At 47.8% G+C, this 139,420-nt stretch overlaps 8 protein-coding genes and 1 long non-coding RNA gene across 19 annotated transcripts in view; 3 read left to right on the top strand and 6 right to left on the bottom strand.

Annotated features, from left to right (window-relative positions):
* LOC112399181 (uncharacterized) overlaps window positions 1-1,796 on the bottom strand; it is a 6,822-nt gene extending 5,026 nt beyond the window's left edge. The window contains exon 1 of the long non-coding RNA XR_003003187.1: window positions 1,481-1,796. This is a non-coding gene — a long non-coding RNA (uncharacterized LOC112399181). The remainder of the gene's footprint in view (window positions 1-1,480) is intronic.
* Window positions 1,797-1,922: 126 nt separating this feature from the next.
* On the top strand, window positions 1,923-5,369 carry TUFM (Tu translation elongation factor, mitochondrial). Its single transcript, XM_024744459.1, has 10 exons — window positions 1,923-2,074; window positions 2,180-2,374; window positions 2,859-3,025; window positions 3,236-3,340; window positions 3,432-3,596; window positions 3,744-3,876; window positions 3,960-4,064; window positions 4,163-4,314; window positions 4,404-4,523; window positions 5,006-5,369. The coding sequence occupies exons 1-10, from the start codon at window positions 2,032-2,034 to the stop codon at window positions 5,177-5,179; spliced, it is 1,359 nt and encodes a 452-aa protein (XP_024600227.1). The 5' UTR covers window positions 1,923-2,031; the 3' UTR covers window positions 5,180-5,369.
* A 2,587-nt stretch (window positions 5,370-7,956) lies between these two features.
* Window positions 7,957-19,353, bottom strand: ATXN2L (ataxin 2 like). 10 transcript variants are annotated; one of them, XR_003003195.1, is made up of 23 exons: window positions 18,762-19,054; window positions 17,225-17,261; window positions 16,951-17,007; window positions 16,787-16,858; window positions 16,237-16,387; window positions 15,710-15,834; window positions 14,764-14,855; window positions 14,114-14,314; window positions 13,328-13,503; window positions 13,047-13,157; window positions 12,293-12,487; window positions 12,133-12,204; window positions 11,815-11,885; window positions 11,343-11,638; window positions 11,195-11,264; window positions 10,670-10,816; window positions 10,473-10,545; window positions 10,192-10,379; window positions 9,711-9,840; window positions 9,499-9,620; window positions 9,121-9,333; window positions 8,442-8,994; window positions 7,957-8,329 (listed from the first exon to the last, which is right to left on the bottom strand). XR_003003195.1 is itself a non-coding variant. In XM_024744322.1 (23 exons), exons 1-23 carry the CDS (start codon window positions 19,052-19,054, stop codon window positions 8,447-8,449), a joined length of 3,291 nt encoding a protein of 1,096 aa, XP_024600090.1. In that variant the 5' UTR covers window positions 19,055-19,275; the 3' UTR covers window positions 7,957-8,446. The 10 variants fall into 10 exon arrangements, 8 of the variants coding, with proteins under 8 accessions (XP_024600090.1, XP_024600084.1, XP_024600087.1 ...); XR_003003196.1 differs by having other exon boundaries at window positions 7,957-8,200; XM_024744322.1 differs by having other exon boundaries at window positions 7,957-8,601; window positions 8,751-8,994; window positions 18,762-19,275.
* Window positions 19,354-44,787: 25,434 nt separating this feature from the next.
* On the bottom strand, window positions 44,788-67,723 carry LOC112399370 (eukaryotic translation initiation factor 3 subunit C). Its single transcript, XM_024744533.1, has 21 exons — window positions 67,666-67,723; window positions 67,390-67,529; window positions 65,933-65,998; window positions 65,637-65,826; window positions 65,120-65,245; window positions 64,878-64,932; window positions 64,639-64,748; window positions 64,115-64,242; window positions 55,933-56,092; window positions 55,693-55,796; window positions 55,090-55,231; window positions 54,775-54,900; window positions 54,549-54,642; window positions 53,525-53,715; window positions 53,068-53,292; window positions 47,195-47,558; window positions 45,655-45,814; window positions 45,498-45,563; window positions 45,321-45,408; window positions 45,060-45,222; window positions 44,788-44,961 (listed from the first exon to the last, which is right to left on the bottom strand). The coding sequence occupies exons 2-21, from the start codon at window positions 67,488-67,490 to the stop codon at window positions 44,879-44,881; spliced, it is 2,742 nt and encodes a 913-aa protein (XP_024600301.1). The 5' UTR covers window positions 67,491-67,529; window positions 67,666-67,723; the 3' UTR covers window positions 44,788-44,878.
* Window positions 67,724-78,439: 10,716 nt separating this feature from the next.
* CLN3 (CLN3 lysosomal/endosomal transmembrane protein, battenin) lies at window positions 78,440-90,300 on the bottom strand. Of its 2 annotated transcripts, none has more exons than XM_024744183.1 (16): window positions 89,550-90,300; window positions 89,255-89,371; window positions 89,055-89,133; window positions 86,557-86,653; window positions 85,366-85,437; window positions 84,873-84,952; window positions 84,650-84,735; window positions 83,928-84,000; window positions 83,699-83,842; window positions 82,762-82,874; window positions 81,904-81,950; window positions 81,754-81,822; window positions 81,604-81,659; window positions 81,372-81,465; window positions 78,928-79,068; window positions 78,440-78,821 (listed from the first exon to the last, which is right to left on the bottom strand). In XM_024744183.1, the coding sequence occupies exons 2-16, from the start codon at window positions 89,292-89,294 to the stop codon at window positions 78,702-78,704; spliced, it is 1,311 nt and encodes a 436-aa protein (XP_024599951.1). In that variant the 5' UTR covers window positions 89,295-89,371; window positions 89,550-90,300; the 3' UTR covers window positions 78,440-78,701. The 2 variants fall into 2 exon arrangements, with proteins under 2 accessions (XP_024599951.1, XP_024599952.1); XM_024744184.1 differs by having other exon boundaries at window positions 89,577-90,300.
* A 1,054-nt stretch (window positions 90,301-91,354) lies between these two features.
* APOBR (apolipoprotein B receptor) lies at window positions 91,355-96,496 on the top strand. The gene is made up of 4 exons (XM_024744182.1): window positions 91,355-91,571; window positions 91,912-94,554; window positions 94,646-94,908; window positions 94,999-96,496. Exons 1-4 carry the CDS (start codon window positions 91,515-91,517, stop codon window positions 95,066-95,068), a joined length of 3,033 nt encoding a protein of 1,010 aa, XP_024599950.1. The 5' UTR covers window positions 91,355-91,514; the 3' UTR covers window positions 95,069-96,496.
* On the bottom strand, window positions 95,976-100,749 carry IL27 (interleukin 27). Its single transcript, XM_024744185.1, has 5 exons — window positions 100,615-100,749; window positions 98,375-98,547; window positions 98,192-98,290; window positions 97,152-97,310; window positions 95,976-96,266 (listed from the first exon to the last, which is right to left on the bottom strand). Exons 1-5 carry the CDS (start codon window positions 100,643-100,645, stop codon window positions 96,012-96,014), a joined length of 717 nt encoding a protein of 238 aa, XP_024599953.1. The 5' UTR covers window positions 100,646-100,749; the 3' UTR covers window positions 95,976-96,011.
* A 17,459-nt stretch (window positions 100,750-118,208) lies between these two features.
* NUPR1 (nuclear protein 1, transcriptional regulator) lies at window positions 118,209-119,809 on the bottom strand. Its single transcript, XM_024744500.1, has 3 exons — window positions 119,384-119,809; window positions 118,830-118,979; window positions 118,209-118,497 (listed from the first exon to the last, which is right to left on the bottom strand). Exons 1-2 carry the CDS (start codon window positions 119,493-119,495, stop codon window positions 118,843-118,845), a joined length of 249 nt encoding a protein of 82 aa, XP_024600268.1. The 5' UTR covers window positions 119,496-119,809; the 3' UTR covers window positions 118,209-118,497; window positions 118,830-118,842.
* A 9,377-nt stretch (window positions 119,810-129,186) lies between these two features.
* Window positions 129,187-139,420, top strand: part of SGF29 (SAGA complex associated factor 29) — a 27,167-nt gene continuing 16,933 nt past the window's right edge. The window contains exon 1 of the mRNA XM_024744240.1: window positions 129,187-129,347. The gene's annotated coding sequence lies outside the window, so the exon portion shown is untranslated. The remainder of the gene's footprint in view (window positions 129,348-139,420) is intronic.

Here is a 139,420-nt window from a genome sequence, read left to right as displayed (position 1 = left end):
AAATCCCTTTCTTCTCAAACCAGCCCCTGTAAATTCTGTTATCTGTAAATCAAGACTCCTGATTATTACAGAGGATGCTACACTCAATAGCTCTACAAGAAATTCTCTCCGTTTGGACTCTTTTCCGGGCACTGTGTTTTGCAAATTTCAATCATTCATGTTCACCTCTCCCCAAATTTCCCATATATTCATACCACCCATTTTATCTACCAAGTATAGTTTTTCAAATTGATTCATTTTTTCCACTCAATATTTACAATGCCAGTCTTTCTGTCAAACTAATACACATTAAAATAAATACAGCACCACTAAAATAGTAAGCATCAGTTCAAGTACCAACCCCCAAAATCTCACATCCTGGTGGCAGACAACAGTGTCTTAGGAAATTCCCAGGAGCGACTGAGGTACAGGCTGGGGACAAAGAGAACCCTTTTATACTGTACCAACCCATCGTAAGCAGAGCTGATGGGTTTGGAGGGCCAGGAGGACAGAATTCTTAGCAAGTTTCTCATTGTAAAATGACAGTTAAATTATAGTCCAGTGCAGTGGCTAAGTGCACACTCTTTTGGAGGTTAGCCGTGTTGGGCTCCTTGATCACCCTATGTTCAGTTTTCTCACTGCTAAAATGAGGTAAATAATGGCTCCTATTACACACGATAACACTGGGAGCATTGAATGTGAACCAATATGAAGCATTTCCACAACGTCTGTTCCATAAAAGTCTCTAATTCTGAGTTTCCCAAACTCCTCTGAGTTTAACAAGGGTGTTTGTGTGTGTTAAAAATAAATATAGTTTCCTTGCCTATGCCCAGACACTACTGAATCATAATCTCCAAGGGAGGAATTAAGGAATCTATTTGAAACAGACACCGTCAATTGAGTCTTACGCTCTGATGAGTTTCGGAAACATTAATCAAGGTTAAGCAGCTGCTATTATCATCCCAGGGTGATGAGATGATGGATGTGAAAGTTAAAGGTCATCCTTGCACTCATTCATTCAGTCAACAGACATTTATTGAGTACTCACTGAGTGCCCCGCCCTGTGGTAGAAGCCAGGGACACAGCGGGAACAAGAAAGACTCAGGCTGCCCTTAAAGGCACTAGAAGTTTGTCTCTCACCTGGTCATCTATAAAATTGGGTGGGTGGAAAGACGATCGTGGGAATTACTCTCTGGGCTGCTGAGGGTCCACAAGGGTGGACGGCAAACTTTGTCGCCTCAGGCTGTGAGCCAGGAGCGAGGGTATTTGAGGGTCAAAGACTGTGGGACCTGGAGGCTTCTGGAGCCCTTTTCTGTCTCTTGCCCAGCTCATTTCCTCTCAGAGCCAGATGTCAGCATCTCCTTATGAAGTCGATACTACTATTCCCATTTTACAGATAAGAAAACAAAGGCTTAGCGGAGAGATGGGTCACACTAGAGCCCCACCTCCGAAAGATTCCCAGGACGGTCTTCCTCAGCCAGGCCGCAGGGCCTGGTCCTACCTCCAGCTGCGACACACGGCCGCCAGATCTGTCGCCAAACCCGCGCAGTGGGTCGCACTCCACGGGGTTCGGGGCCAGGACGCTCCGGAGTCATCCACGCCGGGACAACCTCTTCTGCCTCAAGGAGCACGGGACCGTGCCTCCAGACCTGGCCTCGCCTTCCCACGCTAAGTGCCAGCACAGCTCGCCGCCCTGGGAACTACAACGCCCATGAGCCTCCGGGGCGCAGGAGCGCTGTGGGACGCTCCACATCGCCCCCCGGTGCCACCAGAGAGAACTGCGTGGGCCCTGAGCCCGCGAGGCCCGAGGGCGCCTTGGAAACCTTCTCTACCCTCACCCAGCCGAGAGCCATCAGCACCTTCCTGGACGCCTTACGTCCCGCGCCCGGAAGTTGACGGGGCCATAGAGGTTGGGGGCTAGAAACTCCCAGACTTGCCCTCTCGGCCCTCACTTCCGCCGGAAGCGACTTCCATCCACAGTTGCCCTTTGCTTACTGCACGCGCCGCCGCCAGTGCCCGGTACACAGTAGTCCGGGCACCAGTACTACCACAATGGCGGCCTCGACCGTGCTGCGCGCGACGCCCCTCTTCAGCGGTGAGGGGGCGGGGGAGGGGGGCGATTGCGGCCGGGTTCACGTGGGTTCTTTGGGAGCGGCCGGGCTCAGACCAGCGCCCTGACTCCAAGCCTCTGCCCCGGCAGGTCTCGGCGCCGGCCCGACCCCACTGCTGAAGGGCCTTTTGCGGCCGCTGAAGGGCCCGGCATTGCCCCTCTTGTGCCGCGGCCTGGCTGTGGAGGCCAAGAAGATCTATGTGCGCGACAAGCCCCATGTAAACGTGGGTACCATTGGCCACGTAGACCACGGCAAGACCACACTGACCGCGGCCATCACGAAAAGTAAGCAGGGTTGGGGTGGAGGCTTCCGGCAGCGCCCGCTCTGCTGGCGGGACCTGGAGCCAGGGAGGTGGGACCCGCGGAGAGGCTGCTAGAGGTGTTTAGTGTGACCCCAGGCGCCGGAACTCGGGCGGACAGTAGGTTGCAGCATGCAGGAGACAGATTTCCCGTAGACATGAAAAAGTTTGTGATGCATAAATTGGGGGACCCCGAATGGCCTACCTCCAGCCCTGGGGACTGCCGTGTAAGCAGAGGTGTTACCCTAGAGAAGTCGCAGGGATGGCCCTTGAGGCCCTATAACCTTTCTTTCTGACCTGAAGTTACCTCTGCTCCAGGAGTTGAAGGAGGGCGTCTGGGAAGCCTGCTTCTCCCAGACTGTCCTTTGTATAGGTAGGAGGGGCTCAAGGAGGGGCCCAGGGGTGTGGCCTGAGCCCCTCCTCTACCTGTGGAATTTTAGGTGAAATGTGTGTTCCCTTCCTTCCGTTAGTTTTAGCCGAGGGAGGTGGGGCCAAATTTAAGAAATACGAGGAGATTGACAACGCCCCGGAGGAGCGAGCCCGAGGTATCACAATCAATGCCGCCCACGTGGAGTACAGCACCGCTGCGCGCCACTACGCCCACACTGACTGTCCCGGTCATGCAGACTACGTTAAGGTGGGAGCTGCTGGGGACAGGGCCTGGAACTGCCCCCCCTCGGGAAAAATGTTAGGCTTGTGGGGAGGAGGTTAAGATACTTGAGATGTATGGTTTTGAGATCATGGATCTGTGGGCCTGGCCAGTCACAGCAGGTGGTAAGGAGGTGGCTGGGGAGCTGGGGAGGTCACTGACCTACACTGAGTGTTTCCTCTCCTCTCCTCTCCCTAGAATATGATCACAGGCACAGCTCCCCTCGACGGCTGCATCCTGGTGGTGGCAGCCAACGATGGCCCCATGCCCCAGACCCGAGAACACTTATTACTGGCCAAACAGGTACTCAGAGCCTGGGTACGGGTGGAAGGCGGAATGGGGGGCGGCGTTGGGCCCCTCAGGACACCATCTCTACGTCTTTCCCCACCTACAGATTGGAGTAGAGCATGTGGTGGTGTATGTGAACAAGGCGGATGCTGTGCAGGACTCTGAGATGGTGGAGCTGGTGGAGCTGGAGATCAGGGAACTGCTCACTGAGTTGGGCTACAAAGGGGAGGAGACTCCGATCATCGTTGGCTCTGCTCTCTGTGCCCTTGAGGTGAGGGCGGGGTCGGGCAGGAGCTGCTGCTGGCTGGGGATGGGGCTGGATGGGCGTCAGAGCTCTGCTCTGAGTCTGGAGACTGGCTCTTGGCAAGTAAGAGGAGCAGAATGGAAGTTTCAGCGTCCTGTCACCTCCCGCTCATAGCAACGTGACCCTGAGCTAGGCCTGAAGTCTGTGCAGAAGCTGCTGGATGCTGTGGACACTCACATCACAGTGCCCACCCGGGACCTGGAGAAGCCTTTCCTGCTGCCTATAGAGTCAGTGTACTCTATCCCCGGTGAGGACCCTGCTCATTTGCACTCCCTTCCCCTCACAGAAGCTTCACCCGGGGTCCCTGATATCCTGTCCTGTTTCTCCCAGGCCGGGGCACGGTGGTGACAGGCACACTAGAGCGTGGCATTTTGAAGAGGGGAGATGAGTGTGAGTTCCTGGGACATAGCAAGAATATTCGCAGTGTGGTGACAGGTACAGAAGGAAGCCTTGGGACCCAGGGGCTCCAGGATTACCCCTCCCCTCGCAGACCCCTGTGCCTTCCCTCTGCCCCACACCCTCCTCCCTCCTAGGAATCGAGATGTTCCACAAGAGCCTGGAGAGGGCAGAGGCAGGCGACAACCTTGGGGCCCTGGTCCGCGGCTTGAAGCGGGAGGACCTAAGGCGTGGCCTGGTCATGGCCAAGCCAGGTTCCATCCAGCCCCACCAGAAGGTGGAGGCACAGGTGAGGGCTCCCTGTGATGGTGGGCAGGCACTGTGGAGAGGCTTGGTGCTTCGAGCCACACCCAGCTCCACTGTCGTTTTCTCTCACAGGTGTACATCCTCAGTAAGGAGGAGGGTGGCCGCCACAAGCCCTTTGTATCCCACTTCATGCCTGTCATGTTCTCCCTGACTTGGGACATGGCCTGTCGGGTTGTCCTGCCTCCAGGGAAGGTACGATGTATATGACGGCGTGGGGGACTTTTCCCTCCTAAAGAGAAGCTGGCTGATGATGCAGGTGGAACTGGTGACGGAAGGGCCTGGATCAGTGGATTTAGGGGGAATGAGTCCTCATCCGGTATTCCTTAGCTTTGGTGGCATTTACCCACAAAGATTTCCCAGAAAAGTTCCTGTGGTTGAGAGTTCCAGTGTATTTTACATAAGGGCTCAGAGAAGCCCTGTAACTAAGAAACTTGTATAACCCAAAATTCCCTAAACATTTTTTTCTCAAGAAAAATGTTAGAAACACTAATCACCAGTCCTTTCCTGCCTTTGCATATGCTGTTTGCATGTGCCTAACAGCTGGGATGAAGGTATCCCCAGAAGGAATCGTCACCCTGCTTCATTTTCCCATACCTTTAACCTCCTTGGTAGCAAACAAATAGGGAATGGAGGCACCCTGAAGAACATGAGTGGTCCTTGTCTCTGCCCTCCAGGAGCTTGCCATGCCCGGGGAGGACCTGAAGCTCACCCTAATCCTGCGGCAGCCAATGATCTTAGAAAAAGGCCACCGTTTCACCCTGCGAGATGGCAACCGGACCATTGGCACCGGCCTTGTCACTGACACGCCAGCCATGACCGAGGCGGACAAGAACATCAAGTGGAGCTGAGTCTGGACCTCTGCTGGGGCTGTCTTGTGTGGCTGCCCTGGCCAGTGTTCTCTCCTGCCTCTCGTGCCCCCTTCTCAGGGCAGAGGCTGCAGCCCAGCCGAGTTGCGGCTAGACTGACACTTCCCCTGGCCAGAGGGCCACGTGGCCGGCCAGGTGAGGTAGGTCAATAAACTGTTCTGTGAATAGAAAGCTAGTTTGTTTGCCTTGTGTTGTTTGTACACACTGGAGAGGATGAGGAATATAAAACTGGAGCTGGAGCTTCCCTGGTGGCGCAGTGGTTGAGAGTCCGCCTGCCGATGCAGAGGACGCGGGTTCATGCCCCGGTCCAGGAAGATCCCACATGCCGCGGAGCGGCTAGGCCCGTGAGCCGTGGCCGCTGAGCCTGCGCGTCCGGAGCCTGTGCTCCGCAACGGGAGAGGCCGCAGCTATGAGAGGCCCGCGTACCGCAAAAAAAAAAAAAAAAAAAAAATGGAGCTGGACACATAGCTTGGGAGATCCCTGAGCCATTTGAACTGAGATCACCTCTCTAGCCTCAAGAGTTCATCTATGGTACAGGGTGGAAAAGCTCCTGTCTTAAAGTTGTCACCACTGCCATGACAACTTGAGAAAAGGCAGAGAAGCTGAATTAGGATTGAAAGCTATTCTGTGAGCTTTGTCTGATTGCCTAGCAAAACGCTACATATAATAGGCTGTATTTTGGATATATATTTGGGAGATAACGGGAAAGTGGTTGTAGCTCAGGCCCAGTTCAGGTGCCAAACCCACCTGGTTTCCTCTGAGTAGTTAACTAGGCTGTTAATGTCTAGCTGCCTTTATTTAAGCTTGATACTGGGAACTGTATCTTACCTCTGTATCTTACCCAGCACATAAAATATACTTGGTAAATACATAATTTGCTTGATGGGTTATCACCACCATTTACTAATTCCAAACAGGAGTGAGAAATTGTAGCATGTCCTGCTGGGAACAATCAATCATAACTGAAGTTATGGATACTGAAAGTGAATATTTTGTCCAAGTTAAAAAAAAATTATAGCATGAAAGTTTCATTTTCAACATTTACTTATATTTAACATTAACAAGGTCTGTTTATCAAATACACAGGGAGTAGAATGCTGAGATTTGGGGGAATTCCCCGGCAGTCCAGTGGTTAGGACTCTGCTTTCACTGCCCAGGGCCAGGGTTCAATCCCTGGTCGGGGAACTAAGATACCACAAGCTGCATGGCATGGCCCAAAAGAAAAAAGTGCTGCGACTTATAAAAACTTGAAATTACCGGTCAGATGCTGACCCCCAACAAAAAAGGTAACATTCAGCAGGGATTAATGGGCACCCTTTCAAACTTGGATCCTGACAAATGAGTATATTCAGGACCGACAACCTGTTCACAAGCAGCTCAGAAAGGAGGGTGGTCTTGGGCCCAACCTGAGAGCTGTTTTGAAAAAGCCTGATCGGTGATTCCAGAACGAGGCAAACTTGAGATGACAAAGGAACTTCATGAAAAGTACTGTCCAACAGTAAAGCGAGGTTACTTGTTTTACCCTCTTCAGTGTCCAAGGTGAGGCTGAAGGGTTTCACAGGATTCCTGACGGAGGGAGAGGCTTAGTTCCCTTCCAACTTCAAGACTTCTGCTCTTAGGAATAAATGATCATCAGAAGGGCTACTCAGGAATGCCTGCAATTACACCTCTCCCAGGACTACAGAAACCTGTCTCCATCTGCACTGCAAACATCAGGAACCCAATTGAAGGCTTTCCTGCTCCTGTTTCTTCCATCATGGGCTGCCTCCCAACCCCAACGGATGGCCCCTAAGACAGCTCCAGTCTCTTGGAACCCCACACCAGCCCGTTTTTAACAGCCAGTTAGCTGCTACAGATAACCCCTTTCTCTACTCGCCTCTTTAAACACCTCGCCTGTCTTCCCCAGTGCCATGCCTGCCAAATACCAGGTTTCAGATACTCACACCTGGGAATTCTCCCCCAATATCTAACTTCATTCTTCCTGCCCTGGTCTCAGCCAATTTTCTCTGCCTATAACTGAACACCAGTCCCATCCTCTAACCTCTAAGGGTGAAATCTTCACTTTATAGACAAGAAACCAAGGCCAGGTCCTATAGTAAGAATTCCGTCTCTGAAACAACCCCCTCTTCTGCAGCCTGTTATTTCTCCATCCCATACTTGCCTCCCCTCTTCCTCATTTAGCTCCTGCTCCCCTCAGCCTGGCTCAGTTCAGCCCTCTCCCCACTTTCACCAGCAGCTTCATCTCACAGCTCTCACCCACACCGAAGACCTCTCAGCTGTGTACCAGTCAGGCCCTTACTTCCAGTGGCCCAAAACACTAAATGTACTTTTCAGTGTAAAGAGGTAGACATTAACTCATGAAGTACTTATATTAGAAATGAAAACCTCAAACCATACCTACGAGGCCAACTTTGAGGGGAGAAACAGCCAGAGACTGGGTGACCTGTGTAGCACTTACAGAGCCAGAAAGGCATCTTTGGGCTGTACCGTTACACTGCCCCACCTTGGGAACCACGTAAAACTGAGCTGCGATCTCACTATTCTCCAAAGAGGAAACTATAAGCGGGTTAAGTTAGTTTAAAATTTTATTTTTTTTAATTTTTTTTAAATATTTTTATGTAATAAAAAGTAAAAGTCCTTGTCCAACCATCCTTTGTGGGGCATCTGTGTCTCTCACGCAGGTCATTCAAGTTAATGGGGAAGAAAGAACAGGGGGCCCAAGTCTGAGGTTATAAATAATAGAAAATAAAAGTACCCCCGCTGGACCCCGGCCCTGCCCACTTTGAGGCCCCCCTTCCCATTCAAGGTGCTTGGCAGGAATTCCCCAGCTCCCCCCGCCCCCGGGGGGAAAGGGGGATTGGGGGGCTGGGACTGGTCCGAGCTGCTGGGGGAAGAGACATAGGTCACTCTTCCCTCCACTCATGGAGGTCTCAGGTCGCGGCCAGGACAATCTTCAGTTCCCCGGGGGGTGGAAGGGGAGCTGCTGGGAGGGATGAGATTGAACTGGTTGGAGGGGAAAGAGAAGAGAGCAGGAGCATTAGAACCCAAGCAGCTGTCCCTGCATCCAGTGCCGTCCAGTGCGGGGTGTGGGGCAGTGCTGGTAGGAGCGCCTCCTCAAGGTGTCTCATGGGGCTGTCAGAAGCACAGATCAATCGCCGTTTCCCAGTGAGCCAGAGCCCTTCCTCATGTGCCCAGCTCAGCCCCCCACACCCCAGCCTGGCCCTGTCTGCTGCGCTGACCTTACCTCGGCTAAGTCAGGAGACAGTCGGGGTCACTGAGAGCTGGGGAGGCAGTGGGGAGGGGGGCTGCTGGATCACAACTGAGCGAGGACGGAGGGAAGCAAAGGACAGAGCCAGGAGCAAGCCCCTGGCGGCGGCGACTGTGGCTTCTGCCCACCCTACATACTTCACAGACAGGTGCAGGTCGGCAGGCGCCCTGTGGGACAGCCCTGCCTCCAAGACCCCTCACTCCCCACCCAGAACCCGTGCATCCTGCCCCACCTGCAGCCCATCAGCTCTTCCATGCCAAATTCCCCCAGCTAACGAGAACTCACGAATCCTGTCATCGGCTCCTCCTGGAAATCCAGGCGCCTGGCCAGGCTGCTCACCTTGGGGGTGTCCGATGTAGGGATAGGGTGAGGGTGTGGAAGCTGAGAGTGCAGGCACCCCACTCTGGGGCACCGCGCCTTGGGGGGGGCCCCCATGGCTCTGGGGTGGGTGCAGCAGCATCACCTGGGGCGGGTGGGGAGCCCCAGGGTGAGGGGGCGGGGCTGCTGTGATTCCAGTTTGGACATGGGCCTGCAGAGAACAAAAAGCGGCACCTTTCAGACACGGGCTCTGAAAATCCCAGTGTCAGGAGCCTGAAGTGAAAGGTGCACTGAGGGTTCAGGTCCTTGTGGCAAAGCAGGTCACGTGGGCTCTTACCTGGGTAACATGGGCCATGTTGGTGAAGCCGTGGGGCAGCTGCTGGTGGGCATGGATAGCATACACAGCGGCTGGCTGGGGGAAGCTGCTCTGAGGGGACTGCGCAGAAGGTCCCGGCGGCAGAGAAGGCGGCGTGCCTGTCAGGGCCCCTGGGTGGTACAGGTTCTGCTGTGGCTGTCCACTGCCCAGGTGTGGGGCCTGCCCCGCCTGGTGCTGTCAAGGAGAAGTGGAGGGTCAGTGCCACTTCATTCTCCGGTCCCCCGGCCTACCACTTGCTGACCCCTGGTCCTCCCTCCCCGCTGGGGAATGATCCCTACCCTATCCCTCTTGCAGCCACTCATTCCTGCCCCGCCCACTTGGATCCCCCATGGCAGGCACCTGGACGGGACTGGGGGCTGCATGCTGGGACTGCGGCTGGCTCCCAGTAGGCGTGGTGGCCGGCTGCGGCTGGTGGGCATGGAGCTGCGTGGCATGGTGTGGATAGGACTGGTGAACAGTGGCTACAGCAGGAAAGGGGGAGAGAATCAGGGCTGAGCACGCTGGAGGGGGCCGAGGAGCACAGCCTGGAGGGGGGAGGGTACAGAACTCACCATAAAGGGCTTGGGGGGTGGGCTGCTCTGCAGAAGGGTACTGAGGGGTGGAGGATGACACAATGGCCTGGGGATGGCTCCCCGACGTCAGCATGCGTGGGTTGCTTTGAAGCATGGGGGCAAACACCGGCTGGAGGAGCAAGGAGAGGAGCGGTCGGCACGGCGGAGGGCTCGGGAGGCGTAGCCTGCTGCCGAGCACCCTGGGAACAGCGCTGCCCTGGTCTCAACACGACCACCCTGCTTCCGGTTCACAGTAACCCTACTAAGTCTTTTTCCCTGTAAAGTGTAGCACTACTAAGGCCCAGGGATCCACTGCCTTGCACAGGTCTTACCAGAGCCAGGACTGAAGCCCAAGTGGGACACCACCACCCAGAACTCTGCCTGCCTCCCTCGCCAGCTCCCGGAGTCTGGGAGATGGAGAAGACGGGCTTTCTAAGAAGCGGGAGCTCTGCACCCCTCTCTCCTCCCGCATCTCAGTCACCTGCGAGGGGTAGTGGGCCATGGGCTGCATCATGGCGGGCTGGCCTGGGAACTGCTGTGGATTGTAGGGGATGTAGGAAGAATAAGGTGTGGCAGCCACCAGAGGGGGGCCAGCGGCGGCGGCGGCCTGCATCATCGGAGGGGCTGAGGCTGGCTGGTGTTGGTCCGAGCGCTGGGGGGGCAGGGAGCCTGCCAGTGGGGGGAAAATAGTGCAGAGCTCAAGCTCCATCTGCCAGCAGGCACTAGGCAGTGCCACCGCCTGCCCCTCCTGACCCTGCTCACCTTTTGCTCCCCGGTACTTGCCCTGCTGTCCAGGCACTGAGTTGGACACAGGATATGGATACATCTGAGGTGCCTAGGGACAAAAACACAGGTGAGACTGAACGACTTGCTCATAAATGCTCAGAACAGGTGTGACTCGGTCCCTCAGGTAGCCCAGCCAAACCTCTTACCCTGGGCCACCCAGTCTCTTCTCTCACCTGAACAGCTGGTCCCATGTGGATCTGAGGTATGTAGGAAATGTACTGGGGGCTATATAGCCCACTCTGGCCTGCTGTCAGCACCGGGATGGAGGGAGTTGAATGAGTCCGGGGCCCAGGAGAAGTTGGAGTACTGGTGGATTTATTCTGTGAGAGACAAAGGAGGACACGTGTAAGGTATCTTAATGACTTTCGTACCCCCCCAGTCAACAGCATCCACAGCGTGCTGTGTGCCAAACACATCCTATGCTTTTTCTTGGTTAAGCCTCACGTCAAACCCTATGAGATGAGCTTTCTCAAATTACAGGTGAGGAAACTGAGACAGAGAGGTTAAGTGGCCTAAGATCACAAAGCTTGCAGGCACAGAGGATCACGCAGAGTCAGTGGGCCCGTGCTCCTAACTACCAGACTCTGTCACCTCTCGCTGCCTGACAGTCAGGTGCCCCCCGCCCCGCACTGCTCTAGCACCTGCTCCCAAGTCTCCCTCACGGAACCCGAAGCCCACATGCCCCGAGCCCATCTCACCACAGACAGCAGCGGCTTAGTGGGATTGAACTCCTTGGCATTAGGGTTCAATGTTGACTTCTTCACTTGTCTATGAGAGAAAAATAAAGTAAATCCTCACGGTTTCCCCTCATCACCCGATACCCACCCAGCTCCCCACCCCACTCACTCAGCAACAGGGCCCTCATCCTTGTCATCTCCCTTGATGAGGCCCACTGGGGGGCTACTGGTTTGGCTTGGGCAAGGTGGTGGGGGCTGATCCGGCCCTTCGGCGCCTCCTGCTGGTGGCAGGGGTGGTTTGTCCTCCTTATCCGATATGGATTCTGTCTTGGAGGAAACAGGGGACCCCATGGGCTCTGAAGCCAAAAGACCATCAACCTCCTTCTCCTTCCCTTTGGCCTCCTCCTTTAGGATCCGGGGAGGAAAAGGATCCAGGCTGGTCTCAGGGGAGCTACTGGGCTGAAGCTGGAAGGAGAGAAACACATACACAACGTACAGAGTACTGTCCAGTCCAGACCGCAAGCCCACCTTCCTTCCTTCATCTTTGCTTGCTCTCACCCCTTGGTGCCACCCAGTGCCTATTCCATAAACCCCCTTCATCTCCATCCTAACATCCTAGCTCATTCCCACACTTTTCTCACCTTAAACTGGGCCCCAAATTTTCTCAGTTCTTCCAGTTGAAAGCGTTTCTGCTCATTCTGAAGGCCAGGGACTATGAGAAATACCAAAAAAGGAAAAAATATACATTTCTTTTCTCGAAGGTGGCTACACAGCATCCCAAAGGACAAGAAACCACGGAAAACAAGAAGAAGAGCTCTTTAGAGCCCTTTAACTTAGGATCAGAGGGCTGATACACATTGTCTTCTTCTGAATTCCAACAACTTTCCTAACTGAAAGGCTGTCCTAATCCAAGGGGTAATAGACTCTGGCAGAAAAAAAAAAAAAAAAAAAATCCTCACCTTTCCCTGCTATCCGGGACAGCTCCTGGGACTCCAGCGTTCTCCCAGGTTCCTTGGCTGGGAGTTCTTTTACTGAACAAGAAAGGAGAGATGCATGAAGGCCCTTCTCTCCAGAACCACACTTCCCACTGTCCACGGCCCTCAAGCAGGTGGCTCTTACCATCTGTGGGTGCCAGTGAGATCTTTGGAGAAGCTGGGGAAATGGAGCCTACTCCAGGATCCCCAACTGATGATGTCACGGGGATGGAAGCTGAAGAGGTCGGTACTGCTGAGCCGATGGGAGGCTCAGGACAGGAAGCTGAGATTGGGGCAGGGGCAGCTGACTTGGGAGAGCGCGGGGGGTACATCCGGCCTACTGGAAGAAAAGGGAGAGCAACGTGATAGTCACTGCTGGCCAATGAGCAATGGGTACCGGGGACTCACCAGAAACACCAAGAAAAGTTTATCCACAAGGTCACACACCTAAATACTTAGAAGGGCAAGGCAGATAGGGTAAGCAGGTAAAATGGCTTCATGTCTACCATGGAAGACTGGAATGCTGAAAGGGACAGGCATGACTCAGTTCCAGCCAGCGAACCAGAGCTATGCAGCAAGACAGGTTCAGTGTTGGCAGAACTTTCTGTATTTCAAAAGAAGTTAGAAATTTTCTATGTTTTCTCCTGTCTTAAAATGTTGGCAACTAATTTAAACAAAAGACATCTGCCGGCCAGATACAACCCATGGATTGCCACGCTGGGATTTCTGCACGAGGGAAACTGAAAAATTATTTCCTAAAAAGCATAAATCCAAGCTTCCAAAACACCTTTCATCACATCTCGAAACTGTCTCCCATCCCAGCATTCTAACAACTGACATATTTACATCCCTTCACAAATTTCTATCCATTTCTTCACGTAACACCACTGGAATCTTACCTGCAGGAGGAGGTGGAACAGAAGCTTCTCCAGAAGGCCTGCTGCTGGGGGAAGACAGAGTCTTGGCACCTCTCAGAGGCCGCTGTGCCTTAGGGGACATGCGGGAAGGGCCTAATTTTTTTTTTTTTTTTTTTTAAAGATGGGAAAAAAGAGGCAGAGTTCTTGCTATTACATTACCATCAACACACCTTACTTCTAACCCATCTAAATCCTTTTAATTGTCTTCCCCACCTCCTTACCTTCCTGTTCCCTGCCCCCAGCAAGTCTGCTTCATAACTCACCTCCATTGATACCGCGTGTCTCAGAACCTGGGCCAGGGCTGCTATTGTCAAGATGGTGAGGGCCACGAGGTGGCAAAGAGCTAAGGCCAGGCCGGCCACCCCGAGAACTACTGCATCGAACTCCTCCCCGGGGACCTTCCCGAACTCGTTGGGGTAGAGGGATATACTTTCCCTCCCTGGGGAGAGAGTTCAAATAACATTAAGTAGCCACAAAACACATTTTACAAAGATGAAGCCCTCCTCCTAAAGTCTACCTCCTGCCTCAACACACACACACATCCATGCCCGGCTTCAGCTGTCTGCACTCTTTCACTTGACGAACTGTCCTGGTTATGTGTTCTGTGACTCCAGGATTATGCCCTTATGTTGCATCAACCCCTGACCAGAACAAAGCAGCCAGTACTCCACAATCCTAACCCTCCTGGCCTACAAGAAAGGTAGTTTCACACTGTGGTTTAAGGTGCAGCTTTTATAAGACACTATACACTTTGGTTTCATTTTCATAAAGTGAAGGGTAGAAAAACATATGAATGAATATGCAGAGGAAAAAAGAACATGTATCAAAAAGCTGAAAAAAACCTGTCCTTAATCCATAAGCTTTAGCCTTGTTACCTTGGGCAAATTACCTAATGATTCTAGACTTCAGTCTCCTAAACCTAAGAACTGGGAATAACTATGTACAAACCTATATGGCTGTGAGGCTTCAACAAGAGTATACCGAGCTCTTGGCCCAAGCCCTGGCCCACACGGTGAGCCCCACACGGACCAGCCACCCCTAGTAATCACCTAGATGCCAAGCTGGGGCTCTCTCGCCCTGAACCCTGTCGCTGAACTGCACTGTGCTTCTCCTCCTCGGTGCGCCCGTCATCGTTCTCCATGGCGATCCGCAGGCGGTACTGGGGGCTCGATTCAATCTCTCGAGCCAACTGGGCTGCACGCAGCTCCCGCTGACGAAATTCTTCTGAGTTGTCCTTCTCTAAGGGCACCCTGAGAGGACCACGACCATCCCAGTGCCACAGGACAAGAGGGGAAAAAGGGAAGATATTTCTATCAGTCCCATCACCAGCTCAGATATGTAGGTGCTTAAACCCTTCAACAACTCAGCATGTATTGAACTGGCATTTAGGAGGGGTCCCAGGCAGCGCAGCAAGGCCTATCTCTGAATCTGAGGGACACTTAGACACATATATAAATCTGTCAAGGTTTTAGAGGAAAAGTATCGACAAGAAAGCAGTTAATTCTACTCATGGAATCAAGGTTAAAAGAGAAAACCTCTGCGGGAGCAGTTCACAGGCAGATCAGGAGTGGAGAGTGGGCAACCCAGCACCCAGAAAAGCATGTACAAAAGCTATGTTCCACCTACAGACCCACCCGCCTTCTCTTGATGACCCCACACCTCAAGCTGTACCACATGAGAAGTACCAAAAGACACTCACGTGTAAGAAGAGAGACTGCTGTCATAGGTGGTCTTTATGCCGTAGTTCTCCTCATTGAACTTGAACATTTCATTGGGGTCCCATCCATTGGACTAAAGGAAAAGGGAGAATGTTTTAAAACCCAGGAAGGAAAGCAACAATAACCTGTCTTTGTCATCCATCAGGTTGAAAGATTAAAAATCTGACCAAATCAAGAGTGAAAAAAGGAACACAGCTGGTGGGAATGTCAACTAGTACTACGGACTGTAGTACAAACCGGCAATATCTAGCAAAAGAGAAGTCTTTAAGACCTAACATCCGTTTCCAGGTTTATATCCCAGGGAAATTCTGACATACGTACATGGGGATACATGTTCTAACAATTCACTAAGGCGCTATTTTCAATACCAAAATAATGCCCAAAGAAACACCAATCAGTATGGAAAGGGATAAATACAATTTGTTGTGTATACATACATGTACATGTATATAAATAGGACAATACACAACAGTTAAGAGCAATGACTAAATCCACAGACCAACATGAAAAATTCAAACTCTATAAGCAAGAAAAGTAAATTTTAGACAAATTAATGCAGTGAAATAACAATGTGCTCACTAATGAGCAACTTTAAATGGTCACAGTAGTTGTTTTGAGAAAGGAAAATGGGCCTACACAGTACTCAATCTCATCTATATATTTTTTTTTTTTTCCAGGCTGGAAAGAAACTGACTTGAAGCAAAGGTTAACAGCTGTCAATCACAGATGATGGAAGAACAGGTATTTCTGTTTTGTTATTTTCTGTACTTTTCCATTGGAATCTAACTGCCATCAACAAGCAATAGTAAAAGAGATCCCCCCGCCCACCCCAGCAACTCTTGGTTCCAAGAATTATGTAGTGTCAACAACCCACATTCTGGTAGCAGAGCTCCCCAGCTCTCAGGTTCTCAGGGAAGGAGACTGTACCATGTCAGACTCCAGGTCGTAGTCATCGCTGTTGCTGTCGCCCCCCTCCCAGCGCTGAAGCACCTTCTCCTTGTGCTCCCCATTCACTTTCGAGTTCATGGCAATGGCTGAATCAGTGAACTTGTCTGTGTGGGCAGATTGAAGATCAGGAGTCAGGTGGTATTTCACAGCCTTCTTTCCAACACCCCTCCCACCACGGGAGTAAAGAAAAGTTTCTGTGTGCCAGAGTCTGGAGGGTGGGGGCAAGGGGGGGTACAGCATAAAAAGCCTCATTCTAAGAGTTCAGAAGGAACAAGGAGTTGGAAGCAAAGCAAGGAGACTATGAAGAACCACAACACAGGGTGGAAACTCCTTCCCCTGCATCTCAGACACTAAGACACAGTCTCAAGAAGAAAAATCTAGCCATCTTCCTCAGAGATAAAGGAAGATGGTAAAGAGGGGGAGGGAGGAGGAGAAACAAGTCATCACGTTCTCTGCCCTCTACTCAAGAAGTGGGTCTGACATAACACCCTGGCCCAAAAATATACCTTTAGTAGCATAATTGAAGTCAACATTTCGGAAGTGGACAAGCATGACATCACTTGGCTTAAACACCATGGTGTCCACAATGTCTTCCCGACGAGGACCACCTGCTGGCTCCGATGCTTTCCGGTGCACAGCGTCTACTGCCAGTTCAAACTACAAAAGTCCCATTTCCCAACACCCAAGGGTCAGGATCAAGAAATGTGAAGACAAAAATACGACTACTTTTGTTTTACCCTTTCTAAACTTTCCCCAACACCACATTCTCACGTGCACTGTCTGCTCAACACCAGCCACAGGACTTAGCCAAAGTCCCAAACTTAAAAATTCACATCTTTAAAGTTGAGCATTTTCACATCATAGTACTGAGCCCTCAAATCTCAAACCCATATCTTTTAAGTGCATGCAGCACTACTCTGGCACAGGCCTACAAAAATGAGTACAGCCACAATGCTGACCAACACCACTCAATTTATATCTGCAACTGAGCCTATTTCATTCTCCCCCTCTTCCTCCCATGTAACTCCAAAGCTAAGCTAATTTGAATACACTGACCTTTGAGCTCAGTGTCTTGAAGATACCTTCATAGGTGGTACCATTCTTTACCTTTACATCACAAGTGGAGCCCTGAAAGGGGGGGGCGGGGGCGGGTAAGAAGAGTGCCTCTAGCAAACTGATGCATTTACATTCCTCAGCCTAGGGGTTAGGTACCCACTTACCACAACAGCTGTAAGGAAATGCAGCATTCTGGAATTGTTGTAGACACCCTCAAACACCTGTCAGTAACACAGGAGAGGGACAAATAAAGGAACAGCCAGTCACCATCTCACCTTCCTTCAAAATGTCCACATTCCATGCACACCCACCTTGTATGTGCTGTGCCCCTTGCGCTTCTGAACCCATCTGACTATTTCTGCACCTAATCTGCCCTATACCCCCACATATACATCTTTTAGGTCTCTGTACCTTAGGCAGGGGGGAAAAGGCACTCACCGGTGACTGTGGGGGTCCCTTTCCTGTGCTTTGTCCCCTGTAAGAGAAAGAAATGAGAAACTAGTTATTTAAATATGTTCAATCCCTCTTATACAACTGATTTCAAAGAACTTGGTATGCTAGAGCCAGATGCCATGTGAAGATGATCATTTAGGGTACAAACCAATTAATCAACAAGATTTTCAAATTCTCACTTTATAGAGAAAGAAACACAGGCATTAAAGGCCATTTTCTCCAAATGCCAGTCAATCATCAACAGTTGTCAATTGCTTTAAGAGCCAATTCAACACAACCATCTCACTTTCTGCAAGAGGGCCAGGGCTGCATGCTTCCAAAAGACAAATGCTACAATATTCGACAACAAATAACCCACCCCCGATGTAAAGGTGGAAACTCACAGAGTGCAGATTTGGAACTACCTAGCTCAGGCATATTACTTCCGAAACAGAAAAGACCATCATTTTTACGTCCTAAACCCTGGAGGATGGGGGTACTCCCTCTATAATCCACCCTTCTCGACTTCTTTACTCATTCAGCCTGTTACCCACTCTGGGAGGGGTCACCTATCGCCCGGTAACCCTGCTCCTCGCTGGGTGATGTAACCAGCGGTTGAAGAGGGCGATCAGGGGGGCCGTTGGCGGGGCTGGGGGACAGCGCAGCCGCAAAACCTATCCACCGGGAAGCCTCGCCCGGTCTGCGCCTGCGCACTAAAGTCCACGGGCCTCTTCCAACCCCCCCCCTCACGCGATCAGAACCCATTGCGCCTGCGTGTACCTCCACTCTCAATTCCATACACCCACACACAGAAGAAACCGAGTGGGGTGTCCACCACTCATCCAAGAACACCAGGCGATCCCGTCCACGCACACTCCCAGCAGCTGCCCTATATGTTACCCGGGGCTGGAGAATGGCCGGGTCATAAGACACAGCATCCGCACACACGTAGGGGAAGAGCGCGCGCGCGCGCTGGAGGTTCCCGACCCGCAGTCCTCCCAGCTTCGTCCCTCCTTCCGTCCCCCCGCCCACCCTGCTCCCCTCCTACTGGCCAGACTGGGAAGAGGGAGGTAGCAACTCGCTCCCAAGTCCCTCCCTCCCCATTGGCCAAACTGTGGGCCGCGCGCCCCCCTCCATTGGCTACGGCCAGGGACCCCTTCCCGCAGCTGACTCCCCATTGGCTGAAGCCGGGGACCGCCAGACCCTTCGTGGTAATGGAGCCGGGGACCCCGATCACCTCTTCATCCCCCCCCCCCAAACTCCTCGTTCCGACGCCGCTGGCGGGATGCGCCCTGCCTGCCCTTAAAACCCAGGTCTCGAGCCCTGACTAGGCTCGCAGAGGTGAACACGGCCCCTAAATGCCCCGGTGGCCATCCGGGGGCCCTTTTCCTCCGACCTGTTTGGACCTGAGGGGCCCAACCCCAGCGTCCCGGGGTTTCCCCACTCCCCCTGGCGCCCCTCAAAGGTGGCCAGGCTGGAAGTCCGCCTCGCGCGGTGTCTCAGCCACCTCGGCTCCAGCGCCCGGAAACCCACCCATCCTCACCTGGCGCTGCCGATGGCCGCTGCCCCTGGCCTCTCCTGATGTTGCTGCTGCGGCGGCGGCGCCAAGATGCTCTCAGCTCCCCGGCGGAGCCCGCTCCCGGCAGCGGCTGCAGGCCCCAAGCAGGGGGAGGCAGCGGCGGGAGGCCCTGGGGGAGCCGAGGTGGAGGCCAGGGGCCCCGGGAGGCCGCCGTTGGGAGGGCTGGTGCCCCCGGGAGGCCGGCGGGCCACGGCCTGTTGCGTGGGGGGCGGCTGCTGGGGCTGGGAGGTCTGTTGTGGCGGCTGAGGCTTCAACATGATGGCAGCGTCCGGAAGGGGAATTAGGGGGAAGGGAGGGAGAGAGGAAGCCGGGGCTGGGCCCCCGCCGGAGAGCGCGGGAAACGACGGGGACTGGGAAGCTGGGGACCCGCCGTTGGCGGGCGGGGGCGAGCCCCGCGGTGTCGGGGGTGGAGAGAGAAGATCGCGGTGCGAGGAAGCGCCGCGAGGCGGAAGGGGAGGGGGTCTCGCGGGCCGGAGGAAAGCAAGAGGGCGCGAGCCGGCTTGGCGCGCGTGCGCGTCGCCGGGGAAAGGGGAGGGGGAAGAGCGCCCGGGCGGGAGCTCCCGAAGGTGGGGGAGAGGAGGGAGAGGCGGCGCGAGCTGTCCGCGCGCACCGGGGCGTTTAGCTCCGGGCGGGAGAGGCGAGAATAAAAAAAGGTGAATCTCGCGCCCCTCGCCTTTGGAGTTGGGAAAGAGCAGCGCGGGCGCTCACGCGCGCCAAGGACTTATGGTCTCTAGGTCTCAAGGAGCCCGAAAGGCTGCCAACCGCTGTCGCTTCACAATGAGCATCTGAAGCGCTGGGGGTGGAGCCGAAGAAGCAGAGAGGAAGGAAGAGCCGGCCGCCCCGCCTAGGCCGCCGGCGTAGCGTCGGGATACCTCCGCAGTCGTGTGAGAAGTCACGGCGAAGGGTACAGTTCTTCCGCCATTTGGGGGCCCATGGGCGGAGTCTTGAGTGCAAAAAGAAATCCCGCGACGAGACCAGGGACTTATCCTAGGCTTGTGGTACGTTGCATGGGGCCCTTATCTGCTTTACATAAAAGACTGATAGGCATTAAAGTTATCAGTTTGAGTATGCTGATCTTTGGGGATAAATCTATGCCTAATTCTAAATTATTTTAATGATTTTCAACCAAATGGTTTCTCCATGCCCTAGGATGAACCCTTAAACTATAGTAACAGAGACTGAAGGCCATAGTTCCTAGGGTCCGCAATGAAGGCAGCCTTCATTCATTCAAATTAGTTGGGCATTAGGACATTAGGCTAGGTGCCTCGGATGTAACTAATTAAACCACTTCTTGCTCTCAAGGAGTTCAAACTAATAGATTCAGAGAATTAGATGAGATCTGTTAGGTGAAGCACAGGGCACTATGATAGTACAGCTAATTCAGCTTTGAGTGATGGATTTCTAGGCAGGGGAAATAGGATATGACAAGGTAAGAAAACTTCATTATGTCGAGTATAAGATAAGAGGGAGGAATTAAAAAAAAAAAAAAAAAACTGGAAAGGTAAGTAACCAAGGACCAGAGTTTAAAAGAGATGTGGAGGGACTTCCCTGGTGGTCTAGTGGCTAAGAGTCTGCTCTCCCAATGCAGGGGGCCCGGGTTCGATCCCTGGTCAGGGAACTGGATCCCACATGCCACAACTAAAGATCCTGTATACCACAACGAAGATCCTGCACGTGGCAACGAAGATCTGTGGTCCACAACAAATACGGGGTGCAGCCAAATAAATATTTTTTAAAATAAATAAAAGGCACTTCCCTGGTGGCACAGTGGTTAAAAATCTGCCTGCCAATGCAGGGGACATGGGTTTGAGCCCTGGTCTGGGAAGATCCCACATGCCGCAGAGCAACTAAGCCTGTGTGCCACAACTACTGAGCCCCGCGTGCCACAACTACTGAAGCCCACATGCCTAGAGCTCGAGCTCCACAACAAGAGAAGCCACCACAATGAGAAACCCGTGCACCGCAACGAAGAGTAGGCCCTGCTCGCCGAAACTAGAGCAACTAGAGAAAGCCCGCACACAGCAACGAAGACCCAACAACCCCCCCCAAATTAATTAATTAATTAATTTTTAAAAAGAGACATGGACATCATCCTCAAAGCAGTGGGTAGCCTTTTACAGAAAATGAAGAGAACATATTTGCATTGTTAAAGGATTACTGTTTCTTTGCAAAGTGGAGAGTGGAGTGGAGTGATGGGTCTGTGGTCTTAATCCTGGCGAAACTTTCAACATGTCATTCTCTCTTCACTCAGGCATTAGCATTGGAACTCCTCCAGCTCCCAACTCTCCCCTGAACATGCACACACTTAGCTAAAAGTCTACCTTACTCCTTGGGAACTATTCCTTCGCCCCATCTCTCTCCCAGCTTTTTAGAGTGTTAGGTTCCCTCCCTCTGTGTTTGGCCAGCAATTTTCTCCACTGTATTCTGTGAGCTCCCTTTCGTTCTGTTTTCCTGCTGGTATCAGTGCCCTCATGGCTGGGATCTTATTCTTGCTGCTCCTTCTGTGACACCTGGCACAATGCAGGCAGTCAATTAAATACCTATGAAGTGGATGGATCCAAGAGGTACTTGGAGGACCATGTCTCCTGGTTGTCTGAATAACTGTCTAGTTCTTTCCTGGCATTATGCCACCTCCCCGGCCTCGTTATGGGCACTCCTGTCTCCCCACCCACATTCTGCTCCCACACTGTTTTGTCTCAGCCTGTTAAACTCCCATTTCCGCAACATGCCTTGCCCTTATTCAACTCTGCCTGTACATGTGCTGTTTCTTCACCTACTTCTCATTCTTCAAGCTCAGGTGTCAGTCCTTTCGAACATCTTGTTATTGACTCCCTCCTCCAGGTTCCCAGAACACTGTGATTTTCTTTTTTGGCTCCCCTTTCCACTGGAGCCTAAGGTCATTAAGGTCAGGGACTGTATTTTACTCATTTCTCTATCCTTCCTGTCTAGCTCAGTGGCTTGCACACAGTCATTCAATAAATTGATAAATGAATGAAATGTCTTATTACCTGCAGTTTAGAGATTATATCACTGTGGTTTGCTCTGGAGTGATCTCCAGGGTATACTGTTAAGTGAAGAAAGCAGAGAGTATAAACTATGCTTCCTGTGTGCAAGGAAGAAGGGGAAATAAGAAAACAAATATATCTGCAAATTCTTCCAAAGAAAAACACAAGAAGGGTAAACCAAAAACTAATAAAATTGGGCACCCATGAGGGGTGGGAGAAGATGAGGGTTCCTTGGTTGCTGGGTTACATCCCTCTTTTTGAGGGAAACAACAGTGCCCTGAATGGGGAAAGGGAGACACTTCTTTGAGCCTTTTCATATAGTTTTGACTTTTCAAATAATGGTCAACATATTTAAAAACTTAAATCAACAGAAACAGAGTATGTAAAATCTGAATACAGACATAAATAAATGAACCCAACACTATTTTAGATAAGTAAAAATAACACCCTTGGGCTTCCCTGGTGGCACAGTGGTTAAGAATCCGCCTGCCAATGCAGGGGACATGGGTTCGCGCCCTGGTCCGGGAAGATCCCACATGTCGCGGAGCACCTCAACCCGTGCACCACAACTACTGAGCCTGCACTATAGAGCCCGTGAGCCACAACTACTGAAACCTGCATGCCACAACTACTGAAGCCCGCGCACCTAGAGCCTGTGTTCCACAACAAGAGAAGCCACGACAAGGAGAAGCCTGCGCACCGCCAACGAAGAGTAGCCCCTGCTCGCCGCAACTAGAGAAAGCCCACCTGCAGCTACGAAGAGCCAACGCAGCCGAAAATAAAAAACAAATTTATTTTTAAAAATACCCTGAAGGGCAAAAAAATAGAACTAATTCAAGTAACTTTTAAGCACCTTCTGCTAAAGAAAAAAAGTATCTGCAAACCTTGAATTCTTCTTAAGTCAGTTTACTCTAGTAGTAAGGGCATGGCAATTCGGAAATTATTTTGGGTGTATGGTAGGATTGAGCACGTGAGTAAATATGCAGACTGGTTGGGAGCGTTCTCACTGAGGAAGTAGGGAGAAGCAAATGTGGAGTGAGAGAAGTGAGCAAAAACTGGGGATTGGAATGGGAAGCATCAGTATAAATTTTAAAAAATTTTTTATTTATTTTTATTTTTGGCTGCGTTGGGTCATCGTTGCTGTGCACGGGCTTTTTCTCTAGTTGGGGTGAGCGGGGGCTACTCTTCGTTGCGGTGCGTGGGCTTCTCATTGCGGTGGCTCCTCATTGCAGAGCACGGGCTCTAGGCATGCGGCTTCAGTAGCTGTAGCACGCGGGCTCAGTAGTTGTGGCGCACAGGCTTAGTTGCTCCGCGGCATGTGGGATCTTCCCGGACCAGAGCTCGAATCCATGTCCCTTGCATTGGCAGGCAGATTCTTAACCACTGCGCCACCAGGGAAGCCCCAGTATAAAATTTATGGGAAAAAATTAGGTGGATAGACAGACTGATATTTACACAAGTTCCCAGATCTTGTTTACTAAATATTCCACTGAAAGAAACCAGGGCTCCTTGAAGAAATGGCTGATTCCAGCCTGGACAGGCGCGAGGAAGGTACCAGATGAGCTTGGAACATTTTGTTGTGCCAGAAAATAAATACTAAAAACATTTATAAGCGCATCAAAGAGCCACTGGAGCCATCTTGAGGAGGCCAAATCTGGCACAATTTGAGCATTGAAACAAATAAGGATAGTGAGTGATTATAGCTCATTGAATAAAAGAATCCATGCATCCATACTGTTAACAGATATAAACATACATGCAGGACTTCCCTGGTGGCACAGTGGTTAAGAATCCGCCTGCCATTGCAGGGGACACGGGTTCGATCCGTGGTCTGAGAAGAGCCCACATGCCATGGACCAACTAAGCCCGTGCAACACAATTAATAAGCCTGCGCTCTAGAGCCCGCTAGCCACAACTACTGAGCCCGCGTGCCGCAGCTACTGAAGCCCACGTGCCCTAGAGTCCACACTCCGCAACAGAGTAGCCCCCGCTCGCTGCAGCTAGAGAAAGCCCGCTTGCAGCAACGAAGATCCAATGCAGCCAAAAGTAAAATTAAATAAATAAATAAATAGTGCATACACTGCTAAAAAGAAGAAACGTAGAAATGACTGTGTTTTTCAAAAATGTCCATGGCATGAAAGGCAAAGAAAGGTTGAGGAACTGCTCCAGATTAAAGGAGGCTAAAAGTGACTAACAACTAGATGAAATACTTGATCCTGGCCTAAATCCAGAACAAAATTGCTATAAAAGACATTGTGGGGAAACTTGATGAATTTGGAATATAGACTATGAAGTATTACATCCATGATAAATTTCTTGAATGTGCTAACTCTGTAGATGTGTAGGAGTATATTCTTAGTAATTATACACCAAAGTATTATGGGGCAAAGGAACATGATATATGCAACCTACTATTAAATAGTTCAAGTTACATATATTCTTTATACACCCACAGAGAAAATGATGAAGCAAATTGGCAAAATATTAGTTGTTTGTGAATCTTGGTAAATGTTATACTATAGTTCTATGTAGTAGCCTTTCAACTTACCTGTAAATTTGAAATTAAAAAACATTTTTTTTGACACTCAGTTTGTGGGATCTTAGTTCCCCAGCCAGGGATTGAACCCCGGCCCTCGGCAGTGAGAGCACCGAGTCCTAACCACTGGACCACCAGGGAATTCCCTGAAATTATTTTTTAAAAATAAGGAATTAACATGTAATTAAATAAGTTAAAATTATTTGATACCTCTAAAGTTAAGGAAAGGAATAAACCACCTAATTATATTTACTAAACACTCATAAACTCGTTGATAAATTAGGTGAGGAGTTTTTAGCTCTTGAGAGTACCCTTAGGCCGTACCCCAGTGTTCACTGCAAAGTAATCCCACTTTGAGGTTCAGGTGTTACTAGACTCCATTGATACAAAGAGGCCACATTCCTCACTTAAGACATGTTAAGAGAGAGTGGCTGGAACAGCAAGAGACATTCGTTATGATGAAGCCCAGCTCTACGACATCTCCCCGACAGATATCCCACAGGGGCAGTTTTCCTTCACAAAGGCCTGCACGGTAGCAGAAAGAATAGAGAGTCTGTCCCAGGAGACAAGAACTCTAGCTCTGCCTTTGTCTCTTATTAGCTCTACCGACGAGGGCAAGCGATTGGACTTCTGGGGCCCCAGTCTGAATCTGTAAAAGGAGGGGCTGGATTAGAGGAAGGATCCCATACTCAAATTCCTGCATGATACGGGTAATAAAATAGGGTGAAACAAAGAGGCACCGTGAAACTGGAGAGCATGTGACCTATCTAAAAGGGGTGCCTGCTTCTCAGCTCCAACCAACAAATGCCAGCCAGGGATGTGTCCCAGTGTTGCCAGAGATCTTGATTAAAAAAAAAAAAAAAAAAAAAAAAAGCAGCAGCAGCCAGAAGTTTGGATTTTTAAAAATTGAAATCTTCCAATTTTTCTTTTCTTTTTCGGGGGAAATATTTTGTGTGCCAAACAATGTATGTGTGCAAGCCACAGTGTGCAGCCATCAGGTTGGATGAACCCCAGTGTCTGCTGTCCTCCTTCACCAAAGTCTTTCCAATGCCGCTCATGCTATCCAAATATGGTATGAGGACCTGCTTCAGCCTTCATCAGAAGAAGATAGGCACACCTTAGCTATGCCTTTGCAATCAGTTTGGAGAATAAGCTCCCTTTCTGAGCATATCTTGCACTTCCTTTCCAAAAGAAGACTCTGGATTTCTCATTTCCCTCCCAATGGACCACTAGGCACAGATCTCCATGACTGCATCCTTCAGGAGGAAAGTAAGGGCAAGAGCGATGACACATTAACAGATGCTCTACCCACATTTCCCACTTGAGTCACTGGGTTTCTCTATCTTCTTTAGGTGTCTCAGAAGTTCCATCACCTTCTGGCACCTGCTCATCAAACATTTCTTCACTCTGCTTCTAGGACCTGGCTCTCTCATTTATCCCCCCTGACCAGTCTCTCATGTTTATCTCTGTCCTCCTGAACATAGACTCAAAGATTGAGCTCATTTTCTCTCACACATTCAAGCTAACTCCTTCCATCTCCTTCCAGGAACCTCTCCATTCTTCAAAAACCATCTTTCTCTCTTGCTAGTGTCTGGCCCCCAATCCCTTTGCACTTTCCTGGGCTTTGCATTTCAGTATTTACATATCATGTTTTCATCTCTCCCCCACCTTCCAGTAATCCAGAGAACAGTGGGGTCTAGCACTCCTGCCTCCTGGGAGCTCCAGCCCACTTGATCATAGGGACTATGCTTCCAAGTCTACCTCAAGGACAGGAACCCAGTTCTCTGTGGCACCTCCTCCCTGTCCCCTCCATCTGCTGCTTTTCAGATCTTGAAGACTGGGAATACATAAGGATGCTAGAGTAGTTTCTCCTTCCAAAGAATCAATTGTTTAATTTTCTCCTCTCCCTGTCCAGAATCCCAGGATTTCCACAAGAAAGGCAGCGAAGTTCCTGCCCTCCTCAAGCGGCCCTGCCCCTCCTAGCCATGTCACCATGTCCCCAACTTTTATTTCTTGTCTCACTCTAGGGTCTTCACATTGTTCCTTCTCTACCCCCAGATACTTCTGTTTGTTTTTTTATTTTTTTTTTTTTTTTTTTTTTTTTTTTTTTTTTTTTTGCGGTACGCGGGCCTCTCACTGCTGTGGCCTCTCCCGTTGCGGAGCACAGGCTCCGGATGCCCAGGCCCAGCAGCCACAGCTCACGGGCCCAGCTGCTCCGCAGCATGTGGGACCCTCCCGGACCAGGGCACGAACCCGTGTCCCCTGCAACAGCAGGCGGACTCTCAACCACTGCGCCACCAGGGAAGCCCCTCACTGTTGTTTGTTCTCTTTTCTTTGGTTCCTCTTTCTGGTTCTCTGGCAAGTTATACCTTCTCTCCTCCTTCAACCTTTCCAATTCTCTTTTATTTAGTTGGATTCATTTCATGCCCATGTCCCTTTCTCCTGACTTCTGCTTTCCAAAACGATTTCTTATTTCTAGAAGTAATCTTCTAATCCATCCCGTTCTCTCACTCATTCATCCACTTATGCATCAGCATTAATGGAGCGTCTGTTATGTGCCCAGCACAACCCTAGCAATGAAGGGTGGATTTGAAGCTGAGAGGCAATAAATTGATAACCGTCATCGTAGCCATCTCTCTGGCTATTCAGCTTTTGTATGCACCCGTTCTTTTACACATTAGAACACCCATGCCACTGTGTTTCCACCTTATAAGATACAGCTACCCTTCATACAAGTGAAGTTCTTTCCTGTTCCCTAAAATGAGGGAACCATCATTGTATAAACTGCTGGTTATATGAATTACTCCTCAAATTCAGTCACAGTCCTACAGAATATTCTACCACCTAAGCACTAATTGTAAAGTTAACCCCCAACAACTTGCATAAAAATAAAAATGAGGAGAGAGAAAAAGAAATTGGTTAGCATATACAAATAAACACGTGAATATATTAAGGGAAGAGAAAATATGCCTAGCTTCTACAGTTGCCATTTCTGTAAGTGGTCATGAGGCTGTAATTAATAACTATAGTTCCTTCTTCAAGTATCCAAGCCATCTTTCCTTGGCACTCAGCCAGAATCTCAGATAGCTGGGATTTTTACCTGGTGGAGTGATGCAAAGCTTCATTCCTTAAGGGTCCTCAATTGTCCTGCCTTCTTTTAGTTGTGGTAGCTCTCCATTAACCTTTGTAACTGGGCATGGAAGTACTGCCCAGAGGCACCCCAGAGAACCCCTGGGTTTCAGACACACCATTCTCACCCCTACTGTGTAGCAGCAACCCAGTCTCCCCTGGTCATAAGTATCAGTTACTCCAGCCAGTAGAGTAACTCCCACTTTTTGCTGATTGGTTCAGTGGCATGAAAGTCCAAAATAGCCCAGCGGAAGTCTCATCTTCCAATTCAATGGAATCATCCTTGTGTGCCCTAGTGGAAGAATTCCTCCCTTGAGGACTAAGTCCTCCAAATCAGCAGAGCTCAAAGTTGCCAAGATGAGAAGCAAAAATTCTACAAGTGGGTTATGAAGTATAATAATGAGAAGAGCAAGATTCATTTCCACCCATTGATTCTCAGACCCATGTATTCTGGCTTTAGGGGAAACAGCATCATATAACGGTCTCTGATTAAAGTATACACTCCATGCTGTAAAAGAGAGCGCCATCCTTTCAGGGTGTGGTCGCCCAAGAGATGCCATAATTAGCCCTTAGTCCTTATAGTTAGCCCTTCTTGCCATAATATGCTCACTCCATGGACTGGGGAGCCATTGTGGGGATCCTTCCATTTGCTATCAAGGTCTATTCTAGTTACACTCTCAGGAACTTAGAAATAACCGCAGGGTGGGACTGTGGATCAGCTGAGCCCTCTGTGAGTTGGGCTAAGACTCCGTCTATTACCTGACCACCTTAAGCCCCCACTTTGGTGAGCCACAGTAGCATTTGGATCCCCAGGAGTTATCAACAATACATAGCCAGTATCCAGTAATCCTCAAAAGGTCTGGGTATTTCCTTCTCCCTAATGTACAGTCACTCTAGTAAATGGGCCACAGCTCCTTTCTTGAGGACGCCCAACCTCCCCTTCAATCAAAGGATTCTGGATCTATGCTGACTTAGGTCTGGAAACTGGGAGAGAAGCCAGGGCTCTCCACTGTGGTGACTCAAGTTAGGTTTTTGGCTACCAGAGCAGGCTTTTTTCCCCCTGTTATATAGACCAAGCAAATTTTTAGTAGGCTTCTCATCTATTTGTTCTTAGGAACATGGTAACCAATTAGCCACTGCCAAAGATTGCTGTGGGCCAAGGCATTCCGATTAATGGTATATCCTGCTGCCCTTTACAGCAGATGCATCTATCTTGTCTTTGGTGGTAATATACTGTCATTTGGCCTCTGCTACCTCAGGTTCCCATTATCCCCATTAAAATCAGAGAGCCCATCTCAGCAGTGGCATCCTCCATGGTAGTACCTGGCTTACACAAACACACAGCAAAACGGAGCTTTCAATAATGAGGTGTTGGGACTTCTCTGGCGGTTCAGTGGTTAAGACTCCGTACTTCCATGGAAGGGGGCGTGGGTTCAATCCTTGGTTGGGGAACTAAGATCCCACATGCCACTTGGCGTGGCCAAAAAAAAAAAATGCAGGTGTTTTCCTCACTAATGTATTACTCAATGCCTTTGTGAAGGAAATATCTTATAGGCCTTCTCATGAAATGTAATTAGGTGGTGAATATTTTAATTGCATGTGATAAATCTACTCCAAAATTCCTATCTCTATTCCCTGCTCTACATCATGGCAGGAAAGTTCTGGCATCTCAACTTCACTGAAGGTAGGCCACTGTTAAGTTCACATTGCAGTCAACTTACTATGTAAACCGTTAAAGAGCCACCTGCAGCTATATGAGCCAACACATTAAATCCAGAGTCTCTAGCAAGTACACCCATATCAATGAATTCAACCCAACCCAGGGCTATACTTTGCTCTACTTGTTCTAACACTCTTAGGATCCCCTTCTGCACAAATTCCCCAGGTTTCTGCTGATATATATTAGCAAAGTCTTGCAGTTCTTTTGCTGTATGAATTATTTCCTCCTGGGTTAGCGTGCACCTAAATCCTCTGGAGCCCACCAAGATTTGACCCTTGTTATGGATCTAATGGCAACAGGTGGTTTTAAGGAGGATGAATATCCCCTTCCAAGGAATCTGTCCCAGGTGAGGTTATCACAGAGTTTTCAAGCAAGGCACACTAGTGTCCTTAGACGTCAGAAGGCAAGATAGTTCTACTGGCAAGGGAGGCCCAGAAAACTTGTGTATTCAAGATTATCAGTTTCATCATGGTTCAATATAAGACATCCCTATTCCAAGTTTCAGGATCCCAAGCTTTCCCAATCAGTGTCCAGGATTACATATAAGAAACTTGTGAGACTGTGAATGTAACTATTCATATGTAATTCATCAACTCATAGAATTCATTTTTAAACCAGCTTAAATTGAGGTATAATTAAAATACAATAAATTGTACAAATTTAAAGTGCAAAATTTGGTATGTTCTGACATATGTATACAACCATGAAACCATCACCACAATCACAATAGTAAACATATCCATCACCTCAAATGTTTCTTTGTGACCCTTTGTAATGTCTCCCACCTGACCCTCTCCAAGCCCCCCATACCCAAGCAACCATTGATCTGCTTTATGTCACTACAGATTGCCCGCGTTTTCTAGAGCAAGAGTTGACAAACATTCTCTGTAAAGGACCAAACAGTAAATATTATAGGTGTTGTGGGACAAGAGGCAAAAATGAGGATACTATAGGTACTTGTATAACGAGAGAGAAAACAATTTTTTATTTGTCAGATTAAAAATATAATAACAGGGCTTCCCTGGTGGCGCAGTGGTTGAGAGTCCGCCTGCCGATGCAGGGGACACGGGTTTGCGCCCCGGTCGGGGAAGATCCCATATGCCGCGGAGCGGCTAGGCCCGTGAGCCATGGCCACTGAGCCTGCGCGTCCGGAGCCTGTGCTCCGCAACGGGAGAGGCCACAACAGTGAGAGGCCCGCGTACGGCAAAAAAAAAAAAAAAATATATATATATATATACACATATATATAATGGAATTTTTTTGTATAACATTTTGCTTAATTGGGGTTCAAAGTGAGTGTTCCCTATCATCAAAATCTATCACAAATGTTTATATGTTAATTCAGATTTGTAATGATATTTTTAATCTGTGTCTTTCACACAGACAGGCACTGCAAAATACAGATATCAACCCACAAGCATTTGATTTTTAATAGGATGCTTATTTTTTTTAAATCTTTTAAAAATTATTTATTTACTTATTTTTGTCTGCACTGGGTCTTCATTGCTGCATGCGGGCTTTCTCTAGTTGTGGCGAGCAGGGGCTACTCTTCGTTGTGGTGCACGGGCTCCTCATTGTGGTGGCTTCTTTTGTTGTAGAGCACAGGCTCTAGGCGCGCGGGCTTCAGTAGTTGCAGCACAGGGGCTCAGTAGTTGCAGTGCGTGGGCTCTAGGGCGCGTGGGCTTCAGTAGTTGTGGTGCATGGGCTTAGCTGCTCTGCAGCATGTGGGATCTTCCCAGACCAGGGATTGAACCTGTGTCCCTGCATTGGCAGGAGGATTCTTAACCACTGGACCACCAGGGAAGTCCCAAGCATTTTATTTTACTTGAGCATATTCATCATTTGGAAGGCATTTAAAGAATTCTATTAGATTTTTTTCTTGATATTTACTTTTTAGCATGTCACCACATTGCAGATTGATCACTTGCAATTGAAGGTTATGTGGAATAGCCTCAATCACACAGTTAAATGGATTCTGAATTATGGAAATTTCCTTTGTACTGCCTGTATTAAAATCCTAAAATATGCTGCTGGAACTGTAGTAGTTTGAGCTTGGAAAATAATAGCTATTACAAATTTGTGGGGGAATGGAGATCTTGCTTCTTGTTTTAACCTTTGACATCATGTGTATAATGCAGCTTGTCATTACTTGTGATTCAGACAATGTTATCATTGAAATTACTTTACAGCATCATAATTTATGTATATAAATGCTATTTTGCCTTGTAATTTTAGGTTTAATTCATTAATAAACATTGTCAAGTCTGCAACAAAAGCTAGTTACCAAAGCCATTCAGTGTTGGATAGTAGTAGTTGAGTTTGATTCTTTTCATTCAGAAAAAATTTTAATCTAAGTTGTGAATTCAAAAAACCACAATAAAGCTTTAGCACTGCTAAGACATCAAACTGCTATGGGGTAGGGTAAGACAGGATATTCAGCTTCCATTTCTAACAAAAATGTATGATGGTTAAGTCCACAAGAGCAAATGAAGTTCACAATTGACAGTACTAGTTTCATATCGTATAATAGATTCAAATAATTTCTGCAAAGTACCTACTGATGAATAATACAATTAATAATTATAGGCTTTAAATACCTCACATTTCCACAAGCTTTGTAAATTTGTCCAACTAAGGCTTTTTCTACTCCACATATATTTTTACCAACATCAGTTGTAACACATCTTAGCAGATTCCACTTCAGTTTGTACTGAATTAGTGTTTTCTCAATTTCTTTAAACATATTCTTACCTGTACTTATTTCACAGACTATTCATAGAGGCTAATTCTTGAGTTACTTCAAACATTGATTCCTCAAATAAACACACTAACTAAACAGTGTTGGTAACATCTGTTAAATCATCAAGAGCCAAGAAAAAACACTTGAAAGCATTCCCTTGTTTTGTTTTGTCCATGCGACTTGTGGGATCTTAGTTCCCCAACCAGGGATTGAACCCAGGCCCTCAGCAGTGAGAGCATGGAATCCTAACCACTGGACCACAAGGGAATTCCCATTCACCTTGGTTTATTTATTTCTTTTGCGGTACGCGGGCCTCTCACTGTTGTGGCCTCTCCCGTTGCAGAGCACTGGCTCCGGACTTGCAGGCTCAGCAGCCATGGCTCACAGGCCCAGCCACTCCACCGCATGTAGGATCTTCCCGGAATGGGGCACGAACCCGTGTCCCCTGCATCGGCAGGTGGACTCTCAACCACTGTGCCACCAGGGAAGCCCTCACCTTGTTTTTTAATTGTCATTCATGTTGCTCCCAATTTCTTCATCTCTTTTGAGCAACTATTCTCACCTAATGACTAATAGTCTAAACAAGTCTATTTTCTCTGAACACATTTCTTTGGTTACTGCAATCAACTATCATCACGGTCTCAAGAACTCCTTTCATCCTGAAAAACTGAAACTCTGTACCCATTAAAAAATAAGTCCTGGGCTTCCCTGGTGGCGCAGTGGTTGAGAGTCCGCCTGCCAATGCAGGGGACACGGGTTCGTGCCCTGGTCTGGGAAGATCCCACATGCCGCGAAGCGGCTGAGACTGTGCGTCCGGAGCCTGTGCTCCGCAACGGGAGAGACCACAACAGTGAGAGGCCCACGTACCGCAAAAAAAAAAAAGTCCCCATTTTCTTCTGCCTCCAGTCCCTGGCAACCATCATTCTATTTGTTTTTTATTAATTTGACTACTCTAGGTGTAACTGAAATCATACAGTATTTATCTTTTTATGATTGGTTTATTTCACTTAGCACAATGTTCTCAACGTTCATCCATATTGCAGCTTCTATGAGAATTCTATTCATTTTTCTGGCTGAATAATATTCCATTGTATGTAGGTATTCCTTCTGTTCTTGATCTCTAATTTAGTCCCTTTATGCGTGGAGAACACACTTTGTGTGATTTCAGTCTTTTTAAATGTACTGAAGTTTGTTTCATGGCCTAATATATGTTCTATCAAGAATATTCCAAGTATACTTGAAAAGAATGTTTATTCTGCTGTTCTTGGGTACAGTGTTCTATAGATGCTTGTTAGGTCTAGTTGGTTATGCATCGTTCGAGTCTTCTATTTCTGTTAATCTTCTGCCTACTTATTGTATACATTACTGAAAGTGAGGTACTGAAGTCGTCAACTATTACTGTTGAACTGTAATCTCTCTTCAACTCTGTCAGTTTTTGCTTCATGGGGTTCTAATATTAGGTGCTTATATGTTTATAATTATTATATCTTCACAATGGTATGCTTTTATCATTATAAAATGTCCTTCTCTGTCTCTAAAAACATTTTTTTCTTGAAGTTTATTTTGCCTGATATTAGTATAAACACTTCAGCTTTCTTTTGCATTGTATCTTCTATGATATACAGAGCGGGCCTTGGGCTGTGTTTTGTGAGGGAATAGCGCCCCCTGGGGAAATAAAGGCAGTGCGGAGGGTGAAAACAGACACTAGGTCAAGGATGTCAGAGGACTGAAAGGCAGCAAAATACTAGACCCTTCTACACTCAAACTTGAGGAATCTGGGGCCTGGTGGTTCGGTCTGAAGGGCATCCTGGGTGCTGAAGAGGGGACCAAAGGCTTGCTTTGTGACAACTGTCTGGACTGTCCTGACAATCTCTTTCTCATCTCTTCTGACTGCAGATCTGTTCTCCAGAGCACAGGGGTGGCACTTCGTTCCCCTCTTTCTCTTGAGAGTGAGGCCTTGTTCATATGTAGCCATGGGGCCCAGAGCAGGGGCTAGCACAGAAAAGGTGAACCAAAATGACTTTAAATGAATGACATTCACTGAATCTCACCCCAGTGCCTTCCTCGAAGCCCTGCATGAAAGCCTCTAAATTTTGGCCGAATGCTTAATTAATTCTTACTAACAGCATGATAAGAGCAGAATTCAACTAACTGAGAGCCCTGGGGCTGAACCTAGCCAGCAAATATTATGTTTGTCCTACAAAGTACTGATCAGTAAAGAGTTTTATAAAAACCCAACATACCGGGCTTCCCTGGTGACACAGTGGTTAAGAATCCACCTGCCAATGCAGGGGACACGGGTTCGAGCCCAGGTCCAGGAAGATCTCACATGCTGCGGAGCAACTAAGCCCGTGCGCCACAGCTGCTGAGCCTGCGAGCCACAACTACTGAGCCCATGTGCCACAACTACTGAAGCCCGTGAGCCTAGAGCCTGTGCTCCGCAACAAGAGAAGCCACTGCAATGAGAAGCCCGCGCACCGCAACAGAGTAGCCCTTGCTCACCACAACTAGAGAAAGCCCGCGCGCAGCAACGAAGACCCAATGCAGCCAAAATAAATAAATTAAATAAATAAATTTTTTAAAAATCCAAACTACCAAGATCAGGAGATTTCACAATAAAATCCAAATTTCTGCTTCTCTTGAAAAATCAGCTCTGGCAACACTGGGCCCATATTCTGAGAGGCTGCCTCCTGAGATAGGGCAAAGCTCTCCAGTTTGTCACATTTCCACATCCCCTGTTGCCTTTCTCATTTATCTTGCTTCACTGCATTATTTACTCATGACTGCCTCCTGTAGGCATTGTCTTGTGATCCCTAGACTAGAACAAAGGGGTGTCTCTCTCCTGACCCCCAATAAGACACTGGGAAGTGAAACATTATTCCCAAAAGTGGTTACCCAGGTCAAAAGGAAACAAGTTTTCCTGTTAAAAAGAACGTGACTCAGAGCAGAAATCCCAGTAGCCAGGTCAGATATTCCCCTGGAAAGATCCAGTGGCTGCTCCCCAGAGGCCAAGAAAACACACCCATCATGTATGTACCAAGCCCCTCCTGCTGGTTCACCCCACCCGCTGGAGAGTTATATAGGATGATCCCAATTAGTAGTAAACTAATATACACATGCCAGAACAAAAAACAAAGGCACCAAAATGTTAAAGGTGTTTATTTTTAAAATACAGGTGATTTTATCGGTTTTACACTTTCTAGTATTTTCCAAGTGTTCTACAAGAAAAGTGACTTTATAGTCAGAAAAAATTTTTTTTCTTTGAAATATCACTCAGGTTGCACGTATGAGTTATTGGTGGGTCTGCCACACCTCTCGACTACATGCCCCTTCCTACCACATTCCATACCTCCCATAGCCCCAGCGCCTGGACTGAACCCAAGTGGGGGCTTGACATCCGTTAGCAATGCCCTTAGCTTTTCATTGGCCATAGCCTTTCTCTCTGCCTGACTTAGACACACCATGTGGTCTTTAGAGTAAAGGTTTGGGCTGTGTAGCCACTTTCTACCCCAAAGAAGGCTGCCGCTTGTTTTCAGACTCCAGAATTTGTTTCTTAGACTGAGATGTGCCAAGACAAGGGCTAGGAAATCTTGTCCTGTTTTCTTGGGGAGGCCAGCCCAGGAATTGTGGCAGAGATTCCAGGAGAGGCATCCATAACTTGTAGCAGGAAGATAACAACTTGGGGCCTGAGTTTCTTTCCTACACTAAGGTGGAGAGAGTCATGGAGTGAGAATTCTTGACAGTCACAGAGGGATGCAAATGACCTCGGGAAAATAACTTTCCTTGTATTTTAATTTCCTCATCTGGCAAATGTTGACTACAACACCTGAAAGTCCTTTCAAGTACTAGCATCATACATTTCTTTTATATTTAAAAGCTATATGACCTCAAGCAATTAAAACTCCCTGATGTTTATGACAACATAACACATTGCATGCTTAAACAGCTTTTTACAATTACACTATCACAGATCTTGTTAAATTTTAGTGTGCCAGTGATGTAGCCATGGAGAAATGGAAGCTCAGAGAGGTTGAGAGAAATCTGCCCCAGATCACACCTACACAGAAGTGGTGGCAGAGGAACCAAAACCAGGTTCTGGCCCTGCATCTCCCACTTCACTCTGTCCTTCCTATCCACAAGGTTGTCACCAGCCCAGGAAAGGCAAGCAAGCCATGGAGAGCATTACATATGGGTGTCCTCAATGCTCTAAACCTCTTGAGACCTCTGTCCATATGGTAGCTGTAGCTTTAAGAAAATGCCAAACTGTTTTCCAGAATGGTTATGCCATTTTACATTCCCACCAACCGTGTATGAGTTCCAGTTCCTCTACATCCCACCCCCAACACTTAGTACTGTCAGTCTGCTTAATTTTAGACATTCTCATAGGTATATAGTGGTATCTCATGGCTTTAATTTTTATTTCCCTAATAACCAATGATGTTAAGCCTCCTTCTAATGTGCTTATTGGCCATTGATATATCTGGTAAAGTGTCTGTTCAAATCTTTTACCCATCTTTAAATTGGGTCCTGTTACTTTCTTACTGAGTTTCGAGAGTTCCTTAATATATTCTGGATACAAGTCCTTTGTCAGATACACGATTTGTAAATTTCTCCCAGTCCTAGCTTGTCTTTTCATTCTCTTATCAGTGACTTTTGAAGAACAGAAGTTCTCAATTTTGATGGTCCAATTTATCTTTTTTTTTCTTCTTTGAAGCATGCTTTTGGTATTACATCTAATACATCTTTGCTTAACTCATGGTAACAAAGATTTCCGACCAATGTTTTCTTCTAACAGTTTTATAGTTTTTAAGTTTTACATTTAGACCTTTGATCCATTTTTGTTTTATTGTGGTAAAATATACATAAGATGAAGTTTATCATTAAAAAAAAAGACACTATTTTTAAGAGTTTTTTTTTTTTTTTCTGTCTGCACCCTGCAGCTTCTGGGATCTTAGGTTCCTCAATGAGGGATTGAACCTGGGCCCTCAGCAGTGAGAGAGCAGAGTCCTAACCACTGGACCACCAGGGAATTCCCATTAAGAGCAATTTTAGGTTCACAGCAAAATTGTGCAGAAGGTACAGAAATTTCCCATATACCCCCTGCTCCCACACATGTACAACCTCCCTTATTATCAATGTCCCCCCACCCCCTGTACATTTGTTACAGTCAACAAACCTACATTGACACATCATCACCCAAGGTACATAATTTACATTAGGGTTCACTCTTGGTGTTATACATTCTATGGGTCTGGAAGAATGTTTAATGACATGTATCCATCATTATAGTATCACACCCAGTAGTTTCATTGCCCTAAAAATCCTTTGTGCCTCACTTATTCTTCCCTCCCTCTCCCCCAACCCCTGGCAACCACTGATCTTTTCAGTCTCCGTAGTTGTGCCTTTTACAGAATGTCACATAGTTGGGATCATACAATACGTAAACTTTTCTTCTTCGGAATGCATTTTAAGTGTCCTCCACGTCTTTTCACGGCTTGATAGTTTTTTTTTTTTGGTTGCGTTGGGTCTTCATTGCTGTGCGCAGGCTTCCTCTAGTTGTGGCGAGTGGGGGCTACTCATCGTTGTGGTGCGTGGGCTTCTCATTGCGGTGGTTTCTCTTATTGTGCAGCACAGGCTCTAGGCACACGGGATTTAGTAGTTGCAGCACTCCGGCTCAGTAGCTGTGGCTTGCGGGCTTAGTTGCTCCGTGGCATGTAGGCTCTTCCCAGACCAGAGATCGAACCCGTGTCCCTAGCATTGGCAGGCAGATTCTTAACCACTGCGCCACCAGGGAAGTCCCAGTTCATTTCTTTTTAGTGCTGAAAAATACTCCATCATCTGGATGTACCACAGTTTACTTATCCATTCACTTAGTGAAGGACATCTTGGCTGTTTCCAGGTTTTGGCAATTATAAGTAAAGTTGCTCTAAGTACCCACGTGCAGGTTTTTGTGTAGATGTTAAGTTTTCAACTCCTTTGGTAAATACCAAGGAGCATGACTGGTGGATGGTATGGTAAGAACATATTTTGTTTTGTAGATAATTGCCAAAATTGTCCTCCTAAGTGGCTGTACCATTCATTTTGCCTTCCCACCAGCAATGAATAAAATTTCCTGTTGCTCCACAACCTTGCCAGCATTTGGTGTTGTCAGTGTTCTGGAATTTGGTCATTTTAATAGGTGTGTAATAGTAATCACTACAGTCTATTTCCAAAACTTTTCCATCACCCAAAATAGAAACTCTTTAGCTATTAGCAGTAATTCCCCATTTCCCCCGCCCCAGCCCCTGAAAACCTCTATTCTACTTTCTGCCTCTATGAAGTTGCGCATTCTAGATTCCTCATATAAATGGACTATCAGAATATTTGTCCTTTGCGTCTGGCTTATTTCACTTAGCATAATTTTTTCAAGGCTGTAGCATGTATCCGAACTTATTCCTCTTTAAGGCTAACAATCATTCACTTCATGTATATACTACATTTTATCCATTTCTCTGTGGGTGGTATTTGGGTTGATTCCATCTTTTAGCTACTGTGAGTAACGCTGCAATGAACACTGCTGTACAGGCATCACTTTGAGTTCCTATTTCCAGTTCTTCTGGGTGTATACCTAGGAGTGGAACTGCTTGGTCATACAGTAATTCTGTTTAGCTTTGGAGGAACCACCAAACTGTCTTCTGTAGTAGCCTTTTTTTTTTTTGGTGGTACGCGGGCCTCTCACTGTTGTGGCCTCTCCCGTTGCGGAGCAACAGGCTCCGGACGCGCAGGCTCAGTGGCCATGGCTCACGGGCCCAGCCACTCCGTGGCATGTGGGATCTTCCCGGACCGGGGCACGAACCCACTACGCCACCAGGGAAGCCCTAGCCTATTTTACATTCCTACTAGCAACATATGAGAGCTCCAATTTCTCCACATCCTCACCAACACTCATCTTCTATGTGATAGCAGCCATCCTAATGGGTGTGAAGCGGTATCTCGTGGTTTTGATTTGCATTTCCCTAAAAATTAGTAATGTTGAACATCTTTTCATGTGCTTATTGGCCATTTGTTTATCTTTTTTGGAGAAATATCTTCAAGTCCTTTGCTCATTTAAAAATCTTTTTGTTGTTTTTAAGAGTTCTTTGTATATTCTGAATAATAACTCATCAGATGTATGATTTACAAATTTCTCCCACTCTGTGGGTTGCCTTTTCACTGTTGGTAGTGTCCTTTGATGCAACTGATTTTTGTGTTGTGTACCCTGTAATTTTGCTGATCGAGTAGCTTTCTTATGGATTCTTTGGAATTTTCTCTATATAGGATCACCTCATCTGTGAATATTTTACTTTTTCCTTTCCAATATGGATGCCTTTTCTTTTTCCTGTCTAATTGGTTTGGCTCAAACTTCTAGTACTATGTTGAACAGCAATGGTAATTACATGTGTCCTTGTTTTGTTCCTGATCTTGGGAGAAAAGCTTTCAGTCTTTCACCAGAGAATGTTGGCTATCAATTTTTCATAAATACCCTTTATCACGTAACGCAGGGGTCCCCAACCTTTTTGGAACCAGGGACTTGTTTCATGGAAGACAATTTTTCCACTGGTTTGCGGGGGAATGGTTCAGGTGGTAATGCAAGCGATGGGGAGACAGATGATGCTTCACTCTCTCCCCCCCCGCCGCTCACCTTCTGCTGTGCGGCCTGGTTCCTAACAGGCCGTGGATTGGGCTCTGGGAGTTGGAGACCCCTGATGTAAAGAACATTCATTCCCTTCTATTCCTAGTTTTCTATTGTTTTATCATGGAAGGGCATTGTTTTGTCAAATGCCTTTTCTGCATCAACTGAGATGCTCACATGGGTTTTTCTTTGTCCTATTAATGTGGTGTATTACACTGACTGATTTTCTTACATTGAACCACCCTTGCATTTCTGCAATAAACCCTTTTGGTCATGGCATATAATCCTTCTAATATGCTGTTGAATTTAGTTTGCTTGTATTTTGTTGAGAATCTGCTAAGAACTTCTATCTTTCCATCCACTTAAAGCGTGTTTATGTTAACTTCATGCAGTAGATATAACAGCTGCTTTATAAGTTTGTTTTTCTTTAAATTAATTTATTTTTGGCTGTGTTGGGTCTTCTTTTCTGTGCGAGGGCTTTCTCTAGTTGCGGCGAGCGGGGGCCACTCTTCATCGCAGTGCACGGGCCTCTTACTGTCGCAGCCTCTCGTGGCGGAGCACAGGATCCAGACGTGCAGGCTCAGTAGTTGTGGCTCACGGGCCCAGTTGCTCCGTGGCATGTGGGATCTTCCCAGACCCGGGCTCGAACCCGTGTCCCCTGCATTGGCAGGCAGATTCTCAACCACTGCACCACCAGGGAAGCCCTGCTTTATAGGTTTTGATATGAGTTGGCATGTCAATGGACTTTTCCCTTGAGAATTGGTCACATGGTAATTCTGGAAGATATCTTGGACATTTTGAATATTATGTTGTGAGACTCCAGATTCTGTCTAAATCCCCTCAAGAATATTTTTGTTTCAGCAGGCAATTTAACCTGTCAGAAAGATAGGGTTCCTTTGACGTTTTAGCTGCCTGTGCCACCACTACAGCTCTAGCTCTATGATGGGGCCATACTTGGGCCAAAATAGGAAGAGAAACAGAATGGTGATTCCCCTTCTTTAGACAAGTGTCCCCTTTTCCTGGTTCCTCTGCCCAGACAATAATAGTTTTAGCTGCTAGAGCTAAAGTGCTGCAGCCTTGCAACTTCTGCCTGCTCTTGGGGGCCAGCAGAGGAAAAAAAGAAATGGATTTCCTATTATATTCTCCAGCTCACAGGGTCCCTTTTCCCGGTCCTCTGGCCAAAGCTAAGCTGGGTTCTTTTGGGGGTTTTGCAGCCTGACCTCAGAGGTGAAAGCCATGAAGAAGGAAAAACACCAGGAAACTCAGCCCTGTAGGGATTGCATAAGTTTTGACTCCACCTCCCTAATCTGACTTATTTTTCAGAATCCACAGGTAACTTTTTCTATTTTTTTCCAATTTTTGGTTATAATCAGTTGGAGATAGGCTGTAGTGGGCTTAAATCTTGACCAGCACCAGAAGTTGGGAAGGAACTTCTGAGAACTCATGATCTGTGCTTTCACACAATTTCACAAGAGCCAATACTGTTGCTTTCCATCTACACTTGCATAAACTGATGCTAGGAAGTTGCATCTGAGAACTGTGAATTTGAGCTTGCTTTCACAAAAATGACTGTCTTAGCTACATTTTCTCAAATTCATAACAGGAAAATTTATGAATCTAAGCTTAGCTTTCACAAAAACTGTTTCATTCTTATTTCATCCAAATTTGCTTGAACATACTTTTGAGACATTTTGATTGGAGTTTCTTTTAACAAAAAATGTTTTTTATCCTCTAGGTTTGCTCAAACTCCTGCTGGAGTCTTGAAAACTTTTGAATCTGACCTTATTTTCATAAAAGACTACTGTTTCAGCTAGATTTGTACAACTGAGAAATTCTGTGAACTCTTGAGAATCTTGAGAAGAACTTTTGAAGTTGAGCTTTTCATCAAAACTGAAGGGCGTGGGACTTCTCTGGTGGCCCAGTGGTAAAGAATCTGCCTTCCAATGCAGGGGACGGGACTTCGAACCCTGGTCAGGGAACTAAGATCCCACATGCCATGGGGCAACTAAGTCCACGCGCCACAACTACTGAGCTCGCGCGCCTCAGCTAGTGCGCCTGCATGCTGCAAACTACAGAGCCCACACGCTCTGGAGCCTGCACGCCACAACTAGTGAAGAGAAAACCCACACGCCACAACTGGAGAGAAGCCAGCAAGCCACAACAAAGAGCCTGCGTGCCACAACTAAAACCTGACACAGCCAAAATAAATAAATAAATAATCTTAAAAAAAAACCCTGAAGGGCGTGCATTGGCAGAGGTCATATTTTGCCTCCCTCCATAAGGCCAGGCTGAGGCAAAATCATGTTGAACGTATTCTAGGCCTCCGTCAATAATGCCATGTGGGGTTTCCCTGGTGGCGCAGTGGTTGAGAGTCCGCCTGCCGATGCAGGGCACATGGGTTCGTGCCCCGGTCCGGGAAGATCCCACATGCCGCCGAGCGGCTGGGCCCGTGAGCCATGGCCGCTGAGCCTGCGCGTCCAGAGCCTGTGCTCCGCAACAGGAGAGGCCACAACAGTGAGGCCCGTGTACTGCAAAAAAAAATAAAATAAAAAATAATGCCATGCGGTACAATTCCAGGTGGCACCAATCACTCTGTCTGTATCTAGGGCAGGGATTGGGGCAAATCTGGTCCGTGGATTGTTTCTGTACAATCAGTTAGCCAAGACTGGATTTTGCATGTTTAAAGAGTTGTTCGAAAGAGAAAAGGTATATGTGACAGATCACATGTGGCCTACAAAGCTTAAAATATTTAATATCTCGCCCCAGACAGAAAAGGCTTTGACAACACTGTTCAGCGGTTACCAGTTCCAGACTGGAAAATGGAAAGGGACTTCTTGGAAGTGGGCAACACAATGACTCTACCTTCTGCCAAAGGATGCTAAACTGGCCAAATTTAGTACGGGGAAGCCTAGAGATGCAGATTCTTCAGCCTTTCCATCACCTTTCCTGCCTGGTTCTACTGCCTCTGTGGCCACTCCTTTCTTTGGCTTCCCTTTCACCTACCACTCACATGTGGAGAGTTCAGTCATTAGCTGCCTCCTCCTCTATGCTGACCATTCCTGAACTATAATTATCACTAAGTACAACGGTTAAGAGCTAGGATCACAGAGTCAGGCTGCCTTATTGTGCCATCTATCTACCGCACTTCCTACTTATGTGATCTCAGGCAAATCACTTAACGTCAGTTTTCCCAACTATAAAATGGAGATAACAGGGTTATTCTAGAAGGATTAAATGAAGTATGGCATGTAAAGCACCCAGCATGTGAGCAGTCAGTAATCTGGCTCTGATAAATGTTACCCACTACTGTACTTTTGACAACCATTTGGAAGCCACTCAATCCGAAATCTTTTGTTCTTTTCCTTCTGCGACAGACTAGTAATTGTGCCCCCATGGTCCACTCTCTTCTTTTAATAATATAACCCCCAAGTTTAAATGAACACACAACCATCCAGATAGAGGCATTTTCGCCTTCTCCACAGGATGGTAAGAATATGAGACTAGGTTCTAGCCCATGGGATCAGGGTAATTTCCAGGCCCTCTATTTTCTCTTCCCCTTCCTATGGGCCTGAACAATGATGTGGGGCTGGTGCGCTAGCTTCAACCATACAGATGAGAACCACCACCTAGGGGATGGTGAAGCATTAAGACAGTAGGACCCTGAGTCCCCAGATGATCCTGTAATATAGTTGTTTGACTCCAAGCCAGGGCCACTCACCTACCTCTAGACAGTCACATGAGAACTGAACTATTCTGTGTGAATCACTGCTTTGGAGTCCGTTTGTTAGAGCAGCTTAATAGTCTAATTAATATGCATCCCAAACCTTAACCTCCAACTGCCTTGCTTATGTTCCAGAGGAACCTCAAACTCAACATTCGTAAAACCAACCTCATTATCAAACCCACTCTGCACCCCTGCTCTTCTTGTATTTCTGTACACAAAGACTAGCCCAACGATTTCTTGATAACATCCCTATTGTCAATTTATCCCCAGACACGAGAATCTGTCGCTCTTACCACTCTCAGATTCAACCTGTCACAGAACCCCACAGCTTGACACATACATCCCTCTTCTATCATTCCCTCACCTTTAACCCCAACCCAATACCGGCTTTATTTATTTATTTTAAAAATTTATTTATTTATTTATTTAGACTGTGTTGGGTTTCACTGCTTCGCGCAGGCTTTCTCTAGTTGCGGTGCACGGGCTTCTCATTGCGGTGGCTTCTCGTTGCGGAGCATGGCTCTAGAGCACAGGCTCAGTAGTTGTGGCGCACGGGCCTAGCTGCTCCGCAGCATATGGTATCCTCCTGGACCAGGGCTCGAACCTGTGTCCCCTGCATTGGCAGGCGGATTCCCAACCACCGTGCCACCAGGGAAGCCCCACCCTGGCTTTAGATGCTTTTTACTCTGGTAGGCTCTCTGCCTCCAACTCTATACTCCACAGTACTTCTCCATTACCCTTCTTAAAAATGGACATTCTATTTTGTTTCCACAAGTCCAAAGCACTTAGCCTTCATGAGATGGCCCCCGGATTAAGCCTCTAGTTGATCTTCACATACTCCACAAACACTTTATACCAACCACACTATTCTTTTGCTCCTCTCATCCTGTTTAAGTGCTACTTTTCCTTTGCCTACATCAATGCTTTTCAAACGTGGTGAAGGGCCATTAAAAAAAATTCCAGCCTATTGTGGGTAAATACTTTGGAAAACACTATACACACAAATTAGAAAATCGATCACATGCTTAGATATCACAGCAATGGCCAAGCTTCTCAGTGCTCACTCTTAATTATGCCTGTTTTGTCACGGACAGGCTAACTGTGCATCCACACTGGTCTGAGGGCTACACTTCACACGAGTCTAGACTAACTCTCCCTTTTCCCTGCCTGGTGAACCACCACCCATGCACTCACAATGTCCATCACCACTGCCTCCATAATGCTTTCCCTGACATTTATGCCCCATAATCACATCCTATTCAATATACCCACCACGTTTTTTAAAAATGCCTGTTATAACTTATCACATGTTATTACAATTTTCCGGTCAAATGTCAAAGAGCAGCAAGCTCTTTGAAGTCAGGGATATGTGCAAGTCATCCCTGCATCCTGAGCCTTGTGCCTGTCACGGGATAGAAGCTTAGAAATATAATTAGGAAATAAATGTGTCCAACACACCTCTGGCGACACACAGACAGGCAGAACTGCAGCAACTCTAAACAGACCTTTAATGACTGGGGTGTGGCTGGACCTAAACGCTGAATGGTTTAGGGCACTGGGGACTGAAGTCAAGCAATCAGTAGGCCGTCTGAGACTGCTGCTGGCGGTAGCCACCCCGGCGCATGTAGCCCTCATTTTTGCGGTAGCCATCCTTCTGGTCTGCAGGAGAGAGATGGGGAGGAGAGGGGGTGAATGCCAAGGGAGAGGCAGTAAGGGGGCCAGGACCCTGGGAGTGCAGAGGGGATGGAAGCACTCACCTCGGAAGTAGCCACCATAGGTACCCTGCTTGTGGTCAAACACCCGCTCATTGTTTTCCACCAGGCTGCCCAGCTTCTCAGCCAGCTGCAGTGCCAGGTTCTGCTGGGCAGTGGGCTCAGTGCGGTGCATCACCACTGTCTGTGTCGGCTGGTCCAGGGAGGCCTGACACAAGTGAGGCGGAGGAAGGGACAGATCAGTCTCCTGTACTCCAATCTCTTCATGACTCCACCTGCCCATGTGCCCATGCTGATGGCCCTTACCATCAACTCCTCGTTAATGATCATCTTGCTGATGATGGAGTGCACAGTGGGCAGGTCCAGTTCAAACATGTCAGACAATGTCTCCATGCTGGGGACAAAGAAGGCCAAGAGCAGGGAGCAGTGAGGACCCTCGACCACAAAGCTGGGGCTCCTGTGCCTCCTCAGGGCCCATCCTACCTGATGGAGTCATAGACACTGCTGTAGGTGAAGAGGTAGGTCCGCAGTGACTCTTCCTGGATCTTCCTGTGGGGAGAAGGGAGAAAAGGGGGAGATCTTCAGTGAAGGAGACCAAGTCTTTTCTTCCCCACCCACTAGGGTCTTGTTCTCTGCTCACCTAACCAGCATGCTTCGGACTTTGTCAGCCTCCGGGAAAAGGTCCCACACTTTGCCATTCATCTTCTCATTGATGATAAAACTGTGGCAGGTCTTCCAGTCACCCATCTTCATGGCCTTGGAGGCAGCGACCACGTGTTCCCTCATTGACTCGGGGGGACCTGAAAGGTTGGGAATGAGGGAGGGCCTAGGGAAACTTGGGATGAGGGCTCCTTCCCCCACAAGCACTATTTAAGGAGGAACCCAGGCTAGGAGAGCAAACAACTGGACTGCGACTCTCCCAGCTCTCCATTAAGTAGCCATGTGACTGTATAAGTCACTTAATATCAGAATAACTGTATTTACATTTAGACTTAGTCTATGATGTGCCTCAGGGGATTGGTGAGTTTCTTGAAAGTGCTGACAAACTGCTGTGTGTACCCTTATGCACATTTTCCTAGGAAAGGGTCCACAGCTTTTATCAGATTCTTACAAGGTTCACTGACCTAAAAAAAATGTCTAACATCCACTGCAGGCAGTAGCAGAGAGGCGGGGAATGTGAACCAAGAAGCCCTAAGAGATGCTGGACATACAGATTTTCACTGGCAATTTTCCAATTAAAACAAAACAAAGTAAAGCATCACTACATAGCCCAAACGTAATTTGCCTGAAGTGCGCCTGCACTTAATATGACCATACACACAACCAGTAGAGGACAAATCTGTAGAGGGACGTGGCTGTGGACAGTAAGCTTGGCTCGGTTGCCAAGTCCTTCCATGCACCAGCCTTACAGGAAGGACGCAATTCAAATTCCTTTCCCAGTGAAATCACAACTCACTCAACCTCTGGATTGAATGATCAGATCTCTAAAAGTGCTCAAAGAAGCCAATGTTAGATTCTTGAATGCCAAGGGTCCAGTTAGTTAGCTAAAAAATAATACGGATGAAAGGGAAAAAGAGAAAAAGGTCAGAGAGACACATACCAGCTGTGTTAACCCTGGGTAAAGTCACTTAACTTTTGTGCCTCAGTTTCTTAATCAGGAAAAAGGGGGTCATAATAGTATCTTCATAGGGTTATGACTAATGAAAAATAAATGAATTATTATTATTTATAAAACACTTCGTGCCAGGCAGAAAAAAGTACTATGTAAGTTTATACTAAATTAAAAATATTGTTGGAATCAGGTCATGGAGACTTTTAACTTAGTGACTGAGGCGGCTGGACTTTATTCTACAGGCAATGAAGAACTTCTGAAGGTGCTGGGGGTGTATAACATCATACACTTGGTAGAAAGATACTACTGACAAATACAGACTGAAGGGGAAAATGACAGAAAGCAGGGAGCTTAATTTGTAAGCTAAGACAACGTGTCCTATGGTAAGAGACCATGGAGACTACTTAGTAAAAATGATGCTTTTAGGCCATACATGGAGATGCCATTAAGTCAAATGGAATCATCTTGTGGGAAAGTTTACTCCCTTTATCTTCTCTTAATCCTTTGATTACAAGTAGTCAAGGAAGAAACGAGCAAAGCCTGCTGCACTGCAGAGCCCCACACTCACCCAGCAAGGGCTGTCGCTCGCCCACCCGCAGCTGGTGATGGAACTGCTTGCTGATCATGCGTCGGCGGGCGTCACTCTCATGGGCGGCCATGTAGGGGATCTCCAGGAGCATGGCCGACACCAGGTAAACACACTCCAGCAGCTCCAGATTTATGTGCAGGTGGAAGGGCACCTGCCGGCGCCGCTCCACCTTCTCCTGCTCCTGGTTGCGCTCTTGCAGGCTGCGCAGCAGCAGGCCCTGGCCCAGAAGCTCCTTGGCCCGGCCGCTTGACTGGATGTCCAGCAGGGCATTGTGAGCATCCTTGGTCAGGCCTTGGCGGAAGGCACAGATGCCCAGCTGCACCATGGTGCGGTTGTACAGGATCTAAGAGCGAAGGGCAATGAACTCAGAGGTGATAGCCACAAGGCAAGTCTTTCACAGGGTTAGGACAGAGAACAAAATAGACCAGTTCCTCCCCTTCCATGGAGCTTACACTCTAGGGACAGGGGTGTGGAGGACAAAATAAGCATAATATGCAGGTGGTGACCCAAGCTAAGGAGAAAAATAAAGCAGACGAGGGAGTTAAGAAGGGAGTCTGAGTGGTGGCAGAAGTGGTGGGAATTCGCAATTTTATGTAGGATAACTAGGGAAGGCCTCATCTTGAAGAGGATGTTTAAAACATAAAGACCTGGGCTTCCCTGGTGGCACAGTGGTTAAGAATCCGCCTGCCAACGCAGGGGACATGGGTTCGAGCCCTGGTCCGGGGAGATCCCACATGCCGTGGGGCAACTAAGCCTGTGCACCACAACTACTGAGCCTGTCCTCTAGACCCCACGGGCCACAACTACTGAAGCCCATGGGCTTAGAGCCTGGGCTCTGCAACAAGAGAAGCCACTGCAGTGAGAAGCCCGCGCACCACAACGAAAACCCAATGCAGCCAAAAATAAATAAATTAAATTTTTTAAAAAATTAATAAATAAAGACCTAACAGAAAAAGAGCGAGCAAGTCATGCAGATCTCTGGAAGAAGAACAATATTCTAGGAAAAATGAAAAGTAAGTGCAAAGGCCCTATGCCAGATGTATTCAAGGACAAGGAATGCACTATGGCTAGAGCTGGTAAAAGATGTGATCAGAAACTGGAGGCTGGGCAAGCACAGGGCGTTGTAAACCATGTTAAAGATTTTAAGATGGGCTTCCCTGGTGGCGCAGTGGTTGAGAGTCCGCCTGCCAATGCAGGGGACATGGGTTCGTGCCCCGGTCCGGGAAGAGCCAACATGCTACGGAGCGGCAAGGCCCGTGAGCCATGGCCGCTGAGCCTGCGCGTCCGGAGCCTGTGCTCCGCAACAGGAGAGGCCACAACAGTGAGAGGCCCGCGTAAAAAAAAGATTTTAAGATGGGAAACCACAGGAAGCTTTTGAGCAAATAAGTGACATAATTTGACTTCATTAACAGGGTTATTCTGGCTGCTGCATTAAGAACAGCCTGAAGGGGCTTCCCTGGTGGCGCAGTGGTTAAGAATCCATCTGCCAATGCAGAGGACATGGGTTCGATCCCTGGTCGGGAAGATCCCACATGCTGTGGAGCAACTAAGCTTGTGTGCCACAACTATTGAGACCACATGCCACAGCTACTGAAGCCTGCGTGCCTAGAGCCCGTGCTCTGTAACAAGAGAACCACTGCAAGGAGAAGCCAGCACACTGCAACAAGAGAAAGCCCACGCACAGCAACAAAGACCCAAAAATAAATAAGTTTATTTAAAATTAAAAAAAAAATAAAAAGAATCTGTAGCAACAAAGACCCAATGCAGCCAAAAATAAATAAGTTTATTTAAAATTAAAAAAAAAAATAAAAAGAATCTGCCTGCCAAAGCAGGGGACATGGGTTCGATCCCTGGTCCGGGAAGATCCCACATGCCACGGAGCAACTAAGCCCACGCGCCGCAACTACTGAAGCCCGTGCGCCCTAGAGCCCATGCTCCATAACAAAGAGAAGCCACTGCAATGAGAAGCCCGCGCACTGCAATGAAGGGCAGCCCCCACTCGCCGCAACTAGAGAAAGCCCACGCGCAGCAATGAAGACCCAATGTGGCCAAAAATAAATTAATTAAAAAAGTAAAAGGAATAAACATTAAAAAAAAAAAAAGAAAAAGAAACAACAGCCTGAAGGGATATAAGAGCAGAAGCAGAGAGAGAGACCGGGAACATGATGGTGGCTTAGACCAGAGGGTGGCGGTGGAAGTGATAATAAGTGGTCAGATAGGGATTTTCAACACAAATGGGTGGGGAATCAAATGTGAGAGAAAAACAAGAATCAAAGATGAATTCAAGGCTTGTGGGCCTAGGCAACTGAAAAGATGGACTTGTCAATAATTAAGACAGGGAAGATTGTAGGTAGTACGGATTTTCGTGGGGGGGAAAGACCAAGTCTTTACTGACAACAAAAATATAGAGGTCAATACCGGTCATGAACTTAGATACAAAGAGCCTTAAAAAAATACCAGTGAGCAAAATCCAGCAATACATAAAAGAGATAATATACCATGACCAAGTAGGATATATCACAGGAATGAAAGTCTGATATAAAAACCTAAAATCACAGTTATTCACCATATAAACAGAATAATGGAGAAATAACTGTGCATTATTTCAATAGATGCAGAAAAAGATTTTGACAAAATTCAACACCTATTAAGGACAAAAATTCCCAGCCAACTAGGATCAGAAGAGAACTCCATCAATCTGAGAAAGTCTATCTACAAAAATACTATCTATAAAAATAGGTAACATTCTTCTTAATGGTGAAATGTTCACTGCTTCCCTGCTGATACTGGGAAGGAGGCAAGATGTCTGCTCTCACTTCTATTCAGCACTAAGTATTAAAGATTTGAGTCATTACAATATGGCAAAAAAGAAACAAAAAAGAAAGAAAAGTTTCAGAGATCCAATACAGCTGTCCCTCAGTATCCATGGGGGATTGGTTCCTGGACCCTCCATGGATACCAAAATCTGCAGATGCTCAAGTCTCTTACATGAAATGGAATAGTATTTGAATATAACTTACGGTACGTCCTCCCATGTAATTTAAATCATCTGTAGATTACGTGTAACATCTATACAATGTAAGTGCTATGTAAATAGTTACCAAACAAGGCAAATTTTGGTTTTTTGGGGGAACTTTCTGGAATCCCTCCCCCTCCTCCCAAATATCTTCAATCTGCACTTGGTTGAATCCGCAAATACCCAGGACAGAAGGCAGACTAAAACTGAATTTAGCAAAATGGCAGGATCCAAGGCCAATGTAAGAAAATTAACTCTTATTTTTAGATACTGGTAGTTAACAATTTAAAAATGAAATTAACAGGAGTTCCCTGGTGGTCTAGTGGTTAGGATTCAGTGCTTTCTCTGCCGTGGCCCAGGTTCAACCCTTGGTTGAGGAATTGAGATTCTGCCAGCCATGTGGACAAAATAAAAAATTAAATTTAAAAATTGCATTTTACGATAGCATCAAAAATCGTATAATTCTCAGGAATAATTTTTTAAAAGATGTATATTACCTCTGCAGAGAGAAACTGAAGAAATTAAACGAAGAATAACACGTAAGATCAACAGGTTCAAAGTTGTTAAGGTGTCAGTTCTCCCAAAATTGATTTACAGATTCAATATAATCCCAGCAGGCATTTTTGCACAAATTGACAAGCTGATTTTGAAATTTATGTGGAAATGCAAATGTCACAGAACATTCCAACTATTCTTAAAAAACAACAAAGTTGGAGGAGTCATACTACCTGACTTCAAGACTTACTCTAGGGACTTCCCTTGTGGCGCAGTGGTTAAGAATCCGCCTGCCAATGCAAGAGACATGGGTTCGAGCCCTGGTCCGGGAAGATCCCACATGCCATGGAGCAACTAAGCCCATACGCTACAACTACTGAGCCTGCGCTCTAGAGCCTGCAAGCCACAACTACTGAGCCCGAGTACCACAAGTACTGAAGCCTGTGTGCCTAGAGCCCACGCTCCACAACAAGAGAAGCCACTGCAATGAGAAACCCACGCACTGCAACGAAGAGCAGCCCCTGCTCGCCGCAACTAGAGAAAGCCTGGGCGAAGCAACGAAGACCCAACGCAGCCATAAATAAATTAATTAAAGACTTAACCCTAAAGGCACAGCTATCGAGACAGTGTGGAACTGGCGTAAGGAAGGACAAGAAGATAAATGAATGGAATAGAATAGAAAGCCCAGAAATACATTTATAGGGCCATGTGGTTGGTTTTTCATGTTGTTTTCCACAAAGGCACCAAAGCAATATAACGGGGAAAGAATGTCTCTGACCCTGACTTCACACCATATGCAGAAAACACAGACCTAAATGTGAAAGCTAAAACCACAAGAACTTCCAAAAACTAAAAATACAAAAAGAGTATCTTTATGAATTGCAAGTAGGAAAAAGTTTCTTTAGATAGGACCCAGAAAATAACCAAAACAGATAAAACTGATATATTAGAAAATACATCAAAACACATGGTTAAGAAAATGAATAGGCAAACCACACACTGGAAAAAAATTGTAAAGCATTTATCTGACAAAGGACTGGTATCCAGGATATATAAAGATTTCCTACAACTCAATAATAAAAAATGAATAATCCAATCTTTAAAAAAAGGGGAGGGGCAAAAGTTGACCAGACATCTCACAAAAGAAAATATATAAAGGGCCAATAAACATTTAAAAAGTAGTCAATTTCAATAGTTATCAGGGAAATACAAACTAACACCACATTGAGATACCATTAGACAACAACCATGATGGCCAAAATTAAGAAGACCAACAACACTAAATATTGACAAAGTAGAAGTGAAAAATGGTACAACCATTTCTGAGTTTCTTTCTTTTTTTTAAAAATAAATTTATTTACTTTTGGCTGCCTTGGGTCTTCACTGATGCGCACGAGCTTTCTCTAGTTGCAGCGAGCTGGGGCTACTCTTCGTTGAGCAGAGTACTCAGTACTGAGTGGGGGTTCAGTAGCTGTGGCTTGCAGGCTCTAGAGCACAGGCTCAGTAGTTGTGGGCTAGTTGCTCTGCGGCATGTGGGATCTTCCCGGACCAGGGCTCGAACCCGTGTCCCCTGCATTGGCAGGCAGATTCTTAACCACTGTGCCACCAGGGAAGTCCAATTTTTGAGCTTCTTATAAAACTGGACATACACCTACACTATGATGCAGCAATTCCACTCTTAAGTATTTACCCGAGAGAAACCATACATCCACACAAACTTATACATAAATCACAAGAGCTTCATTTATAATACCCCAAACTGGTTGATCAGGTATCAAGAGAAAAATCAAGAACCTGTGATAAATTCATACAATGGAATAAAAAACAGGTGTGCTATTCAAAAAGCACCACCAGACAGGCTCACCACATGTTTCACACATAAATACCTCACAATTGTTCTAAACACACATTTGTAGGATCTATACCTAGACACAACTGTAATACTCCTACATGAAAATGTCCTCACAACGCTGCCACACACAAAATTTTATGTTTCACACATCACACTGTATTTGGGTCCTTGTCCTTCTCAGTTTAACTGCTTAAATGCTTTTTCATCTTTTTAAGTAAGATGATCTCCTAATGTTTGTCCCACACCAGACACACAGTAGTTATAATAAATGTTAGTTGAACCCAAATCCTATCCCGGAGAACTCTATGTTAACATGTAGGAGAATCAAAGAATGCTAGCACTCGGGAAGGACCAAGTGTCTCCCTGTATCTGCATTAGCCAGACAGGTGGCTAATCTGCCTGAGCCACTTTGCCTGAACAGAGTGGACGGGGGGCCTGGCCTGGTCTTCCCTTTGCCACCAGGGCCACAGCGCCTCCTTCCCATCCTACCTGTACTGGTGGGTCCGCGTGCTGAATGTTGTCTTGTAGGTGGCTCATGAGCATGAGGTCACGGGCCTGGTACCAGCGGGAGTGCAGAGCATGATGGTAGATATGGCAGAGGATGGCGCATGTGCGGATTCGGTCTGTGCGGTCCTTGGCATAGATGTACTTGCACAGTCTCTCCATGAGCACAGCTGAGTCCTCGCCCTCATTTTCAGCCTGGTCTTGCTCTGACTGGAGGGGTAGGGGGAGATATTGTTGGAGGAGGAAATACGTCAAGGACAATGGTTGTAAATGGCTCAGCCTTCAGCAACCAAAGACGAGACGCCATCCAGCCTCTTCCTAGTCCCTCTGCTCCACCACAGACAGTCCCCAGGGAATAGAAGATCTGCCATGAAGTCCTGAAAGACATGCAGAACCAATGGACACTCCCCTCTCCCCTCTGACATGGTGGCCAAGCACTTACCTTTGAGGAGCCCTCAGGGGGGGTAAGCTGCCGCTGATGGGCCTTGTAATCAAACTTGTAGTAGGTGTGGAGGATGCGCCTCAAGTAGACGCGACAGATCTCGTCAGTGGTGCCCTTCTCCTCCAGGTAGCGCTGCACACGCTCAATGATGGTGCACACCTGTGCCTCGTCCTTCAGGTGCTCCACGTACTCTGGCAGGGAGAGCACCCACCCTCAGCTTAGCCAGGCACCCAGGCTTTCCCAATCATATGTCCCTCATCAATCCAATTACCTCTGCATGTGTGTTCTGTACCCATCAGGAAAGTCTAACCCACTGTGCCCTAAAAATACCATCCTCTCCTGGGACATGTCAAGCTCACTCTTCATTGCTGTCAGGCACTCTCTTCTGCTAATTCCTCCCGATTAACTCCTCCTCCTCCTTCTCATTCGGCTCTCACCTCAAATGTGCCCTACCTACAGATGCTTCTTCAACCATTATCTAAAGCAGCCACCACTCCAGACATCCTGTCACATGTCCCGATCTGAATTTCTAATTCACACTTTACGTTATCTACAACTGACTCGTTCATTTCTTTGTAGAACTGCCTTGCTTCAGCACTGAAATGTAATCTCCATGAGCATGAAGGCCCCAAGCTGTCTTGTTCATCAATATACCTTTGACTTGGTGGACACATGTGGACACTCACATGTTACTGTGTAAATGTCCTGCATTTCCCCATTCTAATGCTTAAGGCGTACAAGCTAAACAAGCCAAGTGGAGAGAGATCATCATACCCCAACAGTTCTCAAAGCAGCAGACAGCACCATCACTTAGGAACATGTTAGAAATGCAAAGTGTGAGATCTCACCGAGACCTATTGAATCAGGAGCTACGGGAGTGGGGTCCAATATCTTAAAGAGGCCCTGTGGTATGAATGCTGGGGTGAGGAAGGGCTGGCTTTCCCAACATTCTCACTTAGTGTAATCCTTCATTTTAATCCCTGCACTCTTCCTCTCACTGATGCCCATGCTTGCTCGGGCTCACCTTGGGAGTGAGGATCAGTGTTTTGCATTATCTTGGTAAATTCTTCATCCATTCGTTCCACCAGAGTTAGGATACAGCCACGGACACGCAGCGGCTGAAGAGAAGGTAAAGGAGGAAATAAATTAGCCCAGATTCCAGTCCTAGACTTCAACCCTTCTGTCTCCAACAAGCCTTCCCAAAGCAGACAACACACACTTCCAAATAGCCTGCCAAATCCCCTCTTTACCTGGTCAGCGTTTTGCAGGTTCTCACTCTCTTCCAGAATGTTCTCTCCAACAAAGATGTTGGGGTTTGCAAACAGGATATCCATCAGCTCATTGATGCAGTCCAGACACTTCTGCCACATCTCAGGCTGCCAAGAGATCAGACAGCAGTCAGAGGTGTGAAGGTGGAACAAGAAGATGCCTCCCAAGAGCCCTACACCAGGAATCCATGGGCCTTCAACCACCAAGACTGCTCCAACAGTCCTTGAGTCTTGAGTCACTAGCCACCTTCCCATGACCCACCAGCTCCGCCGTGGGATGCTCGCTATTGTTCTCACCTTCATGTATGTGGCCAGGTTGGGGTTGTAGTCATAAAGAGAGGCGATGATATTGAACTTGATCTTGACGATGACACCCTCTCCCAGGTTGTTTTCAGAAGCAATCTGAACCAGCAGCTGTAGCAGCTCAATCTGGGCTGCACTGGAGGGGTATAGAATTGGGTGAGGCACAGGAAACAAATAAAAAAGTCTTATCCTGTCATACAGCACACCCTCTTCAGACAAGAAAGGCAGCCTCATTCTCAATACCCACCCCTAGCCTCACCACCTGTATACTTGCTTCTCTCTCATAAATTCCAAACAGAAATAGCAATAATGCTAACAATCTAACATCCTCTTTAGTCACTGAATAACTAAAGAAGAGTATTATTCCCATTTTACAGATGGGAAAACAGCTCCCAAAGGTTAAGTGATTGATCTAAGGTCAAACAGAATGTAAACAGCAGAAAATAGACTGGTGTAGTCCAAGTACGTCATTCCTTCTACTGTAGCCACACACAGATCTTCCCAAAAGAGCACCTTCCCCACCAACCTCCACCCCGTGTCTTAAGAGAAAATGAGCTTTCACCCTGTAATGACACAGCCCAGGCCCACGAATCTTACCGATCAGTTCCCTTCTTGCCTCGTGCCTGTAGGATCTCATTCAGTTTCTTGATGACAACAGCATGGGTGATCTCAGTTCCCTTGGCAAACATTTTTGGCTTCTCCTAGGTAACACACAAGTTATGTGCAGGCTGACAGAAACCTATTCTTGCCTTAATTGTTCTCCCGAATCCGACCAGGAGGGTACCTGTATGCTCTCCCAAACTGTTTCCCAATTCCTTTTCGTTCTAAAATCCTCACCTTAACCAGGGGCACTCCACCCCGGACCCTTTCCCACTCCCCGCCTTCATTGTCTTCCTCCTCCTCATCCAGGCGCTTGGATTTCCTATCGTGCTTCTTCTTGGCTTTGTCCTCCCGTTTCTTCTCAGCTGCCTTCTTGTCCTCCTCTGTGGTGGGGGCCCTGCCAAGAGACACAGGAGAAGATGAAGGAACAGCCCCCTCTCCACCTTGAGGCTTCTTCGCCCAACAAAATTCCTCTTTTTCTATTCCTGGGTCCAAGTTACACTCTTCAAAAATGACCTATGGATAACTGTAACCATAACCAAAGCAAGGACCACTAAGCATTTGAATCTGCCAGACCACTTACCAAGGTCTGTTACCATATTACACTAAGCAACTCATATGAAGGAAAGAGTATGGCCTAGTTTAATAAGACGGGGGTGCTAACCAGGCCGCTACAGACACGGAAATCAGCCTGTCATGTTGCTCCACAACTAAGCTCTAAGGTTTTCCAAAGAATCCATAAGCAACACAGTTGTCCTTTGGTACCAGCTGCTCTGTCCAGACTAATCTTTTTTTTTTTTTAATAAATAAATCTATTTAGTTAGTTAGTTAGTTAGGGCTGCGTTGTGCATGGGTCCTCTCTAGCTGCGGCTAGTGGGGGCTACTCTTTGTTGCAGTGCGCCATCTTCTCACTGCGGTGGCTTCTCTTGTTGAGGAGCACGGGCTCCAGGCGTTGTGGCTCCAGGCTCTAGAGCGCAGGCTCAGTAGTTGTGGTGCACACGCTTAGTTGCTCCACGGCATGTGGGATCTTCCTGGACCAGGGCTTGAACCCGTGTCCCTGCATTGGCAGGGAGGTTCTTGACCACTGTACCACCAGGGAAGTCCCCAGACTAATCTTTTTATCACCAACTGATTTATCAGTTTAAAATCAGTGCTTAGAAAAAAAAAAAGAGCAAAAAAATTTTTGCGGTTCCCAGACTGGCTGCTTTTCCCTGCCTTTCTTTCCCCTCTTATGACAATTATTAATATAAATTCTGAATTTAAAAAAAACTGTTCAATACAACAAAATGTCCCCAACAAAAAAGAAAAAGATCACTGGCTACCTCAAAGTGGACTTAAGCTATTTGATGTCTGAAACCATTTCCAGACTTTAATATTTATATAATGAAATATAAACCAAATGACAGGGAAAAATTATTTCAAACTTTATAAAGATAGGAAAGTCTCTCCAGAAAGACTTGAACAAACATTCAAGTTATCTATAATTAAAACATCATTTAAACGTTTATAAATAAACTTCATTTTAACTGCTTAAAAGGTTTGAATATGCTTTAGTAATAGTTTATAAATTTGCCAGTTGGATTAAAACTTGCCCTTGCCAAAAGATTTATGCCATAATTTTTGGGGGGGCGGGGCCATGCCACGTGTCTTGTGGGATACTTGTGGGATCTCAGTTCTCCAACCAGGGATGGAACCCGGGCGATGGCAGTGACAGCGCCGAATCGCAACCACTAGACCACCAGGGAACTAACTCCCTATGCCATAACTCAATAGAAGCTTAATGGTTTTTCCTCCTGTACTAATGCAATACTCTGTAATGATAAAAACTCATTTCATAGGTAAAATCCTTTGCAAATACGTGAACTATGTTCATTAAGCTGAAACTGCTTGGTCTGCATCATCCAGCCCCAAAGCTCTGAGATCACAGGACTTCATGCTATTTAAAAATCAATGCTGTCTAAACTTCAAAAGAACTTAATTATCCTCGGCCTAAAGTTTTACTCGAAGCCCTCAGGATATTGTGATTCACACCTCAAAAACACAAACTCTCACCCTATGAAATTCTAACCGAAAGACCTAAAACTTGACTTGATCTCTCCCCTATGACAGATTATACCTTGGTATATTCACATCTTGTTAGAATCGATCAGAAAACTGACATTTATGCTCTCAGCTAGAGGGACATCACCAAATACACCTCCACCTAAATACACAGCTAAGAAGCTGAAGACATTAAGAGACACCAATAGAAGTTAGTCCTAAAACTACACTGAAAAGGACCATTCCACACCCTCTTAACCACAACTATGATCTAGACGTCCTAGACATACACTCTTCCTTAGGATCCTAACAACTTGGAGATCCAGTCCCACCAGAGATCTATCCTGAGGTTCACTTTTAAAAAGGCCTCCAGAAGCAGGTAGCTCTTAGAAGCAGACAGCATCTCCGAGAGATTCCACAGGGCAACCATATCAGATGTAGACAACGTCCTCCAAAACCCTTCAGATTAGGATTCATAATTGAGACAACAAACGTTTTCTGTGTATTCCTCCTCTTTTAACTTCTTCTGTATCAGTTCATCATTATCCAAGTTCCACAGTAAAAATCTTGGTTGCTCACTATTGGAAGAGGTCATTGACAGGATGTGACCATGGGTTGACCCAAGAACTGGACCCAGGGTATTGGAGGCTCCTTACTCCCCTCCTCTGTCCTTGGAATGTACGTTCTGCTCACAGTTCCCACCTTAGGAGCCTTGAGACGCTTAGGATGCAGCCTTGAGAGCAATGTGTTGAGACCATCTGATCTGAATATGTGACTGAGCTCTATTAGAGCCTCTACATAAACTCTTAAGATTCTGGAAGACAAGTGCAGAGATCTACTCATCTTGAGGCCGCCAAAGATAAACCCTGTATTTAAGTTCCCTTGCTTATTACACCTGCCACCTACCAATCTGGAGTGGTCTGCCTCTTTCTTCGGTCTTTCCTTCCTCTGTGCATGGGGATAGTTTCAGATTTTACCAGGGAGCACCCACGGTTGCAAACCAATATCCACATTTGATTAAGACTCCAACATGGTAACTTATGAGAAGGGGTCCAAGATACTAGATTTCATCAGTTTGTACTTAAGAATTCCTACCCCAACTACAAATTCAGAAACACGAATATGTGATCTGTAATTTACCTCTAGTATGGTCCAAAATAACAAATAATTTAAACATTTTAGCCCCAAACTAACAAATTCCTTAGCTAAGAATTAACCTTAAATAGGGAATTCCCTGACAGTCCAGTGGTTAAGACTCTAAGCTTTCACTGAAAAGGGCACGGGTTTAATCCCTGATCAGGGAACAAAGATTCCATAAGCCACGTGGCTCAGCTAAAAATTAAAAAAAGAATTAACCCTAAATAAAACTGATCTCAAATACTGGTCAGTCAAGGCTAATAAATAAAGATGTGCAATAAATAACATCTTATTGAACCTGGATGAATACTTTGGAAAAAACAAATCAATTAAGAAAAAAGCCACTTGATTAAAAGTTCACTAAAGTGATTCTTGAAGACATTCCCCTAGATAGGCTTAGCCTGATTAGAAAATTAAATAAAGGTCCTAAATGTTTCTTTACTGTATCTGTGACTATCCTCATATTTTCTGCCCAAACCCACTATCTAATATCCAGGTGCTTAAATGTTGCTAGACAACCTTATTATCCCACATCAAAGAAATTGAAGCTCTTGAGATTAAATGTGTTCCGTTACGTGCTTGTTTTGACCAAAAGATGAAAGCTGAGAAATTCTGACAAGAGGAAGGGTATAGACTGGTTTAATATGGAGATGCTGAAAAAGGATGCTGGCAGACATTATAGGGACAGCCTGTCATGTTTCTAGATAATCCATTAACAACTGAAACTAACCTTGGCTAGCTTAGATAGCTAATGAGTTTACACACACACAAATGTGCAAACAAAATTCAACGTTCCCACCACTGTCTCTGGTTTTTCCCTCTCTCTTTATTCCTCTTTCTCTTATCAAATTCTTTTTTGTCTTGGTTGGAAATCGATCTTAAAAGTTGGTCTACCTTGTTATACAAGTAAAATAGTGTCTCTGAATTATTCTTTGACACTACAAAGCCACAAACGCTTAATGTCAATAAGGCCTTTGAGGATCCCATGGTTAACCCAACCTCTGACACTTGACATTTTAACTAAATCTAATTTTAGATTATCAAGGGTAATCTCTATAGTAAAAATAACAAAGATAGGGTTAATCTTAAAATAATTATTCTGAAAGCCAAATCTCTCCCAACCAAATTATATACTGTATGAATCCATTTATATAAAACTCTAAAAACTGCCAACTTATCTAGTAATAGAAAGCAAATCAGCAGTTGACCACAGAAAGGGCAAAGAGAAGTGGGGCAGGAGAGAAGGTTTACAAAGGGGCATAAAGCAATTTTTAGGAGTGATGGATTTTATTTACTGATTGTAGTGATGGTTTCATGAGTATAAACATGTAACAACTTATCAAATTGCTAACTTTAAATATGTGTGGTGGGCTTCCCTGGTGGCACACTGGTTAAGAACCCGCCTACCAATGCAAAGGATACGGGTTTGAGCCCTTGTCTGGGAAGATCTCATGTGCCGCGGAACAACTGAGCCCGTGGGCCACAACTACTGAGCCTGCACTCTAGAGCCCGCAAGCCACAACTACTGAGCCCACGTGCCACAACTACTGCAGCCCATATGCCTAGAGCCCATGCTCTGAAACTAGAGACGCCAACATGGAAGATTGGAATTGACAATATATACAGCAATATGTGTAAAACAGATAACTAATAAGAACCTGCTATATAAAAAAAAATTAAATTAAAAAGAGAAGGCACCATAATGAGAGCCCATGCACTGCAACAAACAGCCCCCGCTTGCTGCTACTAGAGATAGCCCACGTGCAGCAACGAAGACCCAACGCAAAAATAAATAAATAAATTTATGTTAAAAAAAGGAAGTTAAAAATACGAAGAGGATAAATAGAAAGCACATTAATAAGAGAGCAAGAACAAGACAAAATACATTTATAATCACAATAAATGTAAATTAACCTGCATAGATTAAAAAGCAGAGATCAAGTTTTGGAGACAGTGGTGGTGGTTGCACAACCGAGTGAATGCACTCAATGACACTGAATTAGACACTTAAAAAATGATTAACAGTAAATTTTATGAGTGGCACAATTGAAAACAGAAAAAAAAACAGCAATGATCTTAAGATGAAAAAGAAAAAAAAACCGAGCTGGGTTTGTAAGAGACATCCCTAAACATAAACCATGGTAAAGTACAAAATAAAAGGACAGGAGAAGATATACAGTTGACCCATGATCGACATGGGATACGACATGGGGATGGGGTGGCAATCCCCCATCAAAAATCCGCATGTGACTCTACAGTTGGTCCTCTGCATCTGAAGATTCAACCAACCATGGACCGTGTGGTACTACAGCATGCATTTACTGAAAAACGTCTGCGTATAAGTGGACCTGTGCAGTTCAAACCAATGCTGTTCCAGGGTCAACTGTATGTGTGTTCTCAAAGATGCCCTATTATCAAGCAGAGGAAGCCCCCTTCTATTCCTACTTCGTTGAGTGCTTTTTTTTTTGCAGTATGAGGGCCTCTCACTGTTGTGGCCTCTCCCGCTGCGGAGCACAGGCTCCGGACGCGCAGGCTCAGCGGCCATGGCTCACGGGCCCAGCCACTCTACGGCATGTGGGATCTTCCTGGACCGGGGCACAAACCCGTGTCCCCTGCATCGGCAGGCAGACTCTCAACCACTGCGCCAGCAGGGAAGCCCTGCTGGACTGGTTTTTGCTGAGGATTTTTGAATCTAAATTCATAAAAGGTATTGGTCTGTTGTTTTCTTTTCTCATCATGTCCTAAGTTTAACCTTAGTCCCCACCTGTTCCCTCAGATAGGAGCCTTTGTGCAATGCACACTACACACACTGGTCCAAATAATGGAGACTTCAATACACAATTATTGAAAAGACAAAAACACAAAGATATAAAAAATATGAACCAATAACAAGGTTGATAGTTCTATAGGATGTCAGTAGGCTTAAAATATGAGTTTCACAGTAAAGCAAATTTAAGAAATAGCTAATGAAACAAAGTTAAACAGATCTATTTTGCTGAACTGATACATGGTTGTAAACTCTCCAAGAAGGGAATATGATACTGTGTGGCCTTTGTCCTCAGTTCCTGACACAGAGCTCCTAAATCCCTCGGAATTTCCTGAGCAATAGGAGCATCTTTCATTCTAATGAGGCCTTCACAGGCCTCTAGAAAGCTTTCAGGATGGGGGCTGGTTGCCAGAAAGACCAAAGCATGATTAGAGGGGTGGAACTGATAGCTCCACCCTCTGATCACCGGGGAGGATAAGAGGGACTGGAAATGGAGCCCATCATCAACAGCCAACGATTTAACCAATCATGGCTACGTAATGAGTCCTCCATAAAAATCCTTAAATGATAATTTGGAGAGCTTCCTGGTTGATGAACCACTGAAGTGCTAGGAGGATGGTGAACTCAGAGAGTACACTGAAGCTCCATGCCCCTTCTCCCATACCCTGCCCTATGCATCTCTTCCATTTGGCGGTTCCTGAGTTGTATCCTTTATAATACGCTGGTAATAGTAAGTAAAGAGCTTTCCTGAGTTCTGTGGGTTGATCTAGCAAATTATCGAATCTGAGGAGGGGACTGTAGGAACTCTCTGAATTTAGAGCCGGTTGGTCAGAAGTACGGGAGCCACACTTGGAACTTACAACTGGCCTCTAAGGTGGTGGCAGTCTCAAGGGGTCTATGCTAACTTTGGGTAGTGTCAGAACTGACTTAATGTTGAACACCCAGTTGGTGTCCAGAGAGTTGGAGAACTAGCTGGTATGAGAAAAAAACACATATGGTGTCAGAAGTGTTGTGAGTAAAAAGACATCAGATACACAATACTCCCCCTGCATTTGACCAGTGTTCCCTGGAGCACACAATGAAAAATGCTTCTCAGTAAAATGGCTGTGTCTGACCCCTCTAGTGTGAGGGAACTCACTAACTCCTGAAGCTGCATAACCCCAACTTTTGAAAGCAGGAAAGCAACCCTTAGAGCATCAGTATTTCTGCCAGTTATCACTGAGCTTGATACTCGACTTCTGTAGAACACAAAGGGATAGGTGTCACCTTGACTTCAAAGGAGGAAACTAGGACCTAAGAAGGCTAAGTAACTCACCCAAGTTGACAGATACTCAAGTAGTAAGGGCTGTGACCAGAATCCAAATCAGAATCCTCCCCCATACCATGACGATACTAGTAAAGTTCAGGAAGGCTTGCTGCAGTCTATATGCTATATGCTAGGTTCTCAGGAAGAGTGAGAAGAGAAGCTACTGTCTCTGAGGGCACACCACATGCCAGTCCTGGGCTGAGCCAGGCGTATCACCTCCCTATGTTTTTGCAGGTATCCTTGAGACAGGGTCAAGTACCACTCCATTTTACAAAAGATAAAACTGAAGACTGGAAAGGTTAAGGAGCTTATCCAATATCACACAGCTAATCAGCATCAAAGAGAGATAAACACTCAGTCCACATGCAGCAAGTAATGTCATGGCTAAATATTTGGACACTGGAAACTTCAAATCTCATCTGCAGGACACATTAGCTTTATGATCTTAGCCAACTAACAAACCTGACTCTGAGATCCCTCTGTTGGCCTCTACAACCTAAAAGGACTCCATTGGGGGAGGAGCAATATAGGAGTAGGGGATTAAGAGGTACAAACCACTAGGAATAAAATGAGCTACAAGGATATACTGTACAACACCAGGAACTAATCTATAAATGGAGTATAACTTTTAAAAATTATGGATCACTAGGGACTTCCCTGGTGGTCCAGTGGTTAAGAATACACCTTCCAATGCAGGGGACGTGGGTTCAACCCCTGGTCGGGGAACTAAGATCCCACATGCTGTGGGGCAACTAAGCCCGCGTGCCGCAACTACTGAGCCCGCAAGCCACAACTAGAGAGAAGCCCATGCCTCAATGAATAGCCTCTGCGCTGCAACAAAAGATCCCGCATGCTGCAGAGAAGATCCCACATGCCACAACTAAGACCCGACACAGCCAAATAAATAAAATAATATAAAAAATAAGTTAAAAAAGTTATGGATCACTATACTGTACACCCCTAATTTACATAGTATTATAAAGCAACTATACTTCAATAAAAAAAACTTTTTAATGTAAAAATAAATAAAAATAAAAGGCAAATAAAAATTAAAACTGAAATGGGAAAAATAAATAAATAAAAGGACTCCACAGGAGCAACAACTTTCAAGATGATTAAAAGCTTCCTACCCCTCCCACTGTAGCCCAAAGTACCATTACTTTTCTTACTTTTTAAGGAATCTCGACGCCAGCACTGTCTGTTTCCCTTCTTCCTCCTCTGAATCTGAATCAGAAGATGTGGAACCTGTGTCCCAATCTTCATCATCTTCTGAATCTTCTGAGTCCTCATCTTCATCCTGAGAGGAAAAATAGATGATCAGAAGAAACAAGATGGGAAGACTGACTCGCGTCTCTGCTCTCCCTGCTGACACATGTTTCAGAGACTCTCCGGAGCAGCAGAGTGGTTGAATCAGGATATTAAGAGCTGGACTGGACCACCAAGACCCAGAGAGAAGTGCTAACTTACTCCAGGGACACACAGCTCCCCTGGGGCAGAGCTGGGCCCAGAATCTAGTTCTCCAGATTCCAAGTCACTCAGTGCTCTAATCGAAGAGGAAATCTGTCCCCAGATCAGACTCTGCTAAACCCCACCCCTCCCAACCCTAAGGCTCTGTGAGTCTTTTCTTCTCCCCAGAGACCCAAGAATGGTCCACAGCAGACAAACCACCCCTCAGTGTAACCCTGGCTCTTACCTCCATCTTTTTGAGGAACTTCCGACTCTCGCTAGAAGGAGCTTCTGATTTCTTCTTTAGGAAAGTGGAAGCACTGACTCCTTCATCATCCTCATCCTCATCTGAAGAGCCTGGTGGGAAAGGGGAGAGAAAAAGAGTTAGAATAGTGAAGAGATGAATGGCAACCAAGAAAACAAGCCAAGGAAACCCTTAATTTTAGAGCTCCTAACCATTTGCAATTAAGGCTTTTCCTCACTCACCTTCTGAATCCTCCTCATTCTTCTCGGCATCTTCATCTGCAGACTGCTCAGGGTTCTTGACGGAAGGAAACGAGAGAATAATGGAGGATGCCTGCCAACGACCCATCCCACCTCCTCCACCCCACAGAGCTTTCTCATGATTCCCTCTCCAGTCACACACTTCCCATTTGCAAATACTTTGTTGTCTCAGTCATGGGGTCACTGTCCCCAAAGTTCAGAAAGTCTCCCTCTAGCACCCTCACCTGCTTGTAATTTGTAATATGGGACTCAAAATCTCGGTTGTATTTTCGGATCTTCTGGCGCAGGGTGCTCAGGGCCTTGGCATTATTCTTGTTCATCTTCTTCTTCCCTTCCTTATCTTCCCACAGCTGAAGGAAAGAATAGGGAAGAAAGGGAGAACAGGGATCTGAGATTAAGTAGTATTCCCTAAACTTCAGGCTTCACAACTTTTGGGTCTTGCTATCTACAAACATCTATATTACTTAAAAACTATACCTCTTATTGTTTACCAATGCTTTATTTATGTATCAAAAGTACAAAACCACAAATAAGAGGTAATATAAAGATACATACAATTAAAATTCTTAACATAAAAAAGTCCCTCTCCTTATGTTTATAAGAACGTATTTCTTATGTTCTGGGAAATACTGAGTATCTGGCAAACAACTCAGAGGAGACATGATCCCTGGGTGTGGGTCAGGAGAAAGCTCCAGGTCCACAATCCCCTTCTAGATCCCCCTGCATCCACAGGAATCACACCTCATTAAGATAGTCCTCCAGGTCAGCCAGGATTCGGATATAGAACCGGGGGACACCTTCCTTGTCCACAATGCTCTTAGCCTTCCCATATGCTTTTCCTAGGAGCTCAAACTCTTCCAGGCACTTGGTGACATCCCGAATCTTCATGGCATTACGGATGGTCCGGATAAGGTTGGTCAGTTCCTCAAACCTGGTTTGAGAGCCCAATACCACATTGCACATGCCCACCATCACCAACCAGAAAACCCACCACTGCTCCAGAAACTCCCCATCACCCCGCCTCCCCATGGCCTCACCTCTTATCCTTGGCGCTTCTGACAACTCTCTTGGTATCTTCTTCATCCTCACTCAGCAACAATGGCCTATTTGGAAGGAACAGAGACCATTAACCTCTGTTCCTAGCTCCAGTCTTTCCAAATGATCTCTCTTTTTCTTCTCCGATGGGGCAGGTAGCCCATTCCTACCACACTCATCTTGTTTTATTCTTCCTCTTCACGGCCTCATCATATAGAACTCAATCTTTTAAGCTTACTTCAAAGTAAAGCCTTTTATCAAATGTTGTAACACATTAAAAAAAATGACCGTCTCCAGCCTCTCAAACATAAACAAACGGAAGTGCTTATTTACTGTGTCAAAAAATTAATTATGTGAAGACACAAGTCACTAAGAATTACTAAAAGAAGTTGAGAAAAGAGGTACTTTACCTAGAATGAATGGAAAAGGTGGTACTTGAACTAGGTCCTAGAAAGCAGTATTTCCCAGAGTGTGACAGGCCGAGGGCAAGGAAAGAGTCTCAACGGCTTTGACACCTCCATTACTAGATATTTTTACTTAATAATTAAAAACCAGACCACAGACAGCATTCAGCTGGCAACAATATCTCTTTTCTTTCCATCTTATTAGCTTTTCCAATTATTTCCTATTTTATAGCAAGTGATGTTGATTTTCCACTTGTAACACAGATATGAAATCATATTCATGTGGGTATACACAGATTCTATTTTTCACTTTTAAAAATGAGTTTTAGGGCTTCCCTGGTGGCGCAGTGGTTGAGAGTCCGCCTGCCGATGCAGGGGACACGGGTTCGTGCCCCGGTCCGGGAAGATCCCACATGCTGCGGAGCGGCTGGGCCCGTGAGCCATGGCCGCTGAGCCTGCGCTCCACAACGGGATAGGCCACAACAGTGAGAGGCCCGCGTACCGCAAACAAACAAACAAAAAAAGAGTTTTATGCTGAAACAAGACTTTGAAGTGGTATGTATATATATTCTTAAGTACAGGTATGTGACAAAAATAATGAAGGTGGCATGTGTATGACAGAAGTTTGAGAAACATTCCAATGTTCCAAAGGGAGAAAAGAATTTTAATTTGCAGAGATGGGTGAAGAGTATTTAAATGGAGATAAACAACAGAAAAATACTAATAGATGTTTAAGAACCTCAGAGCCAGATCAAGGAACTCCCAGGTATCAAGCGAGTATTGGGGGTTTCTTGCTGCTGCAACACACCCAGCCAGTGGGAAACCTTTTCTCTGTGACTCTATCCTTTGCCTGGTGGGTGGATTCCCACAATTCACAGCACCCTTAGCGTTACGGTTGTCCCTCCAACACTGCTCCGGTCCCTTAAACTCTCAACATCCTTAGAACCCGCTCTCACCGCCCCCATTTCCATTCCCCTCCCATATACGCGGCCTTCCACAGCCTGCCGAACCCCTCACCCCATCGAGTCGTCCCCATGGCCCAGGCCCTCACTCACTGTTTGCCGTAGTTACCCCCGACAGGTTTGGTGACGAGCTCCTCCCCGGACAGGGACGACTCGGACTCGCTGTCCGAACCGGTGGTAAAAAACCGCGACATGGCGACGGCGCGGAGCGGCTGCGGCGGGCGCGGCCAGACCTACGGTAAAGCCCGAAAGTCACGGGCCACGAGAAGGGGCCCGGGCCGCCACCTCCTGACCCCCATCCTCACAGTCTCCGCACGTATCCCAACCCGGGTCCCCCTCCCCGAAGCAAAAGGCCAAAGAAGTACTTACCAGGTGACCGCCGGAATCACACCGCCTAGCCGAAACAGCGGAAATTCGGCGAGGAGAAGGCGGGACTTTTGCGTCACTTCCGGGAGAATCACACCGCTTAGCCGAAGCAGCGGAAACGCGGCGAGGAGAAGGCGGGACCTTTGCGTCACTTCCGGGAGACGCTGACGAACTGTACCGTGCGACTACAACTCCCAGTGGCCCTCGCGCCTCGCAGGGGGCAGGGTCGGGCCTGCGGTAAACTTGGCTGGGAGGAGGCGGTCTCGAGATTCCTGGATTCCACCGCGCTTTGCCCTCGGGTGTTATTGCTCACAGCCAGCCAACCAACCACACACCTCACCTGTGGAATCAGAATTTCAGGGCCAGGAGTTTACTTTCTTAAAGCGCCCACGCGATGCTGATGAGCTGCAAGGTTTTGGAGCCAGGCTTAGAGCAAACTTCGGATCGGACTTTGTATTCGAATACCAGCTCCATCACTTACTAGTGTGTGAACCTAGTCAGATTTCCTAACCTCTCTGTGATTCAGTCTCCCCAGGTTAGGACCATAATAGGACCTACTTCATAGGGTGTTATGAGAACTAAGTGGCTTAGTATATGTGAAGCATTTAGGACAATGCCTTGCACAACATAAGCATATAATAAATATTAGCTAGTATTCATTCACTATTCCACAAATGCTTATGTGACTGTTTTACATTTTTTAAGGTGGTTGCATTCATTCAGCACTTGCTGCATGTCTCGTACTGTTTAGCACTGGGGGTACAATGCTCCCCTAAAAGAAAACTGGGACTTAGCAGATCATGGGAAAGAAGGAGGCCGCTTTAGGTAGAGGAAACAGCCTGAACAAAATCCTAGAGACAGGAAAGTTCAGGGCAAGTTCAACAGCTGTTATATTGGGGTTAGAATGTGGCAGGGCCTTTCCACACATCCTGGCCTGTCACCCCTCTTTCTCCACTTTCCTCCCTTTTCCTCTCTGTTTCTCTTTCTCTCCTTTTCTCTCTTCCTCCCTCTCTCCCCACAGATCCACCTGATGGTGAAGTCAACCTCTTCACTTCCCAAAACAGAAAGGGAATGCACTGAAATGGCCAAGGAAGCTTGCGTAAAGGGTAAGGGAGGTTGAGTGATTTGAAGATCATTGTCACTGAAGATGAAGAAATGCAAATTCAGACTAAAGTAAAGCTACTGATTTTAGAGTGGTTTCTAGTTACTCCCAAGACCCTGATCATTTGCAAAGGAAAAATCATATCCAAACTGTTTATTTTTTACTAATCCTTTACTAAGTCATTATGAAATCTTTCGATTTAACAGGGAGGGGGCTTTTTTAGTAAAATTTTTATTGAACTGTAACATAGATTCAGGTAAGTGACAGATCATAAGTGCACAGCTTGATGAGTTTCCACGAAGTGAGCACATCAAGTATGCCCATATCAAGAAACACAACATGACCAGAACCCCACCCAAACTCCCCTCTTGTATCCCCCTCCTGTCACTACCCAGCAGGCGTCTTAAATTTTTTTATCGTGAAATATTTCAAACATAGAGACAAGAATAAACACTATTTTAATGAACACCTATGTACCAACAATCCGCGAAGCATTGTCAAAACTTCATGTGATACCACATACCACTTTCTGCTGTGGTTCTTTTTTTTTTTTCGGTACGCGGGCCTTTCACTGTTGTGGCCTCTCCCATTGCAGAGCACAGGCTCCGGACACGCAGGCTCAGCGGCCATGGCTCACGGGCCCAGCTGCTCCACGGCATGTGGGATCTTCCCGGACCGGGGCACGAACCTGCGTCCCCTGCATCGGCAGGCGGATTCTCAACCACTGGGCCACCAGGGAAGCCCTCAATTTTTTTTTTAAAGAAAAAACTTAAATACATTTGGGACATCCTAGTTAAATGAACAAGGTTCACTGGACATCCACAAATAGCTTTAAAGCACCTACCATGTTCCAGGCCCTTTCATGTGATCATCTCTCTTTATATGAAAATAATACTTGTACATGATTAAAAATACAAATGATACAAAAAAATATACAGGGGGAAAAAAATCTCCTTTCCACCCCAGTCTCCAGTTCCTTAGCTTCTCTCCCTAGGGGCAAATATAATGATCAGTTTATAGCATAATTTTCCAGATGTCTCTCTCTGTATTTAGATATGGATACATAAAAGGATATAGATATATGGGTGTATGTATACGTGTAAGAATTGTATAAAGATCTATCTATCTCTTGGATGTCTACGTGTGATATTGGATATCATTCTCTGTCTATATATCCTTATCTATATAATCCTTATACATGAACATACATACATATATCTATATCCTTTTATGTACCTATATTTATGTATACAGAAAGACAGGTCGACAGATCTATTGATAACTATTTATCTGTCTATCTATAACCATCTTTCTGTCTACCTAGAGAGAGAGATGGGATGGCATGATTTCTTACACAAATCATGTCATATTTTATGTGCTCTTCTACGTCTTACTTCATTATTCATATATCTTGCAGCTCATTTTTTAATGCTTATGGATCTCTCATTCTTTATTTTAATATATTTATTTATTTATTTTTATTTTTGGCTGCATTGGGTCTTCGTTGCGGTGCGCAGGCTTCTCATTGGGTGGCTTCTCTTGTTGCTTAGCACGGGCTCTAGGCACGTGGGCTTCAGTAGTTGTGGCACTCAGGCTCAGTAGTTGTGGCTCATGGGCTCTAGAGCACAGGCTCAGTAGTTGTGGCTCACAGTCTTAGTTGCTCCGTGGCATGTGGAATCTTCCTGGACCAGGGCTCAAACCCGTGTCCCCTGCATTGGCAGGCGGATTCTTAACCACTGCGCCACCAGGGAAGCCCTCTCATTCTTTTTTTAAATTTTATTTTTAATTGAAGTATAGTTGATTTACAATGTTTCAGGTATACAGCAAAGTGATTTAGTTATACATGTATATCTAAATAGGTATTCTTTTTCAGATTCCTTTCCACTATAGGTTATTACAAGACATTGAATATAGTCCCCTGTGGTATACACTAGGTCCTTGTTGATTATCTATTTTATACACAGTAGTGTGTATCTATTAATTCCAAATTCCAAAGTTATCCCTCTTCCCTGCTCATTCTTTTTAATGGCAGACTATCATATCATTATATATCATGAAATATAAAATGTGTTCCTATTGATGAATACCTCTTTTAAATCTTCACAACAACCCTGTAAGGCGGGTATTATTGTCCCAACCCTTTTTTTTTTTTTGCCATATGTCACGGCTTGTGGGATCTTAGTTCCCTGACCAGGTATGGAACCCAGGCCCCCTGCAGTGGAAGCACGGAGCCTTAACCACTGGACTGCCAGGGAATTCCTTGGCCCTCCTAAGAGGCCAAGTGACTTGCCCAGGATCACACTGCTAGCCTGTATTTTAACCCAAATATTATTTCACAGCCATCTGAATTATTGGGAGATTTGCTGCTTTAGAACTAGACGCTAACAATGTTTGAGTTGCCACAACTTGGTCTTATGAAGAAGATGGATGGGAGTGAGGATAGCAAAGTAAAAAAACCCCGAGGATGTCTTCCTTTGTGAGTATAACTAGGTTCTGTAACTGGAGCCAAGCAGAACGTGGGTGTTTTTAATGGATGCATTTTGTTAATGCCTAGATTTTAATGAGGTCCTTAATGATTCCAGAGCAAGAAGCACACCCTGGAGGAAGTTTTGATCAGTCTGGCATCTCCGGTTCATTGTGGGTGTCACATGACCCTAAGCAAATTGCTTCTCTCCAGTGCCTGTGATAATGTAACCAGCAAGCAGAAAGGTGATAATCATTACTGGCAATTGAATAGCAATTCCAAATGCATAAAGGCATGTCAAACTCATAACAAACTTGTAGGTAGGCAGGAAAAGCAGCTATTACTAACCTCATTTTACAAATGAGAAAACTAAAACTCTGAAAGAGCAGGAAATGGTTAAGCTAGTGACAGTGAGGTCCTCTGATTTAGGAGCCACAGAAAGACTCTTCTGAATGTATAATTTTATTTTCTAATACTGACCACAGTGGAATAAATCATAATTTGGAAAGGGAGTGGACTGAGAGGAGGCAGAGAACAGAGCACGGGGAAGGGAAGGAGGTGGTGTTGACTCCTCGTTGGGACTAAATCCTGGGTATCATGCTCTCTTACTCAACTCCAGCCACTGAGGCTTCAGCTCGGGCAGACCCAATGCCCCACTTTTTTTTTTTTTTTTTTTTTTTTTTTTTTTGCGGTACACGGGCCTCTCACTGTTGTGGCCTCTCCCGTTGTGGAGCACAGGCTCCAGACGCTCAGGCTCAGTGGCAACGGCTCACGGGCCTAGCCACTCTGCGGCATGTGGGATCTTCCCAGACCGGGGCACGAACCCGTGCCCCCTGCATCGGCAGGCAGACTCTCAACCACTGCGCCACCAGGGAAGCCCTGCCCCACTTTTAAAACAAATATCTTGAAACATTTTATGAAATTAATAGATAATATAAACTTTCTGACACACACTATTTTATTTTACTTTGTGTGTGTTTTATTTTCCCAAATAGCCACCAAGCTCCTTGAAGACAAGGATAGTATCTTGTATGTCTTAGTAGCCCCTTCAGTGCATTTCCCATGGTATGTGTTCAATAATGTGTTCTTTTCATTATTATTATTGAGTGCACCAACTGTTTTGACTTCTACCGTAATCTATTAGTTTTGCCTTTTCTTGAGTTTCATGTAAAAAGTAGAATTATAAGGTATGTCCTCTTTAGTGTTTGGCTACTTTCAGAAGCCTATGAGATTCATCCATGTTGTTACATGAACTGAGAGTTCCTTCTTTTTTGATTGCTGGATAGTCTTCAATTGCATGACTATGTCACAATGTATTAATTCTCCTGTTGATCTGGGCTCTTTCCAGGCTTGGGCTATTGTGAATAAAGCTTTTATCAACATCTTGATACAAGTCTTTTTGTGGACATAAATACTTATCCTCTTGGGTGGGATAGCTGAGTCATTGAGTAAGTGTATATTGAGCTTCAGGAAATACTGCTGTGCTCTAAGTATATTTATAAAGGAAAAATAGGAAAAATTTTTTTATTGAAAATATGCATTTAAATATGTAAATGTTGAGACATGATTTCCGTAGAAGATATAAAGAAATAGAGATTTGCACCTATTTGCAATGACATAGTTTGGATTTATGAAATGATGATTATCATATGAACAAACGTTGAATTTTTTCTTCATATTGGATATTTTGAAATAAGTATGTGTATATATACTTAGCATTTTTATGTGTACTTAGAATCACAGTGAATGAGACACTGGGTGTTGCCTTTAGTGAGGGGATTTTCCAAATACAGCAAAAAGCTCTTGGTAAATGTTCAAACAAAATGAAGTACAGTCTTCCTTCAATGAACATGATAGTTGAAATCCTGGAAAATTCACATATATTAAAACCAAGCAAGATATACTTTGGGTTCACATGTAAAATGGAATTAGATGCCTGGGTTGCGGGGAGACAGTGAAAAGCCACTCAGGCATAGGAAAATTACTCTTCACACAGGACCGTGTTGTGCATGGCAGGATGGCTAGGCCCTCACCCTCTAAAGGGCTCTGCTCCATTTACAGTGAGATTCAAAATCCCACAAACTTCCAGAATGACGATAGAGGGCAATACCACCCCATTGAGCACCACTGTTCAAGACCTGTTCTGTAAAAACAACCATCTGTGGCTTATTATATTTAACCTAATTAATTAATATTAAATGAAATTAAAAGTTCAGTTTCTCAGTCATACTAACCACATTTCAACTGCTTAAAAACCACATGTAGCAAAAAGTACCCACAGAGAAAAGCCCAGATCCAGATCGTTTCACTAGTTAATTCCTCAAATATTTAAAGAATTAACACCAGTTCTTCACAAACTCATCCCAAAAAATAGTAGAGGGAACACTTCCCAACTCATTCTCTGAGGCCTGCATTGCCTGGATATCAAAACCAGACAAAAATGACACGAGAAAAGAAAATTTCAGACCAATTTCTCTTACGAATAGAGGCATAAAAATCCTCAGCAAGGGCTTCCTTGGTGGCGCAGTGGTTGAGAATCTGCCTACTAATGCAGAGGACACGGGTTTGAGCCCTGGTCTGGGAGGATCCCACATGCCGCAGAGCAACTAGGCCCGTGAGCCACAACTACTGAGCCTGAGCGTCTGGAGCCTGTGCTCTGCAACAAGAGAGGCCGCGATAGTGAGAGGCCTGCGCACCGCGATGAAGAGTGGCCCCCGCTTGCCACAACTAGAGAAAGCCCTCGCACAGAAACGAAGACCCAACACAGCAAAAATAAATAAATAAATTAGTAAACTCCTACCCCCAACATCTTCTTAATAAAAAAAAAAAAAATCCTCAGCAAAATACTAGAAAATCTAATACATAGACCATGACCAAGTGGTATTTATCAGAAATGCAAAGTCAGCTTTACATATGAAAATGAATATTAATTCGCTAATACACCATATCAACAGAATAAAGGACAAAAAACACACGATCATCTCAATAGATGAAAAAAAAGCAGTTGACAATATTGAAAACCCCTTCATGATCAAAACACCTAACAAACTAGGAATAGAAGGGAACTTCCTCAATATGATAAAGGGCATCCACAAAAAATCCACAGCTAATATCATACTTAATGATGAAAGACTAAAAGCTTTTTCCCTAATATCAGGAACAAGACAAGAATGTCTACTTCTATTTGAATGTTGAAGAATGTTGCCACTTCTATTTAATGTTGTAATGGAGGCTCTAGTCAAGGCAATTAGGCCAGAAAGTGAAATAAAAAGCATCCAGATTAGAAAGGTTTGCAGGGGACATAATCTTGTATATAGAAAATCCTAAGGAATCTACAAACACCTATTTGAACTAATAACAAGTTCAGTAGAGTTGGAGCATAAAAGATCAATAGACAGGGCTTACCTGGTGGCGCAGTGGTTGAGAGTCTGCCTGCTGATGCAGGGGACACGGGTTCGTGCCCCGGTCTGGGAGGATCCCGCATGCTGTGGAGTAGCTGGGCCCGTGGGCCATGGCCGCTGGGCCTGCGCGTCTGAAGCCTGTGCTGCGCAACGAAAGAGACCACAGCGGTGAGAGGCCCGCGTACCGCAAAAAAAAAAAAAAAAAAAAAAGATCAGTAGACAAAGATCAATTGTATTTCTAGACACTTGTAATGAAGAATCCAAAAAGGAAATTAGGAAAGTAATTCCATGTACAAAAGCACCAAAAAGAATAAAATACTTAGGCATAAATTTAACAAAAGAGGTGCAAATATATACGACGAAAACTACAAAGCATTGTTGAAAGAAAATAAAGATCTAAATAAGCAGAGAGACATCCTATGTTCATGGATCATAAATTAGTGCATTCACTGCTGTGGCCTATGTTCAAGCCCTGGATGGGGAACTAAGATCCCACAAGCTGAGTGGTGTAGCCAAAAAAAAAAGTTTTTTTCTTTTTTTATTCCACATGTAAGTGAAATCATACAGTATTTGTCCTTATCTATCTGACTTATTTCACTTACTATAATGCCTTTAAGCTTCATCCATGTAGTTGCAAATGGTAGAATTTCCTCATTTTTAACGGCTGAATAATATTCCATTGTGTGTGTATATATATATATATATATATATTCCACAACTTCTTCATCATTCATCCATCAACGGACACTTAGGTTGTTTCCATGTCTTGGCTATTGTAAATAATGCCGCTATGTACGTAGGGGTGCAGATATCTTTTCAAATTAGTGTTTTTGTTTCCTTTGGATATATTCGCAGAAGTGGAATGTCTGCATCATATGGTAGTTCTTTTAATTTTTTGAGGATCTTCTATACTGTTTTCCATAGTGGCTGTGCAAATTTACAATCCCACCAACAGTGCCCAAGTGTTCCCTTTTCTATACAACCATGCCAGCATTTGTTACCTCTGGTCTTTTTGATGATGGCTAATCTAAGAGGTGTGAGATGACATCTCATTGTGGTTTTGATTTGCATTTCCCTAATGACTAGTTGGCCGTGCCACTCAGCTTGCGGGATATCAGTTCCCCGACCAGGGATTGAACCCAGGCATGGCAGTGAAAGCTCCGAATCCTAACCACTAGGCCACCAAGGAACTCCCATGACTAGTGCTGTTGAGCATCTTTTCAAGTACCTGTTGGCCTGTTGGCCTTTCGTATTTCTTTGGAGAAACATCTATGCAGTTCCTTTGCCCATTTTTAAATTGGATTATTTCCTTTTTTTGCAATTGGATTGTATGATTTCTTTATATATTTTGGATATGAACCCAGCAATCTGTACTTTTTTATTTATTTATTTTATTAGTTTATTTTTGGCTGCACTGGGTCTTCATTGCTGCGCGTGGGCTTTCTCTAGTTGCAGTGAGTAGGGGCTACTCTTCATTGGGGTGCACGGCCTTCTCATTGCGGTTGCTTCTCTTCTTGCAGAGCACGGGCTCTAGGTGCGCGGGCTCAGTATTTGTGGCGTGCAGCCTCAGCAGTTGTGGCGCATGGGTTTAGTTGCTCCGCAGCATGTGGGATCTTCCTGGACCAGGGATCGAACCCGTGTCCCCTGCATTGACAGGCGGATTCTCAACCACTGCACCACCAGGGAAGTCCCAGCAATCTGTGCTTTAACAAGCCCTCTGGTGCACACTAAAGTTTGAGAACCACTGGCATAAGGCAATGTAAAATGTAAAGGCAGGATTCAAACCATAGCATGATCTAAGCTAACATATACTGAGTGCTATGGTTTCCCAGGAGCTCATGTAATTTCCACAACCACCTTATGCTGTGTTGATACTATTATTATTCCCATTTGACACGTCAAGAAATTAAGGTGCAGAGAGATGGAGAGACTTGCCTAAGATCATAGAGCTACTGAATAGCAGAGTTGGGACCCCAAAACCAGGTTTCTCCACTGCCAAAGCCCATGCTATCAAGCACTGTGTCGGCACTTCCCCTGAGTGTGGGCCACAAGCATTACTGGTAGAGATGAGGTGGCCTCAGGTGGTAGTACCTGAATGTTCGTTTTACACTCCAACAGCTAAGTATTTTTAAAAAATATTTATTTGGCTGCGCCAGGTCTTAGTTGTGGCCCGCAGGATCTAGTTGCCTGATCAGGGATCTAGCCCGGACCCCCTGCGTTGGGAGCTCAGAGTGTTAACCACTGGACCACCAGGGAAGTCCTATGTATGTATCAGGGAAGTCCTATGTATTTATTTTAATGTGTCATAGAAAAAATATATATAACTAGCATTCCAAACTCATGATTTCAATAGTAACATCGTTTCCCTTTAAAATGAGTGAATTTTATTAAAAATTAGTTGCTTTAATGAAAAGTATTTATTTGGCCATGCTGTGAGGCTTGTGGGAACTTAGTTCCCTGACCAGGGATTAAACCCAGGCCCTCAGCAGTGAGAGTGCTAAGTCCTAACCACTGGACCACCAGGAAATTCCCTTTAATGAAAAAAAAATTTTTTTTTTAGCTGCACCACATGGGATCTTAATTCCCCGACGGAACCCGTGCCCTCTGCCATGGAAGCACAGCGTCCTAACCACTGGACCGCCAAGGGAATCCCCAAAAAATCTTAATAAATGTTCTGTTATGCACAGATACTGCAAATATGGTAGAGACGGTTAACAGTGAGGTATGGGAAATACTGCCAAGCCAACCTCAGTTACTTTAAAAATATATAACGATTTGTATATTTTACTGTATATAAATAGTACCTTATTTTTTAAATTAATTAATTAATTTATTTTTGGCTGTGTTGGGTCTTCGTTGCTGCATGTGGGCTTTCTCTAGTTGTGGAGAGCAAGGGCTACTCTTTGCTGCAGTGCATGGGCTTCTCATTGCGGTGGCTTCTCTTGTTGCAGAGCACAGGCTCTAGGCGCATGGGCTTCAGTAGTTGTGGCATGTGGGCTCAGTAGTTGTGGCTCACGGGCACTAGAGCGCAGGCTCAGTAGTTGTGGCGCACGGGTGTAGTTGCTCTGCGGCACGTGGGATCTTTCTGGATCAGGGCTCGAACCCGTGTCCCCTGCATTGGCAGGTGGATTCTTAACCACTGTGCCACCAGGGAAGTCCCCCTACAAGTCCTTTTTTAAGGTACCGTTGGGACTTCCCACATGCCATGGAGCAGCTAAGCCTGTGCGTCACAACTACTGAAGCCCGCGCGCCCTAGAGCCCACGAGCCGCAACTACTGCTGAGCCCGTGTGCTGCAACTACTGAAGCCCGAGCGCCTACAGCCCATGCTCCGCAACAAGAGAAGCCACAATGAGAAGCCCTCGCACCACAACGAAGAGTAGCCCCCGCTCGCCACAATTAGAGAAAGCCTGCGCGTGCAGCAATGAAGACCCAACGCAGCCAAAAATAAATTTTTAAAAAAAGGGACTTGTAAAATAGACTGGATTCTAGGTAAAAATGTGCATGCTGAAGCATTTAGAGGGAGGTGTATTGCAGTCAACCTCCTACTTTGAAATGCATCACAAAAATAAGTTGAACTGGGCTTCCCTGGTGGCGCAGTGGTTGGTAAAAAAAAAAAAAAAAAAAGTTGAACTAAACATTCATTGTAGAACCCAGGTGTGAATAAAGGAATTAACAAATAAGCAAAGCCTCAAAGACTAGACAATTTGCTGAAAGACTTTCTTTACACGCTCCTGTATATATTCCAAAGTGAACTTCCTGCTTTTATAATAGAAGAAAATGTTTTTTCAGAGAGAAAAATGGCACAAGAGTCAATTGATAAAATAGGCATTTATTCTGAAGGCATAATGCAAAGAAATTCCCCGAAAGCAGCTTGGGAGTGGAAGAAAACCGCTGCCCCTCCATCAAAGGGGAACAGGACCTCAGCACTTTTCTACATCCCAGCCGTGTAGGGATGGCTGGGGGCAGAGCTCACGGGTGGGCTCTGGGCCGTGGGCCTGGGGTCGGTCCGACTTGCCCACCTGTCAGTGTGGGCCCAGGTCACTGTGTCCTATGTTCCAAGGAGTCAGAGTGTCAGGAGAGCTGGCAGAGGAAGTCGTGCAGAGGCAGGGCCAGAAGCCCTGACAGCGAGATCCCCAAGGTGTCCGAGATACAGGTGGTTGCCATGGCAAACTCCCGGTGCTCACTGCTGGTCTGGGGAGGGCGGGGAGCAGGGGTGAGGCTTCAGGCCTAGCTACCTCTGCCTGGCACTTTCCCAGAGAGGCCACCCACCCACGGCCCTCGACCGACTGGTGCTGACCTCCAGGGCAATGTTGTGAAAGGTGTTCACATAGGCCGCGCCCCCCAGAAATCCCTCATACAGAATGATCAGGAAGACGAGGTAGATGCTCGGCAGGAAGCTCAGCCACACGTCCACCAGCAGGAAGGCCAGGTTGAGGCACTGTGGGTGCAGGTGGAGAGGAGGGCTGAGCCTGGGACCAGAGGTGGGCAGGAAGGGAGGTGCCATCCCGTCCAGCGGGCCCCGGTTCTGAGAGATGCTGATGAGGGTGAGGGCTGACAGGCCTGGATCAAATCCCAACACCCAGCTGGCCTACCAGATCTTGGGATCTGGGGTAGGCCTTCTCCCTACCGCATCCCAGCATCCTAGACCTTGGGGGTCTCCTCCCCTTCTCCCTTTGCCCGTGTCACTCCTACCGTCTGTGATGCTATCCCACCTTCCCCCACTTGGGCTCCCCTAGTCACCACCGTTCACAGCTCAGCTTGGATCAGGGTCACTCTCACTCCTATGATCTCATTCCTCCTCCCAGAGTCTTCCTGAATGGAGAGGTTCCCCTCTATTTTATCAAACTGAGGCTATGGTGAGACCAGAGGTTCTCAACTAGGCGTGACTTTGCTGCCTAGGGGACATTTGGCAACATCTGGAGATGTTCCTGGTTGTTACAACTGGGAAGGGAGGGTGTTACAGGCATGCAGTGGGCAGAGGCCAGGGATGCTGCTCAACATCCTACAGCTCACAGGACAGCTTCACAACAAAGAAGGATCCAGCCCGAAATGCAATAACACCAAGGTTGAGAAACCGTGGCTTAGATGTTCCCACGCCTTCTAAGAAGGCTCGCTGACCCCACCCAAGGGTGTAGGTCCCTTTCTCTGTGCCCCAGTCCTTCAGGGGATCCCACTGTCCCAGTCCTCAGTGCACAGGGTTGCCTCCCCAGTGTGTAGGCCACCCCAGTGGTTCACATGCTTAATGTACACACAGATCACTTGTGGATCTTGTTACCTACACAGGCCTTGCCCTCAGAGGTTCTAATTCAGGAAGAGTGAGGTGGGCTCAGAGATCTGCATTTAAAAGAACACACTCTGGTAATACTAATATGACCCTAGAAACACTGCAGATGCTTTCATCTGGAGCATTAGGCCAGACACTTTCTGTAATGGAATTAAATGATTATAAGCTGCTAATTCTATGAAGCAACCTTGGTTAAAATTATAGCTAAAATCATAAGCTACACATTTCAGTGGCATCTAATGTAGAACCCTGAGTTAAGAATTGTTGATACAGGGACTTCCCTGGCGGTCTAGTGGTTAAGACTCGTGCTTCCACTGCAGGGGGCATGGGTTCGATCCCTGGTCGGGGGACTAAGAACCCAAATGCCATATGGTGCGGTCAAAAAAAAAAAAGAATTGTTGATACAATCTGGGACTTGGCGGGTACAAAGCCCTGGGGTGGCAGTCCTGCTCAGGCAAATAAGGAAGAAAGTTAGAGGATATCTGCCTGCTGTTGACATAACATTAAAGTGTCATCTACCCTAATTCTCTATATTGTTATCACAGAATTGAATTATTAAAAAGGGCAAAGAACTTTCCTGTAAGAGTTGAAGATTTATTTTAAAGGCAATTTTTTATATGCCCGTCTGGTCCCAAGATTATGGCCCAGAGGGATATTAGAGTCACCAAGAATAATTTGGAGGTTGCCAATGCCTTGTTTTAAAGTGTTTTCAAGTCTGACCACCGAGAACTCTGACATTTAGAAACAAGTAAGAAGACGTGAATGTTTAAAATCATGTTCTCTTTCCAAAAAAAAAGAGTTGAAGTTTTTTTAATAGTTACCTTCAGTGGCCGTAGACATGTGACAATGAAACATGAATGCTGGTTAAGTAAAACTCCTTTTGTTAGACTGTTGTAGGTATTTTCATTCATTTAAAGCTTAATCACTTACATGACCTTCGCCATGAATTTGCTCACCAGCCTTGAGATAAGTAACCTGTTGGCTCCAATGTCACTGATTCTATTGTAATTAACCATCCAGAATAAAAGAACTGAACGTTTTCTTATCGTTGGAAACATTATTTAAAAGCCTGCCTCTCTGCATGAGGCTTGGGCAAATAATCATTAAATAAGTGCTTCTAGCTGATTAAGACACAATACAGATTCCTGTTCTTTCATTCTTCACATTTCTATTTCTTACAACCATGCCTGATTTATACATGAGGAAACTGAGGCTCAGATGAGTTCCGGGACCTGCCCTAAATCACACAGCTACTGAGTACAGAGGCTGGGATCTGCATCCAGGTTTGCCTGGCTCCTGAGGCCACTCATTTTACACAGATCCCTGCTGGCTTCTGTTCCCCGTGCTTAGAACATGACGGTATGCAATCAATAACCCCTGCTGAGGGAGGGAAGCATCGGGGCCTAGGGAAGCTGGGAGCCAAGGCAGGTGGAGAGTGAGGGCCAGGGGCTCAGTACCTGTAGCAAGGCCAGGGCCCACGTGTGGCGGATGTGACAGCAGCGGAGAGAAGAGCGGGAGGCAAAGACGCCGGCCTGGTACAGCATCTGGTACCTTCAAGGGGGCAGGGAGTAAGAGGAAGCCCCTCTGGTGCCTACTCGGCAGGGCAGCCCCTCCCAACCCCAGTCCTTACCATCAAAGGCCCGCCCCCCAGCCCACTGCCGTGCTGCCACCCACCCTCAGTCTTCTCACCAGCGGTATTGCTGAGCGTGACTCAGGAACGTGTTCCGGAAGAAGAGGAGTTCAAACTGCAGCAAGGACCAGACGGGGGAGATGGACGGGGATGTGTGGGTCCCCACCCTCATCACTATTTCCACACCCCTCCCGGCAGCCCTCACTCACAAGTCCCTGGTTGATGAAATACTCAGCAAAGTAAACCAGCACCAAGGGGACGATGTAGCACAGCAGGCCCTGGAAGGGTCAGGAGACATAAGCGGGAGGCTGGGAGATGAACACTGGCCGCAGGGGACATGCCAGAGCCACCGTCCGTACCTTAAACACGGTCCACCTTTCCTGAAGGGACAGGTGTGAGCTGGAGCCTGCAGGGGGGCAGGGAGAGAAGGGCAGGTGAGGTCGGCACACTGACTCAGAAAAGGGGTGCTGGTGTGCAAGAATCAGCCAGCCAACACACGAGTGTCAATGCACATACGCCACTGGACTGTACAATTAAAAATGGTTAAATTGGTAAACTTCATGGTATGGATACTTTACCATGGTTAAAAAAAAAAGTAACTAGATGAGACTTCTTCATGGTTCTTGTACAGCCTGATGGCGGTACACCCCTACCCAGCCACAGTGGGCCGTTCTTTCTGGTTTTGAACACCCAAGCTCATTCCCACCACAGGGCCTTAGCACTTGCTGTTCCCTCTACCTGAAACCTGTTCACCTGGATGTGCACAGGGCTGACTCCTTGTCATTCATAAATAGAACCCCTTTCCTCCCCCCATCTGTCATTTCTTGCTTTTTTTTTGGCCGCACTGCACGGCATGTGGGATCTTAGTTCCCCAACCAGGGATCAAACCCGTGCCCCCTGCAGTGGAAGCGCAGAGTCCTAACCACTGGACCACCAGGGAAGTCCCCCCCATCTGTCATTTCTAAGCACATCCCTCTGTTATGTTCTTCTAGTACTTATCAACATGTGAAAACAACGTGCTTCCGATTCTGTTATTTGTTTATGAATGGTACAACACATAGTCAGTACTCAGTGAGTATTTCCTGAGTAGATGAATGTGATCGGCTCTCACCATAACCAGCATGCCTATCCACTCCCTCTTTTGACTGCCCACAGTAGAGAGGAAAAGGCTGAAACTCAGAGAAAGTGACTGCTCTGACGGTCACTGTGTCTCCTACCTGGCTTCCACTCTGGGGCCTCGCTGTTTATCAGGGGTTGCCGGGCTGCCGTGTCTGCCTCCCCTTCCCCTCCAGGGTCCTGGGGCCCAGGAGACGTGAGCAACAAGAAATAGCTGGAAGTGGGAAGAATGAAAAGAAGATTGAAGAGCCTCTGTCAGGCTGGAAAGGCCACTTCTTCCCAGGGCAGCCCCCCTCATTCCTCCTCTCCGCCAAGGCCCTCCATCCTTGGCCAGAGAACTCCAACTGCGCAAAAATGCTTCTTTCTCTGGAACTGAAATGTATCTCCTTGTTGTTTCTAATCCGTGGGCCCTCGTTTTGATTCCTGGCTCACGCCAAGCGTGTCAGCCCTGTTTTCTTGTTGTTGTTTTTCTAATAATCGCTCTAGCTACCATTTATCACGTGTTCATTTTGTGCTAGGCCAGAAGTTTCCAAAGTTTGGTCACTTATGTTTTGCCTTCGTGACATTTGCCATATCCACATTCCCTCTGTGTATAATATTTTTTATTTAATATTTCCCTTTCAATTGATTCACTTTTTCTACACGGCCTTATCCTAAGCGATAATCTGTGAAATCACAGGTTTGGTCGACCAATTGAAACTTTTCCTAATTCACATGAAAATACACACAAAATGAACGGAGTCTATCCTTGCCCCCTCATTATGGGAACCACACTGTAATGAATGCTTCACGCATGTCACCGCACGGGGAAGCAAGGAAAGCCACCATCATTTGAAATATGGGAAAACTGAGGGTCAGAGACGTAAAGTAACTCGTCCCATACAACACAGTTAACAAGTGGCAGCCCAGAACTCAGACTCGGGCCTATTGGAGTCCAGAACCCACATCCCCCCACATGGCTGTAGGGATCTGAAGATTGGGATGGTGATCAAGTTCTCTCTCCTCGAATCCCTCTTCCTCCCAGCCCAGGCCGCTTACCTGGCCAGCAGCAGTGCGGGTATACCCAGCATGGACAGCAGGGTGTGCTGGGGAGAGAGGCCAGCCTGGGTGAGGCCCAGGTAGGACAGTGCCCCCAGCAGCCCTGCTCCGCCAGTACCTGAGGACCACCAGGAGATCACAGCCCTGAGAAGGAGAACACAGTAGCACTAAGAAGGACCAAAGCCAGCAGTGGGAACCCCTCCCCTCACTCCCTGCTCTGCCTGCTTACCTGGGGTAGAAGGCGGTGAGTGAGAGGAAGGTGACCTCCCCCAGACCTGAAGAGATGCTAGCCAAGACCACACCTGGAGAAGGACAAGCATGGCCATACCTACCTAGCCTTTCCCCAATAGCCTCAATTCCCTAAGGGGTGTGGCCACAGCCTCCTCTGCATCTGCGCAGAGGGGCTAAAAACAGATCCCTTGGATAGGCTGGGCTCCAGATCTGAAGTAGAACCAACCCCTTCCTCTGCATGTCCTCTCATAGGGAATGGTACCTCCATCCACCCAATTATCAAATCAGGAGTAAGAATTCATTCTTTTTTTTGGCCGCACTGCAAGGCTTGCGGGATCTTAGTTCCTCAACCAGAGGTTGACCCCAGGCCACGGCAGTGAAAGCAGCGAGTCCTAACCACTGGACCGCCGGGGAATTCCCAAGAACTCATCCTTGATGCCTCCTCCACCTCCATCACAGATGCTTGGTGACTGCTCATCTCGATCTCCATCTAATCTGTCCATTTCTTCCCATCTTCCCCACCGCCTACCTCTCCAAATCGACCTCATCTCCCGTCCCCTATTGTGACAGTCTTAGCATGCTTCTCGGGGGTTACAAAAATAATCCCTCTCCTCTGGGAAGCTGAGGAGATTACCCCCACCAATGCTCTGTTGTAGTTCCTTTGAACCGCCCACCTGACACAAAACCTCACACTCACCACACACAAAACCTCACACTCACCACACAGGCTGATTCCCACCGAATGAGAAAAGGCAACCAGGATGAAGCTTCCAGCAGCACAAACCCCACTGGTGAGCACCCGGGGGCTGAAGGGAGATATGGGCCGGTGGGGATGGTCAGCTGCCATTCTCAGCTCCCCAGCCCTCCCGCCACCTCCTCTGCCCTCCCAGCCTCCCCACTCTCAGATCCCACCTGCCTCTCCTCCCGCCACCTCCACCCAGACCTGTAGGGCAGCAGATGAAGGCCAAGAGGAGCCAGCAATTTGATGACGAGGGTGGGAAGGATGTCTGCCAGGAGCACCGCCTGGGACAGGAGAACAGAGTGAGACCCCAGACTTTCCCAGGGACAACCCTCCCAACCAAGTGGCCAAGGAAAGATAGAAACCAGCCCATTAGACCTGCTACAAACACAGGCTCTGAAGTCACACAGATCTGAGTTCCAGTCCCAGGTCTGCCTCTCCTTAGCTGTGGGTCAAGGTATTCACATTCTCTGAGCTTCAGTCTCCTTATTCGGAAAACGGGGATGATTACATAGCCTAACTCACAGTACTGTTGTATGGATTCAATAAGCTAATATATGCTGCACACAGAAAGGGCTCAGTAAATGGCAGTCTTAATTAGTGGAGTCATGATAGTACCAGCTGGGTGCTGAGGGGGTGTGGGTGGGGTCTATAAGACCCAGAGTAAGGGTAAAGGGAGGACCAGATGGGTACTCACAGCTGTGGAGACAGAATTGCAGTCAAATCGAGATGAGCTATTATGGGAGGTGGGTGTTGGGTCTGGGTCCACCTGATGGGAGACAAGAAAGTCTTTCACCCAGGGAGGCAGGAGGGCAGACAAACAGGGCCAGGCTCCATTCCCAGCTCTGCTCTAACTTGAAGGATGGCCTTGGGTCAGCACTGGCTTCTTAAGACCTCAGTTCCTCTATGTGCACAAGGGGGAAGGCGAGGTTTCCATAGAAGTCTCAAACTAATGGTCGACACGCCAAAGATGGCCTTGTAAGTGACTTTATTTGGGTAACACACTCGGGAACTTTCATTTAAAAAATTTGGGTTTCCAGAAAAATCTATTCTTGGACCAAATTCCCTGCTGGACCTGCAAGGTGGTAGCTGTTCCCCTTGGGCCTGCATCCTCCAGCTCATCATAGACAAGAGGTTCTCAACCAGAGATGATTATACCCTTCAGGGAACATTTGACAATGTCTGGAGACATTCTTGGTTGTCACAACTGGAGGGTGAGGGATATGCTATTGTCATCCAGTGGGCAGAGGCCAGAGATGCTGCTAAACATCCTACAATGCACAGGAAAGTCACACAACAAAGAATTATCCAGCCCAAAACACCAACAGTGCTGGAGTTAAAAAACCATGCCTTAGGGCTTCCCTGGTGGCGCAGTGGTTAAGAGTCCGCCTGCCAGTGCAGGGGACATGGGTGCGAGCCCTGGTCCGGGAGGATCCCACATGCCGCGGAGCAGCTGAGCCCGTGCGCCACAACTACTGAGTCTGTGCCCTGGAGCCTTCAAGCCACAGCTGCTGAAGCCCGCGCACCTAGAGCCTGTGCTCCGCAACAACAGAGGCCGCTGCAATGAGAAGCCCGTGCACAGCAACGAGGACCCAACGCAGCCATAAATAAATAAATTAATTAATTAATTAATTTTAAAAAAAAACAAAAAACCATGCCTTAGACTATAGTCCCACCTGGCCAACGTTTGAGTTTGCAATTGCTTTACAAGAACAAATTGATTCTTAAAGACCCTTCCTGTTCTCAGGTCTGGGAACTTTAGCCATCTTGCCCCACCCCTTAGCCACCTCATTCCATGAATTTTTCAAGCGGGTTTCTGCCCAAGGGTGAGTCCCTCATCTTCCCATAAGGACTAAACATGGTGGTGGTGGTAGAGAGGGTCACTTACATGACTCTGGTTCCCAGGTGCTCTCTGGTGACTGAGGATGTCGTGGGCAGCGCTGAGCATCACCACGTAAGAGAAGTTGTTGCAGAGGCCCAGGAGCCTGGAGTGAGCAGGACAGATCGCCCCCACCCCCCAGTTTTATTGAGATATAATTGACATAGAAGAATAGACATACAATTATATACAATCTATCCACAGTCCTAGCACCAAACCTCCCCCTTTCTTGTGCCTTCTTTTTTCTCTATCGCCAGACCCCATCCCCATTTAGTGAGAAGGTTAGAAATACAGGCTTTGGGACAACAAACTTAGGTTCATATCTAATCTCTGAGACCTCTCCCAGGAAGAGAAGGAAGTTATCCTTGATGACTCTCTCCTCCAAGCTCCCACCATGATTCAGTTCCCAGGGCATTTCTCATCCACTGACTGTGGTGTGGTAGAAAGATACTGGGGGCTTGAAATCCAAAGGACTATGCTCAGGTCCCAAGTCTGCCACTTCCTACTTGAGTGGCCTCAGTCTACTCATGTGTACAATGAGGATTCAAACTTCTCTCCTGACTATCTCACAGAGTGCTCTAGAGATCAAAACAAGATAATACCCTACATGATCTATGAAGGATCTGGTTCACTTATTCTCATCTCCCAGAGCTGCCATCAGTGATGGGAAGGGAACAGGACCCAGCCCCAGGATATCATGTGTCCTTTTCACAAGGCTCTGAAGTGGTACTGCTGCTCTTCCCATTTTACTGCTGAGAAACTGAGGCTCAGAGAGAGAGCCTCACTTCCAACCCAATCTGTTACCCAAGTCCTTGATGTTTAGGTTAGTGCTAGAAGTATTTCCCAAAGCTCAGTATTCGAATTATTTTAGGAGGTAGATGGATGACTTTTAAAAGGTAAGTGATCCATTTATTTAAATGTGCATTAGGAAAATACTGGCTTTCCGTCCAGAGTAGTGATTTACAGTTTTCTTTTAAAAAGTACATGTATTTACAAATTTAAAGGCTGAGTTGGATCTCCAAAATATACAAGCAGCTCATACAGCTCAACAACAAAAAAACAAACAACCCAGTCAAAAAATGGGCAGAAGACCTAAATAGACATTTCTCCAAAGAAGACATACAGACTGCCAACAAACACATGAAACGATGCTCAACATCACTAATTATTAGAGAAATGCAAATCAAAATTACAGTGAGGTATAACCTCACACCGGTCAGAATGGCCATCATCAAAAAATCTACAAACAGTAAATGCTGGAGAGGGTGTGGAGTAAAGGGAACCCTCATACCCTGTTGGCGGGAGTGTAAACTGATACAGCCACTATGTAAAACAGTATGGAGGTTCCTTAAAAAACTAAAAATGGAACTACCATATGACCCAACAATCCCTCTACTGGGCATATACCCAGAAAAGACCATAATTCAAAAAAACACATGCACCCCAATGTTCATAGCAGCACTATTTACAATAGCCAGGACATGGAAGCTACCTAAATGTCCATCAATGGAGGAATGGATAAAGAAAATGTGGTATATAATTACAATGGAATATTACTCAGCCATAAAAAGGAACAAAATTGGGTCATCTGTAGAGATGTGGATAGACCTAGAAAGTGTCATACAGAGTGAAGTTAAGTCAGAAAGAGAAAAGCAAGTATCATATAATAACGCATGTATATGGGATCTAGAAAAATGGTATAGGTGATCTTATCTGCAAAGCAGAAATGGAGACATAGACATAGAGAACAGATGTATGGATACCAAGGGGGAAAGGGGTGGGGAGGCAGGAACTGGGAGACTGGGATTGACACATATACATTACTGATACTATGTATAAATAGACAACAGATGGGAACATACTGTATACCACAGGGAACTCTACCTAATGCACTGTGGTAACCTAAATGGGAGGGAAGTCCGAAAGGGAGGGGATATCTGTACCTGTACGTCTGATTCACTTTGTTGTGCAGTGGAGGCTAACACCACATAGTAAAGCAACCATACTCCAATAAAAATTAATAAAATAAAATAAAATCCTCACAACATGGCAAGGCGCCTGCTATTATCCCGTTTTACAGCTGAGGAAACGAAATTTCAGAGAAACTAAAATCAAGAAGATAACCGATGACATTGAGATTTGTCTAGAAATTAAATGATTTGTTACTGATATTCTTCTCAGAAACGGTCACACAGAAAATTTCAGAGACACGAATTCTGAATTTGAATAGATATTATTTTCATGAAAAAATAAAATAAAGGCTGAGTTGGTTGGAGTAAAAACATGAAGAAAATATCCCTGCAGGTCATATGAGAAGCTGGCCCAAAGGTGAAGGTGATAAGGGAATGAGCGAAATTTGGGAAATTTAAACACGGCCTCAGGGCAAACCAAGCGGTTCAGTAAATATTTTGTGGATTCAGCTCCTTTTTGGAAGCTCAACTCTCTTTTCTCACCCCGCTTGTTGCTTCCCTCTTCCCACCCTACTTTGATTTCTTCAGGCCACTCACCAGAAGCCCACCGCGTTCTTCCAATGGGTCCCCTGACGGTCCTGCGGCGGGGGCCTAAGTGCCGGATTGGCCTCCTCTCCTGGAAGGGGGAAAAGAAGAGGGCCTGACCCCCCACCCCACTCTCAGGTGCACGATGGGCCAACGGGCGTTCTCCCGGGACCGAGGAAGTCAATCCCGTGAGGGTGGGCAGGAATACTCACCCTCCGAATCCGAAAGGCGCCGCCCCGCACAGCCTCCCATGGCATCAAGTTCAGGTCCCCCGAGGGGTCCAAAGTCAGCGAGAGTTCAGAGTTGGCTCCGATGAGGCGGATGAGGGTCTACGACAGGTGAGAGGGATCAACGCCCCATTGCCGGTCCCAGCTCCGGCTTCTCCGCTGCACTGGCGCCTCTACGAGCCACGGCCCTAACCCCAGGCTCCATCTTGCGCCCTCGTACGCCCCACCCGTCGGACTCTGCCCCCGCCCCCTCTAAAGCAGGGGGCCCTGCAGCCTGTACCTTTAAGAGCACCTAAACATTCCGCACCCAGGAATGACGGATCACGTGACAGCACCTGTCGGTCCCTCATCACGTGCTTGAAGGTCCTCACCACTTCCGGGTCCTTTCTCGATCTTCTCTTTAGACCTACCCAGCTTCGGGGCGGGGGACTGAGAGAGGCTGGAAGAACCCTGGAACCAACGGTTTAAAACTGGGATGGGTAAGAGCAGCAAGAAGAACCATGACATTAGTTGGGGACGCCCAAGGCCGTGATCTACCGTACCAGCACTAATCATGGCTGCGAATGGCTTCAGCTCCTCTACAACTGCCAGAAATAAATATGGCCACCTGCCTAGCCGGTACTGTTTCTGGCTGACAACAAAGGCAGCCAGCTTCAGGTCATTCTTATTTCTATCTGTTGCCTTTAGATTGCTTTAGAAACTGCACATAAAGATAACACCCACCTAAAAAGATTTCATGAATTGTCTGTTGGCAGTATCCAAGGTGGTTAACAGAGCCCTTTTCTCAAATTATCTTAGAACCAAAGTAGTAGTTCAACCCTGGTTTTACAGATGAGAAAACAAAAAAGGAAATTTACTGATGAACATACAACGTTAGACCTAAAGGTGACCTTAGAGACTCGGCAATAAGAAATAGAGCACCAGGGCTTCCCTGGTGGCGCAGTGGTTGGGAGTCCGCCTGCCGATGCAGGGGACGCGGGTTCGTGCCCCGGTCCGGGAAGATCCCACGTGCCGCGGAGCGGCTGGGACCGTGGGCCATGGCCGCTGGGCCTGCGCGTCCGGAGCCTGTGCTCCGCAACGGGAGAGGCCGTAGCAGTGAGAGGCCTGCGTAACGCAAAAAACAAACAAACAAAAAAAGAAATAGCGCACCAGAGGCAGGGGTGCTGGCTGCTGCAGGATTCCTGCCTGCATTAAGGGTGCTTAGACCAGATGATTCTAAGGCCCAAGATTCAGATTCTGTGATCTCATCTAGTTCCTCTAATTGGAAATTTGGAAAGTGAGGCTCAGGGAGGGGACCCAAGGAAAAGGTGTCGATTAAGGTCACTTCACAAAGTCCCAGATAAGGAGCGATTATTCTCTTACCTTCCTCTAGGTGGTAAAGCAACATCCTGAATTTTCTTCATCACGTCTTTCCCCTGGTAATCTCTCTTGTGCTTCCAACAGTCAGTGCCCACCTCTCCCAGCTCTTTCTTACCACCAGGCCCTCAGACTGCTGTTTGAAATGTACCCCCTTTGGTCTGCTTCCCAGATCACTCAACCAATGAAAAATGGGATCCTACTACCCATGCAGGGCTCTAGAAATTCAGCAACGTGTCATACGTGGCCTCCACCTTCAAGGAACGCAAAGGAGGCTGGGAGGTAGATGTGAATAACCACAGCACAAAGTTTAGCCAAGTTTCGTTTCGCAAGAATGACTACAGGTGAGGGAATGGGTATTGGAGCCACCAATCCAGCCCCTTCTTCCTCTTGGGGAAGCATTAATGACCCTGAAATGAGAAGCCAGAGCTCTTACCAGCTCCCTCCTCATTCCTACTCCTTGTCCCCAGGCAAAACAGGAACCACAAACCCCAGCTTCCTCTCACAGAGAGGTTGTGGCTTTTGGGGGAGACGGAAACGGCTGAGGTGTAAATATAAGACCTGAGTCACTTGAGCTGCAGTTGCCACATGCCCCCTCCCCCCTCCCCAATTCTGAGGTCTCCTGCTCCTGCTTTTTCCTTTCGGTCCTCCTCCCTTGCCCTTTAGCTCCGAATGTACACCACCTGAGTCCCCTGTGTGATATACACCCACTTCCCAGCCTGGGCTGGAAGCAGCTGTGGGCATTGCAGAAGGTGGGCAGGGCTCGGGGTGAGGATGCGTCAGGGAGAGACAGGGGAAGAGGAAGTGTCTTGGGTCCTGGGGAAGACTGTTTTGGTGGGTGGGGACAATCATTGTCAGCTTTCTGGACACACAGACAGAGACAGACAGGATGGATTTCCTCCGGCTACATCTCCCTGGGCTGCATCAGGCCTTGAGGGGGGCACTGGTGAGAGGGGCAAAGAGAGGCCAGAGATTTTCACCCTGCTCCCTGGGGCCTCACCTTCCCTTCTCCCTTTGAGCTTCTCCTCAGACTCAAGATTCCTTCCCCACAATCAGGCAGCCTGCTAGCCCGATCTTCTCTGGATTTCAATCCCCTCATCTCCACAAACACATCCACACACCTCTAATCTAGGCCGTTTCCTGCTCCTTCTGCAGATTCTGTCCCCCTCGTCCTCCTAGATCCTAGAACCCCTCTTCCTTCTCCCGAGTCCCTCTGGCCCAGGGCCCCGAGGGAGAGGGCTGGGCTTCCTCTTAATACCTTTGTCCCCATCCGTCTTTTCTTCTAGGAGTCTTTCAGCACCTTTGTCTCCTACCTTATGGGAAATGATGTCCCCACTGCAGAGAGGAGGGAGGCGTGTGCAGCTGAGGAACTGCGGGAGGTGGCTGCAAGAAGCCTTGGGGGGAAGGTAGAGGAGGAAGCCCAGGAGGCCGTGGAGGGCCTTGGAGGCAGCCAAAGCAAGGGGGATGGAGGGCTGAGAGGGCCTGGGGAGGCTGGAAGATGCCAGGAGGAAAGCTCAGCTACAGAACAGACCTGGGGTGGGGGACAAGGCAGCTCCCATGGGTCTCAAGCAGATAGGCAGGACACTGGGGCCTGGGAGGCAGCCACGGACACTAGATGCCAGCATTCAAGTATCCCCCTGGAGCCCAGAAGGAAATCTGAGGCAGGGTCTGAGGCTGGTCGAGACAGGAGTAGCCAAGCCCAGGAGAGTCAGCAGCCCGATGAGCAGGAAGTGAAGAGAGAGGAGACACTGAGAACCTGGGAACGGGAGGAGGAGGAGGAAGAGGTCAGGGCAACAGAGCCAGGGGTGGCTGGAGGGGCGGAGTCAGAGGGGACCTGGCACAAGGAGCTTGAGCGGACGGCGAGTGTTGACGGGCAAAAGGTGGCAGAGGGCAGAAAGGAATCAGAGCAGGGGGTTGATGAGACAGCTGCAGAGGAGATCCAGGGGCCTGGGGCCAAAGGGGCTGGGAGGGAAGAAGAGGTGGTAGTGGTGAGGGGTGGCCGAAGCACAAGGGCACAGGGGACACAGGAGCCAGGGGCAGAATCTGAGGACAGGGAAACCTCAGGCAGGGAGCAGGCTGACCTCCCAGGGGTTGGGGAGACTGAACATGGGGCAATCCCAGGAGAAAGGATCCCAGAGGGTACTGGGAGAGTCTGGGCCCTAGAGGAGACCTCCAAGGGAGGCCAGGAGGAGGAGGAGGTAGATGAGAATAGAGAGGCTGAAGTGAGCCTCTTCCCCAAACAGACCCAGGCCCTGGGAACCGAGAGAGTGGAAGAAGCGGCCGAGGACCAGGCAGCAGAGAGGGAAGCTGAGGAAAGTCAGGAGTCAGAGGCGGAGGGAGGGGAGGGCTTTGAGGGCCAGGCAGATCAGGCTGAGGGAGAGGCTGTGGAGAGGCAAGACTCAGAGATCAGGGCTGCTCAAACCAGTCTCAAGGAGGGGGTGCAGGCAGAGGACGCCGAGCAACAGCAGAAGAGTTGCTGGGCTGCGGTGGCTGAGCTCCTCCAGGACAAAGCAGCAAATGAGGCTGAAGGTGATGTTGACTTGGAGGCAATGCCAGAGGCCAGGCCCAAGAAGGAGTTCAGCGGAGAGAGGGGTGAGGAAGAGGCTCAGGCCAGGGGAGAAGCACTGGAGGTGGGGTGGGGTGGCCTTGAGCACAGGGTCACTGAAGGCCAAGAACCTGAGCTGGTGGGAGGCCCCCAGACCCCCACAGAGCAACTTGAGGAAGGGCAGGCATGTAAGGAAGAACTCTGCAGCGTTCCAGCCCTGAGCAGAGAGGAGACAGAGAGGAGCCTGGAGGAATATCCCAGGAACGTGGGGTATGTAGAACCTCACAGCTCTGTGGCGGAAGCCTGGGAAGACAGAAGAAGGGATGTGGAGAGAGGGAACACCCAGGAGGAAAAAGCAGATGCTGAAGAGGGGAAGGAGGAGGCTACAGGAGGCCAGGCACCGGTGGCGGAGGCTGAAGGAGGCCGAGAGTCTGCAGGACCAGAGGTCCCAGAGGCAGGCGGGGAGTGGATGAAAGTAAAGGAAGCCTGGTGTGGAGCGGAGGAGGGGGAGGCCCCTGGAGCAGAGAACCAGGAGCTGGGTGGAAGGCAGGGAGCAGAAGCAGGGACCGTCCAGTCATTGGGAGAGTCAGACGCCACAGAGACCAAGGAGGAGGAGGTGGAGGCCGCCGTGCCCTGGGGGGCAGACAGAACATCCAGGCGAGGCTGGAGGCTGGAGGCAGAGCCTCTGAGTCTCCAGGACAGCAATGACATGGAGACAAATTCTTCGGCTACCGAGATCGTGGAGGATAAGGCAGCTCTGGATGGAAGGGCTCCTGGGACTAGGGACAGGCCCGGCAGAGAGGCTGAGGAAGCGTTCGGGAGAGACTGGGATTCAGAAGGGAGAGAGGAAGCCGGCGGAGGTGAGGACCTGGTAGTGGCTGCAGAGGGGGAGAAAACAGGTGGGCAGGAGTTTGGCCTGGAGGGCTCAGCAGAGGAGGAGGCACCTGGCAGAGGTGGCCAAGCAGAGGCTTCTGAGGCCACTCGGGAGGGTGAGCCCGGGGGACAGCAGGCTGAGGTGGAGGAATCCGCAGTAGCAGAAGGAAGCTGGGGGATGGATGGCGTTACCTCGGGCTCCCAGGTGGTGAGGGTAGAGGGCCTCCCAGGAGGGCACACACTGTGGGAAGAAGAGGCTGGAGGATGGCAAGCGACAGAGCAGGGGCAAAGCAGTGAGGGGCAGCACGGGGACAAGCACCCCGAGGGAGAGGCACAAAGGCCCCTTGTGGTGGAGGATATCGAGGTGACTGGAGACCAAAAGGCAGAGGCTGAGGAGATTGATCCAGAAGGCCTGGAGGACGTCCAGGGCCAAGAGGACCAGTCAACCAACCAGGACCCCGCAGAGGCTGAGCCTGGACAATGCAGGGATGCTCACAGCAGCTGGAGTGAGGTGAGGGCTCCAGGTAGGGTCCTGGGCTGGACAGAGCAGAATCTCGAAGCTGAAGCCGGCCCTGTGGTACCCCGTGCCCTCTTCCCTGTAGGCCTTGCTCCCCGGGGCTCTCCTGGACGTCTCTGTCCCGAGGAGCCGAGCCCTCCTCTCCCGCAGCTCCTCACAGCGCCGCTCCCGGCCCTCTTTCCGACGGCACCCCGCCCCTGAGCAACCGCAGGAGCCTCCCAGCCCCCAACCGGAGGAAGAGCTGGTAGCCCCCGAACAGAGACTTCTCGAGCCAGAGCACGCCCCGGAGCCAAGCTCCTCCAGCCCTGAAGGGACTCCATTGCCATCCAGAGGGCCCCTGGGACAGAGGTAAGCACAGGGGGAGGTGACCGGCCTGGGATGGGGAGGAGGCTGACGGCATCTGGACACCAGCTCCCACGGCCTGTCTTCCGTCTGCAGGTTTGGCCTGGCACACCCTGGCATGATGCAGGAGCTGCGAGCCAGGCTGGGCCAGCCAAAGCCCCAGTGACTGGGACGTGAGGCTCAGAAGGCTGGGTTGAACGCTGCTCAGCCTGACTCCCTCTGCCGCTTTGGACGCATCCTTTCCACCCTCTGGGCCTTAGTTTCTTGGTGTGTCATTCACGGAGCAGACAGAACCAGATGTCTGTGAGAACCATGAACTTAAAGAGTCTGACTCTCCAGTGGGGCTGGTGGACCACTGCCCCGCTGGGGTCATTTCTCTCTGATGGCCTGCCTTGTCTACCTCCCCAACCTGTCTCAGCTGCTTGGAGGACTGAGCGAGGACAGAGACAGTTCTCCCCACAGCCTTCCCTCTCTTCTCAACCCCCCACCAGGCCCTGGAGAGCTGTGTAGGACTAATGCAAACCTCTGGGGTTGAAGCCGGCCTGGAGGAAGAGGTCAGGAGGGCCGGTGGCGCTCCATTTGCAACCAAAGAGAAGCAGACCAGCTGCCTTGAGCTTCCAAAGTGGGAGCTCAGTCTCAGAACTCTGCTGGTTACTACGGCAGCCACCAGCTGAACAAGCCAGAGTGGGGGAAGGTGGGCCAGGAACCCCAAAAATGTAAGATCAGAGAGGAGTCCAGGGTAACCAGAAGCTGCAGACTCTGTTCCAGGGCCCCTTTGCATGTCAGGACCCCTTCTCTGAAAAGAAGCCGAGGCAGAGAGAGGGTGAGAGTGCTTTATTAGGCACCCAGCATGGCAGCCTAGTCTGAGGATGACTAGCAGGTCCCCGAAACAATAAATAAATCATTTTTCTAAACAATAAATAAATATCTAAGAAATAAATATCTGGCAAGGACTGGAGGGGCCTTAAGTTATTGGATAGGGTCTGGGGCGGGAGAACAGTGGAGTCGTGCCTTGTCTAAGGCAGATGAGCCGGAGCCTGTCTGCTGGCCCAGACTCCAGTCCTCAAGTCCTGATGGGTGGAGGGAAGGGGCTAAGAAGTCACCGTCCATCAGGGCTGGGAGCTGGGTGTGGGGAACCCCAAGGCCTGGGCTGGGTTCCCGGCCTGGGAAAGCAGCAGCAGGTCCCTCACCGCCCGAGACAAGACAATTTCCAAGGAGTGTAGCGACTGGTAGGTGTAGAGGAGCCAGGGCCAGGACACCTGGGCTGACATCTGCAAGGGACTGCCCAGAGCCCCTGGGAGCAGCCCCTCCCCCTCCTCATTCTCCTCCTCCTCCTCAGGGAGGTTGAATCCTGCAGCCAGCACCTGTGGGGAGAGACCCATGGGTCAGAGAATGGCCCGCCTGAGACCCCGAATGAATCCTTGTTTCTTTATGTGCCCAGTGGTGCAGAGTGACATCAGAGACCACAAGGGCATGGTTTCCCTGGACAACCCCTACTTCGCATCCTCATTATGTCATCGTTTCATGTGAGCTGCCTGATTTTGTTTTTGGTTCAAATAAATGGAAGTCACAGAGCAAGATGGTGCTCATGGAACTGGCTCTCACTCATCCAGGATTGCCTGGGGGACTGGGGACTCTGGAAGGTCCTCTCTTTCTCTCTCTCTCTCTTTTTTTTTTTTTTGCTGTGCCATGGGGCTTTCGGGATGTTCCCCTACCAGGGATAGAACCTGGTCCCTGGCAGTGAAAGCCTGGAGTCCTAACCACTAGGCCACCAGGGAACTGGAAGTTCCTCTCTTAAGCGTCGTCTTAAGATCAGAAATGGGCAGAAAGGTGATATGGTTAGTTTTTATGCTTTCATTTTCTATTCTTTTATTAAGGGTAAAATTCCTATTTCCCTTTGAAATGTTCAGGAGAATCTGGTGATGTCAGAGGATGAGGGAGAAGGGAACATACTTTGTTTGCTGTAGGGCCTGCTGATGCCAGATGCTGTCCTGGCTTCTCTCATTCAAGACCAAGACCCCAAGAGAAGGCAGAGGTTCAGGGGGCAGAGGTAGGACCTGGTACACCTACACACACACACACACACACACACACACACACACACACACACACACACACTCAGAGGATCTGGAGCATCTCCTTCCAGACTTATCCTACCTCTGGGCAGGGGGTGTTTTCAAAGGGAACCAATGAGCCTCAATTTTGAGTGTTCGTCTCTGGGGGTCGAGGAGGGTGGGTGGGCACTCTACCTGGAAGCGGAGATGCTGCTGCAAATCTCGGAGATCCAGCCTCATGGCCCACAGCTGCAACCTCTCTGAACTGGTCCAGAACCCCTGGCTCCCCAGCCCTCCCAACAGGGTATGGAAGGGGTGAAGTGTCATGGAGAGGAAGCGGAGTCTTTCTGGGTCCTGTGGAAGGGGAGGGAAGGCATCAGGAAAGACCTTCAGGCCAAGGATGACCCACTTCAAACCCAATCTCCTCTGTATTTGGGTCCCATTCCCAGCATGAACTCCAATCCCCATTCCGTACCCATATCTATTCTCATCCTTAACCACATCTCCATCCCTACTCCCTTCCTATGTTCATCACCATTCCCATCTCCACTGTGTCTGATCTCTATCCTATATCCTTTTCCAACCTCATTTTCAGTCACACCCGAGGTCATCTCTAACCCCCAACCCCATCTCCATCCTTCTGTCACTCTCTACCCACAACCCCATTCCATTCCCTTCTCTACCGCCCCACCCCATCTCCATCTCCTCACTTGTTTTCATTCTGTCTTCAACTTCTTTCCCATCCTTGTTCCCATGCTTATCCCAATTCCAACCCTCTTTCTTGTGTCCAGCCTCAATGTCACCATCTCTCCATCCCATCTCCAACTCTACCCAACCCCATTCCATTCCCATCCTCACCAGTGATCCCCATTCTTTCTCTATCCCCCACTTCATTTTCACTCTCATCCCCAACCTTCTTCCCATCCCTAACCTCTTACCATTCTCACTCGTAACACCAGCTCCACACCTCCTCCATACTAACCTCTAACCCCAACCCCATTCTGTTCCCATCCCCACATCTTTCCTTGCTCAGCTTCATTCTTACCTTCTTCCTAACGCCATTTCTTTATTCCAGCCTCATCTTTATATTCAGTGACCTACCCAGCCTCATCCAGATTCTCTCCCTCAATTTATCCGCAAATCCATCTTCAATTCAATCCCCAACTTTATCTCCATCCCCCCAACCCAGCCTTATTGCCAGTTTGCCTGTCCCACCCCGCCAGTCCGCCACTCACAGAGAGGCCACGCCAGGCCTGGAAGGTCAGGGAAACGTTGCGGAGCTGCTCTCCCAGGGGCAGAAGGTCCAGGTTCACTCCTGGCAGGTGAGATTCAGCCTATGGGGCAAGGTCTTTTAGTGGGGGCCCGAGGGGATTGGGGATCTTCCCATCCCCAGAGCCAGCTGCATTAGGGAGACTCACAAAGTCACGGGCCTGGACCCGAACCTCGGAGAGCAGCTTCCTGGAGAGATGCAGGCTGACCTTGAACTCCCTCTGCAACTCCTGCAGGCTCCGGAGGGGCCTCCCTGGGGGCCTCGGGAATCCCCAGACACCAGCTCGAGCCAGGAGCAAGGAGAGTAGCAAAAGGCTGAGCCCTGGAGCAATAAGGAGGGGGCGGGCAAGGTGAGGGGAAGAGCTGGAAAAGAACTCAGGAAAGGGAAGGGACCGTGCCTTTTCTGAGCCTGTGCTACAGGCACGCTCTGTGTGTCATCTCACTGACCCCTCAAAACCACTAACAAGCTGTTGAGACACCGTATGGCCTCTCTGTACAGTGAAAGGAAGTGCCCCTTCCCCCAGGCAGACACAGTCTTGCACAGAGTGCCCGCCTTTGCAAGCAGATCTCGGGCTGCATCTCGAACCCCACTATCTCCCTTGGCCAAGTGTCTTTCTCAGTGAACAAACTGCACGAGGGTATGTGGCAGCCCGGGTGCTATTATTCTCCCTATTTTGCAGATGGGGAAAGTGAGGCTCAGTAAGGTTGACTTGCCCAAGGGCACATAGCCAGAGGGTGAGGGGACCAGGAATGGATTCCAGATCTGCCCAAATGCAGAGCCTGCATGCTTCCCCAGGGAACTCAGAGGAGACCGCCACCTCCCCTGGCGTGGGCACGGTCTGTTCTGCCAAGGATTCCCCAGGCTCAGCCAGGCGGCTCTGATGACCTGAACCAGGGCCCCAGGGGTGGGCTGATGTTGCTGAGGCTCTATCCCAGGGAGTCGGAAGGACAGATTGGTCCAGCCTCCCCCAAGGCAGGTAGATCACTCCGCAGGGTGGGAGGAGCACGGGGTGCCAGGAGAGGGATGAGGGTCTGGAATGGGAGGCTGAACCTCTGTTTCTCACTTGGGTTCTTCCCTTGAACAAGTCATGTCTTATCTCTGTGCCTCAGGCTCCCATCTGTAAAATGGGGGAGTCAGACTGGCTGATTTCTGAAAGTGCTTCCTGCCCTGCATTTCCTGGAAAGAAGGAAGAGGGGCAGTGGGGCTGGAGCTCTGGGAAGAGGGCAGTTTCTTCTTCAGGGAGAGGAAATCTAGCAATCACTAGGGAGTTACACAATTCTTCTCGAAACCCAAACCAAAACTGGTCACTAAGTTGAAGTCTATTCCTGCCCCCCCTTCTCTCCATGCCTCTTTCCTATCCATCCTTGATCTCTAGGCCCTGGGCTCTGCTCCTCGAAATGTACTCTCAGTGAAGACTAAGGGGAGATTCTGGGCGCTTCCACTACCCCCATGGACTTAACACAGGTGGTGGGTCATGCCTGCAATCTGTAGCATTCAGGCTCCCTGGCTTGGGGGCCGCTCTGGCACCCTGGAGACTTAAGGCAGACTGGGGTTCTTCCTAGCTCTATGGGTGGGCACCCCGAGGCCCTGGTGGATAGTGCCCACCCAGAACTGAGCTGTGCCGTCTCTTACTGACCCCCTGCTTTCTGCCTGAGCTCTGGAGCCCCCAGACCCTTCCCTTGGTTTCTCCTTCCCCTCTGCAGCCAATCCTGGGGCCTTCGCCCGGCCTTTGAAGGTTCTGTCCCCGTCTTTCAGCCCTTGGTCCCTACCCTGACCCTACCATCGGCTCCTCTGTCTAGAGCTCCCTTTCCAGCCTCTGAGCTCTTCAGCCACCATCTGTAGCTTGGACCTCCTCCCAATCTTCAAACTCCAGACCCTTGACCCAGTTAGGCTGCTGACTCCTTGGCCCCAGCCCCCTGCTCCGGCTGTTCTTCCTCTAGCCAGACCCAGTTCTCAGCCAAGCTGATTGGCCCCTGCTCATTCACCCCAAATAAACGCTTCATCTATGCGCCTGGTCCTGATCCTGGTCAAAGCGCCCGCCCGACTCTCCCCATTCATGCCAGTCGTCTTCCCATCCTCAGCCCAGCCCTCACCAAACTTCCACTCTTCTGCAGAACGCTGTCCCCCCATTCATGCCAGCCAACCTGCCCTGCCCCATCCTCTGCCCAGCCCTGGCTTGATCACTACCCCTCTGCCCCATCCCCTCTCCCCAGTTTATGCCTGGCTCACTCCCATCCTCCAGTCAGCTGTATCCTGTATCCTTAGTCTTGCCCACATAGTAGCACCTCAGCCCTTGGCGCCCATCCACAGCAGGCAAGTTCACCCGTCCTCTGCCCAGTCTCAGCCAAACCCCCCACCCCTCTGCCCCAGCCCTGGCCTCAAACTCACGCCAGCCAAGGTCGCCTGCCGTCTGGCCCATGGTGGGGCCAGCCTCTTTGGACAGCCATCTCCCGGGCAGGGGGAGTCTTATACTGGGGGCTGCGCCCGGTTTCACTTTCCGTCCTGCTTGTACTTTCGGCTTTGTGTTCACTCAGTCTTCCCTCTCACCACCCCTTGCTAAAATGGGGAAATGTAATTTCCCTTCCCAGAGGGGGTGGGAGGTGCAGTGAGGGTGGTGGGAAGCTGGGGTTTCGGTCAATCGCAGCTCCTGACTCCCTGCTGCTCTACCAGGTCCAGCCCTGCCCTCACTTCCCCACTCTTGGGTGAGCCACCCTGCTCTGCTTGCTGCTAGATCCCAGAGACTCTAACCCCCTCCTGTTTGTCTTCCTTGTCATCATCATCCTAGTGCCATCACCAGCTCACTGTCCTTCAAAAGACGGATGGCCAGGTAAGGGGATTGCCCATTAGAGGGGACTTGGGGTTTTGAGTCATCCTTACTCTCTTCTGGTTTACCAGATGGCTGAGGGAGGGAGTGCCAGGGAAGTCAGGGCTCAGTGGGTAGCTGGGATGGGGTTTTGTGTGAGGCCGTGGGGTCTCAGTCTGGGCAGAGTCAGAGTTCAGTCTATAGTCAGGGTCAGGGCTGGATGAGAACACGTTCGTTCAGGGCCAAGCTCAGACTTCAGCCAGAGGCAGACCTAGGATTAGCGTTCAGTCTATAACTATGATCAGGACTTGGTCTAGGGCTGGACTCAGAGCTTTGTCTGGGACCAACATCCTGCCTCTGCCTGTGTTTGGGGTCAGAGCTATCAATGACCTGGGGCCTCTGCAAGGGGCCAGTTAGGATTGGGCTTAGAGCTCAATCCAAATGGGGCACAGACCTCAGTCTGCGGCCAAGGTTCCGACTGAGCCTGTGACTCAGGTCAGGACTCAGGCTTGGGCTGGGATGAGAGCTCAGTTGATGACCAGGGTCAGGGCTCAGTCTGTGGCCAGGTTGGGGTTCTGTGAGGTCAGGATCAGGGCTCAGCCAGGTCCCAGGATAGTTCTGGTGTTTCTGCTCTGTAGACGGCTGTCAGGGGCCGTCAGGGCTGGTTACAGATCTTCCTTCCAGCACAGCCCCGCCCTCAGCCCCACCCTGGATTTCCCATCTTCAGGGAGAAGATGGGGGTTTCTTGGTCTTCCCCCAAGCCCACTGCTGCCACTTTCCTTTTAGGACCCATGGGGTTTCCCTGCTGGGTCCCTGCTGTGAGACAGAAACCAAGGGGGCTTCCCCTTCCTATACCCTACCTCCTCAGCTGTGCCTGGGCAGGGCCGCCTGGGAGCAACTGCCAGGGAAGTACCAGCACCAGCGGGGGAGCAATCCCAGAGGGCTGCAGGAGGAGAAGGAAAAGGAAGAGCGGCTGGCACCTGCCTAGCCCAGACCAGTTTCCGTTACAGTGCCCCCCAGTGGTGGCAGCCCATTCCCCCACATGCCATGCAGCTGGTGCTCCTCACTGGGGGGGTCCCATCCATCTTCAGACTGATGGTGAGGACAGGCAGAGGCCCTGGCTGGTCTTCCTCACATCCCCAAGTCCTGCCATTGTCCAGGAGGCACGGCCACCCACTCACCCCTCCAACCACAGCCGCTCCTGACTCTTTGCCATCATCCAGAACTGCTTTACCTTTCAAACTTTGAACCCCATCTCCCACTCTCTGACTACAACCTCCTGGCCTTCCCAACCTTCTCAGAGACTTCCCAGCCCTTGCTGCTTCTCAGCCCTTCTCGGTCTGGCTGCAGCTGACTCCTCCAGCCTCGTGCCTCAGCCCTCTCCCTGCTGCACCAACTGCTTCTTTGCCTTTGCACAAGCTGGTCTCCCTGCCTAGAATGCCCTCACTGCTTTCTCCAGAGTTCTCTTTCCCCAGCCTTCTCTGTGCCCAGACCCCTTGGCATGGGCTTTCTCCCCTGAGTGGCTCATCCCTTCCTGCCATAAATCTTGTCTCCAATGGACATTTCACATTTCTTTATCTTGCCTACTCTATCCTCACTCATACCTTTCCAGCCATGCTCCTGCCTCAGGGCCTTTGCTCTTGCTGTTTCTTCTGCCTAGGACATTCTTCTTCATATCTGCAAAGCTCACTCTCTCCTTATTACTCTGCTCAAATATCTCCTTTATAAATGGGGTCTTCACTGACTACCCTGAAAAAGGGCAGCCCTGCCCCTGGAACTCTCTATCCCCTTCCCTGCATTATTTTTCTACATAGCATTTTAGATATCAAACATTTTTAGATATTGAACATTTTCTTTCTCTCTCTCTCTCTCTCTTTTTTTTTTTTGGTCTGTCTCCATGCGCTAGAATATGCGTTCCACAAAGATGGGAATTTTTGCCTGTTCTGTGATCTGATGTATCCCCAGTAGCTAACAACAGCAGGTTCTCAATAAATCATTGAACAAATCTATATTCTGCCACAAGTGTCTAATCCAGGTTCTGCTCATGGCTGGTGAGCTGTAAATTGCCTGGATGGAACAGCAGGTCTGGGAGCAGCCAGAGTCCTGAAGTCTCACAGTCAGCTTTCTCCCAGTCTGTCCAAGGCTTCAGTCAGGTGCTGAGGGGGGTAAGGAGGCACCTGGGCTGCTTTGCATGGCTGTGGGTTGACGATCTTAGATCCTTGGCAAAAAGCCAGAGGGTCAGTGAGGGCAGTGCCAGCCTCTGTCCATATCCTTAGAGGATGGGCCTGGCCCATCTCTGCCCCCCTGGGCCTGTTTCCACAAGTGGATCTTTGCTAGTAGGCTGAGGCTTGGGTTGGGGCCAGCAGGAAATGGAAGGGATGTGGTGAGGGATGAGAACTGCTGGAAAGGGCTGTAGACTCCGGTGTGCAGCTAACCCTTCTGGTGACCTCACGTGAGTCACTAGCCTACTCTGGACCTCAGTTTCCTCATTGGAAAGTGATCACAATTTTCAAATGCTGCCACTATTATTACATAGGGAAATTAAAACCCAGATGATTAAAAAAAGAGAGAGAGAGAGGAACCATCCACCAATTTTTCTGATTCTTTTCCAAGCCCTGTTACAGCTCTGGCCGTGTGGGGCACTCCATGGGGTTGCATGGGAGTCCTGAGTTCAGGAAGCAGAAGTTAGAAGCCTCAGATGTGACATCAGGATGGAATCAGGGAGGGGAAGTCTTGTTCAAGGTCACACAGCAGATCAGTGACAGAATGAAGACTGGAACTCCAGTCCCTCATTTTCAGCTTGGGCTGGCGAGGGGAATCCCTGGGCCCCAATGATCTCAGCTTCCAGATCTAACCCCTCGGTGAAACTAAGATGGGCTTCAGTGAAGGTGGGAAGGCTGGGGGGAGGTGAGGCCAGGCTGGAGCTGGGGCCACACCTCCGAGTCTCCCAAACACGAGTGATGAGGTCCCTGAGGCTAGGCACAGCTCCCACCCGCTCCCAGGAGAGTAGAGGTGAATAAAGCCCCGCATCCCAGCCCTAATCCCTGGACCCATTGTACGCATGCGCCCTGCTGCACACCACACCTAGGGTTTATTCTGCAGCGTGCACTCAAGGCCGCAGCAAGGCAGCTTGGGTGCCCCACCCCCTTCCACCCACCTTGGGGGCCGCCTCTAAATACAGCGTCTCTTATGGGACTACTGACCCTGGGGTTGCAGGGGCAGGGCGGGAGGAGCCTGGAAGGGGAAAAGGGTTTCTCACACTCGGTCTCACTTCTTTTTTCCTACCCCCCCCCCTTTTCCACCACCGCACTCTCAAAGCCAGGCAGGCACGTGCGGTGCGCGGAGGGCTGAGAGCAAGGGAGTGCAGGGGGCACCTTGCCAGGGACTAGATGTTCATCGCTGGGTGTTCTATGTAAATGACACAGGAATGCAGGGGCAGGAAGACTGAGCTATGCAGGGTGTGAGGAGAAGGTGGGAAGCCAGGTCTGTTGAGTGCCAGGAAGACAGTTCCTGAGGCAGGGCTGCAGAGAAAAAAAACACCAGCCTGGGGGGGAAAAGTCCCGGTGCAAGTCCCGGCTCTGCTCTGCCTAAGCACACTGGGCTTCAGTTTCCCCATCTGGAAAATGAGGCCTGCGATCCCAGCCCTGCCCACCTCTCGGCCCAGATGTGAAGGCAAAATTGGGAAGGTACAGGGCTTCAAGGGTCAGGGCCCCACTGGGGAGTCAGACAGACCTTTCACAGCTCCAGCATTTCCCAGGGTGACCTTGGTCAAGGCAGGAAACCTCCCTGTGCTTGGCTCCTCTACCCGGCAGGGGACGCTACTCCTACCAGCCAGATAGGACAGCTGTGATGATTATGCATATAAATGACTGGCACTGCCACTGAGTAGCTGTGTGATCTTACACAAGTTAACTAACCTCTCTGTGCCTAGGTTCATCATCTATAACATGAGAAAAATAATCCAAACTCATAAGACTGTTTAGAGGATTCAATGAGCTATTGTTTATAAAGTGCTTGGAACAGGGGCTGGCACGTGGTAAGACCGTAGGTTTTAGCTATTGGTATTAGTATAAGGCCTGACCCACAAGGAAGCTCTCAAGAAATGCTAGTTGTCATTAATAAATACTTGAGATGGTTGTCATCAGTGGGCAAAGAAAAGCCAAAGAAGAGTTGGAGGAAGAGGGTAAAGAGGCTACAGTTAGAGCTTAGGAAGTTCGGATAGGTACAGGGTGCAGGTGGGGGACCCCAGGCAGAAGGCATCTGGTAACCCAGAGACGCATCAGAGCAGAGTTCCGGCCAGAAGCAGACGCCTCAGGGAAACAGCCAATCAGGCCCTGGGCCACAGTGTGCACAGCCTCAGCTCTCAGGACCATTGGTTGGGACTCATTTCCTAAGTTGGGTGGGGCTTCATCAAGCTTCCCTATGGAGAGGACTTGGAATGGAGACAGGCTCCGGGCTGAGCCCCAGGCCAGGCCCTGCCAGGTGTCTGAGAGAGGCAGGCAGGCCCCGGGCAGACACCAGGTCCTCCAGCAGCCCTAAGCTCTGAGGCTGACACTGGGCCCCACCCAATCCGGCGGCCCTCACCTGGCAGCCTCCTTGGGGTCTCAGCCACCCCTGACTGCTGTGTCCCTTGCTTATCCTGAACCCTGCGTTTGAGCCCCCCAGTTCACTCCCCAGGAATGGAACACACTCACAGCTTATATTTTTATGTACCATCTGATCTGAGCAAAAGAATGTATGCAACATATATGTTTCTGCTCACCCACTTTTCTTCCTTCTACCTCAGTTTTGGTCCTGGGTCCCAGCAGGCTAACTGCACAACTGATTCACTGATTCCCATGGCTCCTCATTTCACCCTGAGTGAAAGCAAAATCCCTTCCAGTGGCTTACAGTGTCCTCGTGATCCCTCCCATTGACCTCTTCTGTTCTCCTGGCTGCCCCACAAACACACCAGGCACATGTCTACCTCAGGGCCTTTGTACCTGCTGTTCCCTCTGCCTAGAATACTTTTCCCTCAGCTCTTCAAATAACTGGCTCCTTGTCCCTCCTTCAGGTCTCAACATCTCATAAATGCCTTCTTCATTCTGTCTCTGAGAACTGTCCAATCTCATTGCCACCTACACTAAGACCCTGTTACAACCCGAAGATATAGATGTTAGTCTCTTAGCCTTTCAATTTTTCTACATATTCCAGGCCCTTCCCGAACTCCTAGAGTCTTCTCCAGACCTTGAGCATCCACCCACCTTATCAGCCATCTGGGTCCTGTTGGCAGTGCTGGTCTGAACAACGTCCACTCCTTCCATACTTCTGCTCTGAGGTTGGAGAGGGGAAGACAGAATTAGGGTTGAATGTTAAGGTGTGGGAACCCTGGTCCTTGCCCACAGAGGCAGCTGCCTAGCCCAGCAGACTGACCCGATGTGAAACCAGAGAAGACACGACAAAGCAGAGCACTTTGTAACTTACTGGGAGACACAGCAACCACTCTTTGGCCTTCATTTCTTCACCTGGAGAGTGGGCATAGCAATACCTTTCTCCCAGAGAAAGAGGACACATGAACATGTGCTCCGGTGCTCATGAAACTGGAAAGTGCTATTAATATTGAGAGCTCATTGGGAATTCCCTGGCGGTCCAGTGGTTAGGACTCCACGCTTCCACAGCCGGGACATGGGTTCAATCCCTGGTCTGGGAACTAAAGTCACACAGGCTGCACGGCTATATATATATAGAGAGAGAGAGCTCATAAAGCAAAGATTGTCAACTGGCGAGTGGGTACGAGGATAAGGAGAGAAAAGCCTCGCTCGGGATGCAGTTGCCGTCTGTCATTTCCACCTGCCCACCATTCTTTTATTTTAAAAAAAATTTAATTATTTTTTATTCTTTCTTTTTAAATTAAAAAATATAATAAAGTATCTGGATTTTCCTTTGGGGAATTATCCATCCTCTCTCCCTGAGGCTGACAACCCTGACCCTCGTGGTGAGCACATGACCCAGGCCCAGCCAGTCAGGGTGCCCCCACACCTCTCACTACAATGAAGGATTCGAGGATGGGTACACAACACACTGAGAGGGACTTGCTGGACTTGCTGTCGGGAAAGAGGCTTTCTCTTGGAGGAGATGACTAAACTGGAAGGTTGTCAAGCTGAATCTGCCATGAGGGAAGATGCTGCCTCAGACTGGAGTCAATGCATGGGAAAGTAGAGCTGAGAGCTGGAGAAGGAGCTGACAATCTTGATGACGATTTACTTTGAGCTCCTGGATCCAGACACTTCTGAAGTAATTAATTCTGAAATGTTCAGTTTCAGGAGCCAATCCTCTTTTTTGCTTCAGCTATTTTGAACTGTGTTTCTGCCACTCGTAGCATATGTCCCCTCTCCTGCCTGGATCTACCTTCACTGTTGATTTCCAATGTCAAAAATCACAGACTAGATTTTAAAAATCATGACAGAGTCAAATAGTATTATGTAGTAGAAAGAGCACTGTGTCAGATCCAGTGCGGAGAGCACTTCAGGGAGAAAGAACAGAGTGAAAACAGTGTAGCTGCTTTTGGTCAATATTTACTGAGCAGCTCAGCATATCCCAGGCATTGTTCTAGGCATTAGAGATACACAGTGAATGAAGCCGACTGAAAGTTCTGGCTTCATGGAGCTTACACTAAATGGAATAAAATTGTAATCAAAATTTAATCAAATGCTTATATAGGCCAGACATTTTTCAGCTATTGGCTCATTTAATTCTCACAATAACCCTGTGTTGTAGGTATTATTATTCATGTTCATTTCATGCAGAAGAGGAAACTGAGGCCCAGAGAGGTTAAGATTTTGTGCCCAAGGTTACAGAGCTAGTAAATGGCAGCTCTGGGATTTAAACCCAGGATGTCTGGCTTTTTTTTTTTCTTTGGCCGCACCGTGGGGCATGTGGGGATCTTAGTTCCCTGACCAGGGATTGAACCCACCCCCCGTGCATCGGCATGTGGGATCTTCCCGGACCGGGGCACGAACCCGTGTCCCCTGCATCGGCAGGCGGACTCTCAACCACTGTGCCACCAGGGAGGCCCAAAGCACAGAGTCTTAACCACTGGACCACCAGGAAATTCCCCATGCTTCCTTTTCTTTTCTTTTTTTTAAAATTAATTAATTTATTTTTGGCTGCGCTGGGTCTTCGTTGCTGCACGTAGGCTTTCTCTAGTTGTGGTGAGCGGGGGCTACTCTTCATTGCTGTGTGTGGGCTTCTCATTGTGGTGGCTTCTCTTGTTGCAAAGCATGGGCTTTAGGCACATGGGCTTCAGTAGTTGTGGCTCATGGGCTCCGTAGTTGCAGCTCGCCAGCTCTAGAGCACAGGCTCAGTTGCTCCATGACATGTGGGATCTTCCTGGACCACGGCTTGAACCTGTGTCCCCTGCATCGGCAGGTGGATTCTTAACCACTGTGCCACCAGGGAGGCCCCTATCTGGCTTTCTTAACCACTATACTCTACTGCCTGGTATAGCAGTTAGCATTTACTGAGTCTTCTCTTTATGTCAGACACTGTTCTAATGGCTTAACATGCATAAAATCAGGTAATCCTCAAAACAATCCATTTCACAGAGTATGAAACTGAGGTTAAATGACAGTAACAGAACTGAAATCTGAACCAAAACAGTATGGCTTGAGAGTACACACTCTTTTTTGTTCTTCCAGCTTTACTGAGTTATAATTGACAAATAAAATCATAAGTTATTTAAAGAGTACAACAATTATCACAACAAAGAATTGTTCCTATTTCGTTAATTTTGTGTCTATATAAGATGATGGATGCTCACTAAACTTAGTGTGGCGATCATTTCACGATGTATGGAAGTCACATCATGACGCTGTACACCTTAAACTTACACAGTGTTGTATGCAGTTGTATCTCAATAAAATTGGAAGAAAAAAGATAACAAAGCATACGACATGAGGATCTGATATACATTTGCATTGTGAAAGGATTACCCCCATCCAGTTAATTAACACATCCATCGCCTCACATACTTATCTTTGTGTGTGTGTGGAGGGGAACATTTAAGTTATACTCTCTTAGCAAATTTCAATTATACAATACAGTGTAATCAACTATAGTCACAAGAGTCCATACTCTTAACCCCTAGTGCATATGACCTATAATGAATAAACAAAGGAATGAAGAGGGACCAGAAAACAGAAACCAGGCCCGGAAATGAGGGACAGCAAGAGGCCCAGCCCTGAGGTCCCACCTTTTCAGATTCTTTTCCATTATAGTTTATTACGAGATATTGAATGTAGTTCCCTGTGCTAAGCGAGACTATTTCTGACGCATTGATTCGTGAATATTTATTGTGCGCCTACTTAGTGCCAGGTACCAGCTCTGAAGCAGGGGAACCAGAGGGCACTTACACTAAGGCGCAGGTAGGTGATGGAGGTCCTGGAATGCCACACTCAAGAATATGGACTGGGTCAAAAGGGCAGCTGGGAGCCATGGTAAGAAGGATGGTGACAGAGAGGCCTTCTGACAATGACCACAGAGACTCCTGGTGGAGATGGCGTATCTCCTCCACGGAGTGGGGCGGCAGCTCCTGACTGCAGGGAGGGTGGGTGAGACATAAGCAGAAAAGAGGACACTTAGGCCTACCTGCCTGGCCCCTAGGGCCCTGCCAACCCTCACCCTCTGCTTGTGGTCACTCAGCCTCCAGCCCTTCTCATTGCCTCCGGTTTCTTATTTATTTATTTTTATTGAAGGATAGTTGATTGACAATGCTGTGCCAATCCCTGCTGTACAGCAAAGTGACTCAGTTACACACAGACATACATTCTTTTCCATTATGGTTTATCACAGGATATTGAATATAGTTCCCTGTGCTATACGTAGGACCTTGTTAATCCATTCTAAATGTAATAGTTCACATCTACCAACCCCAGACTACCAGTCCATCCCTCTCCTACCCCCCTCCCCCCGCTTGGCAACCACAAGTTTGTTCTCTATGGCTTCAGGTTTCTTAGCTGCCAGTGTTCCCCTCCCCTAACTCTAAACAATAAATTAATCAGTAAATATACAGTATGTCAGATGGTACTACGTGCTCTTAAGGAAATAAACAGGAATTTTAGCATGAATCACTCCCTAACTTCTTTCTGGTCTTTGCTTCAATGCCACCTTCTTGGTGAGGCTTTCCTTAACCAAGGCGTTTTGTTTGTTTGTTATTTTTATTTATTTATTTTTGGCTGCGTTGGGTCTTTGTTGCTGCGCGCAGGCTTCCCTTAGTTGCAGCGAGCGGGAGCTACTCTCTGTTGCGGTGCGCAGGCTTCTCATTGCGGTGGCTTCTCTTGTTGCGGAGCACGGGCTCTAGGCACACAGGCTTCAGTAGTTGTGGCTCGTGGGCTCTAGAGCGCAGGCTCAGTAGTTGTGGCGCATGGGCTTAGTTGCTCCGCGGCATGTGGGATCTTCCTGGACCAGGGCTTGAACCCGTGTCCCCTGCATTGGCAGGCAGATTCTTAACCACTGCGCCACCAGGGAAGCCCAACCAAGGCGTTTTACATTGCACAAGCCGGACGAAATTCTTGTTTTTGTTTGTTCACTTGTGATCGTTTGTCTGCCCCCACTACAATGTAAATTTCATGAGAAAAGAGCTCACTTACCAGGGTATCCGTAGCTTTTAGAATATTCCCTGGCTCAAGAAATATTTGTCGAATGAATAAATGATTCTTTCCTTGAACAGTTAAAATGACAACTCTCCAAACTATTCTCCAGAAAAGAGAGAACAGGACAAGGTTGCACAGAGCGGGTGCAAACATTACACAAAGTGATTAATTTTATAACTTAAGTGTTTTGCCAGAGTTGGAAGGAGAACATGTTTGGTCAAGAGGACGGAACAAGAGGTTAGGGGTTATCTTCTGTTCCATAGCATCAGCTGCTTTTGTAATCAGAAAAGCAAAGAGAACTTGCTTTACAAAGAAAAGAAGGTGCAGAGATCTGGGTTCCGGGTCCAGCCTCTGGGGAATGGTCTCCTTTGTCAAGGCTGGCTGCTTGCTCAGGGGATCGGTGGGGGCGGGTGGTGAGGTGCTCTTGCTTCTTTGCTTGCTCTCCCCAGACTCCCTGAAGACTACAGAACTCTAGAAAGCTTGGGTGTGGTTGTTGGCACACCTGGTCTACTCCTGGCTCAGCCTGTGACAGGTGGTGAACCCATGACCCAAGTCTTTCCCCTTCCACAGGGCTTTGGTAAATATTCAGTGTGATAATAAAAGTCATCGTGGCTGTATAATATATATATATATACACATATTTTATTTATTTATTTATTTATTTTTTCTTTGCGGTACGCGGGCCTCTCACTGTTGTGGCCTCTCCCATTGCGGAGCACAGGCTCCGTATGCGCAGGCTCAGCGGCCATGGCTCACGGGCCCAGCTGCTCCGCGGCATGTGGGATCTTCCCGGACCGGGGCACGAACCCGTGTCACCTGCATCGGCAGGCGGACTCTCAACCACTGCACCACCAGGGAAGCCCTAATATTTTAATCTACAAATCAAGGTGGAGTTTTCCCCATCTTCCTTTACACTCATCCCATTACTGAGGGAGGACATTCATGGCTACAGTAAAAGGATGTCACTGAAGTTTCCTTTTTAGTTCAACAGCCTTAGGGGACTCAAGGCACAGAGAATCACGAGGACACAAGAGCAAGGTGGATGGGGTGGGGAGTGGGCAAATTTTAAAATACTCCCCAAGTCAAGGAGGAAGGAGGAATTTGGAAAGGACACAGAGAGATCTTAGAACAGATGTGTCCTTAAGAAAGGGTGCCTGTGTCCTGCCTGTCCTGAAGAGTTTGGTGAGATCTGAGGATGGAAGGAACTGTACCCCGTTTTCCAGGTGAACAGACCCCAGCCGTGCCTCTACACCCCAGTGTGACACAAAGGCTGTGTGAGGTGGCCCAGAGCACACAGACCAAGAGGAGGGGCTGTGTGGGCTGACAGTAAAAAACAGACAGAAAGGGGGCTTCCCTGGTGGTGCAGTGGTAAAGAGTCCGCCTGCCAATGCAGGGGACATGGGTTCGAGCCCTGGTCCGGGATGATCCCACATGCCGCGGAGCAACTAAGCCCGTGCGCCACAACTACTGAGCCTGCGCTCTAGAGCCCGTGCCCCGTGTAACAAGAGAAGCCACCACAATGAGAAGCCCGTGCACCGCAATGAAGAGTAGCCCCCGCTCACCCCAACTAAAGAAAGCCCGCGCACAGCAATGAAAACCCAACGTAGCCAAGGAAAAAAAAAAAACAGAAAGGACAGGAAGGCAGAAGGGGGGACATCTTGGCAGATGCCAGTGTACAGAGGATGTCAAGGCCAAGAGGATCCATGTCCCTTCTCAACTCTGCTACTGGGAGCCCTGGGAAAAGGAGAGATAAAAACACAAACTGACCCCTTCAAACACCTGCCGCCAGCAGAAAAGGAACAGGAAATATCAATTCAATTAAACAACAGACAGATCACATTTCCTGCACACCTGGCCCATGTTTCTGTATCCTTGTTTTAACAACGCACTCCCATGGTGCTTCCCATGCATTTCACAGCATTAACCCATTCACAGCAACAATCCTATATTGAATTTTATTGGCACTCCTATTTTACACCAGGGAAACGGTCGCATAGAAAGGTCAGGTAACTAGCCCAAGGTCGGACAGAGATGGTAAGGGAGCTGGGACTTGAACCCATGGAGTCTGGGCCCGGAGCCCACGCTGTCTGCTGCCACTGTGCCGCCCTTTTAAGGTTTTTTTCGGGTACCCCGCTAAGTGCTTGAAAAACACAGTTTCCTTGCATTCTCAAAACCATTCCGGGAGGTGCAAATTCCCTGGCGGTCCAGTGGTTAGGACTCCAGGCTTTTGCTGCTTTCACTGCCGAGGGCCCGGGCCCAGGTTCAGTCCCTGGTCAGGGAACTAAGATCCCGCAAGCCGCAGAAACACCAAAAAACAGACAACAGCAACAACAACAATAAAACACCATTCTGGGAGGTGAGTGTTTACAGATGAGGAAATTAAGATGCAGGTAAACAATAACTTGTCCCAGGTCACAGCCAAGTTTGCAGGCCGGATCTGGACATGGGTCTGGGGGACTCTAAGGCTGGTCCAGTCACTATGGCTGTGTAACAAACCATCCCCAAACATAATGGTGTGAAACAACCATTTAATTATGCTCCCAGTTTCTGCAGGTTGGGAATTGGAGGTGGCTTGTCTCTGCTGCACAATATCTCAGGCCTCATCTGGGAAGATTCAGTCGCTGGAGGTGACTTGACGGCTGGGGCTGGACCCATCTGCAAGGCTCCCTTCACACATGTGTCTGGAGGTTGGGGATGGCTTTCAGCTGGGACTTCAGCTGGACCGAAGGCCAGAACAACAACAACATGTGACCTTTCTATATCATCTTTCATGTGTGCTTATCTTGGACTTCCTCACAGCAGGGTGGCTGGGGTCCAAGAATCGCCGGGAGCAAGGTAGAAGCGTATGGTGTTTCATGAAAGCACCACTTCCGCTGTCCTCTGTCAGTCGAGAAGACTTGGTCGTAGAAGTCCTCCCACGTTCAGAAGGAAGAGACATAGTCCCGTGTCTCCCATTTGATGGAGGAGAGGTCAAGGGCGTGCTGTAAGGAGAGCATGTGGGGTGGGAACTCTTGCTGTGACCATCTTTCATAAATGCAATTCTCAAACTTCACTGCAAGCTCAAATCATGTTTCAAAGTCCCAGTGCCCAAGCTATACCCCAGACCAGTGAAATCAGAATCAGGGAGAGGGAGCCAGGAAGCAATATTTTCTTTAACGTCCGGGTAAGTACAATGAGGCCGTCTCCCATGTATGCAAAGCTCCTGGCACAGTGTTTGGCTCGTGAGCAACTGTTGTTTTTTTTTTTTTCCCCAAGTGTAAACACCTATGACTCTTTTTTTTTTTTTTTCTTGCGGTACACGGGCCTCTCACTGTTGTGGCCTCTCCCGTTGCAGAGCACAGGCTCCGGACGCGCAAGCTCAGCGGCCATGGCTCACGGGCCCAGCCGCTCCGCGGCATGTGGGATCTTCACGGACCGGGGCACGAACCCGTGTCCCCTGCATCGGCAGGCGGACTCTCAGGGCCACCAGGGAAGCCCCCTCAACCAGCTGGTTGAAAATCAACTTTGGGTGATTCTGAAATTTTAAAAAATAGACATCTGAGAGCTGGCCTCTGGAGTGGGCGGATGAGGACAAGCACGTAAAGCACATAAAGGAGCCAGGAATCCTTTGGATTGTGGCAACCTGATGGAAAATTCCCATAAGCCCCTGGGGGGAAAGAGAGGTCAATCAGCTCTTCAGTTCTCACGAGAGACCCAAGAAATTGGGGAAACACGTATTACATACAACCAGGAAATGACAAGGAAAAGAATGGAACAGAAGAGGGAGGTTCTGGAGGGTTCTCATCCTGATGGGGTCCCTAGTCTTCATGTAGTTTAAGCCACGCCCAGGCCCCTGCACGCTGAGCCATGATTTCCCCTTCCGCAAAGGAGAAAGAGTGCGGCTCTACAGATCTGAACATTCTGTAATTCCAAGAATGGTCTGGTTCCTGGAACAGCCACTTAAAGGCCTCCCAGGCAGAGGCTGTGCCAGGGAAGGCCAAGGCCAGGGAAGGCCAATCAGAGGCCAGGAGTGATGGGTGATGTGTGGAGCCTCCTGGCAAGTGTCAAAGGACCCATTACCCATGGACTGGCCACGTCCAGCTAGAGACACAACACTCCCCAGCCTGTTCTCTCCTTTGAAGTTGACAGAAGAGAGGATAGTCTCAGCAATTGACAGGTGGGGAAACTGAGGCTCACACTGGAGTAGTTGACTAGAAATTAACTAGCATCTAGAATTCTTCATTGTCAGTACATAGTTCTTCTCAGGCATGTAGTCAAAAAAGGGTGCAACCCAAACTTTGAAAATCAGACAGACCTGATTTTTTTTTTATAAATATATTTATTTATTTTTGGCTGCGTTGGGTCTTCGCTGCTGAGTGCGGGCTTTCTCTAGTTGCAGCGAGTCGGGGCTACTCTTTGTTGTGGTGTGCCACCTTCTCATTGTGGTGGCTTCTCTTGTTGCAGAGCACGGGCTCTAGGCGCACGGGCTTCAGTAGTTGTGGCATGCGGGCTTCAGTAGTTGTGGCTTGCAGGCTCTCGAGCGCAGGCTCAGTAGTTGTGACGCACGGGCTTAGTTGCTCCGCAGCATGTGGTACCTTCCCGGACCAGGGCTTGAACCCGTGTCCCCTGAATTGGCAGCTGGATTCTTAACCACTGCGCCACCAGGGAAGCCCCAGACCAGATTTTTAAAGTCCCAGCTTCTGCAGGTTGCAGCTGTGAGACTTTGGCGAAATTACTTAACTTCTGTGAACCTCGGTTTTCTGGTCTGTAAAATGGGATCAATAATCCTATGCCTATTGGGTTATTGTAAGGGTTAAATGGGTTAATGTCTATAAAACACATGTCACAGAGTAGCAGCCCAATGCATGGGAGCTGTTGCTATGATTTTCTGAAGCTGATGCACAGATCTGTCCTGGGCAGAGAGCTACTGCCCAGTGATGCTCCTGCCATTTGCCTCCTGAGTTCGAGAGCTGACACTAACCCTAAGGCCTGGTTCCAATCCTATCAGGGTCCCATTTGTCCCTCCTTGCATGCATGCCTTCAGCCAGGTCCTGGTAATAGAGTAGGCATCCAATAAACCTTAACTGAACGAATAAATAATCTCTCATGGAAAGAGGGGTTTGAGGGAAAGTCTGAAGGAGCTGTATGCCAAAATGACTGTGAGATTCTGGTCGTAGTTTTGCTGTGGGTGCCATCCCAGAGAAGGTCTCTCCCTGGGGTGGAGGCGAGGAGTCAGGTGGTGGAGGGCAAGTAGGAGAAGACTTTTGAAGAGCTGAGCCTTGCAGGATGGGTGGGATTAAAAGCATCTCAGACAGAAAGGACCAGAAAACAGAAGCTTGCTCAAGGGGCAGGTGGGAGAATCAGATTTCAGTTCACATTAAGGAGTGACTCTGAGAAGGAATCAGGCAACACAAAGGCGGAAATTTTCCTAACCCTAGTGGTGTTCAAGCAAGCAGAGAGTATCCCAGCGTGAAGTGGGGTGAGGTTGGACTAGATGCCTTTTAACGTCCTTCCCAAGTCAGAGATTCTGAGACTGTTACTAGGTTGGACTCAGGGGAAGCTGATGGATAAAGGCTCTTAAAGGTTCAAGCTATGCATCTGTTACTGCTCCAACAGCTGCCTTATTCCTCTGTCCATATTCTTGGGTCCCTAAGAACAATTAACTCCAAGTTTTGCAGCCCAGGAAGGGATGGGAGAAAAGGAAAAAGGCTATGCCCAGGTCTAGACTGAGGGCCTCCCTTTACCCCTTGTTGCTTGCTAGTTTTTTCTGATATTCACTGTCTCCTGCTTCCTTCAGTAATAAAACCCTGCCCTCCCTCAGTTTTGCCTAGCACGTGGCTAAGTAGCTAAATACTACATGTCCCAACCTCTCCTGTAGTTGGGCGTGGTTATGTGTCTAAATTCTGAGCAGATGTGATGTGTTCTGCTTTTAGGTTATGGCCTTAAAAATAAATTAGTGTGGGCTTCCCCGGTGGTGCAGTGGTTAAGAATCTGCTTGCCAAAGCAGGGGACACGGGTTCAAGCCCCGGTCCAGGAAGATCCCACATGCCGCGGAGCAACTAAGCCTGGGCGCCACAACTACTGAGCCTGCGCTCTACAGCCCGCGAGCCACAACTACTGAAGCTGAGTGCTACAATTACTGAAGCCCACGCACCTAGAGCCCGTGCTTCGCAACAAGAGAAGCCACCACAACGAGAAGCCCGCATACCACAGCAAAGAGTAGCCCCCGCTTGCCACAACTAGAGGAAGCCTGCACGCGGCAACGAAGACCCAATGCAGCTAAAGATAAATAAATAAAATAGGTACATTTTAAAAAAATAAATAAATAAATTAGGGTGGCCTCCCCTGGTCCCTTCCCCACTCCATTTACATACGCTGAATGCAGATGAGATGGCAGGTACTGGAGGAGCTAGGTCGGACCGCAAAGTGGTAGCCATGTTTTAAGGATGGCAGAAAAATGAGCCAGAAGTAGCTGGAATTCCTGCCACAATGGAGCTGCCATTTTAGCCCGGGAGTACTGACCCTTGGAGCTGTTATGTAACAGAGAAAGAACTTTCTATCCTGTTTCGTTTGAGTCTTCATTTTAGCAACCTGAGTCTCTACCTCAATCAATATATCCTCTCAGCTCCCATCACACCTCTTATTTGCTCCACATTCTTCTGGAAGTCTGGCTCCAAGACTGACAACACTAGATAAGAATCTTCCTCCTCAGCTGACTTTCCAGAACCCTGTCCTGGCAAACCCCCTTGGCAAACGGACCCATCTCACACTTGAGGACAATAAGAATCCTTGAATTTGGATCCTGAATAACTTGGGGCAAATCCCTTAATTTTTTTTCTTTTATAAATTTATTTATTTTATTTATTTATTTTTGGCTGCGTTGGGTCTTCGCAGCTGAGTGTGGGCTTTCTCTAGTTGCAGAGAGTGGGGGCTACTCTTTCGCAATGCTCAGGCTTCTCATTGTGGTGGCTTCTCTTGTTGCAGAGCACGGGCTCTAGGCGCATGGGCTTCTGTAGTTGTGGTACGCAGGCTCAGTACCTATGGTGCATGGGCTTAGTTGCTCTGCAGCATGTGGGATCTTCCTGGACCAGGGCTCGAACCCGTGTTCACTGCATTTGCAGACGGATTCTTAACCACTGCGCCACCAGGGAAGCCCCTCCCTTAATGTTTTAAATCTCAGTTTTTGCCATTTTGCAGATGGCATCAATAAATAACATTCACTTCAAAAGGTGGTTTTATATGAATACAAGATAAACAACAAGATTGTTATTCCGAAAATGGAGAGAAGCTGGGGAGGGGGCTTGTTTCATGGGCAGCATTACAAAGAAACAGAGGAAATTCCCTTGCACCTCATAAGAAACCACAGAAACATATGCACCAAAACACATGTATACAAAAATTGCTCACCTCTACACCCATACAAAATTAGAAACGCCCCTTCCCAGACACACAACCAAAATAAACACTCACCAAAATGCTCTCATTTGTTCATGCAAATGCAGACACTTGCTGGCAGAAATGTGCACCCAAAAAGCCACACAAAGAGAGAGGACAAAAACACACACACAGGCTGCAGCTGCTGTACTTTGTTTATTGTCGCTGTCACCCTGGGGAGCTCCGGTTTCTTCTTTCTTTTTGAGGGGTACCTTCATGATTCTGCCTCTCTCTATTCTCTGCCTCTTGTTCCCCATCTTGTTTTTTTTCTGGGGCTGGGGCTGCTTCGTTGGTGGCCCTTCGGAACCTCAGTCAGGTGGGCTAAGTCCTGGGGGCGGGGGCAAGCAGGCCTGGATCCCGCCCCCAGGAGCTGGTTCCTCGCAGTTCTGTCTCCGTCGCTGTGGGGTGTCCGTGCTCTGACTTCATCTGGGGGAAGGAAAGCAGGTGGTGAAAGCACAGAGGCCTGGGTTCTAATTCTGCCTCTCCTGCTCACTTGCTCCGTGACTCTAGAGAAGGACCCTACCCTCTCTGGGCCTCAGTTTCCCTCTTTGTAAACCAAATTTTGCTCCAGTTGGAAAGGGTCTGTTTCTCCCTTTGCTCTGGTCACTAGGAAACTCAAAAGTCTCTCTCATTGTATTCCATGTTGAGACAACAATTCTTGGATCCCTCCTCCCACCCAACCTTGCCCATTCAGGCCTGTCCTTTCCAGGCAGAGAGACCTCTACTGGTGCTGCGGACGGGGCCCCCTGACGCCTTACCTCGAGTTCTGTCTCAGGGCCGTGCCCCTCGCTTTTTCCGCTCCGTGTTCTGGAGCTTGGTCACCAGCTTCCTCTCATGCCCACCAGGGCTGTGACGGTTGGTATTGGCGGCGGCTTCTCTCTTGGTGCGACCTTTCCGGCCTCCCACTCCTGGGAACCGAGGTGAGAGGCGGTGGTGAGGTGGGCAGAGGGGTGAGCCGCAGGGGGTCCAGAGGGCAGGGGTGGAAAGAGCTCGGGTTAAAGTCGGGAGGCTGGGGGGCATCACCATGTAGATTTAGGGCAGTCGTTGTCCCTGTTTCCCCGTCTATGGAATCACGTTGCTGCTCTAATATTCTAGGAGTGCGTGTGGTCCCAGGGCTGAGTAGGACAGAGCTCACTGGATGAGAGGTTAGAAGGGGGTGACTTGAGGGGTCAAGGGAACAGGCTGGAGAAGGGTGATGTATGGGCAGGAGCCCAAGGAGGGATCCTAGTTTGGGAAGGGGGGTGGTCAGGCCGTTTGTGAGGGTGGGCATTGGAGACGGAAGGACCAGGAAGGTGGCAGGACCAGGCCTTACCCAGGTAAGAATGAGCCAGGCTGTAGAGGTCATACTCATCCAGGTTGGGGTCTTCATCCTCTGGGCCTGGGGGCTGCCTGGACGGGCTGGCTGCTCTCGGGATGGTGGCCATGATGTCTGTCTCTGTCTCTGTCTCTGTCTCTCTCTGTCTCTCTGTCTCTGTCTCTGTCTCTGTCTCTGTCTCTCTCTCTCTCTCTCTCTCTCTCTCTCTCTCTCTCGTCTTCTAAAGCTTTGTTTGTGTCTACTTTGCTGACACCTCCCAATTCACTAGCCCCAACTTACAAGGCCACAGTCTCCTCCTCAGCCCACAGTCTGGCTCCAACCCCTCAGGCCCTGTCTGATGCAATCTGGCCTTTTCCCAGAACCCAGCCCAGTAAACATCAGTCAGAGAGGGGAAAGAGTCGGTCCTGTGAGTCCCAGCTCCCCTAGCCCCCCTCCCTCTCACTGGGGCTCACCCAGCTGGGTATTTTTCCACTGAGGAGATCCCCGCCCCTCGGGGGTGGGGGGAGGTAAGAGGCAGGGTCTGGGCATAAACAGCCCTTGGGATGGAGGGCCGCAGGGAACTGAGAGCCTCACCTGGCTGACTCCTTCCTATCCATCTCCTGCCCTCTGCCACATGCCCCTCCTGGGCTGGGGTCATGGCCGCACAGCTGACCCTCACCCCCACCCACTTCTGGCTCAGACTCAGGACCGTGGTGGCAGAACATGGAGTGAAGAATGAGCTGGGACAGGGTACAACACACTCTGTGTTGTGTCATTGGTTCTCACCCCGATCACACCCAACCCAACTTTTTTATAAGAAACACCTTGGAACCCCCCCTTAACATCCTGAAATGGGGGTCCCTAGGTAATCTCCCACTCCTGAGAGGGAGGCTAGCAGAGTGGTTAAGCTGATTCTGGAGCCAGATGCCCTGTATTCAAACCCTTGATCCATTACATGCTGTGTGACCCTGGACAAGTCACTTTACCTCTCTGTGCCTCCGTTTTCTCCTCTATAAACTGCAGATGATAATAATTGTATCTACCTCATAGATTTGGGGAGAGGATCAAATGAGATAATCCATGGCATGGCACCTGCAACAGTGCCTGCTACAGTGTACAAGCTGCTCTGTGTGAGTTGAGCACATAGTTTCCAAACAATTCAATATAATGCCCTCCCTGTAATGTAAAGGAGACGTAGAGGAGATTAATTTAAAATAAAATAATATGTATTTCAAACCATAGATATACTGAGGTAGAAGACATTGTGAAGTAAACAGATGTTTGTGCTAATTTAATATGAATTAAAAGAAGGGGTTTGGATAAGAAACATGGAAAAGTGGAATTTTCCTCTTTTGCCTGAAGGATCTGACTGTGTGGGTCACGTTGACCCAGAGAGGCCACACCCTGGGCTGCCCACTCATGCTTCAGCTGAGGCTTCAGCACCAGGGGCAGGGAAGGAAGCAGGCACAACATTCCACTTTTTTTTTTTTTTTTTAACTCTGTGGTTTCCAGTGCAAGAGGACCTTCTCAGCCCAGGGCAGGTGTTAATTCCCTGCTCACATTCCCACTTTGCTGTGAGCCCATCGAAACACTGTTTCATCTCAATGTTACTTAAACTCCATTCTTCCCAGAATAATAACCCAGTAATAACCCGGTCTCATCCTCTGCAGAACAAGAAGCGTCACTTCGACTTGCTCTTCTCGCTGGCCTGAGCCAGAATTAAATTCAGCTTCTGTTTTCCAGATTTGGGTGATTTGTGAGTTCTTTAACACCCAGGAAATGAAAGTGAATGGGGATAATAATAAAAGGCCAGATGATAAGAGAAAGAGGAAAATAACCATAACTTAAACAAAAGTAACAAACACACTGGAACTTCCCTGGTGGTCCGGTGAGTAAGACTCTGGGATCTCAATGCTGGGGCCCTGGGTTTGCGATCCCTGGTCAGGGAACTAGATCCCGCATACCGAAACTAAGAGTCTGCATGCTGCAACTAAGACCCGGTGCAGCCAGAAAGAAAAACAAAAATCAACCCCCAAAATACAAACAGACCAGGCAATTTAGGGTGGAGAAATTAGGGAATACGGAGTTCTTGCAAAGTAGTGGGCTTTACCACTAAATGTAGTAGCAAAATCATTCCCTCTAGCATGACATGAGATGGGGTGGGGTCGGGTCACTGAAATTTTTTTTTTTTTAATAGCTTCGTGAATGTCTAGCAGGACAGTCAGACGTCGTACGGGATGTGGGACAATTCTGTGTGCGACCGACTGTCCTGCTCCGACCTGAGATCATTGTGACTACGGAGAACACGCTCACAAATTCCCGAGCTACCTCTAGGGGACGGTCTTTCACTCATTCACTTCTGCCACCAGGACTCCGGGTTACCAGCTGCGAGATCCTGAGCCCACTTATTTTTTTTTTTTTATGCAGTATGCGGGCCTCTCACTGTTGTGGTCTCTCCCGTTGCGGAGCACAGGCTCCGGACGCGCAGGCCCAGTGGCCATGGCTCACGGGCCCAGCCGCTCCGCAGCATGTGGGCTCTTCCCGGACCGGGGCGTGCCCTGCATCGGCAGGCGGACTCTTCACCACTGCGCCACCAGGGAAGCCCCTGAGCCCACTTCTGAGCTTCAGCTTGCTCATCTGTAAAGGGAGAACGGCAACAGCCCCTGGTATGTGAAAGGGCCTCCTCCAGACCCGGCCCGCGGTATACTGCTATTTCCCCCAGTCTTCAAAGAAAGAAAACCGAGGCTCAGAGAGTGACTTGCTCAAGGTCACACGGCTGGTGAGTGGTGAAGGATTCCTCCCCCGGTCTACCTGACCCTAGTTCCGGGGCTCGTTCTAAGTCAGCACAGCTGACCAAACACTGGCAAAAGTTTGATAGCTGTGTGTATGGAGGCATCTGTCAGGGTTTCCTCCTTCCTCCCTTCCTCCCAAACAGTCAGTGCTTGCTTGGGACCAGGCCAGGTACTGAAGATGCACCGAACTACACACTGCGCCCTCTGGAAGCTCTGGGGGAGGTGGGTCTTCAGCAAGATTAGTGCACATTCCTATCCAGAATACCATGCATCCCCTCAGTACATTACCCTTTCATTTTACTTTCTCCAGGGCATTCAGTTATTACTAATCAAAAATCTCTTTTTTATTTGTTTACTTCTCTATGATTTGTCCCCACTAGAATACAATCACTGGTTTAGTTCAGTTAGCAGTTAAAGGAGTAGGCTCTGGGACTTCCCTCATGGTCCAATGGCTAAGCTTCCACACTCCCAGTGCGGGAGGCCGGGGTTCAATCCCTGGCCGGGGAACTAAGATCCCACAAATGGCAAGCAGAGAGCCCGTGCGCCACAACAAAGACCCAGCGCAGCTAAAATAAATAAATAAATAAAATAAAATAATAAAAAAATAAAGGAGTAGGCTCTGAAGCGGGACTGCCTGGGTCCAAACTTTGGTTCTACCAATTGTATGCCCTTAGACAAGTTATTTAGCCTCTCTGTGCCTCGGTTTCCTCATTTGTAAAATGAGATTAATAATTGTACTTACCTAGGAGGATTGCTGTGAGGATTAAGGGACCAGTTTTTATAAAGGCTTAGCACAGTACCTAGATCACAGTAAGCGTTAAATAATGTTAGCTATCACTATCATTATTCATGATAGCAGGAATCTTGTCTACCTTATCCCTGATGCCTGGCACACAGTCAGCGCTCAATAAATGACTAGTTGAATACATAGAGCTATGCTGAGACCAGTATTGGTTTTTCAGCTTCCAGATGCTCTGTTCTGAAGAAACAGAGAGGCCCAATCCTAGTCCCACAGAGGACTGTGAAGACACGCGACTGTCCTTCATGGAGCCAGGAAAGAAGGTCACTCTGGCCTTGATCGTGCACGTGCTGGAAGAATGAAGTCTAGACCCTAGGGGGAGGGGCAGGCAGGGGAGGATAACACAAGAGAGAAGGGACTTTGGGGAACCCATCAGCTGGACCTATAGGACCCAAAAGATGACTCAGTGGGAAAAGTCAGGAGGTGTGTTTTCCATCCCCTTGCCTCCAGGTGTGGTTAGGCCATTAACCATAGGCCAGCCACAGGGAAGTTTATTTTCTTTCTGCTTATGACTATACCTTCGTGACATTCCAGGAGATTGCCAAGCATGCCTATTACAACCCAGTATGATCAGCCTGGAGTAAACACAGGGGGCTGGGGGAGCTCTCCGGAGGGCACCTAACCCAGCAGGGCATGGGGTGGGGCAGGAGGAGGGTGTTGTGAGAGGATCAGGGCAGACTTCCTGGAGGCAGTGAAGCTTGAACAAGAACCACTGTGAGAAAGACAGCATGACATGCCCAACTCCAGGAGTTAAACCATTCAAGTCGGGAAATCCTGGATAGCCTGAGGGATGTGCAGAAGTCTTTGGCTCGAAGGATCAGGAGCGTCCCTTGAAGGCAGAATATGTCATCAAGGTGAGTTGGTGACATCACTGTATACCAAGGGGACTCAAGAAGCTTCAGTGAGGTGAAACAAGATACCTCTGTATGACCTTATAGTCCCAAGTCCAGAGAAACCCTCAAGCTTGGCTGCTGTGCTTGGAATTATTCTTGACTGTGTGATAACCTCACCTTGAGTATAAATGGATGCAATATTGATAAAAATGCTAAACGCACATACCGCCTGAGAAGTCTCCTATAGAAATGCTCCCAGGTCTTCCCCGGTGGCACAGTGGTTAAGAATCTGCCCGCCAACACAGGGGACACGGGTTGGAGCCCTGGTCCGGGAAGATCCCACATGCCGCACATCAACTAAGCCCACGAGCCACAACTACTGAGCCCACGTCCTGCAGCTACTGAAGCCCGCGCGCCTAGAGCCTGTGCTCTGCAACAAGAGAAGCTACCGCAACGAGAAGCCCGCGCACCGCAACGAAGAGTAGCCCCCGCTCGCCACAGCCAGAGAAAGCCCGCGCGCAGCAACAAAGACCCAACGCAGCCAAAATAAATAAATAAATTTATTAAAAAAAAAAAAAAAAGAAATGCTCCCAGCCTTGTTTGTAGAGTGAAAAACAGGAAACAAATTGTCCATCGGTATGCAATTGATCAACACTCTTCTGTGAAATATTCTGTAGCCATTAAAAAAAATAAGCTATATCTCTAGCCCTGATGAGAAAGTTGTCCATAAATCATTGTTAAATGAAAAAAGTAGTCTACAGAACATCATGTATACTATAATCCAAAATTTTGCATTACATTTATTGAAATAATAGAGATAATGAGTAATACATTGTTGTCAGCGTAATACAGGTGTCACACATTTCTCCTGGTAACTAAGGAAGATACATGACCAGATAAAACAATAGTAGAAGACTTTAGAATAAGAAATTCTATTACTGGAAGTCTCCCTAGAGATCAGCAAACCCAACCCCATTTAACAGATGAGGAAGGAAGGACCAGAGAGGCTGACATTCTTCACTCTACATATGTTAGGGCATTAACCATATGCCAGGCACTTGCTTGGTGCTGGGACATAAAAGCAGAACATGGTACCCACACCCAACTAGCTCATAGACAGGCTAGAGTCCAACCTGGTCCCATGCAGTGTAATAAGTAATGCGAGAAAAGCACATTCAAGCTGCAAGGTGCACCTAATCCAGACTTGTGAGTAACTCCCAGAGAAGGTCATGTGTTAGCTGTACTGGAAAGGATGAGCAGAAGTCAGATGGACCAGGAGATCGTGGAACAGTGTCCCAGGAAAGTCAAAGCGGGGAAAGTGTAGTGCATTTAGTTAACCAAAGGAGTTGGAGTACAAGGGAGTTTTAGTTCTTGATTTAGGAGACAATAGTCTCCTGTTTCCCAGTTCAGTGCTACTTTTTTATTTTATTTTTTTTTGCAGTACGCAGGCCTCTCACTGTTGTGGCCTCTCCCATTGTGGAGCACAGGCTCCAGACATGCAGGCTCAGCGGCCATGGCTCACGGGCCCAGCCGCTCCGCGGCCTGTGGGATCTTCCCGGACCGGGGCACGAACCCGTGTCCCCTGCATTGGCAGGCGGACTCTCAACCACTGCGCCACCAGGGAAGCCCTCGGTGCTACTTTTTAAGTACTACCTGTCTCTCTAAGTCTATTGACAAATATATGATGATTCAGCACATCTGTCAATTTTCTCACATAGAGAAAATAAAACACACATAGTTCATGCTTACCCAGGTGTAGACGTTAAGATTTTCCAAACCCTGTTGCTTAAAATGTCTTTTTATTTTATTGAGGTATAGTTGATTTACAACGTTGTGTCAGTTTCTGGTATATGACAAAGTGATTCAGTTATTTATATACATATATTCATTTTCATATTCTTTTCCATTATGGTTTATTACAGGATACTGAATATAGTTCCCTGTGCTATACAGTAGGACCTTGTTGTTTATCCATTCTATATATAATAATTTGCATCTGCTAATCCCAAACTCCCAATCCATCCCCCCCACCCGCCTTGGCAACCACAAGTCTGTCTCTATGTCTGTAAGTCTGTTTCTGTCTCTGTTTTGTAGATAAGTTAGTTTGGGTCATTTTTTAAAAAAATATTTATTTATTTAAAAAAGTTTTTGCCTACGTCTCTTAGTTGCGGCACACTGGATATTTGTTGTGACATGTGGGCTCTTTGTTGTGACTCACAGGCTTCTCTCTCGTTGTGGTGTGATGGTTGGTTTTCTGTCTCTAGTTGAGGCGCGCAGGCTTGGTTGCCCTGAGGCATGTGGGATCTTAGTTCCCCGACCAGGGATCAAACCCACGTCCACTTCATTGGAAGGCGGATTCTTTACAACTGGACCACCAGGAGGTCCCTGGGTCATATTTTAGATTCCACATGTAAGTGATATTATATGGTATTTGTCTTTCGCTATCTGACTTACTTCACTTAGTATAATATGGTAATCTCTAGGTCCATCCGTGTTGCTGCAGACAGCATTATTTCATTCTTTTTTACAGCTGAGTAGCATTCCATTGTGAAGCATTCCATTGTGATATATATATATATATATATATATATATATATATCACATCTTCTTTATCCATTTATCTGTCGATGGGACACTTAGGTTGTTTCCATGTCTTATTGTGAATAGTGCTGCTATGAACATAAGGGTGCTTGTATCTTTTCAAATTAGAGCTTTGTCTGGATATATGCCCAGGAGTGGGATTGCCAGATCATATGGCAACTTTGCTTTTAGTTTTTTGAGGAACCTCCATACTGTTCTCCATAGTGGCTGTACCAATTTACATTCCCACCAACAGTGTAGGAGGGTCCCCTTTTCTCCACATCCTCTCCAGCACCTATTGTTTGTGGACTTTTTAATGATGACCATTCTGACTGGTGTGGTACCAGAGGCACCTCATTGTAGTTTTGATTTGCCTGAAATGTCTTTTTAGAGGAATAATCACTTCATAGTATAGATTTCCATTTAAGTTAAAATTTTTATATCAATCAGGTCGTGCCATAGAGCTCTTAAATGTGGAAGGGACGATAAGGGGTCACTTTGTCAGTGGCGGGAGGGGGCAATGGGAGCAGCCTGACACTCTAGTGCAGTCAATAAAGAGATCATTGTCTGTGAACTGACCTAAATCATCTACTTTTTTTTTTTAATTTATTTTTGGCTGCGTTGGGTCTTTGTTGCTGCGCGCAGGCTTTCTCTAGTTGTGGTGAGTGGGGGCTCTTCTTCGTTGCGGTGCGTGGGCTTCTCGTTGCGGTGGCTTCTCTTGTTGTGGAGCACGGGCTCTAGGCGCACAGGCTTCAGTAGTTGCAGCAGGTGGGCTCAGTAGTTGCAGTGCATGGGTTCTAGGGCACACACGCTCAGTAGTTGTGGTGCACGAGCTTCGTTGCTCCGCGGCATGTGGGATCTTCCCGGACCAGGGCTCAAACCTGTGTCCCCTGCATTGGCAGGCGGATTCTTAACCACTGCACCACGAGGGAATTCCGAAAAGAAATTTTTAAGTGTCAGTTTATTTCATCCCTTTCCTCCATTGGGTTCCATGCATACTATGCCACCTTCTGGTCATGATATGTTTTTTTTGTCTGTGTCAAGGAAAACCACCATTACAATATCTCCCACCTGCCTGCCACATGAGGTCAGGTTGAAGAGAGCTTTTTGTTTTGCTTAAGTGGGTGATGGGTGATCATGAACAGGGACAATCTGAGAGATTGGAGGCTGGCTTTACATAGAAGGTGCCTGAAGCAACCATGTAAAAAGCCAATCCTGAAGGGGGAGAAACCAAAGAGCAGAGAAGGATGTGAGCATGGCCCTCAGCAGTGGAACTCTGTGTCAAGGGAGGAATTTGTAAAGGGATTGTTAGGAAAGTATGGTATGTAACTCTCTCCCCATGCCCTCAAGAGACCGTCAGTGAAGGTTGCTGTGACTTTTCAAGGCTCTTTGGAAAAGCATTTCAGGTGTGTTGCTCTGAAGTGATGAGACTTAACGGATAGATGAAGAAGGCCCAGATTTCTTTGCCATGCTGTAGCTTTCTCACAGGACGGAACTATGCTGCCCAGACAAAGGGAGTGTTCTGGTCAGTTCCACAGTTCTAACTTTCTCCTATATGACAGTACCTGATACATAGTAAGTGCCCAACAAATGTGAACTGCAGACACTTAGTGATGGATTGAATATGGGCTGGGAAGGAAAATGTGATATCAAGGGTAACTCCCAGCTGCCGGCTTGGGCCATTGCTACCAAGTGGAAGGTAAGATAATGAAAACTGAGGACAGATGATTCTTTTGAGAAATCTGGATGTGGAGGGGAGGACAGAGCTACCTCTTACAATATGGGCAACACTCTAAAACACTTTTAAAAATTAATCAAGTGATACATTTTAAGTGATACATGTTTATTGTAGGAAACATAAGAAATTAAAGTCAAACAAACAAAAAGTTGTGAGTGTCAAATCTCCCCTGAGGAGAATCTGAAGTTGGTATTTGACATTCAGGAGAAATAGCTTCTGAGACTCCTACAAACACGAAAATGTGAAATCCTTGCTAGCATAAGCCTCATAAAATGCAGGATATAAAGCTGAGACTGGGTAGATGGTCATGCCATTTATTGAGAGACCACAGAAAGAAAAGCAAGCTTGCAGGAAGAAAATGATGCATTAAGTTTGGGGCTGAAACAGTTTGTGTTGATGTCTGAGATTCTTCTAATGAATAAAACAATATTGAAGGCCTATTATATACCAGGCACTATGCTAGGTAGCTGGAATACATAGGTGACTAAAACAGATGATCCTGACTTTATTGAGCTGGCAAGTGTATCAAATAATCGAAAAAAATTATATTAATTTAAAATTTTTTTAATTTATATTAATTTTTATATTAATTATAAACTTTGGTAGGGGTTATGTAAGAAATTACAAGATGCTAGGATATAGACCATTGTAGTTAAATACTTGCTCACCCAACTGTAGTACATTCCTGGGAAGATTCCCTAAAAGCATGATTTCTGGGTCTACAGATCTGCTTGTTTCTATTTGTTTTTAAAGAATTTAAAAATAAACTTTATTTTTTGGAGCAGTTTTAGGTTTCCAGCAAAATTGAGGCAGAAAGTACAGAGAATTCTCATATGCCCACTGCTCCCACTTCAATCAACAATCTGCTCGTTTAAAAAAAGTATTATTGTTTTATAGAGGCATTTATTGGGGAATGGGAGAGGATATTGAAAACACACAAGGACCCTGGTTTGGTAAAATAAGGTTCAGTTGAGTCGGGAACAGTGTGTAAACTGAAAACTACATTTCCCAAGGGGCAGCGCGGCATGTCAGAGAGGAAGATAGCGCATGCGTAGAGAGGTCCTCCGCGCTGCGACCAAGCTCATAAAAGGCAAAAAAGCGTGTGTGATTTTCGCCCTGCCGCGAATCTTCGAACGCAAGCGCGTTGTTATCCGCAGACTTTGAAAAGCATTCGAGCGACCGCGCGCCCGCTCCCGCTGTCGCAGTTTCCAGCGCGACGTGCTTTTCCACTCGTAGCTCGGTAGGTGGCTATGGGTCGCGGTCTGGGACACCCCCCCCAGCCTTCGCCCACCCCGCCCGGAGAATGGCGGGAGCGGAGGGCTGAAGATCCCCATTCCCGGGCCTTGCTGAGGCGGCGCTTGAGGGGCGGTGCGCACGCGCCCTGGGCGGGGAGAGGCGGGGCGCGGGGAGGGAGGGAGGGCTGGCGGGCTGGCGCAGACCTTCTGTAAGGTCTGCGCTTTGCGCTTGCGCCCGCCCGCCCTGCGGAGGTGGGAAGCAGCCCCATGTGGAGCTTGGCTTGGTGGCCGGGAGAGGTGGGGTACCCAGCCCAGGTGCGAGAAGACGAGGGCAGAGGATGGGCCCCGAACCTTGGCAGCTTCTGTTATTTGCTCAAGATGTGCCCATCTTAACCACACAACCTCATTCTTCCTTCACATTCCTCCCGGTGGCTCATCTCTCTGCCCCTGTTTGCAGCCAAAATTTCAGCCTGTATTCACCAGCACCCTTTCTCCTCCAAACCCACTCCATTCAGGCCTGGCCCCCACCCCTCCTCTGAAATAGAGCCTTGTCAAAGCCACCGATCATCTCTAGGTCGCCAAATTCAGTGTTAAGTTAGTTCTGAGACCCCTAGCAGTATTTGATGCAGTTAGTCACTGTCTTTAATGGAAACGCGTTTTTTGTTTGCCTTGTGGAACATTCTCGTCTTTAGCTTCAGCTCTCTCTGACTTCTTTGCTGATTCTTGCTCTTCCTTACTTTTAATGGTTGTACTGCCCCAAAGCGTCATCCTAGATCTCTGTTCAGTGTTCACTTCCTGGGCTTTAAATATAAATACCGTCTACTGTGCTTAACTCTAAAATTTCTGCCTTCAAGTCATTGCTCTTCCTGAAATTTTGAGTTTTACCTTTCGCCTTGCTCAGTTTTCTCTTTCTTCCAGTTGCTTAGGCCAAGCACCTTGAGTTATTGTAGGTGTCTTTTGCTTCCTCTCTCTCCTCCTCCATCAGTCAGCACATATTTATCCTTGAGGCTTTGAAGTTTCACTCCTGGGTGTCCAATTGTAGGTATGTTTGGTATTTGGTCAGTCCTTTCTGCCTGAGAATTTCTGTTTTCATTTTTGGCGTTCTCTGTCATTTATTCAGATTTAGCCATTTATGTATTCTGATCCATCCCTTTTAGAGTGTTTATTTCACCTACAATTAAGTATACCAAACTGTTTAATATCTGTGTTCCTTTCTGGACTGTAAGTTTCCTAAGGTCAAGGCAGTGACTGTTTGTCTCATTCACTGCTGTATACCCCTCATGCCTGGCACAGAGTAGGTGCTTGATAAATGTTAATGAATGAATGAATGAATTTACAAAGGGAAAGTACCTTTTCTCCATAGGTGGTAAGTAGACAATCCCTCTTAAGAGGATATTGGTTACAACTAATTTGTTTTCTGCGGTCCGGGAGGAGAAGGTATTGAACAGCCCAGGTTCAGAATTGTTGCGGTGTTTCTAAGAGGTTTCCAGGATTCAGTTCAGTTCTGCAGTCTATTTTGAGGACTTGGTAGGTGCCAGGCCCTGTGCTAGTTGCTGGGAATATAAAGATAAATAAAAGTGCATCCCTCTCTTCTAAGAGGTGTGGCAGGAGGGACAAGTGAAACAATTAGTCGCCGGGTGTATGTGTGACAGGTGCCAGAACGGAATTTGGTGTACCGTGTTTTGGAAGTTTCTGGAAGTTTTGGTTGCCCTTGGCATCAGGGCAGATGAGAGGGGCCTGGGACAGCCAGATCTCCCTGCCAGTTGTTTCTGGCTATAAGCAGCTTTGTCCTTCTATCCTAGTATGCCATACAAATAATGTGTTCTCTGAGTGCCATGGTTTGAAAAAGGTTGGCAAGTGCTGCTGTAAAAGTGTTAATTTTGCTGCCATTTGATTTGGACCCTGAAAAACGAGTAAATTTGAGAGATCCAGAGGGGAAGAGGGGAAAGGATCAAAGGCATTTCAGGCAGGCATAACAGAAGCATAAAAGTCTGTGCTTGTTTGAGGCTGGGGCCCTGGGATTTTTCTGCGTGGATATTGTAGGTCAGTTGAGAGGTGCCCTCCAGGATCTGAAGCGGTGCCTTGGAAGTGTTTGGTAAACCAGAGTGTCCATTTTATAAATACCTGGCCCACCACGAGGCACCCTTTTCTCAGTGGGTAGGTCCAATTAGAGTCCATAGTTTTAGAGACCAATTTTCTGGAGCTAGAAGCAGGGATGTTAAGTCAAAGTCCTTTTTTTCTGATTTCTAAATTTATATACAAAGATTCTTACAAAGGTTTTAAAAATGAATCTCACTTGGAATTTTGGTGAGTCATCTGCCTCGGAAAAAATACCCAATTTATGTCACTTCAGGATTTGTGGTCACTGTATCTGTGGAGAGGAAGGTCGAATGGTGAACACTGAACCAGTGGGAGTTGGATGTTGATACTAAGTTGTTTGAGCCCTTAAGGCTTAGGTTGCAGAGTCAGACAAACCTGAATTTGAATCCCACCTCTTCCACTTATTGTTTGTGTTTTCTTGGTAAAGTCGTTTATTTCTCCAAGACTCAAGTTTCCTCAGTACTATGAACAGTACTTTGCAGGATTGTTAAATAGGATAATCTACGCAAGAGTGCTTAGCACATGGTAGGTAGTCAGGAATAGCTGTCATTGTTACCTTTATTTTCCTACCTCTTTTTCTTTCAGATGGCACAATGAATCACTGTCTTACTGGTGATACTTTCAGTGTAATCATAGCCTAACAGTTGGTTGGCAGTTTACAGTAGACAAATTGCTTCTACTCCCATGGTCTCTTTTGCTATTGAATATGCTGAAGTTGTGACAAAACTTAGAATTGGGAGGAAGAGCATAGATTTTATAGTTTGCAGACTTGCAATCCCAGCTCAACTACCTGTATTTCCTGAGTTACCAGCATAACTTAACCTGTCTGAACTTCAGTTTCCCCAGCTGTAAAGAAGGTGGGCTTGTAGCATTGATGTAGGTTTAAAGGAGAATCACCTGTGTAAGCTTCGGTCGGGGGTGGGGGGTGGGGTAAGTGGAAATCATCATCTTAATAACAAAGCTTTTATTGTCTTGAGTCCTGTGGGATTCTTTTTAGAGTGGTTTAAGTATAGGATGTTTGCATTTGTTTGTATGAGGCCTTGGCTGCTAGTAGAGGGTCAGAGAACAGTTTTAAGCTGGGTGTTTAGCAGCTGGTATGTGCTTTCCACCTCAAGCCTTTGTCCCCAAGAATTACCTCTTTTTAGTCAAACTTCCCAGTTGCAGGTAACAAAAAGGTAACCCAAACTAGTCTAAGCAGAAAAGGAGTATCTGTTGACTGTATCTGGAGTCCTGGGTGCATCAGCTTCAGGCATGGCTGTATCCAGAAGCCTAAACTATGTCACCAATATTTTCTGTGTCTTCTCAGCTCTGCTTTTGTCCATGTTGATTTCTCCCTCAGGCAGGTAAAAGCCTCCATCAGTTCCAGGCTTCCATGCTACTCTTTTTTAAAAACATCTTTATTGGAGTATAATTACTTTTTTTTTTAAACATCTTTATTGGAGTATGATTGCTTTACAGTGGTGTGTTAGTTTCTGCTGTACAACAAAGTGAGTCAGCTATATGTGTACATATATCCCCATATCTCCTTCCTCTTGCGGCTCCCTCCCACCCTCCCTATCCCACCCCTCTAGGCGGTCACAAAGAACCGAGCTGATCTACCTGTGCCACGCGGCTGCTTCCCACTAGCTAGCTACCTATTTTACATTTGATAGTGTATATATGTCCATGCCACTCTCTCACTTCGTCCCAGCTTCCCCTTCCCGCTCCCCACGTCCTCAAGTCCATTCTCTACGTCTGTGTCTTTATTCCTGTCCTGCCCCTATGTTCTTCAGAACCATTTTTTTTTTTTTAGATTCCATATATATGTATTAGCATACGGTGTTTGTTTTCCTCTTTCTGACTTCACTCTTCGGCAGGCGGACTCTCAACCACTGCGCCACCAGGGAAGCCCTCCATGCTACTCTTAACCAACAGAAAGAGGTTATCTTTTTGCAGATAGCTCTAGCAAAAGATCTGAAATTGATTTTGTCCAGATTTGGGTCACATATCTCTTCCTGAACCAGTCATGGTGGTCAGGGAGAATATAATACTTTCATGGGCCCAGGTGGTATACACAGCCTTGGAGCCAAGGTGAGGGGTGGTTTCCCAAAGGGAAATTAAGAGTGCTATTACCAGACCTAAATATTTACTTAAGAATAATGAATATGTGTGTTTAAAAAGAATCACATATGACTGCTCATAGCAGTTTTATTCATAATGACCAAAAGTGGAAATAGATGCTATTCAGAGAGAACAGGTAAACAAACCAGTTTGTTCATACAATAGGTGCACCTCAGCAATAGAAAGAAGCAAACTCCTGATACACACAGCAACACAGATGAATCTCAAAACACATTAAGTGAAAGAATCCAGACACTAAAGAATATGGGTGGCATGATTATGTTTCTGTGAAATTCTGGAATAGGCATAACTAGTCTGTAGTGGAAAATATCAGAACAGTGGTTCCCCTTGTGGGTAGAAAAAGAAAGTGTGGCCATCTAAGTGGAAAAAAGAGGGTTCTAGGACCCAGAAGGTTTAGGGTACTGGGCCTTGCTTCAAAATTCATAAGAATTCTGAAACTTACAGGAATTACGTAACCTCTTCTTGGTTACAGGCTAATGCTGAGATCAGCTGGGACCCTTGGACTCAGATAATGGGCAGCTTGGGCTGAACATTCAGTTTCCTCCCAGCTGGGAGCTGCCTGAACTTTCAGTTAGATGTGGTCCTGAGTCTGCATTCTGGCTTTGCACCACCAGGCTTAGTGTCCTCAGAGTGGAGAACCACAGAAGCCTTTGCCTCTACTGAGAATGTGTTTTTTGGGGAAATTCAAGTTCACAGCTGACTGGATCCAGAGATAGCAGTAATTTATTGGAAAATCATAAAATGAGTTGGTTTTCCCAGGCAGGGCGCACCCAGTAGGCAGAGCTTAAGCAGGAGGGGGCCCTTAAATGGCGGGGGCAGTGATTGCTTCCCCAGGCTTGGGATGCATCAGCGTTTTCTGTTCCTTGTGCCTTTGACTGCTTTGCTCAACTTAACACAGTCCCTGTCTTTTTTCCTGGCAGTCCCCTGACCCACATCTACAGGTAAGGAGGAGGCGGCTCGTGTCTGCTAAGTGCACGCTCTGTGCCAGGCACTGTCTATCACCTTACTTGTGTGGTTAGTCCTCAAGTGGGTGCTCTGGTTTTTATAGAGACTCAGAAAGGTTAGAGCACTTTCTCAGGGTGAGAACTCTATAGCTCTTCTGTCCCCATTCCTCCCCTTGGAACACTCCTAAAATATGCCTGTCAGTTCATTACCCTGATGGCTGTATTGCAGGCAATCACGAGGGGAAACAACCAACACACCTACAACCATTCTGTACCTAGGCAGCCATTCTGTTTTTCACTTTCAGTGCAGTATTCAATAAATTACACGAGGGGACTTCGCCGGCGGTCCATTAGTTAAGACTCCATGCTTCCAGTGCAGGGGATGTGGGTTCAATCCCTGGTTGGAGAACTAAGATCCCACATGCCGTGCAGTGTGGCAAAAAAATTAATTAATTAATTAAAAATTTTTAAAAATTTAAATAAATAAATTGCATGAGATAGTCACTTTATTGTAAATAGACTTTGGGTTAGACGGTTTTGCCCAACTGTAGGCTAATACTGTGAGTGTTCTGAGCACGTCTAAGGTAGGCGAAGCTAAGCTATGACGTTCAGTGGGTTAGGTGTATCAAGTGCATTCTCAACTTATGATATTTTCAACTTCTAGTGGGTTGATCGGAACATAACTCCGTGGTGAGTCAGGGATGATCTGTATATTATATATACAGAAGGTATCATACAAAATGAAAATCATTGTAGGTTGCTGGGATTTGCTTTAAGATATTCTTTGATGTTGTTGACTTTTCTTGTTTTTCATCTAAATTAGGAAAAAATGGAAATAGAGTTGCGACCAGAGTACTTTGGAGAGCCAGGGGAGTTTCTGACTGCCTCGCTGGTTAAGGAGTACCCCAGAGAAGAGAGGGCACTGGAGTAGGAAGAACTCGCTGCCTTTTGTCAGTCAAGTCCCAGGGGAGGGGCCTCAAGGTAGTGGAAGCAGCTTGATGGTCCTTTCAGGGAGCTCAGTACCGACTGCTTCCAGAGACAGCAGTAGTTCATTGTATGATAAAATCATAAAATGAGGTTCTCCTAGGCAGGGCACTACCCAGTGGGCAAAGTGAGCCTCCAGAATCCTGGCACTCATCTCATTACTTCAGAATTATTGGGTTGGCCACAAAGTTCGTTAGGGTTTTTCCATAAGATCTTTTTGGCCAACCCAGTACTTCACACTGAACAGAATTGAGGTGAGAAGAGAGCATTTTAAAAGTCACAAGTCAGTGTTTTTATGTGAAGGCATCCTGACAGGTCTCTTGTCAAAAACAGGGCCCTCCTTTCCCACCTCTGCCTTCTGATTGCAGGATTAGGCCCTGCCTGGCTTGGTATTTGACCTACTCCTTCCCCTCCAGACCAAGTAGGTCAACTTTTTCACTTTGGTTGGCTGAAAGTTTCAACGTCAATTTCATTGTCTGTCTCTGCATCTACTAATTGCAAAAGGTTTTATGAGATAACATACTTTTTCTTCTTGTATATACAACAGGGGTTGCCTCAAGGGGTGGGAGATTTCATTGTGTTTCTTTTAATCATTTGAATTTTTTTTACTGTGTGCATATATTATCTAGTAGTTAAGGGTTTTCTTTTATTTTTTTTCCCCCTTAGGCGGAACAGACTTTGTGTGTAACCACAGTAAGACAGAGAGACAGATGATATTGCAGTAATGTGATGAGAGCCTAAACTAAGGCAGTGACAGGTGTGATGGAAGAGAAGGGTCTGGATTTAAGAGAAATTTCTGAGGCAAAATCAATAGAATTTGAATGGGGATTGATCAAGGGCATGGGGTTTGGAGATGAGCAAGGAGAAGACCCCAGGATTTCCAGCTTGGGAAGCTGGCTGGACAGTGATGGGCACCACTCACCCACGTCTGGAAGGCAGAGCCGTGCAGGGCAGGGAGTGTACGGTGTCTGAGGCGCATCATGGTTGGGACGTTCAGGCGGCAGCTGCAGGTCTGAGCTGGGAGCCTTGGAGAGAAGTCAGGGCTGATGATACTGATGTGGAAGTTTCAGAATATGGGTGCTTGAAGCTGGTGACAGTGCTCAGGGAGTGCTTAGAGAATGAGAAGAGGATCCAGGGTGACTGTCCACTGAGGTGGAGGAGGAGGGCAACAGAAAAATAGGGGAGACTGGAGGCCTGGAAACCCAGAGAACAGAGCTTTGAGGAGCAGCGTGTGGTCAGGTATTCAGTGCAGCAGAAAGTTCCAGGAGCTGGCAGGAGATCACAGGCACTGAGGGAGCGCCGGACTGCAATGGTTAAAGATTAAATGGGAGTAGAAGTGAGGATGGTGGGTACCGTGCCAGCCCTGTGCTAGGTACAGAGGATAAAGTGCTCCCCGCTCTCAGAGACTGGACACACTGGGGGAGGGGACAAATACACACACACACAGAATTGTAATACGATTTGATGGGCACAGTGGTGGAGAGCTGCACAGGGTATAATGGGGACACAGAGAAAGGTAACTTCACCCAGCTGAGGAGACTGGGGCTTTCTATGATTAGAGGAGGGGGTGACTTGGTAGTAATCCAGGTCTTAGAGAACAGTTAAATCAGGCAGAGGATTAGGGGTAATCTGCCTGCAGGAAGAACATCCCAGATAGAGGGAGCAGCACAACCTTAAGTTACACGGCGCCCAGTCAACAGCGGAACAGTTCAGTGTTACTGGAATATAAAATGTGAGGCAGACAGGGCTGAGTGATGTTGGAGTTGGGGAGACATGAGGATGGAAACCTCTTTGGAGACCTTGTGTCTTGTATTAAGGGCTTGACTTCTCCTGGCGGGGGGACGTGGGAGGGGATTGAAAGGTTTTGGTAGGGAAATGACACAGCCACACTTGTCTTCTAGATGGACAGTCCTGGAGCTCTGCAGAGGGTGGGTTTGAGGGAGACGAGAAAGCAGGGAGGAAGCCCAGCTAGGAGGCTGCCGTATAAGTTACGGTGAGACGGACCTGATACAGCCTGAACCAACGAGTGAAGGACGGAAAATGAGTGGATGGAGGCCTGAAATACTGGGGCAGTAAATCAGCCAGAGTGGCGATTGGTTGGACATGAGGATCGAGGGAGAAGGGGGAGTTGGCAGTAACTCAGGTTCCAGCGTAGGCGCTGAATGGGCTAAGAGCGGTGTGCTGCCGCTAGGGGTTTGGGGGTGGGGTGAGTAGGGAGGGGATGAGCTTGCTTTTGGACATACTGATTTTTTTTTTTGAACAGTTTTACTGAGATATAATTCACCTACCATACGACTCACCCATTTAAAATGTATAATTTATTGCGTCTTTTAAAGTATATTCGGAGTTGTGCAACCATTATCATCATCTAATTTTAGAATATTTTCTGGGTACATTGATTTAACAAAATTTCTTTTATTATGGAACATTTCTAACATACAGAAGTAGAATCACATAAGGAGTGTCTGTGCTGGGCAGAGTGATTTGGGGTCTCCTCTGGTGGAGATGTCCAGCCAACACGAATCGTTGTTACGGGAATTTCAAAATGGACCTAACTTCGGGGAGGGGTGGCAGGGCAGGAGAGAGGTGGTGTGTGAAGGAGTAAAAATATGAAGTTCCTGTCGATTTTCCAACACTACTTACCAGTGGGGTTATTGGTGAAAAGGGGTTGTTGATGACAGCAGAGATGACTGTTCTTGCCTGAGGAGCTTCCAGGCTGGTTGGGGAAGAAAAGATCTACCTACATCCACTGGCTGGAAAGCCAGTTTATAGGTCTAGGTAGGTTCCAGGAAAAGTCAAGAGAAAAGTTAGGCTTATTTAGGGATGGTCAGATAAGACCAGTTTTGATCTGGTTGTTGAAAAAAGTGTAATGTTTGTTTCCTTGGCAGAGAGGGAGAGGGTGTAGATGGCACACCCTTTCAGCCTCTTTGGAGGGTAGGGTGGAATGGGACAAGACATCTGCGTTTGAGTGTGTGTAGATAAGACAGACCAGAAGAAATGTCAGCAAATAATGACAGATGACACTGGATATGTCTGAGGGCTGGATGCCACCCCTCACCCTCCGGCCTCTTCAGATGCAGTCCCATTCTCTCGTCCTTGGACTTGTTCTCAGTGTGCTCCCGCCCCTCAGCCAACAGGCTCACATTTCCTCCACCTGTAAATCCTCCTCCTTCTGCTTGGCCTCCCCTTCAAGGCTCCACCTCTGTCTGCGTCACAGCCCGGCTAGCAGGAAATTGTTATCTTTATTTGCTACTATACCCCTCCTGCATGGTGGTGGGTCTGAGGGCAGGAGCAAAGGTATTAGGAGGGAGAAGGCTTGAAGTGTCAGAATTCTCGGAAGGTAACTGATTTACCTGGCAGTGGAGTGGGAGTGCTTGCTATCAATGCTTGTATAAAGTAAAACCCACTGTCCGGCTGGGGGGGGGGCTTCCCCCAGTTCTATTTTTATTTTACTTTACTTTTATTTATTTTTGGCTGCATTGGGTCTTCGTTGATGCACGCGGGCTTTTCTCTAGTTGCAGCGAGTGGGGGCTACTCTTCATTGTGGTGCGCCGGCTTATTGCTGTGCCTTCTCTTGTTGTGGAGCACAGGCTCTCGGTGCGTGGGCTTCAGTAGTTGCGGCACACGCGGGCTCAGTAGCTGTGGCTCGCGGGCTCTAGAGCACAGGCTCAGTAGTTGTGGTGCACGGGCTTAGTTGCTCTGTGGCATGTGGGATCTTCCTGGACCAGGGCTCGAACCCGTGTCCCCTGCGTTGGCAGGCGGATGCTTAGCCACTGCGCCACCACGGAAGCCCCATTCCCCCAGTTTTAATATGCACAGTGTAGGCATGTAAAAGGCATGGTTCTGACCAGGATTCTGCTTTATGTGGCGGGAGAGAACAACCCTTTTCCGTGCTGATCCGTTCCTTCCAGGGATCTTCCCACTGGACT

The sequence above is a fragment of the Neophocaena asiaeorientalis genome, unplaced genomic scaffold (assembly GCF_003031525.2).
Source record: "Neophocaena asiaeorientalis asiaeorientalis breed wild unplaced genomic scaffold, Neophocaena_asiaeorientalis_V1.1 scaffold91, whole genome shotgun sequence".
In the NCBI taxonomy this organism is placed as follows: Eukaryota; Metazoa; Chordata; class Mammalia; order Artiodactyla; family Phocoenidae; genus Neophocaena; species Neophocaena asiaeorientalis.
The sequence above is the reverse complement of the archived record's forward strand: the minus strand, read 5'-3'. Positions and strand labels throughout refer to the sequence as shown.

Excerpts from the sequence above, each read along its gene's own strand:
- IL27 (XM_024744185.1), bottom strand. The coding sequence starts at position 100,645 with ATGGGCCAGACGGCAGGCGACCTTGGCTGGC. Across the intron at positions 98,291-98,374 it reads GGGTCCAGGCCCGTGACTTT|GCTGAATCTCACCTGCCAGG; the intron begins GTGAGTCTCCCT and ends CTTGCCCCATAG. Across the intron at positions 96,267-97,151 it reads AGCAGCATCTCCGCTTCCAG|GTGCTGGCTGCAGGATTCAA; the intron begins GTAGAGTGCCCA and ends CTCTCCCCACAG.
- APOBR (XM_024744182.1), top strand. The coding sequence starts at position 91,515 with ATGGATTTCCTCCGGCTACATCTCCCTGGGCTGCATCAGGCCTTGAGG. Across the intron at positions 91,572-91,911 it reads AGGCCTTGAGGGGGGCACTG|GAGTCTTTCAGCACCTTTGT; the intron begins GTGAGAGGGGCA and ends CTTTTCTTCTAG. Across the intron at positions 94,909-94,998 it reads AGAGGGCCCCTGGGACAGAG|GTTTGGCCTGGCACACCCTG; the intron begins GTAAGCACAGGG and ends TTCCGTCTGCAG.
- CLN3 (XM_024744183.1), bottom strand. The coding sequence starts at position 89,294 with ATGGGAGGCTGTGCGGGGCGGCGCCTTTCGGATTCGGAGG. Across the intron at positions 81,951-82,761 it reads GGCCCCAGAGTGGAAGCCAG|GCTCCAGCTCACACCTGTCC; the intron begins GTAGGAGACACA and ends GCCCCCCTGCAG. Across the intron at positions 78,822-78,927 it reads TTCACAACATTGCCCTGGAG|ACCAGCAGTGAGCACCGGGA; the intron begins GTCAGCACCAGT and ends CGCCCTCCCCAG.
- TUFM (XM_024744459.1), top strand. The coding sequence starts at position 2,032 with ATGGCGGCCTCGACCGTGCTGCGCGCGACGCCCCTCTTCAGCG. Across the intron at positions 2,375-2,858 it reads GACCGCGGCCATCACGAAAA|TTTTAGCCGAGGGAGGTGGG; the intron begins GTAAGCAGGGTT and ends TCCTTCCGTTAG. Across the intron at positions 3,026-3,235 it reads GTCATGCAGACTACGTTAAG|AATATGATCACAGGCACAGC; the intron begins GTGGGAGCTGCT and ends TCCTCTCCCTAG.
- NUPR1 (XM_024744500.1), bottom strand. The coding sequence starts at position 119,495 with ATGGCCACCATCCCGAGAGCAGCCAGCCCGTCCAGGCAGCCCCCAGGC. Across the intron at positions 118,980-119,383 it reads CCTGGCTCATTCTTACCTGG|GAGTGGGAGGCCGGAAAGGT; the intron begins GTAAGGCCTGGT and ends CTCGGTTCCCAG.
- LOC112399370 (XM_024744533.1), bottom strand. The coding sequence starts at position 67,490 with ATGTCGCGGTTTTTTACCACCGGTTCGGACAGCGAGTCCGAGTCGTCC. Across the intron at positions 55,232-55,692 it reads GGCAAGAAGGGAACTGATCG|TGCAGCCCAGATTGAGCTGC; the intron begins GTAAGATTCGTG and ends ATACCCCTCCAG. Across the intron at positions 47,559-53,067 it reads ACGCGGACCCACCAGTACAG|ATCCTGTACAACCGCACCAT; the intron begins GTAGGATGGGAA and ends CTTCGCTCTTAG.
- ATXN2L (XM_024744322.1), bottom strand. The coding sequence starts at position 19,054 with ATGTTGAAGCCTCAGCCGCCACAACAGACCTCCCAGCCCCAGCAGCCG. Across the intron at positions 17,008-17,224 it reads AGGGACCCCCACAGTCACCG|GTGTTTGAGGGTGTCTACAA; the intron begins GTGAGTGCCTTT and ends TGTTACTGACAG. Across the intron at positions 14,315-14,763 it reads AGCAGTCTCTCTTCTTACAC|GGTGCCCTTAGAGAAGGACA; the intron begins GTGAGTGTCTTT and ends TGGTCCTCTCAG.